This window comes from Typha angustifolia, chromosome 12 (genome assembly GCF_048772165.1).
Source record: "Typha angustifolia cultivar Huaian chromosome 12, ASM4877216v1, whole genome shotgun sequence".
Lineage (NCBI taxonomy): Eukaryota > Viridiplantae > Streptophyta > Magnoliopsida > Poales > Typhaceae > Typha > Typha angustifolia.
In genome coordinates, this window is record NC_133250.1 from 1,231,728 (window position 1) to 1,370,342 (window position 138,615).

Genomic DNA, 138,615 nt, shown 5'->3' on the forward strand with positions numbered 1-138,615 from the left:
GAGGAAGATAGTCCCTATGAAGTTGGTCACTATGTTTGCCGATTTGGACAAAGAGAAGTGCATCTCATTGAACACATATGTGATGAGATTATTCCCCACTGCTGCAATTGCCATTATCTCAAATCCTTGTATGCCTACAAAATTAACTCATGAGTTAGATCTCCCTATCTTCCAAATTCATCAAAAGAAAACCTCTTCATTGACTCTCTCTCTCTCTCCATATCTAAGTATTTTTAAACACTTCACATCCATATCAGTTTAGCTCATTAGTCAACAATACTAAAAGGACTTGATGAACTCCAAAGATGAACATTTGACATGCTAGAGAAAGAGAGAGAAAGAGAGAGAAAGAGAGAGACCAAGTACAAAGATGGCAGCTCTCATGCCACCATGCTTGTTTGGCTTGCAAGGCTTTCCTCTCCAATCAACAGAAGCCTCAGCAAACATGGAGTGATCTCCTTTGCCATCCTGTCTCGACTCAGCATCCATAACCTCTCTCTCTCTCACCACAAACACTTTTAATTTTTTGTGTCTCTTTGTGTGTGTGTGTGTGTGTGTGTCTCCTTCAACACAATAATCTCTTGGCAACCTCACAAACAACTTTGCAACAATAAGAGAGCTCTCCTACCCATCCAGTAAAAAACTAATGCAAGTTGGCCTAGTATTTATAACAGACTCATGAAGAGAGAGAAAGTAAGAGAAAGTGAGAGAGAGACACAGAGAGACAGAGAGAGAGAGAGAGAGAGTTATGGGTCGGTGAGACTTGCTGGGGGTTTTAACTCATGGTGCAAAAAAAATATAAATAAAAGAGAAGAATAAAGCAATAAATGGCTGCAAAATAGTTGATTTCTTAGTGTTAGTGGAGGTCACTATTGCAGGGTCAGACTTTGTTGTCCTTCTGAGTGTGCAAAGTGGGGAGGGGTAGCATAAGCTGGTCTCCCACATCCAACCCCTTACAAGTGGACACCTTAATTAATTCACCTCTTCTTCTCTTCTCTTTTTAATTTACTTACCTCTAATTATAGCTAAATATACCCTAACAATATTATTAATTAATGCTAATAGAAAGTTTGCAGCAACCCAATTTGCAAGTGGTGTAGGAAGCAAAAAGTTAGCCCACATGGATTACAAAATTGAAATGATCAGTATACATGCAATCAGCAGCGACGACGACGACGAGGAAGAACATGGTGTGGTCCGGCATTGAGCTGGAGTCTTATATATATGCCATTATCTTGCAATCAAACATGTTAGACAATATATTTTAGAGAGAATAATAGAAAAAGATATATATATATATATATGTATATAAATATAAGTGCTACTGAAAGCTTAAAAGTAATTCCAACATGTTTGGTTGGAGTAAGTGCAAGTCTGCCAAACAACCTATAAAAAACAAAACTTGGGCAAGTTGATTAATTATAATTAAAGTAGATTAAAATATTATAATGGAGTACTAAATTACCATTACTATGAACTCCCCTGCTAATTGTATTCAAGTATGTATGAAACAATACATGTTAGTACAAGAACAAATCATGGCACACTTGAAAACCACATCATAGTGTCGGATGAAATAGATTTCCTTCTGTCGGACTAATGGATTCTTATATATATTTGACCTCTAAGATTCCAAAAGTATAAGAAATTTTAACTATTGGATAATATTATCTGCCAATCAAACACTGCCGAGTTGCATGGTAGCAGGGAATTCCTGCATTCATTAGCAGCAAACCATCTCCTTCCTTTTACTAGTGCTACTTATGCTGTTCCTTCCTTGCAAGTAAACAATAATGTCAATCGCCCAGTCACCAAACCTACTCTCTTATAGCCATTTATTTTACCCTCCTACTAGCTCTTTCTCTTTTCTTTTTTTTTCCTATTTTTTCCTATTTTTTCTATTTATTAAAGCCCCGGGATTAATGGGATTCGGCCAACCTCGTGCGGGTCGATTCAGATATCATCCGATACTACAGGCCAATAAAACTTAACAGCGCTCGCTCTAATCTTGCGGTCTTTTATATTCATTTTTAAGTATAATCAGAGTCATCGGATGCATGCAATCGACTGATATTGGTTTATCACAGCCCGATCGATGGAATTCATCGGTGATCCTCTTGTGTGGGCCTAATGGGCCTTTTATATAAATATATATAAAATGAACAAATATAAGAAGTTTGACTTGCAATAAGTCAGCCAGAGGACCACCACCCTTTTACTAGGACCCAAGAATTGGACCACAATGTGAACCGGGTTGGGTCCAAACACGCACACGGCCACATGCACGCTTGCGAGTGGCCGGATAATTAGGGCCCACTTGAGGCCCACCACAAATATTTCAATGGATAAGGGTGCCATACGAGCAAGAAGAAAAGTTTCAGGTGTACTAATTTCTCCCTGTTGAGATGAGTGGATAAAAAAAAACCTAACATTTTGATCCATTTTTTTAATCAAATATAAGAAATCTTAGGGGACCCATAAAGCCCATAATCCCACATAAAGTGAAGTTAAAAGGACTAATAATAATAATAATAATAATAATAATAATAATAAATAAATGCTACTTTTTTTTTCCCTTCAAATGGTTTGTTGGAGGAGATATGATTTGTTTAATATTAATTTGGCTGTTCTTTAATCTCTCTTTCTTATGATTTATATGCTAAGCTACGTGTAGGAATTAGCAACACTATCAATGCCTTTTTAATTTCATTTTTATTTTTATTTTTTAAGTTTTAGCCAAACTTAATTATAGTTTTATATCTTAGGCTAGTGGGAAGAGCAATAAGGATTACATCTTAAATGTTTGCCACCTATTTGAACCATATCTTTCTTTCTTTTTGATTGAGCATATCTTTCTTTCCTTGCCTTTAATAAGATTATACTTCTAAACCCAATAATCCAAAGAGGAGTAGCATATAATGACAAATAATTTGGGATAAATATATTAGACTCTGTGTAAGAATGTTTAATTAGTGTCATAAATTTCTTTTTATCCCCCTCTTAGCACTTAAAACAACTACAAACAAGTTGGTTAATTTTTTAATGTCACATTTTCCATTGTGGATAGGACCCAAAAAAGAAAAAAACTCATGCAAAATGAGTAATGATAAATTATTCATCACCATGGATTTCCAAGTCAACCCAAGGTTTGACTTTTGGTTGTGTTTGGAGAAAAGTCTACCGAGGTACAATCAATCACTCCCACCTTTAGAAAATTATGAAGCAAAGTTTTGGTATAGAGGAGGAAAAAAGAAGAGAAGGATGCGTTTCTTTGCCGACCAACAAAACTACTTTCTATTATTTATTGCTTTCTTCAACCCCCACACACAAAAGTGTTGTATAATTCTTCTTTTTTGAATCTTTTATTAAATTTTTTTTTTCCTTTTTCGCCTTCCAAGGCTCCAGGTTCGGATGAATTTCGGATCGGCACGCGACAAGTGAAAGCCACGTATTGGGTTTTATGGCTGGATTCCACTTATTCTTGGTCGATAATTTGAATAATAAGTCGTCAATCCAGTCGGCGATCCTGTTGACTACCGAGACTTTAACTTTGCTGCGGTCTTTATAACGTTTTCCTCAATCGAAAATTGTTTTGAATACTCATAGTCTTTTTTCTTTTTAATTTTAACAACCGTTAGCGAGGAATATTCTCGGATTATAAACAGAGTCATGAATTAAACGCTATCTAAAATGTCACTCAAACCAATAGTTATCCCCTAGTCTTAGGTTATATTCTGGAGAATATAATGTCAAAAGCTTGGCGAAGATCTAATGCCAGGAGGAGAACATCTACACTTGCCGACAGTGTTGGCTGTCTCCAAAAGGAATTTGGCATCTCTTTAAATTAAAAAGAAAAGGGTTTGAAGGAGTCCACCTCAAAGAATCTCATGAACATAATAGAATGAGTCCCATGGAAAGCTACATTGGATCTTTTTAGAGACTCTAATGCCACTCGTGCACTTATGTTCTAAGTAATGCTAAGAGTCGGCAGGTTTCTCTCCTATCCCTTTTCTCGATGTTGTAGTGCGAAAAAAATATCACGACGCATACAAAATCTATTGATATTGTCGGTAAAAAAAGGAATAGCGCGTACGACTTCAACAGCTGAGCGGTATTGTGCTCGAATAGTTAAAGGAGCTCATGCAGCAGTGTGCACGAGCATTCTTAAAAGTTATTCAAAAGAAATTATTATTTTTTACCTTATTTTATCATAATTAAGTTCGTAAAAATATGATTAAATTTCTTAACATATATATCAAATCAAGAGGTGGGCATGGATAGTTTCTTGGCTCTTTAATCTCTCAGATGATCCCCACCACTATCCTTTGCCTTGCCAATAATATGCATGCCTAAAAACCCTCATCCACATAATTAGCACTCCACTAACTAAAGAACCATTTTATTAAGGAATATGAACAAAGTTTGTTGTCATCTATATATCTCATGATCTAATAATATACCTAATATCTCTAGGTTTGGGAAGATGTCATGCATATTAAAAGAAGCTATCTAGATTCCAACTTGTTTAATCTAAATATTTGATATGTAGCCTCCTTAAGTGACAAGAGTTTAAGACTTATCCCAACATAGATCATTACATATCTATTTATATTATGTGTCTAGAAATTAAACAAGTATTAAATGGCATTAGGATGGGAGATGTCTATTCTTGTTAGTTTTAATGTTGACATAGACTCCATGGAATTAAGCTACCAAAGCTCCGACATATCATTAATCTAAGTACATTAATCTTAATTGGTCCTTATCACTAAATAAAATGGATCTCTCTCTCTCTCACTCTTTTTCCTTTCTTTCTTTAGAGAAACTTCATTATATAAATAAATTCAATAATAAATATCTATATGTTAGCGACAAAAATTCTCTTTCTTTTTCTCCCTTCGAAAGTATATCGAATTAGATATATTGTGTATACGTATCAAAATTAAGGATAAATTCATTTGAAGATAGTATTAATTAAACGATACGAAAATAACTATTAATATTTATTGAGAAATTGATAGAAAAACTTTGGTGGTAGATTTGGGTAGGCAGTCTATATCAAATATGCCACCAATAATATGCAAGCTATGCATATAGACATAGAAATTTGTCCATCTTGATGTCAGCTCCAATAAAAGGTTTGAATTGGCCTTGAGTTGCCACCAATGATATACCATGAAAATTAAGTGGACAATCTTGTCATCCTTGTGACAAAGCTACAAGCTCCTAATGAGAGAATAAATTCTCCAATAGATCCATTCATCTACAGTTGACACAACCCAAGCATATCTTAGTTGTTAGAATATAAAATATAACTTTCTCTTTATTTTAGAATGCAATTTTTATAGCTATATTTTAGTATATACTGACTCAATTACTAATTTACTATTAATATTTATACTATCAGCCTACTTTGTATCAAATCAAATGGTATTTATCTTTTCATTTAGTTTATATTATTACACTCTCATTTTGATAATAACAAATAGGAATCGCTTTTCCTGTTTTAATCATATTCCATGTTAAATTTTTTGAGCGGTCGATAAGTTCAAATCTTATTAGGCATATAATTTTTTGTTATTTAAAATATATAACATCTAAAAATTGTTGGTCTCTAAAATTTAGGGTACATAGTGTTTATAGGTGTTAAATAGTATAAGAATTGAAAATGTAATTAAATTAAGAAGTAAAAATAAAGTTAAAAGAGAATATTTGAAAGATTTGGTAGCCACTAAGAGGTCCAAAAAGCAAATTAAGAGTCCACTATGCCACCAATAAGTTGGTGCAAATGGAAAAGCTACAAGTCATAGGAGTTGGTGCAAATCAAAGGTGTGAATTGACATTGAATGCCACCAATGATATATGATGTGTTTACAAGCTCATGGCCGTGAAAAGTGGACAATCCTACATCAAAGCTACAAGCTTCTACCTGAATATATTCTCAAATAGATTCATTCATCTGGAGCTGACACAACTCAAGCATATCCTAATTCTAAACCATTACCAATTTGCCATGCTAGTAGCTGGTAGCTCCAATGTGATTGATGATAATTAATGTTTTGGAACTCTTCCGGTTCATTTAATTTGATGATAGATAATATGAATGATAGTAAAATCGATATTATGTACCGATCGAAACTTTTAGAGAAGATAGTAAGTTTACATGAGATGAGAGCATGATGTCCTAAGTTTAAGCCACACGAGCCTATCCTAATATGGGCATTTCTGCTTGAGTGAGGATTCTTGGCACATATAGGTCTTTATTGGGCTATAATGAGTCTCAAAGATTCGGGCTAATGCATAGGGTTGGCCTTTGTTCGCTCATGAATAGTATATGTAGGATTTTATTTGTATTCATGTAATTGACAAATTGTGCTTCAAACAAATTATTTTTTTTTTGAGGCATTTCATGTAGAGATTTGTTTGTGCTAAAATGATTAAACTTAAAACTCTAGAAGATCGCCTTAACAACTTTGGAGGCTTAGTGATGCAATGTGCTGAATAGTTTTTTTACACATCCAATCTACTTCGCATTCCGAAGGTTTATATCTCTCGAGTCATAGAGATAGAAGTATCAAACTTTAGAGTCACCAAGATTAGTGAGGTTGAGAATCAATCAAGATAAATAGTATATCGAGATTCTAGCAAGTAAGACTTTACAGATGTAGCACTATGTGTCAACGGGTGATATACAAGTCATTCTTGTAACTACTACATTGGTTTTAATAATTTGTTATATCTTGGATATGATATTTAATATTGTAACAACCTAACACCCCCACCCCCCCTAAAAAAGAAACTAATTAATTTATGGGCACGATGTGGCCGACCTTGTGTCTATACAGCTGTGTGAGCAGCTTTCATGAGGGGGCGCCACTTGCCTCACCACCACTGCTGCAGCAACTGGCTATGGCCAGTTGGCTGTAGTGGGCCCCAGTGTCGCCGCAACCACCGCCTCTCTCTCTCTCTTTTTATTCTCTCTCCCCCCCCACACATTCCCTCTCTCTACTACCGTCGCCACCACCTCCACTAAGCGCTAATCTCGAACCCCTTGTGTGAAACTCTGTGGTTCTGGTTAGCGATGAGTTGACCGACCTTAAGTTAGCGGATGTGAGGGATATGTGGTTTGTGTCTTCTGAACAAACTGTCCCCTATACATCTTTCTTAAATTAGGATATATCGTATAATTATGGATATGCATGTTTTAACCTCCAGCATGATCATATGATCTTATCTAGAGATAATTTCAATTGAGCATACTTTATCATGCATTTGATTAGACCGACCTGGGATATGAGTATACTGCTAACTTATAGAGATGATTGGAGATGATTATGTTATAATTTTATATCAAAATGATTTTTAGCATGAGTATGCATGTGATAAACTAGTAAGGATTTACATGTATTAAATATAGGGTTGAAGACTGCATTGTATTATTTTTCTCTTGACTTTCTTACCACATAAATTCTTCATATACATGACTTATTAGAGTACTAGATATATGCACAAAATTTATCATATAAAAAGAAATGCATAAATCTCATTAATAAAAAAATTAATAGAAAAAGCATGAGGATACTCGAGTAGGCGCTAGGGTTAAGGGTGCCTGGAGTGATGTTATAGTCGCTGATATGTGATATCTCGTAGCCCATGCCCGAGGTGAATTGAGTCTGTGCACAGAGACAATCGGACACCTACTATTAGCCAGGGCATGCGTGTGGCGAGTTATCCTCATGTGATTTCTATTAACTAGTGGGTTACCCGATCTAGATGGATTTTGATATACCTTTAGCTTATGACAGGGTATGCTTTGAGCCTACGGGCAGAATATTGAAATCGGATGCCAGGTGTTGACTATGCACAGTGGTATAATATGATGATATTATACCGAGATATTAGTGATGATGATGATGTTGAGAAATACATATGATTTTATTATCACCCGATATACCTGATGTTTAAGTGGTCATTATGCATCATATGTGAATGCATTTGGTATCATACCATGGTCGTGGTCGTCATGCATCATACGTATTATATTGAGAGAGTTATAATGATGGTATGACATGGAGATATATTTATTTATTGTCGAAAATTATATACTTTTATCTATTATGACATGATATCTATTTTTTATTTATGTATTATTAAGGACACATTTATATACTCATTCATGACATGATGCTCTTTTTGTTTCATATTATCCAGTACATGATCTACTCTCTATTTGACATCACTGATTCGGAGTAAGGTCTTTATTCACTAAGCCTTTTGCTCATAACTCTTTTTATTTTATTTTTAACCTCTTCAGATATGTGGTACGTGATAGCGACTTGAGATATCCTGAAAAGATATTTTAGAATGATGAGGTAAGTTATATGTGCGAGACAGCATAGATAATATTTTGTATAGAAATTGAGTTGTATATATGATTATTATATTTATACTTTATTGTATCAGATGATGATTTGTATAATATATGTCAGACTATAATAAACTCACGTATCAATTGTTTTAGTTATATCTTGATGGTTTGTCATGGCCTGTGTGAGTTTTGTCACATTATGTAGTGGTCTAGTGTATGTTATTGTTGACTTGGATATTCATATGTTAATATATTTATTTGGTTAATAATATGATTTATTTGGTGATGGATAATGTATGCATGGATACATTAGTAAATTTTATTTGATGATGTCATGATTATATGGGCACAAGAGTGTATCTGTGCGTGACTGGCCCCGTCCGACCTGTCGCGTGCGCCGCGCGTGCCATGTGGGAGCATGGGCGTGCACGTGCCCGTGTTAGATAGGGGGTGTTACAGATTTTGCCCTAATTTTAAAGATTTTTTTCACATAAAAGTTCATGTATTTACTATTGTCTTTGTATGCTTATTATCCTGCTTTAGTTTATTAATATAGCGTGCGGTAGATCATATCTTAGGGTTTAAAATTTTTAGTCTACTGAGTTACAAACTTTCAAAAGAGAAGTTCAAAAAAAGAAAAGAAAACCTACTTAAATATACTTAATTGACAATTAGATTATGTACCAGTAACAAAAATATAACCTACTAACACTTAGCAAATTAGACAAGCTTTAACTTGAGAGTGATGATTTACATCAACAAAAAAGCAAATAAGATGCACATCAAAAATTTCCTTCATCAACTCAAATAAATGCTACATATATTAGCTAATTGCATTGCAGTCTATCTGATAAATTAAATATGTAGTCACAGAGTAGCATAATTTATTACAAACCACTGTTTAGTACTTTTGCTAACAAAAGCACAAATATATAGCTCAAGAGAGAGAGAGAGAGAGAAGAAGAAGAACTTAAGCATGCATGCTGTAGATGAAGTAGTGCAAAGGTGATGCAACTCCATAACCACATAAGGAGTTACAAATGAAATTAGTGACAGGAAGTTGAGCTACATGCCAAAAACAAAACAGTAGCTCTCCTCTGATCCTATCTTGACTTGGGCTTGAACTCTCCTTAGAGCCCTAAGCCACATCAATGTACAAAGTAAGACTCAACTAATGCTAAGAAGGGTTAGTCATCATGAACACACACCTCACCTGATCTCCTAGGTAAGTTGTATATATAGATATGTAATATTACTAAATGCATCCTAGACTTAGATGGATGTGAGCAAAAGTTTGATAAGATATTACTGCATCCCAATTGAAGGCAATAACATCTTATGGAGTAGAGATCAAGGGTCATCTCTTGGTGACCCTTTTCCTCTTGAAGCTAGCCTTGGAACCATCCAAGGGATAACTTGGGGCTGTTAGAGATGGAAAGATTTGAGTCAGTGACACACTAAAGTAATGAAGGATGATGAGAGAGAGAGAGGAGGATAGAAGAGATTGGAAGAGGATTGAACCATGAAGGGCTGCTCAAGTGATTGTGTGGCATTGAAGTGAGTTGGGGGTGAGTCTGTAGTGATGAGCCATTGTTGTTGGAGTTGGTTGATTTGGAGCAGTGAGATCCATTGTCATGCCTGCTTAAAAGATAAAGCCATTGTTAAATAAAAAAACACCACCAAGAAAGCAGACTTATCTATATATGAACATTTCTAACTAGTCCTGAATTTCTTAATAAAAGTTAGGGTTAGACACTCTAAACTATTGCTCATTTTCACATAGATGTTTTTATTTATTTAGTTCGTTTAACACTTTGATTTGGCCTCTATTATTGGTGTTACTAGAAAAATTCAATTGGTCGTCTTATCTTTAATTTTTTTTTGTCTAAACTAATAGTAAAATGGTTCAAAGAGTGTCTAAAATTAATCACATGACAGTCGTGCAATAATTTTTAACGGAAAAAACAAAATTTACATTGATGTTTTGAAAAATAAATAAATGAGTCTATTGTAATTAATCCTAAAAGTAATATGTTTGTGGTTGACAAATTTTTTCTTGGATGCTTACCCTTTTCAGAATTTATAATTAAAACAAAACAAAGAGAGAGTATGGAAAGTTCAATCCTGATCCTGGATGCTAACTCTGTATGTCATTGTGTACTCAATTCCTTTATAAGTAGATGTAATCAGTTAAAAGAAACTATAGTAGCATTCTGATATAATGACATGATTTTGGTTTCTCTTGCAAATCTTGTGAAATTTAACTGCATGATACACTCCAATATAAAACCTTTCATCAAGTTCAAACTGAATTGTATGCTAGAACCTATAGATTTATTGCACAAGACAATGAACTGACCTGCCTGTGCTGCAGCAGTAGCTGCAAGTGGCATTGGCCTTCCATACTGCTGGGGGCCGGCGAAACCCGTGACGCCGGCCACCGTGGCCGCCGCACAGTACTGAAGCATCTGCGGTGGCTGCACTCTGTAGCCCTGGCCAAACTGGAAGTAATTAGGGTAGAACGCATTAGCTTCTGCCACTGTTCCAGTTGTTGCTCCTCTATAAACTTGATACTGGTTTGCTGCTTCCCCATAGATGTTGCAATAACTCTGGTAAGAACACTAATAAGTAACTGTTAGATATAGCAGGTGGGGCATCTAAACTTTGATAATTTAACACTTGTGCAGTCTATTTTTCGTAGCATTCTAAAGTAATGAAGGATAATGTTCAATTCAGATAAACTAGTTGTTTTGTTGAGTTCCTCCAATAAATGAATTCATGTCACTTGAATCTTTATGTGCAAAAGAAGACATGTATATCCCATCAGTGACATTGCATCTGGTGATCGAGGTAGGTGAGAAGAAGAAAACATAGTAATCCATATTGCATGGAGATCCAAGAAGTTAAGACCACCACCACTTCCACTTGAAGAGTTAGCATGAGCCAACATCCTATCTGTTGAGTTTCATATCAATAGGAGATAACAAGGGCAGGGAAAGGAAAGGATGCATGGTATGTTACTAGCTTCTTTCACATACATCCCACATAATATGATATAAAGACAAAAATGCTATGTATGCAGAGAAAAAGAGAGACATATCATATGTGCAAAATAAGGGAAAAGGAGCATACCGCAGGATAAGCATACTCTGTGGGATAAAGAGAGTACCTGAAAATTTTGCAGCAGAGCCAAATGTGGATTAGAAGGACAAGTGCATGCAATATGCATGGCATGCACATGGTTGTCGAGCTAGCTGGTGTAGAAAAGAATGGATGCCTGATCATGCATCATGCATCATGCTCTCTCTCTCTCTCTCTGTCTCTCTCTCTGTCTCTCTCTCTCTCTCTCTCTCTCTCTCTCATGCATGCATGCATGCATACATGATCACCAGAGAAAGCAAGAGGGGGAGAGAGATATTAAAGTAAAGGAAAGGATTAAAAAAAAACTTCCACCACCATGGATGCCTTTGTGCACATTCACATGTCAGCTTTACAAACAACATGGTAAAAAGCTGCATGCAAGTGGATATGTATGATATTAATTTACATGCATGGTCGAACATATGATGACATCTAAGACATTTATGCTTTGTTCTTAGAGAGAGAGAGAGAGAAGCTAGGAGTGATCATAATATCATATGTGATATGTCCATGTGGAGGTCTAACTTTATGGGTAACTGTACATATGCACATGCCATGCTTCTGAGTCTTTATATGATCCATGCATGCATGAATGCATGACAGCATAGCTAGCTTACCCATAGGCATTGTAAGGAATCCCTTGATGGATGGCATAATGAGGGAAGGTGGCAAAAGAAGGTAAAGCTGTGTTCAATCCACCTTGCATACCACCTGCTCTCCTAAAGCTTTTGCTCCCCCCTTGCAAAATTAAATGATCATTAACAATATTAATCTTCATTAGCAGAAGACTAATTAAGGTTAAATAGCCCCTAAATGTTAGTTACTGGCCATGCTCAAGAATCCAATGAAAAAGTTTTAAGGAAGTTATTACTCATCAAATTAACTACCAAGTTGGTCAAAAGATGAAGTGTTAAATTCAAAGGATAATTAATTACCACACTAGCTAACCTGATCATATCCAATTACTCTTAGAGTACATGATGAGCATATTTACATGAATATTATCATTGCAAAGTTGTTGATTTTATATTAAGAAATGTACTGGCCAGCATTATTTACAATGATTGCAAAACCCTTATGGACAAAGGATCCCATGCTTAATTATATGAAACTAAGTTGAGAAATAATATCAAAGCCAGCACATATAATATGAAGAAAAGTTTCTTTAATCTACCATATTGTCCTGGAGTTGTTGGTCTAGATTTTTGAAGCCCTAGAGAAGCAAGGTTGCAATTAGCCCTCCTCCCATCGATCACTGGCGAAGGATCCACACAAGCTCTCGTTGCGGCATCCGCTTCGCGGAAGGTAACCTTACAAAGAAGAAGATGAACACATGAAGATCCTTCACAAAAAAAATTGCATATATAACTTCATATATATTGATCCAATGATCTATCTATCTATATATATAGATATGTACATGCAGTAGATGATTGAAGGAAGAATAAGAAGAAGAAAGAGAGGTTATATACAAATCCATAGCCTTTGGATCTGCCAGAGTTCTTGTCAGTGATGACCACAGCCTCCAAGATCTCTCCAAACTGCTCAAAGTAATTTCCGAGGGAGTCCTTCTGGGTCTCCCATGCAAGCCCACCAACAAAGATCTTGGTGAGAGTGGTGTCTCCGAATTGGCCTGCTGCTGCTGTAGATGGACTCATCTTTTAATTTCCACTGAGAAAACTGCGAGCTTTGATGGAGATCAAGGTGCAGTCGAAGGTCAAAAGAAAGAAAGGAAGAAGAGAGGGAGAGAGAGAGAGAGAGAGAGAGAGAGAGAGAGAGAGAGAGAGAGAGAGAGAGAGAGAGAGAGAGAGAGAGAGAGAGAGAGAGAGGAAAAGGGAAAGATTATTACAGGGAGTAGTAGGACCTGGAGACAATATATAGACACCTTAAAGATCAATGAATTTGGGCCCATGATTATACTTGAATTGACCAATATAACCCTAAAAATAAAAGAGGAGAAAAATTTGCAAATAGCACCCTACATTTTGGTAAAACATATCGAACTACATCCTTAGTAACTAAGATTAATTTTATAGGCCTTATTTAGTTTGAGACTAAGTTCATTAGTTAATCTTAATTTTGTTTAGATAAGACCACGCAGTGGGATAAAATAAAAAGTAGAATATCTCATCTATTTCAAATAATAATTTTATATTTTATAAATTATCTTTATATCTGGGATATTAAGATTAGATAATCCTAATTTCAGACATGTATATTTTACGGAATTTAATTGCTAAATTTGATTCTATAATTAAATAAACATGATAGTCGAATTAAATTATATTTCTCTATTTACAATTAATAAAAAGAGAGGGTTTTCTTTTTCAAATATCTCCCTTTGTTTGTATTTATTGTGATAACCTCCTACCTTTTATATATAATTGGAAAAAATCATGTACAATAGGAATGTTCTATTTTTTGGGGACTAAATTGCACTTGAGAAGGTTTATTTGCAAGGTGTGAGAAGGGGTAGAAAGAATAAGAAAAAGTATTTTGTTAGATATTTTTTGACAAGATAAACATCTTTGTCACCGTTTTGTAATTTTTCCAAAGAATAGGTACCTCATGATAGGGACAATTACAAATCATAGTTGAAAACAAATATATATATATATATAAAGCACCTCATCTTTTACATTTATTATCCTTAATTATTATTATATTACTTTTTATTATTCCTTCTCGGTGGTTTGCTTTTATTTTATTTATTTTCATAAGAAAGTGTCGAGTGTTAATTAATATTAATGGGTTGCCGTGCAGCCCATGATATCGAAGTATAAAAGTCATACCAAAGGGTCTGGATAGACCCTTTGCTAGGTTCATTTAGAGTCTGAATGTTTAGCTAAAGTAGTAAGCGAGTTTGTGACTTTGTTAGCTTCTCGTTAAATATGTTTTTATGGTATAGTGAGAAATATAATATATAATAAAAAATTAGTTGGCAATAAGAGATGGGATCATCCAAGGAGCCAAAAGATCATCATTGAGTTTATTCACGAGTAGTTGAAAATCCAAATTTATTTTAATGTGAGATATATCTAAGTTTTGGAGAACGATCAGCCCATATTTAAAGGCAACGACTTCAGTATAAATTGGTGATTGAAATGATTAAAGTAACTGTTGGTCATAATTGATGAGCTTGATGGAGAGCGCAAGATGAAATCCCTCCCGGCCTGGTCAATAGTCTTTTTTATGGATTGTTATCATATCTATATGTTAGATTAACTATATAAACCTAAATGATCATATATCTTCTTTTTTATCTTTTAAAATACCCTTATCTAAAATACCTTCACAAAAACCAAGCTTATTCAAGTACCATTATAAATCAATATTTATTATTAGACCCTAAATATTTTACATTAAACACCTCAAAAATATCTTACTCTTAATTATATTTACTGACGGTTACTGTACAGATAACTTAAATTGAATATAGACGTAAAATAAAGTTAAAAATTCTTAAACAAGGTTTTTAAGATCAAAATATGAGTTTTTAGGTATTTTAGGTTTTTAAGGTAAGTGAAAACTAATTCAGGATACTTTTTGCAACAATAAAAATAAAAGATACAAATTGGATGACAAATATTCATACCCTAGAGTGTGACCATCAAATTTTGAGTGGGCCTATAGCCTGTAGCTGTTGTGTTTGGGCCAAATTGGGCTTAGGTCAAATCAAATTTGGGTTTTGTGGCTAATGGGCTAAATCGGATTCATTTCGACATCGGATTAATTCGGGTCGGGTTAGACCAAGCTTGGGATTAGAGTCAATCCACGATGTACCAGAATCGACACACTATGGTCCATTTCGATAAGAGAGTTAGTTCTGTTGCTCAATCTAATTATCGAAAAAGACTAACTCTAACATCCAACCTATAAGCTTTATTAAGACAGTTACTTACCGTCTAGATTGACTCGGTCTTATAAAACCCCTACCACTAAACGAACAAATTAAACAAATAACAATAATTAATTGCAGTCCTATGTGCCTGGAAAGCTAAACAAAAACATAATAAATCCATATTAAGATATGCAATGCAAATGCTTACAACCTACACCAACTCTTCAATTTAATTTCTCACTCTTTCTATTCTTATTAGATAGGATGCCAATGAGGAGAAGAATCTCTTTCAAGCCATTTATCTTCAACACCTACCAAGCTAAACATTGGACCTCCATTAAGTTAATACTACGTTTACTTTATAGAAATGAATTGCTACAAGGAATCTTTCCCCATAGCAATTGCCAGAGGATTACACCTCAAATTTACTAGTATATATATATATATATATAATCAAAGAAATAATGGTATTTTAGTTATTTAACATACAATTAATTCTAAAAAATTAGTAGAATTAATGGGAATTATTATATTTTAAAGAATGTAATGATGATTATTAAGATATTTTGAAAAAAAATAAAATTAAATATCCCAAATTGCATCACTTTGTTCCTTGATCTCAAACCATATTAAATTATCTGTGGTGACTTTTTGTTTCCCTAAACTTGACTTCCCCCTTGGGCATCTCAAACCCCATTTAAAAAGAAGTAAGAATTAATTATAAATTTATAACTCTAACCCCATTTAATTAAGGAGCTAATCACTATAGAGTAGCAGAAGAGCAAATGGTTACAGTTCATCCTGTGGACTCTCCATTAATTAAATTAAACCCTCTGGATTAGTAAAACATAGGTGATTAGTTTATGATTAGCCACCCATGTGAGCAAGGGGCTTTTTTGTAAAATATTAAGATGTAATTTTGCAAAGAAGCTCCTGACTTGCCGGAATATAACTGGTCAGGACTCGTGGTGTCTTCCTGGCGTGGGACAGAGATTTTTTTTCCCACTCTCTTTTAATATGGGGCCCGGTAACGGTCGCCGTCAAGTGCTACCGACGGCGTCATCTCTGACAGCGTTGGCGCATTGATTTGTGCTGCCGGTGCGACGGAACGGGTCAAGCGACTCGACTGTCGGTGGTCCCCGTAAGCCCTTTTTTTTATTTGACCTACTTTACCACATTTCCCCTGCAATTCCTGTTTATTTACAGACGGGCCCCTTAGGAGTTCCCCTGATTAAATTTTTAATTTTTTAATTTTCGTCGTACACACGTGTCGTCCTCCCCTTGGCTCTGCAAGAGTGTTCGGGAGTAGCTCTTCGCGCCGGTGGCAAACGAACAGTGGCACTTACGTAGATACCCGGTAAAGGAGGGGTACTTTCGGAAGACGGGTGCCGATAACTTTTATCGTGGGGTTGTGGTATCTCGCAGCGGATTCAGGAGCGGTGCGTCGTCCCTCCGCGGCGACATCGGGGAAGGAGCACGGTTGCGTCGGACAAAAGCACTGGGAACTTGGATGAGATCGGGACCGTTGGATCGGTCGATGTCGGATAGGGTAAAGATGAGGCGAGAGGATAGGGGAAGCGAGGGTAAGTAAGAGAGGGTGATATACGTGGAAGAAGCGCGCGCGATCTCGGTGGGAGATGTGGAAAGGTGGAAATGGGAGACAAAGCAGGAGACAGCCATTTTCGAAGGGTCCGTGTAGGGTCCGGCAGAGGCAGCACACAATTTAGAGATTAAAAAAATAAAATAAAAATTCTATTTTAATTTATGACATGAATGCTAAGTGTAATCCAGATTGTACCCCAAAATAACCTGTATGTAAGCCCTTCCTATGTTGTTTTGTTTTGGGTATCGATTATTTTTAGTTAGACAAGAAATCATACTGCAGAATAATTTCTATCATGGCAGTTACTCTGTGAACTATATGGAATAATAAGAATGATATCTATTTTAACAAAGTAAGAGAACTTGTGGGTATTCTCTAGGAGTTGATAGTTGCCCTAGCTTATGAATACACTAAAGAATCGCTCATCTTCCGCTCCTCGTATTCGCTGGATACCTCCTCCTATTGGATATCTAAAGCTCAACACGAACGGCTTGTTCTCGGCTCCCAACGAGCCTGGCTGAGCTAGCTTTATCATACACTCTTAATCGAGCTTTCTGAAAATAGCCTAGAGTTGCTGCGACCGATTTTAATCACCAATTACGATTGAAGTTGCGGCCTTGAAATAAGTTGTCTTTCATACTTTGCATACGAATGATATCCTCCATTATTAAAGATCGCAAATATCTTTTATCATGTATTCCTTATATTTTTGTAAAACATATTTATTGGAAAGCTAACAAAATAACGTACTAGTTAGCTAACTATGGTAGAAATGATATTTTTTGATGTACTTAGCAAAGGAGTATTCCGACCCCACCGGTACGATTTTTGCTGGTCGACAATAGTGAGGATTATGTAACCACAAATAGTACTTGATACGAAAAATCTTAACGTTTTTATACAAATTAAAAGGTTATAGATAGATAGGACATGTAATAAGAATCATAGTTATGTATGGATAAAATATTTATTTATTTATTTATGAATTTATTATGATGTAACAAAAGGAGGCAACTCACCTCACCCCCCTTTACCTACTTCCATAAAGGGGGAACATCTGGGTAGGGCGTAGTTTGGAACACAAGAGTTTTTAATTTAATAAAATAATATTTTAATTCCCTCTTCCCCTCTCTGGGAGATAAAGGACGAGCAGCTCGGTTTCCACCACTCTTGGCCATCTTTTCGTTTCTCCTCTCCTTTTGTCTACTGCGATTCCTCCGTGATTTCTGCCTCGATCTAGAGCGACCCGTCGTAATCCGGAATCTACCGCTGCTCCCGATCGGATTCCTGGTAAGGAACGCTGCCGGATGAGCTCAGATTCGCTGGAAACGGTGTTTTCTTGAAGATTTTGTAGGTGGTTGGGTTTGTTCTGATGAGAATTTGAGAGGATGTGGAGGTTTTAGCGTCTGTGGGGTTGATTTTAGTGAGATCTCCTCCTTTTCTTGCCCCAGTACTTAGATCTTTTTGTTTTGTGGTCGAATTCTTGTTTCCTGTACTCCATTCTGTTTGATTTTGAGCGAGATCGCTAGTTCTGGTCGTGCTGTCTTCTTCTTGGCGTCAATTTTTCGGTTTCGAGGGGGAATTTGAAGAAGATTTGGGGGGTGCCGTTAAAGATCGACTTTTTTCGTCACATAACGGTTCTTTTCGCTTTCCATAGAGAGTTAAAGCGGCGACTGGAAGCGGGAGATAAGGGTATAGGCTGCAGACGCTAATATAGGAGGAGTGGTGCGGGGGAGTTGGTGCAGGTTAGCAATTAATGAATGTATTAGTGGGGCTTTTATGAGTATTTAAGTTGATTTGAAAGGCCAAGATAAAGGGATCCTTCTGTACTCTCATCTCCGGGAATATGTTAGAGATCTGTGGTGAGATGGGTTAGTAAGGCGAGAGCTTGCCGCTTGCCGCTTGTTTCTTCTTCTCGGAAGATTGATTAAGACGTTACAAAAATTCTTCATGGCGATTTCACATACAAATAGTTCAGCTGGAGGAGTACCGGGTTCAGGTTTGTTCCTCTTACCTGATTCTGTGAATTTTCATGGATTTGTACTCCTAGTCTTTCTTTCCTGTTTGGTGTAGTGACCTACTTTGTTTTGGATAATAGATTGAATTGGTCAACGCTGTCTTGCTTAATTTTTAGATTATTTTAAAACAATCGATCATTTCTAGGAACAAGTTTTAGATGGATAATTGAATGGGTCAAGGATCTACCTTTTTTACTTCCTTGTTTGTTCTGTTACTCATTTTCCTGATCAAAATCTATATTTTAAGTCCATTCTTTTGGATCTAGATTCTCTATGCTTGTCTAATGTTTGGTTGGCTATGGTACCTCTGTAGGATTGTTTATTTCCACACAAAAATTTATATATTTATGAAGTTACCAAGCATGCTCTCTTTTGTGGTTTTTCTTGTCTGAAATTTGGCTGCTTCCAGATGCTTGGCGACTTGAATAGTTTGTTTCCATGTTGTTCCAGTATTTACTGGACTTGACTATATTTGTGCTTACTGCTCTACATGGAATTGCAAGAAGCGTCCTGCCTAAAATTTCCAATAAAACCAATGTATTCTTGTTTGTGAACTGCATTTTGTTCGTATGCTTTTTTTTACTTCTATTGTTTTCTTAAATTGATGTTTGTTTACTGATCAGATAACTTTTCTCTAGGTCCTTCTGGTGATGCCCTTTACAGGGAACTTTGGCATGCATGTGCAGGGCCGCTTGTCTCTGTCCCTCGTGAGAGAGAGCGAGTGTATTACTTTCCTCAAGGTCACATGGAACAGGTAGGGCTAAATAAATTGCCCATCAGATCTTGAAGGTGTTCTCTTTATTTCTTCATACTTTGACAAAGAACATGTGTTCCATCTCAAGCTTAGGGCATCCATAATCCACTAACTATCCCCAACATTACTTGTAGGATTAATTACATTTTGATCCCCTCAACCATGGTTCCTAGTTTTGAAAACGGATCGGGATCGGCCATATCCGGGCTGAAACCAATTTATTGATTGGTTTCAGTTGGGTATCGGTTGGATTGGCCGATATCCGATTCGTTTCGGGTTGGGATCAGACGTATCGGCCGATCCCGCCCGAGACGAGCATGGGTAAGAGAGAAAGAAAGAGGAAAGAGAGAGAGAAAGAGAGGGAGCAAGAGAGGGAAAGAGAGGGAAAAAGAGAGAGGGGGAAAGAGAGAAAGGGAGGGAGAAAGAGAGAGTTTGTGGGTTGTAGCAGTAAGAGGGAGAGGGAAGAAGAGGGAGAAGGGGAAAAGGAGAGACGTGGAGAAAAAATAAAAATTAAAAAGCTATGTTAAAGAGGGAAAGAGGTGGTAGTCGGTGAGGGAGAGGGAGAGTTTTTTTAAAGGAGAGAGTTAGAGAGAGAGAGAGTTTGATAAGAGAGAGTTTGATAAGAGAGAGTTAGTGAGAGAAACTACCCTTAAACCTATTATAATAGGTTTCCTGGTAACAACTTATTTCTTGTCTTACGTTCTAAGAGAAAAAGGAAACAAATGGAATAGGTTTGAGCATCTAGTTCTGCTTAAAAGTACTAATCATTTTACAGGATTTGAACAACACTAACCATTCTATTTCTTCAACACAATTATAGTCGGGAGCTCTTATTAATTCCCAAAATGTAGCTACTTGACTCCATTTTTTTAAGCCTACCTAATAAAATGGAAACCTGCTGGCTATTTCATACAGTAATCCATTCGCTATGGCTAACCATTCTAAAAATCTAGCAACATCTACATCTCACTTCCAAACTTTTTTTGATGTTTTAGTAAGGATAGAGATTGTAAGGATATTATTCCAAACTCCAGAGCTACCAATATTCTTCTAATATCAATGCCATGCTACTTACATGCTTTCATGATCTTTAAGCCTTTATGCTTCCATGCTGTCAATTCATGAAGCACCATGGTCCCTATATCTTATAGTTGAGCACTTATTTTGTTTTGCTATCGAAGGGCATTTCTTTAGGATGGTTGTTTCTTTATCACCATAGTTTCAAGTTTGCATCGGTCTTCTTTTTCCCCTTAAATGAGACATTTAATCAGGCGATAGAAGTTCATGGCTGTAGACTTATTTCTTTTTATTTTCTTCTCAGCTCGAAGCATCGACGCATCAAGGGCTTGATCAGCAAATGCCATTGTTTGATCTACCTTCAAAGATTTTATGTAGGGTAGTAAATGTTGAACTTCGAGTAAGTGCTTCTTCATGCTTGATGTAAGCAGTCGGCTAGATGTTATTCCATTTATATGTTATGCTGATCAAGTGTCTTTTGTGGCGTAGGCTGAACCAGATACTGATGAAGTTTATGCACAGATAACCTTACTGCCAGAACCAGATGTAAGTCAGTTTTCTTGGTTCATTCTTGGTTAATAGAATCATATCATTGTTTGTACTACTAGTTGATACATTACCTAGTAAAATCTTTTGCTTGATTGCAAAAACTTCTGTTTTCTGTCAAGGTACTTTTTCTTTGACAAATTTTTATGCTTATTTGAAGTTTCTATTAGTGCATGTTTACATTTGAGTTTTTGATCTCCTATTCTGCACTTTGGAACAGCAAAGTGAGATCACCAGTCCAGATTCTCCGCTGCCTGAGCCGGATAGGTGCACAATTTATTCCTTTTGTAAGACGCTAACTGCTTCAGATACAAGCACTCATGGGGGTTTCTCTGTCCTTAAGAGACATGCTGATGAATGCTTACCTCCACTGGTTAGTTTCAACAAGTACTGTGCTAGGCCAATGTACATTATGGGCTAAACCAAAGAAAATGTTTTCTGGAATTTCACACCTATCATTTTGATATTCTTTTTTCTTTTTTTTTTCTCTTTTTTGAAATGCTGTATTGTTGGTCCAGGATATGTCCCAGAATCCACCATGGCAGGAATTGAAGGCCAAAGATCTTCATGGAAATGAGTGGCATTTTCGTCATATTTTTCGAGGTTTGCATGTTATCTCTTTTCTAATCTGTATTAAATATCTGTTGTTGTTTGATATTGGATCTTGAACTTGTTTCTTGACTGTGTCAATTTCCTATGATATTATCTTAGATTTATTCTAGTTACTTTTACCTTTTATTCCTATTGAGTTTCTAGGACGAATCTTGCTAATGCAGTCACACAGATTTAATATGTCTCATCGTGATTTAGGATGTTTTAGCCTTGGCAGCATTCTTATGTTGAGATACTGACTTGATTGGCTTAGTTTTGTATTACTTTGTAAATATGTAGTCCTCTTATTTCAGGGCAACCCAGGAGGCATCTGCTCACTACTGGATGGAGTGTTTTTGTTAGCTCGAAAAAATTGGTAGCTGGTGATGCATTTATCTTCTTAAGGTTGGTAAAGTTCAGTTTGGCCGCTTCATTTGTCAAATGTTGTCTTTACTTCACTGAATGCTGTATTATCTGTAATACTTCTGATGGAATTCTTTCATGTTTAACTTTACATTAAAATCTCCGTCTGTTATGGCAGAGGTGAGAATAGCGAGTTACGAGTTGGTGTGAGGAGGCTTATGAGACAATCGAGTAATGTGCCATCGTCTGTCATATCTAGTCACAGTATGCATCTTGGAGTTCTAGCTACTGCATCTCATGCTTTTTGTACTGGAACCCTCTTTTCTGTTTTCTACAAGCCAAGGTTTGGTGATTTCTATTCTTATCTTTCTTATATCTATTTTTGTATAGAACAATTCAGTATCTAGCTAATATATTGAATTATAGTTTGCTGTAGTTTTCAACTTCTATCAGTGGAAATTGATTAATTGCTTCCTTGTATTAGAACAAGTCGATCGGAATTTATCGTAACTGTCAACAAATATCTTGAAGCCAAGGATCACAAAATGTCTGTTGGGATGAGATTTAAGATGAGGTTTGAGGGTGATGAAACTCCTGAAAGAAGGTATAACTGATATCTTGATTTTGGCCTTAACTTCACAACACGAATGAGATTATTTAGCACGGTTTCTTCCATCTTATTACAGGTTTAGTGGAACAATTATTGGTGTTGGGGACATGACGGCATCTCGATGGGCAGATTCTGAGTGGAGATCTTTAAAGGTAGCGTGCTCTTGATGGTTTTTTGAACAGCAAAAAACATGATAAGCAAAAATTGAATAAGTTAGTTACACTTTTTGCATCTAGGTTGAATTTTACCTCATTTTGCAATTTCTTCTTTTGCCTTTTAGTTCTGTCTGCTTGATTCAGCCAGAATAATGGCTAGAAAGTTTTTTTGCTGTAATTCTTATGCTCTTCCTGCCCCTCTTAAAATCTGTGCTTGTGCCCAGGTCCAATGGGATGAACCTTCATCTATTCCACGTCCAAACAGGGTTTCTCCATGGGAACTGGAGCCACTTGTTGCAGCTCATCCGCCAATCTCCCAACCTGCACCAAGAAATAAACGTGCACGACCACCAGCATCACCTTCTATACCAGAACATTCTCCAGTGTTTGGTATGAAAGTTGTCAAGCATTATTATGTCAGTTACCTTATGTTACATTGAACTTGCATGTTGAATTGAATTCAGTACCTCTTTTACCATGTTCTTTTGTAACTGTACCTTTTTAAACTGTCAACCATACGTAAAGATGTCTTTTCCTATACTATATATTGAACTATAAAAATCTCTTGGAGATCGCGTCCTGAATTTTTTCTTTTACATAAATCCATTTCAAGTAGTTTTCCATTCTATTATTCCTCTATTTGTGATTTACTTATGGTGTTCTCTATAATGATCACCTTTCTAACCCCATGATCATTGCGATCCGAAGACGGAATTGGATTTTGACTCACGAGCAGAAAGTTAGTATTACCGCAGATTTTCAAAGTTAAGATATAATTCTAGATTAAATGGTTAGATGGTAGAGTACTTTTGTGATTAATGAAGAAAGAATCTATCGAGATGGATCAAAGAAAGGAGAGGCTGAAGAGGCGTGGTGGTGATTAGCCTAGGGTTGTGGTAAGGTGGTGGAGATGATAATGGTGAAAGTCGAGGTAGATGATAGGAAAATGATAGAAAAGAAGTAGGGCTGTTCCTTAGGGTCAAGGGGTGCAGCCAGAAGAAAAGGAAGGCATCAATAAAGATTCTAGATGGTGGCTAGGGTTCCAAAGCTTGGAGGTAGTCGAATAAGTAGAAAGGAGACGATCTTGTAAATTAACTTTAATAATCTAAGATGACTATCCAGGTGCACATCATATCTATTTATAAGTGGCTCTCTGTCTCGATTAGATTTGGCAATATTATCGAACAAGCTCGAATCTTATTGCCTAACATAAGCAAAAATATTTTATTAAAACACCTAAACTGGGGTTCCTTGCCCTCAGGCATTCGAACGGCCTTGAGGGCGTTTGAACGCCTAATTGATTTTCTGGCTCTTGGGTAAATGCATTTGAACGGCTTTAAGGGTGTTTGAATGTCTAATTAATTTTTGGACTCTCAGGTAAATGTGTTTGAACGGCCTTGAGGGCGTTCGGATGTCCCATCCCGAGACTTGTTCTTTTGACTAATTGAAACTTTATTTCTTTTGCAAACAAACTATTAACTAATTGTTACAGTCCACCGTGCTTCTCCACCTTGTCCTCAAGGTGTAGAGTAAGGAAGCGATTCATTATCATCTAAAGCTCCCATGGCCTCATTAGCATCCTCATGACCATCTATCAACATCATGTTTTCTATTGTCTTAATGCATCGATGATCGGGTGTGAAGCGCTCATCACAGCGAAAGCAAATACCCTTTGCTTATCGCTCTTTCACCTGTGCAAGTGTGACAGTACAGACAACAAGTGGATGGCCTCCTTTCACGTTAGTTGAAGGCTTGAGTAGAGCTTTTAGGCCTAGAAAACTTGCTGCTGGTCTCGATGTTGCAGCCTGATCACAGTCGGTCGAGCAGGATCATTGTTCTCCCATCCAGGTCATGGTTCCTTGTTTTTACTTCCTAGTTCTTTGTGCTTCCTCTCCATTAATATAGCATACTGAAAAGCATCATTTAAGGTGGTAGGTCAAAGAGCCTTCACATTCGTTTAGATTTCTCCTTGCAATCCTGATACAAACGAACTTCGTAGTAGTGCATCCGACCATGTCGGGTTGCACCTACTACTTATTTTCTCAAGCCCCTTTTGGTAAGCACCAATAGTAGTTCACCGCACAAGTTTGGTGAGTAAAGCATCAAAATATTCATATCCTTCGGTGCCAAAACGTTAGGAAATTCTAACGCTAAACTCCTTCGAATGCTCTAACCTATCGTCAGTAGAAGCCGACTTGTACCAATGAAAGGCAAGCCCTTTTAAATAAAATTTGTCAGCAATACCCTAGCATCTTTCTCAGTTCGTTGGAAAGCAAAAAATTGCTCAGCATGGTACAACTATTCGACAGGGTTTCCTCTAAATTTGGAAAAGTTGATGCTCGTCATTTGGGTGCGAATACCTTGATCTTCCATAGGTGGATGTAGCGGTGCATGTCTGTAATGGGGGCACCCTTGGCCTATTCGGTGGTAGCCTCTCATGTCTTCATGATGTGGTTAATCATCTTCGGAGTCGTGCCACCCTCCGTCTTCTGCGAAGTCCCTTGGATTCTCCTGATAATTCAGTACGCCTGGCGGTGGAGTGGGTAGCTCCCATTCTTTTTCTCTTTCTTGCCCTTGTGGCGTGGGTAGTAATGGTTTATTCCTTAGTGGTGGTTTCTGAGGTGTGGGGGTGGTCTCCATGGTTGTGGCATTCGGTGGAGGGTTTAGGATGGTCACCTTAATTACAAGTGCATTGGCTAAGAGTGTAAACATCCTATCTTGCGATGCTCTCATCGCTTCCCGCTCTGCCCTCATCTCTTCCAACATACGAAGGAGCAGCATGTCCGTTAAGGCATGCTTACCCTTCGACCTAATATGGCCAACCGTGGGTTCCAATTGGCTAGGGTCGATGGGAGTATCCCTTGATCTTTCTTTTTGATTAAACACAGTTTGATGATCCTCCATATTTGTTATTTCTTCGAAATTCCTTTGGGACTTTGTGTTCACTATTAATATAGCTTCAAGGTGGTCCAAGGTTGAACCTGTTTTTGACCATTGTAATGATCACATTTTTAACCTCACGATCACTGCGATTCCAAATTCAAAGGCAATTGGATTTCGACTCTCGAGCAAAAAATTAGGGTTACCGCGGATCTCTAAAATTAAGATGTAACTCTAGATCAAACGGTTAGATGGTAGAGTACTTTTGAGATTGAGATAAATTTAGGATGGAGAACAAATCTATCAGGATGGATCGAAGAAAGGAGAGGCCGAAGAGGCGTGGTGGTGATCAGCCTAGGGTTGTGGTAAGGTGGTAGAGATGGCAATGGTGGAAGTCGAGGTAGTTGATAGGAAAGGGATAGTAATGCAAATCTAATATTTTTGAATGCAATGCTTTGGAGAATAATTGACCCAAACAAGTAACTAAAATAAAAATAGTAAGCAATAATTGACAATAAGTTAATCGATTAAAAGGATCACTACTAGATGGAAGGAGAAAAAACCACTCAGATAAGACAGTAACTTCCTCAATTCTCAAATATGTATATTGACAGTAGAAAGGCCTAAAATATGGTGTAAGAAAAGATTTTAGAGTTTAGGTTTACCTATAAATGGAATAGTAGTGCTTTTACTTTGAAACCACGTCTTCCTCTTCACGTCCGGGCACTTAAAGATTCTCTTTCACTATTGAAATCTTCTGGATAGCAATAGTAACCAATGAAAAGTAGAGATTGAAAAATGAGAGAGGTTTAGAGAGAAAGTAGAAGAGATTAGAGAAGAATCTTAAGATGGGGTAGGAGAAAGGGAGAGAAAGAGAGGGGGAGAGAGAAGAAGACCGTAGGAGAGAAAATAAGAGATTTCAAATAAATCTTATTCAATCGTTCTTTGTTTCTCATGCAATAACCCTTAAATAGGTTAACAACTTTGATTCTAGCTAATTTTAATAAGAACTTATTTTCTAATAGAACTCTAATTGATAATCTTATCTAAATTGACTAACTCAATTTAGGTACTAAATCAATGTAGATATTCCCCACATATAAGCTTGCCATAACTATCAATTGTGATTCTAATAGGAATTTATTTTCTAATAGGACCCTAATTGATTAGGCCATACCTAAATCGACTAACCCAATTTAGGTAATAACTCAATGCGGACATTCCCTGCATATGAGCTTACAATATCTATCAATTGACTAATTCACTAAAAAATAATTTAACAAATTTAATATGAAAATAAGTTGACCCTAATTAGCTCAATTAGACCAAAATTAGACTTAAGCAATTTTATTTTGGCCAAATTGAAGATGATGTCCACATTAGATAGAAAAGAAGTAGGATTGTTCCTTAGGGTCAAGGGGGTGTAGTTAGACGAAGAGGAAGGCAACAATAAAGATTCTAGATAGTTGCTAGGGTTCCAAAGCTTAGAGGTAGTTGAATAAGGAGGAATGAGACGATCTTGCACACCACATCTATTTATAGGTGGCTCCCTGACTCGACTAAATTTGGCAATTAGATTGGATGCTTGAATTTTATTGCTTAACAGAAGCAAATACACTTAATTAAAACACCTATATTGGGGTCCCTCGCCTTCGGGCGGTCAGAAGCCTTGAGGGCGTTTTAACGCCTAATTAATTTTTAGGCTTTCGGGTATATGCGTTTGAATGGCCTAGAGGGTGTTTGAATGCCTAATTAATTTTTTGGCTCTCGGGTAAATGTGTTCGAATGGCCGCCTTGAGGGCGTTCGAACGCCCCATCTAGAGACTTGCTCATTTTACTGACTTATTAAGACTGTTCGAACGCCTCATACCGAGACTTGCTCTTTTTACTGACTTGAACTTTTATTTATTCTGAAAAAAAATTATTAGCTAACTGTTACGTTTTCAATCTGTACTATTAAACACAGGGAGCAACTTAAGTAGTTTTAATATACGTGTAAAACCCCTCTTTTGCTCATTGTTCCTAAATAATTAAATATCATGCAAAGTAGTGCTGAACAAATTGCTGGGTCCTCCTTCTGAAGGTTATTTATTCTGCCATAGAAGTTGAAGTTTCTGACAATCTGGTTTAGTGCTTTAAAAGTGTTGTCCAGCAGAGTTTCTTTTGAAATCTCTTGCTTATTGTGAATGAGTTATGAACTTGTTTTTACTTTTTATTTACTTTCTGTTTGCAGATGATTTTCTTAATTTGTGTTGCTGCTGTTCTTCTTTCCTTCCCTTTTTTTTTCTTAATTTGATGCAATTCTTTCATACCCTTTACTGTAGGCCTGTGGAAATCTCCTTCTGAGTCTTCCCAAACTCTCTCTTTTTCGGGGCTGCAGCGAGTTCACGATCTTCATCCATCTTCCAGCCCCAGTTTTCCATTCTCATCAACATCTAGACCTGGACTGTTTGTAGCCCATGCAAAGAATGAGCCATCTACCTTTGCCAGCAGTCACTTGTATTGGTCACTTGGGGACTCTCAAGTTGATTCCCCCTCTGCAAGCGTTATGAAAGAACCACGTGAAAGAAAGCAAGAGTCTGGTGCAGGCTGCAGATTATTTGGGATCCAACTTGTAGAAAGCTCTGCCATAGAAGAAACCTCACCTGTTGCAACCATTTCTTGTGCTGCACGTAATGAGCAACCTGCAAACTCTTTCGATGTGGATTCTAGTTGCCAGTCTCAGCCATCGAACATCAAGTCTGATGCCCCGGCAGTAAGCAGTGAGCAATCACCCCACGAGACTCATTGCCGGCAAGTGAGGAGCTGCACCAAGGTGATGTCTACTTCTATTCCTTTTGTTTATGTTGCCTACAGGGTATATAATCTAGATGCTGAAAAACTTGGTTGCAAAATTTACTGCCATCTTTTATTACTCCTGTAGCTCAGAAGGTTAGAGGCAACAGCTGAAATTGAATTACCTGTGCAGGTTCACATGCAAGGAATGGCAGTTGGGAGGGCAGTGGACTTGACTAGATTATATGGGTATAAAGACCTCCTTTGCAAGCTAGAAAAGATGTTCAATATTGAAGGTGAGCTCTCTGGTACAGTAAAAAAGTGGCAGGTTGTCTTCACTGATGATGAGGATGACATGATGCTGGTCGGCGATGATCCTTGGCAGTAAGAACCTTCACCTCTGACTTCACTGAATGCACAACTTTATCTATCTTGTTAATATGAAGGAGTGAAAGGAGATTCTTTAGATATGCAGTCACATTTGGATGTCTTTACTTTGCAGTGAGTTCTGCAACATGGTGAGGAAGATCCACATTTACTCGTGCGAGGAGGCTAAGAGGCTGACCCCCAAGGCAAGGATGCAGGGAATCAGCAGGAAGAAGGCATTGGCTGATGCTGATGTGTTGCGTAACGGCTCAAGTGACCTGGACTGTGCTTCTGACAGGGATATCTAACATTCTTTTTCTTGTGATCAACTAGGACTTCATGCCCTTGGTTCTTCTCTTGGATTTTATCTTACCCAGCTGCTCATGGACCCAACAATGGTTCACGTTCCAATTTGCGCCATGTGTGCTGTCGGACTTGTCATCCCGTGTCAGATTTAAGGCAGCGAAGAGATCATGTGGCCGTACCGTTCTGGCGGCAGCACAATTTTCTTTTTCTTTTTTCCTTTTGTTTGTGGGGTTGGTCTGGACCAGAGACAAGCCACATGGAGAGGCCTGCAAAACTAGTGTTGTTGAGGAGATGGGCACTTTATGTGGTCTGTGTGGAGAAAGAGTAACAAATTTAGTTTATAGGGGTGTGAGTAGCAAAGGTTGAAGACATGACTCTCCTCTTCTCTTCTATTAGTAAATAGAGTATAGATCTACATTGTACACATCCTGCTGCGGTGTCTCACCCCTGGTTGGTTTTGTTTCATCCCCCTCTGATACTCTCTCCTTGTCATTAAAGTTTATGTACATAAACAAATGAGTGTGCTCTTGTTCTTGCTCTTGTGTAATGTTTGCATTCTAGGGCAATCTCGTAATTCACTTCTACCCTTCGCAATACCAACTGCAGGACTTCACGTTCCTAACTACTCTGAATTCGCTTCATTTTTTCCCCTTGTAATCTGTGTGTAGTTTTTTCTCCTATTAATTTAAGTCTGCCTCTAAATTTTTCTATGGTCTAGTGTATTTTAAAACTCCCGTGTTTGAAAATTTAAAATTACTCAAAAAATTACGAAGCATGAGAAACGAATTTTAATATAAAATTATTTTTTGGTCCAAAGATTTAGCAAATTTTTAGAGTGGTTTTTAGATTTTCATAAGCTCGCCTAAGTTTGTATATAAATTTTGAATTTAAAAAGATTGGAAGGGCTAATTTGGTCAAAAACTGCCGTTGACTTACGAGAGAGCCTTTTCGTCTAATTTTGGGCCGGGTTGGATCGGCCCATAGATAAAATTAAGTCTTTGTTTCAAATATATGTATGAATAAAAAGCCTCTCCTTTGTTTTGTCCAAAACCCTCGCTACTCTTTCCACTCTTCCTACACTCGAGAGTGGTCTCGGCGATCGAAGCGATGAAGCTTTCCCGCTTCCTCCTCCCGTCCAGGTTTTCTTTGCTTCGCCTAAACCCTAACCCTAGAAATCCTTCTCTTGCTTTACTTCATGCTTTCTTTTCCCCAAGTCAAGCGTCAACTTCGAAAGCTCGATCTTTACCCGTCTTAGTATGTCGACCTTGATGTTTCGGTTAAATATTTGGTTCTTTAGTTTCCAACTGTTACAGAGGCAGAGTCTTTCGAGAGAATGATCTGTGTTGTTGTTCTGTGAATGATCTTGTGGTTTGATGGCAAAATTAGGGGTTAGGGTTTTAGAGAGGTGTCTGGAGGATGAGCGTAGGGTTCTTGATGAAGAGAAGAGATTTGCCGAGGTTATTGATCAATGTGAAGTTGAAACGAGATCGAAAAGCCCCCGCCAAGGTAGTGCATTAGGAAGTTTTTATTGGGTAGAAGGAACGGAGCCCTCAAGGAAAAATGATATTTTGTTTTACAAAGACTTACCCATTGTGCAAGAGCATGCTTGTTGTGTCTGGCTAAATATAGTTCCAGCAATAAGATTCATATATGCATGTGATACGTAATTGTATATACCTTCATGTTTTATTTTATTTAAGTTATTAGTTCTTAACTTGATCCCTCGAATGCTTACTATATAGTGAGCATTCCAGCTCTTAAACTACAATATAATGGCTAAAAGTCAATGCACTTGTTGACACAACTCAACCATTCTAATGTATTCAATAGATTACATATAGTGGAAAAGAGGAGCTATGAGTTTTAAGCAACCTAGGATTCAGCTCTTAAGTTGTAAAAGAGGTTTAAAGCAACGAATGAGCTTGTGACCTGTAAAGAAACTTGTGAATGGTCAACGAGCACACTAGCTGCAAACGAGCTTGTCTCAAAAACAAGTTCATCCAAGCACAAGTTAGCAATTCCCAGCTTGATGTTTAGATTTTTTTTTTTTTTGAAATTGTTTTCTGAATTTAAACTCAAGCTTGAGTATTACTTAGATATCTCACCTTTGGTCCACTATAGCCCTAGACAGTCTTGGGGCTGAGCTGTTGCAGTAATTGCAGCCGGCTAACCACCACCCCAGAGCCTACTGGAGTCCTCAATGGTATGCGTGGGAAAGATAACTCAATGGTATATTGAAAAGTATATGGGCCTTTTGCGAGACCATAAGGCCATAAACAAACCTGTTTAACTAATTGGCTGACCTATGCTAGCTATTCTTGACCATTATTAGTCGCAACTGTTTTGAAACTTTTGCCTTGTGGCCAAAGAAAGGAATCATATTAAAGTGTTGCTTGAATGACAGTGACCTTAGGTTCTTAGAAATGGATTTTTGGAGATAACTTTACTTCATGAATGCATTGTTGCTTGAGATGTAATGACTAGTGAGCATAGGTAATTATGATTCATTGATTCTAGAAGAGAAGTAGTGAGCATGTAAGTGCATTTGCTAAGTTATCTGTATAATCAGTTTTGAGATTGTCACAGTAATTAATGTCAGAAGTTCTTCATGAGATCAATCAAAAATCCTCTCCTACAAACATAATCTTCTTTTAAGAATTTATGACCTCCAAAAATCTTATCAGCACTTAATTTCTCTGCATTATATTAAGTTGGTTTCTTTAAGGAAATACGTTCTTATTACTAAATTGAACTGGCTAGGAATCTTCTACATGGAAAGGCCTTGGATATGAAAAAAACCTTTTGGATGAGTTCTTTTGGATCTCATTATGGTATTTCAACTTCTGCGCCAGCTATTGTGACTCATGGTAAGATTAAACCCAGTTAGACATGTTTTATTTTACTGTTCAGGTGCTATGCGTGGTCAATTCATCTGTCTTCTATAACAGGAAATGACTCAGGCAAAATATATGCCGGCTACACTTTATTCAAAGGAAAGGCTGCAATGTCTGTTGATCCAAAGCTTCCAAATTTGTTGAAACTGGAAGTATGTCTAATTTGCCAGACAATTTATTATTAATGTTTGTTAGGGAGACTTTCCTTCACTGTCACTTACTTTATTTGGACAGTCTGGAGGTTCTAGAGTTGACAGGAAGGGTGTTGTTATGTTGACATTCTGGCCTGCCATTGGGCAACGAAAGTATGATTGGCAAAGGAAACAGGTCATATAGCTGTTCATTTTTCTACCTTTTATCATGCAATTCTGCTTACTTTTTAAGAACTTCCTATCTGGTGTTTTCTGTGGCATGCATTTTGATGTAAATAATCAATGGTGGAAAATTGTAGTGGCATAAAACAGGCTAGATTAGCTGACAAAAGCGAGACCATTTTGGATGACCAGTTTATTCATTCATTACTTCCCTTTTCTACATTTTGCATGGCCTAATAAGACATAATGCCCGGCGTGGGATTATTATTTTTTGTAGGTATTTGCTTTGTCACCTACTGAAGTTGGAAGCTTGATAAGCCTTGGTCCTGCTGAATCATGTGAGTTCTTTCATGATCCTTCAATGAAATCAAGGTTCGTGACATCTTACATAAATGATCCTTTTCAGTAATTTAGCTTTTGATTTTGCATACTGTATCATTACTATATCTACTTTTACACGCTTAATGATGACTTTATAGTCTTCAAGGTCAAATAAGGAAATCCTTATCTGTCACCCCAATGAGCAACGAGAACGGTTATTTGCTTAATTTCAGTAAGTGAATCAACATTTTGATTTTGTAATTAGTATTCAGTTACAATTATCTGTATCAGTTTTATATGGTTTTGTTATTCTATTAGTTGAATCCTGAAAAAAAATACTTTTGTTGAGAAAAGTTTTGGTAGTTTGAGAGCAATGTAGATCCACTTGTAAGTGGATATGGTGATTGCTTCCTGGATCTCTAATTCTCTATTTAAATGAAAGGTACCCCTAGTCATTGATTTATGAAGGTGTGTCCAAAAATGAGGAATTGATCTGAAATGGTTACTGTAGAACCTCAAGTAATTTGAATAAATTGAGATCCAGTTTGTGTTACAAGGAAAGACAGTCATAAATTTTGTTGGATATGGCAGGTAACTTAAAAAATAGTCTAGAATAATTCATGAGAACTGATTAAGAGATTGATTTGGCAACACCTGATTCTCTTCTCCACTATCCATGTATTAGCATGTACTACTGGTGGAGACACTGTGTAAGTGTGTAGTCATCACCATTGTGTATAAGTAGTAGAGGATGGTCTGTCTATACTGCTTCTATTGTGAAGACTCCCTAAAACAGATCTCCATCTCTTAATACCCTCGGTGAAAGAAACTAGAATCACTTGACTGTTTTGTGATGTTGGCCTCTACTAAATTTTTAACTGAGAAGAGAAGTAACATAGCTTTTTAGATTGCTCCAAGAAGCTTATTCTTTCTAGAATCTACTTGGAAACAAAACATATTTCATCTCATGTACAGCCCATTATATTCTTATATACTCATACCAATCAAGGACTTGTAAGTCATCTGACTCAACTCCATGTTTATATTTATGTATGCATTAAAGACTTATAAGATATTGGTTATTGTTTTTCAGTTGTGCTGATATGCATATCAGAACAAAGCTCAATCTGAGATCAATGTTATAATCATGTTTTTATATTTTCATACCACTCTAGATCATTTATTTAATTATTTATTCCTCTTGGAAATATGGCGCCAGCTGAATGCTACTTAAATTTGGTATAGGTCATAAATTTGTTTTATCAACTTTTGAAAATGTAAATCTGCAATCTGAGATGAATGCACATACACATTTAGTCCTTCCCTTGCTGCATGCTAATATCACTGTTTACTTATACTCCCTCTATACAGATGTTGTGAATACTGTTGAGCAGATTAATGAACACTTTGCTCTCCCAGTTACCAAGGCTGAGTTCACAGTGATACGTACAGCATTAAGTGTAAGATTGCCATGTTCCCTCATCTTGCTGATCACTCTGCAATACCCACCACTTGGCGGACTATCAACAGAAAAGTAACATTAATGTTGTCACATGCTGTCAAGAATTATCTTTAAGTGGAGATTATTATATTTTTTCATAAATACTGCATATATATGTTGGTTGGGGAGGTGGGGTGCCTTTTACTTGGCCAATTCATTTGGGTTTTTAAGATGGTAGTCAAGTGAATGGATGAAATAGCTCGATATGTTATGTTTTATCTCATGCATATGGCAACTTTACTAGTTGTTGGAAAGATGCATCAATTTCTCCAGATTGTGCATAATCTTTATGCCTTTATGTGATTTATGTGTTTCATGCACTATCAAAAGTAGTACCCAGAGTGGCGGTAGAAGTCTGTTATATATGTTCCAATATAGTCTGCAGAAATTCTTTTCTTTCATTGGATGTTGCATGATATTTTATCTCTTCTATGTAGTATGTATTACCACACATCATGGGTTGGGACAAGGTCGTCAGACCGCACGCAGTGGACGTCACAACAACTACTCCTAAGCAGCAGCTGGTAGAGCGCCCGGATCCCGATTATGAATGGGGAAGGTGAAATTGAGCCTGGATATTCATGCAGTTCTTCATCGTGTTGATCGGTCTCTTGCCTCATTGCAGAAATTACCAAAATTACATGTTTGAACTACATCTGGCATCAGGTTTTTATGGACATGTAAAGACTTGATAATTTTTAAGAGGCTCATGTTGGTTCAAGGCACTGTATATACATCCAAATAGGGCATGGAACATCTGGTGGGTGGTACTGTGATGATATATGTCATGTGTACATTTATGACACAGTCATGTGCTGGTTACTGTTGATTCAAGTGTATCATTCAGTTCTTGGTTTCAATCTTCATTACTTCAGTCATCTTTTTTTGTCATTAGAGTTTAACTCTCATGAGCTGTTCATAATTGAGGATAAAATAGTAAGGGGTGTAGATGAGAATGTTGGTAAAACTGGGCAGAAACGAAAGTGTTTTCTTTCTCCTTTTCCAAGGAAATCATCATCTGAAGAGCAGTTATTCTAGTCAAGAAATCGTGGGAAAGATTAGGTTTTAACTTTTATAAAGTTATTTAGTTATCCGTAATTTTCAGTTATTCTATTCTTTATTCTTAAGGGTATTGTAGTCTCCAACTTCTAAAAATATTTAGTTAATAACATACTTCGTGACTTAATTTATTAAATGCATTGACTTCTATACTTTTATTTAATTTCATATTTCTTTGCTAATAAATTATATTTATGTGTTGCAAATATTTAATTAATAAAATACGATTATACCACGAATATGCTATTTAGTCAATAAGTTTTTAACATTTGATATTATTAAATATAAAGATTAGTTAAGAAAGTTAAGTAATAGAAAACATACTATTATACTAATTTTTAATTTTTAAAATTATTTATAACTATATATATATATATATATATCAAAATATTTAAAAAAGATTAGTGATCCGACCGAGTGAACCAATAAACCTCTCTCTGATTTGATAATGATAATTATGCTCTATTTATGAAGGATTTGTATTCATTTGAATAAATATGCTATCTAATAATCAATTAACTATCAGGTATATATATGGGTGAAACAGATACAAATACGGATATTGGACGGAAAATTTAAAGCCATATCCTAACTAAAGTTTAGGGTGAAACAGATACAAATACGGATATTGAACGGAAAATTTAAAACCATATCCTAACTAAACGGACACGGATAATTTTTGGATAGAGGATCGGATCTTAAACGGATATTGATTGAATTTAAAAGAATTATAATATTTTATTTAGATATAATTAACACAAAAATATTAAGAGTTACAATAAATAAATTTTTTGTATCCGAATCCATATCTGAATTTTTTTTAAAAAACTTTGTCCGTATCTGAATCCGAATCGGATAGAAATTTTCTATCCGAACCGATCCGAATCGGGTCGGATAGCGGGTCGGACGTTTTGCGTTTCAGGTTTAGGTGGAATTCGAGCTCTTCTCGTGAAAATTTTAAGGATGAATAGTACGAATAAGGTTGACTTCGAGAAGTGCTTGACCTTTAATCCTCCAAGTCTCCTAACTGTTTGATGACTCCACCCCACGCCCTTAAAATATTTCACCTCTATTCGTATCCTATCTGTGTTTCGCTCAAGCCATTCTTTCCTTCTTATGGATCCAAGCTTGTTGCTCGACTGCGCTGCCTCACCACCTCTGTTGCCCATGAGTTGTTCGGCGAAATGCCTGTTCCAGACTACAGAAGTTGTAACGCGATGCTTAAGAATTACGCTGCAAGTCGCGAGTATCCTGAGGTGGTTTCTCTGTTCAGATGGATGCAGGACAATAAGATCAGACCAGATCGCTTCGCATTGGCTGCAGCCGTGAAGTCGTCAGCTGTGCTCCTTAATGCTGTGCTTGGGAAATCCCTTCATGGGTTTGCAGTGAAGGCTGGGTATGCAATGAGTGCTGCGGTAGAGAAGGCATTGATGGACATGTATGGCAGATTTGGTATGCTTCATGAATCTTGTGAGATATTTTGCAAAATATGTCAGAGAGATTCTGTCTCTTGGAACATTATGTTGACGGCATTTGCTCGCGCTGGACTTCACAAGGATGCTGTGCATTTGTTCTGTGAAATGCATGGGAGTAGTCACGAAGAAATCAAACTTACTGCCGTGACAGTTGCCGTCATTCTTCCTATTTGTGCAAAGATGAAGCTTTTGAAATTTGGCGTAGGCATCCATGGTTTTGCGATCAAAGTTGGATTGGAATCGAATACTTTAGCAGGGAATGCCCTCGTGTCAATGTACGCAAAGTGTGGTAGAGTCATGGATGATGCCCACAGAGCATTCTGTCTTATTGGTTGCAAGGATGTTGTTTCATGGAATTCGATCATTGCTGGATACTCAGAAAATGGGTTCTTTGAGGAAGCACTTCAATTGTTTGCTCACATGGTGTCAATAGGCTCGCAACCTAATTATGCAACAATTGCAAATGTTCTTCCTATTTGTGCATTTATAGAAGATGGGAGATACTATGGGAAAGAAGTCCACTGCTATGTCTTGCATTTTGGGTTAGAGATGGATCTATCTGTTTGTAATTCTCTTTTGACGCATTACTCAAAGGTGGGAGACATGAAAAGAGTCGAATTTCTCTTTGAGAAGATGCAATCAAGAGATATCGTCACATGGAACACAGTTATTGCAGGATATGCTATCAGCGGATGCCACAATAGGGCTTTAGATTTGTTTCATGAACTACTAGCAGGTGGTACAACTCCTGATTCTGTTACTTTCATTTCTGTACTTCCTGTATTTGCTCAACTAGATGATATTGAAGAAGGAAGGAAAATCCATGCTTATGTTATCCAGCATCCTAAACTTCTCCAGGAAACATCCTTAATGAATGCTCTTATTAGTTTCTATGGGAAGTGTGGTGAGTTAGATGATGCCCTTTTGACTTTTAAGAGGAATCCAAAGAGAGACTTGATATCTTGGAATGCAATTCTTTCAGCTTATGCTGATAATGAACAATGTGGGAAGTTCTTCGATCTTCTGAATGAAATGAATCAGGAAGGAATCCAACCCGACTCTGTGACTATCTTAAGTGTTCTTCGTTTAAGTACGCTGTGTGGGATCAGAATGCTCAGGGAAGTTCATGGCTATTCCTTTCGAACAGGTTTCACAAGTGAAACAGCTGTTGTAAATGCAATACTTAATGCATATGCAAATTGCGGGAACACCAATGATGCATACAAAACTTTCAAGAACTTCACAGGAAAGAATGTCATCACATGCAATACAATGATATCAGGCTATATAAAACATGGCTGCCAGGAGGATGCAGAAGTTATCTTTGGCCAGATGAGTCAGAGGGATCTCACTACTTGGAATTTGATGGTTCAAGTCTATGCTCAGAATGAAAATACAGGTAGAGCTTTTAGTCTGTTTTCTGAATTGCAGCAGGAAGGAATTAAACCTGATGCTGTGAGTCTTACATGTATTCTTCCGGCTTGCATCCAGCTGACCTCCATTCACCTAGTAAGACAATGCCATGGCTATGCGCTCCGATCTTCTCTAGAGGATATTCACCTTGAAGGAGCTCTTCTTGATGCATACTCAAAATGTGGCAACACCATTGATGCATATAACCTATTCAGAGTTAGCCCACTAAAAGATTTAGTCACATTTACTGCTATGGTTGGCTGCTATGCTATGCATGGTATGGCAGAAGAGGCAGTTAGGATATTTTCTCAAATGCTTGAACTAAATATAAAGCCAGATCACGTAATTATGACTGCTCTGCTCTCAGCTTGTAGTCATGCTGGGATGGTGGATGAGGGATGGAAGCTTTTCAAATCTATTAGAGAGGTTTATGGTATTGAACCCACAATGGAGCATTATGCCTGTATGGTGGATATTCTTGCTCGAGGAGGTCGACTACGAGAAGCATATGATTTCATATTGGATATGCCTTGTGAGGCGAATGGTAGTGTGTGGGGTTCACTGTTAGGAGCTTGTAAAACCCACAAGGAGGTAGAGGTTGCTCGACTTGTCGCAGATCATTTGTTTAGTATTGAGGCTGAGAATATTGGGAATTATGTAATAATGTCAAACATTTATGCAGCAGATGAGAGGTGGGATGGTGTTGAGCAGGTGCGAAGACTGATGAAATCTAAGTATTTAAAGAAGCCAGCAGGATGCAGTTGGATTGAGGTTGAGAAAACCAGACATTTCTTTGTAGCTGGTGATTTGTGTCATCCCAAGAGACTCTTTATCTACGGTATCTTGAAGACTTTGGATCGACAAATTAAAGATCCATCCGTTCAGACTTCAGAGGAATTGAGATGTGCTTTCAATATAGCTAACTAGCAGATTTGATGTTTGGAGGATCTGGCATCCAAGTAAACATAGACAAGGACTGCAATTTTGAGAATGAAGGTACAAGTTAAAGATGCAGGAAGCTGATAAGAATTTTGTCTTGACGTGAAGAATTAAACTTTCACAGAACCAAGCAGTCATATTTCTTAGTTATGTAATAATAATAGAAAAGGAAATCCAGCTATAGCACTATATGAATCTTTAACATATGTCATATGAGTCTTCTGGTTTTGAAGGTAAATTCAAAAAGAGATCGATACTGATTTGTATATTTGATGAAGGATTGAAGACTACAGATTAATTCGGACAGCTGAGCTCAAGGTTGTTAGAAGAAGAAATGAAGGTGCAGTCTTCATTCTCTAGCATCATATCCTCAGAAAGGTAGTCAATAAATATGTATTGAATCTTATTTATATCTAGTCAAATACTTTCTACACAAATTATTGTCGATGATGTATCTCATGTGGTTTCATGTAGGTTTTTCAAAGGATATGAGAAGAGCAGAGTCACACAAAGAAAGAAGTAATTGCACCATGAGGAAGGTAACCATTAGCTAGACATGCATATACTTTGTATTTTTATTAAACTTCTAAAACTTTTCATTCATATTGCAAGTTATGTTCCAATATGTACATCATACATCCATATGCCTCAGCTCTAAAATATAGTTCATGCTCTCAATTTGCTGAAAAGTACAGGCTTCCATGTTCATACACTCTGACTATGAAGCAAGGGAGTTCATTGAGTTCCAATCCAAAAGCTCAATTCTTTTGTCAAGAAATGCATTGAAAGCCAGCACAAACAGCCAACCAAATCCCAAACAGCACCAACACGAGCAGCGCATCGATGGCAAGAATTATCTTCACATGGTGCCGCCACGACTTCCTTGCCTGCTGCTGCTGGCTATGGTGCACCCTCAAACTCGAACTCTTCCGCGATGAGGCACCACCAACCGTCTCTAGAGGTGCATCAATCTTTACGCTCTGATCAGAACAATCCTCTCTGACATTGCTAACCTCAGTAACCTTCTCCTTAGTCTTCTTCTTCTTATCTTGCTTGCTGATAATCTTTCCTAACAATGAGGCCTTCTTTGTCGGAGTCCAACAATCCGAAGTTGAACCTTCAGGCATTTGATTGGCGGAGAAGATGCGATTCCTTGAGTTCTGCAGTAAGGTTATCAGCTGGTGGATGACAGCAGTAGATTCTTCCTTTAGACCTTTCTTGACGACCTTCTTGAATCCATCCCGGAGGTGCTCGAGGAACCGGAGGGCTTCAAAATTCTCAATGCTGGGATCAGAAATGGCAAAGTAGGTGAATCCATCTTCCATGAGGAATCCATAAGTCTTCTTCCCAACAGTGTGGAAGTACCAGGCGTGCAAGGATGGTGTTCTCTCCAAGCAGCGGAGAGCTAACGCATCGAGCTTGGCATCACCTCCATTGTAAGAATGGAGTATTTTTGTCCCTTTGGCAATGCAGAAGTAAACCATGCTCCCCATTTGAATTGGAGTTTTGCCAGTCATTGGAAAAATTAATTTGAAGGCTGTCTCCTTCAGCTATGAATTGGGAATTTTAAAAAATTTGATCAAAATCTGATCAAACCAAAGGCAGCTCAGATGTTTCCTGCAAAAGATCAGATCAATTTCCTTTATCTCTCCAAACAAGCACTCACCTGTCCTGCTAGAATTGGCAAGTTATCTCCTTTCTTTCTTTTGTTCCGACCATTGTGTTCATCCAAAGTTTCAGCTTTGAATTGGGTTTTGTTCCAAAATCCCTTCCTTGGGCATCAAAACAAAATAAGAGTCAAATTTGATGGAATAGAGGATGATGGAAAGCAAATTCCAAGGAATAAAAGGAAGCAGTGGGAGTTGGGTTGGGCAAAGAATATGGACATGATGAGAGGAAGGAAAAGATAAGTTAACCAAAACCATTGTAATGGAATTACAGTTAGGGTTCCAACTACCAACGAGGGATGCAGTTTTGGGATTACCAAAAACGGATTCTCGTTATGGATTCCGATATAATCTCATCCATGTCTCATATGGGTGATCGAGATTGACTCAAAATAAAATAAAATAAAATAAAATAATTGTTGATACCTCTCCCTCTCTTCCAAGTTTAAAATCCAAAGAGATTTTTTTTTTAAAATTCTTTGTGTGTGTGTTAATTAAGAACCTAACTGGGTCGAACAATATCGGCGAATGCTCTTCGGATACAATATCTTTCACTTCATTGAATTTTGTAGATTTGAATAGGATATTTAAAGTCCGATGATTTAATATTATACCAACTTAAATTTAAATTATTAGGTTTACAAACCATCAAACTAAAGTTGATGTGTAAATGTTCTTATTATGTTTGTATATACGCGTATATAACCAAGTATTGGATACTTATCGAAGCTCCATTTGCAAACCCTACTCGCTCCATATAACAAATAAATATAATCTTTATAATCTTATATTTACATATCCATATTAGAATTTCAGCAACACCGAGACAATATTAAGTTTTCATTTCTCTGCAAAATATAAAGAATCTATATCCATCCATAATCCAGTAGATAATTTGCATCAATTACTTCCTTATCATGTCCACGAGAAATTGAACTTAGGGCATAAGCTTAATGTTTTGATGATGTCTATCATTCCTACTCATAAAGTTGCAAGCCTCTAAGTAAACATATAATGATAATAAAATTAAGGGCATTTTACAAATCACACCTTATATTTTATCTATTTTGAGATTCACACACCGTCTTTGAGATTTTTGCAACTCGACTCTTACTTTTTCCTTATAATTCTTATTTAACATCCACCGTTAATTTAAAACGGTACCAACAAAAACATATTCCGTTATAATATATAAAATAATTTATAAATGTCCCATGCCTTCTTTACAAGAGGGGCGGAGAGGGAGAAAAATAGTGGTGAGGGAATTTTAGTAATTTAGTCGATATCAGTGAGTTAAAATAATATTAGGGTGTTAAACGAGAATTATAAAGGAAAATGAGGAATCGAATTACAAAATCGTTAAAGACGAGGTGTGAATCACAAAATAAATAAAATATAACGTGTGATTTGTAAGATACCCTAGAATTAATTAGTTTGCCTTACACTATAGATTTTGTTTTTGTTTTTTTTGTTTTTTCTCCCTTTTCTCTTAATTTTCCTTTTGATAATTGTTCAACTTATCCATGTTTCTTTAAATTTAAATATTTAAGTCTTCTAAACTATTTTACAACGGTTAGTTAACCATTAATTGGAATATAAGAAAAAGACATAATTACTCTCACATAAATATAATTAAATTTGAAGAAGGTATGGGTGGTTTGGTCATTTTGTAATTAATTCATATATTAATGCCAAATAAACACCATTATTTTGGATCAAAAATCTAACTGTTATAATTTGATATGGATTACAGAGGGAGTTAAGTCCTTAAATTTGAAATAAAATAAGGTAAATTAAGCTTTGAGTTAAACCATAGTGGGGTAATCCCAAGGATAAATTGCATTAAACTCAAAATTATAAAATAACTATCATTTCCTATTTTCAAGAATAATAATAATAATAATAATGATGAATTAATGATTTAATACCCATTATTAGTTGCTTAAGAAAATTCCCCAAATATTGCTAAATTCATGGATATCTTCACTATTAGAAGGTAAACATAGGAATTAGCATCCTATTTCCAAGGGATTAGCAAATATAATCTATTTCTTATCTTAAAACTAACACGCTTCCTAAATCCTAACACCAGAAGTGTCCAATTAATATAAAATATTACTTTCCTTGTCTTGCAAGACAAAGGGTCTAATTTGGCAAACCGAATAGGCAAAAATTGAAGAAAAGATTTTGCAATCAAACCCCCTATAATATCGGAATATTTCCTTGTAATTAATGTAGCCAATCATATGTAGACAAATCAATGATCATTTTAACACGCAACGATCAACATATATGAATAAAAAATAAATATAAAAAATGATTTTTATTTTTAACCCTGTATGTTGACGCTTGTTCATCTCATTCTAAAAATAAAAAAATAAAAAATTTAAAATGAGATTATAAAAACCTTATTAATAACTCTTAGCAGTACATCTAATTTAGGTGCTATAAAACACTTTCTGTTTCAAAGTTAAAAATTAATATCCAATTACTAGCTAATTGGATGGAGGTATTCTTTGAGGGAATGTGTGCAGATTATGTGCTTCTAATAGCTAAAAGTATTAAAAATTTTAATATGATTATATTTTATGGCATCTATTCTTCTATCATGTTAAGATGTTTGCGTATTATTATAAGGTAAGTATTCCAACTTACCTTAAAATTATTCTATTAAGATCGAGATGACGACGATAACAATAACACTATGTCATAGTTACACAACAAACAATAGGAGATCTAACGTGACATTAATCATGGCAACACTAATTTGTTGCCAAGATTAATGGAATTGACGAGACTTAGGAGAAGCAAGAGGGAACAACGACAGCAACTCCGGCGCGGCGGCGGCGGCGTTCCTCCGGGGCGAGGGGTGCAGGTAAAACCGCCGCTCTTTGATCGCCTTCTCCTCCTCCTCCGGGTTTAAGCCCACGTTCGTCGACGCCGCGGGACTGTCCTTATCCCCTATGCAGAGTCCGGCCATGTCCGACGACGGCGATAAGATCCCCGGGCTGGCCGAGAGGGGATTAGGGTTAGGCTTCATGATGGTGAGCTTCGGCCGGTAGCCCGCGGGCCGCCGCTCGTGGAGCTTGAACATGGGCCGCTTGACGCCGGGCGGCCTCGCTGTCGGTGACGACGGCGGATGGTGGTGGTAGTGGAAGTCAGCGGAGGTGTCGTGCGCCGAGGGGCCGGTGAGTCTTTGGACGAGCTCTTTGAACGCGGCCGGGTCGGCGTGGACGAAGGTGGTGGTGGGTAGATGCGGGGAGGACGACGAGGAGGAGGAGCCGAAAGAAGGCATCTCCATTAGATCACAGAGAGAGAGAGAGAGAGAGAGAAAGAGAGAGGGGTTTTGCGTGAAGGTAGCAGCAATAAGGTGGTGGAGGCCTGCATGGAGTCACAAGCAAAGGCATGATGAATGATTTAAGTTTTTGTTTTGTTTTTAACGAAAAGAGATAAAGAGATAAGAGAGAGAGAGAGAGAGAGAGAGAGAGAGAGAGAGAAGATAAAAGTATTATTTAGATTCACTTTAGGATCCAGTTGGCTGACATGTGAACCTTCTATTTGATGGAATGTACACCTAGGTGATACATAGATTCTCATATATATATATATATAGAATTTAAAGCCAGGATGATCTATTTCCTTGACTTTTTCTGTAATAAAGAGATGGATAAGTAGACAAGAAGTTTCCATCTTTTCTTCTTTTAGATTGATAGGTTAAGTAAAACCACTTTTAGAGAAAGCAAATCGCTCTTAAAGCCGGCGATTTTAGCAGTAGATAACAATACTATTAGAATATTCAAGTGAAGAATCTATCCTAACTTGAAATATTTTTGTGGAAATATTTTGAATTTTTTTGAAAAATGTACCTAATTTGCAAAAATAAAAATAAAAACAAATCAGGTAGTAGCATTAGTAACAAAAAAACAGTGATTAAGAATTAATGCATGCTTAAGTTCGATAAAAAGAGAGGAGAAGAAGAGATTTTTACATAATTGCCACAGATTGAAATATTATAATTACAATTAAAATTATTGAACTCTTTCAAAACTATCAAAATTGAATTTAAATTAAGATCTTTGCAGTAATATAAATTATTTAAAATCAGAGCATTAAAGAAAATAAAAAAGATTTTTTGCTAAGAGAGAAAAATCAGTGATAAATATGTTAACACTCTAAACTTGAAGAAGGGTAGTCTAGTCATTTAGGAATATATTATAAAAAAGTCCCATCTAAATCTAATGGCATTTCAATAAAAGAATGTAGTGATAATTGTGATATTTTTTTTAAAAAAATCACTGAAAATTATATATATATATATATAAACCCAATAAGAAATAGGTAAAGAGAATCTGAAACCAATAGAATTTATACAATTGGTTAGCATTTGACAAAGAGTGGACCAACCTATAATTTAATTTGAACACCAATTGCAATCCCATTACTATGGAAATTGACTAATAAAGTTGACAAGATTTGAACTCAAGCTAAGAATCTCATAACCTACTGCAAAGTGTGAACAAAGAGTTGAGGATATGAAAGAAAATAATAAGAATAATAATAATAATAGATCATCACGTTGCTTGTTAACTTGTTCTTTGAATAAACAATGTACCTTTTGTCGATCTTTCCGAAGAGAAAAATATGAATCCAATCTCCCAAATCAATTCCTAGAGATCTCCACCTCCTCCTTGAGTCGATCACCTTCACATATACTCTCTCACCGCCAGATACTATGGAGATGAAGATGAAAAATTAAACGACCAGAAAAGAGTTATTCCAATTGCTATCCACCAATTCGCAACAGAAAAAAGCCTCCTCGAACCAGACGTAGTTCTTGATTTTGGAAAGAAGATGGTGAAAGTAACAAGAAGGTGTTACATCATGCAGTTAGGGCTATATATCAAAGTTGGGTCAATTAATGTGAGACTTTCTTTGACCAAGTTTTTAACTTCATATATCTATATATAGCTATAGATTTTAAGAAAAGAAGCGTATGAAATTTAGAGGAGCCATGGGATCAAAATTTCGCAACAAATAAAAAAAGGGTTTCACGAACATTTAACTCACCGGATCAAGGTATCTCCTCTCTCCAGCTCGATGGCGGCCAGCAATGGCGGATTCGGCAGCAATTAAAGGGAGAAATCGCGATTAAAAAAATGGGAATAAAACCAGAAGAAGGTGGTGGCGTGGAAGGCTACGAAGGCGAGAAGAGAAGGGAGAGAGAGAGAGAGAGAGAGAGAGAGAGAGAGAGAGAGGAAGAAGAAGAGGATGATAGAAACTCTTTTTATTACGTTTTTGAAGCGTAAAGGGGTTTTTTTTCGTAGCGCTTCGAGTGTGCCGGTTGGATGGTTTTAGTTAAAGTGGACCGAGTCAATGAGACGAAACCTCGGTGGAGTGTAACGGAGTCGAGGGGGGTGCATCGGAACGCGAACTCTAGCGAAGTACGTAAAGAAGGCGGTTTACTAAGAAGCCACGTCAGCATTCGGTTACTAAGAAGCCACGAGGTGTGCTTGTGGTGGCAACTGATTAAAAACATTGGGGATGATTAGAATTTAGTTTAATTTTATTTATATACGTTTAAAAGGGGGGTCAAAATTAATTTTTTGCTATAGAATTTTAATAATAGGTTATAATACACGCTATCTCGGTGTGTATTCCAAATTATGTTGTACGTAGAGTTTAAGTAATATATAATGTTCTCTCATATATATATATATATATTATTCTACCAGAGTATCGAATTAAGCAGTTGGAGTAGTTGAATTAATTTGTGTCCGGAAGTGGGAGAAGGGGGGGGGGGGGTAATATGTGAAAGGATATTGAGGAGATGAATCAAATTTGTTGGCAATTTCAAACTGGATCAAGACATTTGGGACAATGAAAGAATTATGGAATCTCGTACATGTACAATATTCCTTTCCTTGTGCAAGTTATCTATTTATTAACTGAGTCATGTTTCAAAGGGTTCTTTTCTTTTTCAAAATTTAAATTCGAATATAGATAAGTTTTGTCACTCGAATCCAAGTTTCAGTAAACGTTCAACAGCTAGAAGTCACGGAATCAGAAAAGAATTTATATGGAAATTGGTTTTGTAGCACCTCGTGTCAGAGATGATGGGTTGAATTGGATGGAAACTTTCAAATATAAACTAAAAAAGCATTAGAAAGAACTCAGGAAATCATGCTCTGTTGGGGGAATTTAAGCAGAGTTGATGCTTTACCTCAGCATCGGATCAAGTCATCTGGGTGCATTGACAACTTTCATAGAGAGTTCTTCCATTGCTAAATGCTAGGTCAACTAAAATATGTTTTTAATTGTAGCAGATAAACACAAATGCTTCTGAAATTCTCAGGCCAGTAATCCTGTGTATAATTTGTAACCAAGGGCCTTGATATAAATGATTGGTTTAGTACAGAATAGAAGCCTGAAGATGGAAGATAAAAGAAAATAAGAAAAATCTCTCTGACCTCATCTTTCTATCTTTTGATTATAGTTGTAGAGTAATAATTCAAAATTACATATCTTTTAACTGGTCTATGTTAATAATAAAATAAAATAAAATAAAAATCTGTCATCAAGGCAATGGGAAACCTTCCTCAATGCACTCCATTTTCAAGTCCTGCATTAGGCTCTGAAGAAGGGAAGGGTTGCTTGTGACGACAGCACCAACATGCTCAGATAGCATTCTCAGCATAGAGTCTGAGTCGTCAACAGTCCAGGCATAAGCTTTCTTACCTTTCCTGCCGTTAACACAAAGTACATCAGCATGCTTGGAAATTTTGGTTAATGTTTATTAATTTTGCTACAAGATATCAATGAATACCAGTACGTGAGATACAACAATAGTTCACCTATGTAGGATCCTCATAAGATTCTCATCTATCAATGGGTGGTAGACTCCAACAACCTTAGCGCCTTCCATCCTCAGTAAGTTACTTCTTGCACCAGTTGAAGAATCTTTCATGACAATGTAGCCAACCTATAACAGAAGAAATGGATAGATTTTATACAGGAGCCAGAGCTGTGAGGGATCTAGAAATTTCTTGTGCATAGTATGTAAAATTCTACCAACATAGTATGTAAATTTCAACTAGAGGCATTTTATACCATAGCATCTCGTGACAGCTTAATTATATCCCTTCCCATGATGTCACTTTTTGACCAGATAAGACAATTCATACAGTGCGTCTTCTTAACCTGCCAACCCGACATCCAGATCAGTCTGCTGCAACCACAATTGCTAACATAACTTAATGGTATATGTAATTTGGAATTTTGAATGGAAGATGTCAGAAAACAACATGATACTTTTCTAAAAAGGAAATCCTAAGGAAACAAATAGAAGCACAAGTGTGAAAATTTCCACACAAGCCAAAACCAGCATATCATAGAAAAACATTACATGAATTCAATATCTAAGATATTGTTTAACTTGAAACAAACAATCGATTACATCAAGTGTAAATTGCCACAGTAAGTGTCATATGTATTATTAATTTTCTATAACATTCTATGGTATTCTTGTTGTATAACATACAAAAGCAAAAAAACCTATAATCATAAAGTTAAAAGGCTGATATTTTATACACTCAAAGCACAACATGCTATAATACTAAGTTAGAGATCTTCACAATAATATTATCAGTTCATTCAGTTACATGAGTGATTGGTTGGCCGCTCTTGACGAGGGACTGAAATATTATGCATGTCATTAGTGTCAGCAATTACTTAAACCATCAATATTTGGACTGGATTCTAATGACAGGAAGAGCAACCGAATTCAAAACAAGAGGAAGGGCACATATAACAACATGCCAACCAATGTCAAACCTTGATGAATTACTCTAAGCTCGAGATTGAGAAAATTGAAGCTTGAAGTTTTGAGAACTTGTAATTTGCGTCTTCTGAAGAATTGAACAACTTTCTTTTTCATTCAGACTTCCAATAGGGCCATAAATACGATGAACTAATAAGATGGGTTTTACTAAAATGAACATTTGAAAATTGCACGTATTATCTCAAAAGTCTCTCTCACATACTTGTGAAGTAATTTCTATCTCTAAACTGTCATCCTTTACCATAGATGGTAATAGGATGTGTGGTTGAGATCATAAATAGGAGAGGATCCACGGGAGCAAAGAAACATGGTATATAAGAATCAATATTAGTTGGAGAGGGTTGACAGGTTTGAAGGGTGTTATTGGAGTGTACTATATTATTGAAGCACCTCAGACCTGCTACTGCTGTCTTCCAAAACTAAGCAAAAGTAGAGTCTCGAAGTAAATAAGAAGAGAGAGGAATAACTAATGGAGGATCAAGACTATTTATCAGACATTAAAGTCGATGGTAAAAGGTACAGAAGATGGCATGGTGGATGACAATAGTTAAGAGTATTTGGGAAATTCTTTCTTCAAAACTAACCAAAAATGGCATACATGATGTGATAAAAGGTTATAATTTGCATATGCAAATTAAGGAACAAATTTGCAAGGCAAGTTATAAAGAGAATGAATGTCATAAAGAATGGGTATCAGATATGTAATATATAGCTTTCAGAGCCATAAAGATGAAATACCAAAAGAAGCTCATAACCAAAATAGATCAAATGCATAGACCTTACAATGGACAGTATAACCTCTGCTAAGCCTCTTTCATATAAAGGCGGTCCAACTTTCACATCCAAAATCACCTGCCTCACTGACTTCGAGATCAACTGCAGAAATTGAGAAAAACTATTCTTAAGTTTCTTGTTTCAACACCAGAATGGTAGAAGAAAAGTTAGAAATGCAAATAGACAATTTGTTAATACAAAAAGATCAAATTAATAGACTCAATACTGTCCATGTATTATAAAAAACAAGAAGAAAAAGGTAAAAGAGAGATTTATACAAATGATAAAGTATTCATACAGCCAACGCATCTTCCAATAAAGGAACGTCCTGGTTACGGGAGCCATGACCGAAGCCAAATGATGCATCCAACTCTTTTATCTACACCACAAAATAAAAGATAATATCTTCACTCAGGAAGATTATTTTTCAAGAATTGAACTAAATCAATCAACAATAATTCTTACCTCACTAATTTTCATATACCCTACTTTTGTAGTACTATTACCAGACATTCTCTGCAAATCCCTGCCTGTGTCACGTAAGAATTAGATCCCTCACAAATCTGAATCCAACACAAGACAGTGATTTAAGAAAACACCAACTTAAAGAACTACTCAACAGAAGTTCATAATATGCTAGCAGATTCCAAAGACATTCTTAGATGTTTCCTAATGTAAGAACTACTATAGAGCTGTTAAAGAAAAGCAGTACATCAAGAAAGACTCCTTATGAATATGTAGTAAACCAAGACTAATTGCAGTGCCTTTCAACAAGAACAACTATGACAGAGAAAGGTTATAAAATCCATGTCATCCAATATATATTGTCTAAGTATCTTAAGAAATATTAACATTTGGAAATATAGGGATCCTAGGAATTGACCAATCTAAAGTCATGAGCTTGACAAAGATATGTGAGTAAGAGATTTAAAAGAAGTTAAATGTTCCGCTAATAGGTAAAAAAGCAAATTGACTTGAAGCTGCCTGTAATACATTTATCTCATTACGACCTCATATCAGATATTCGAAATGAGTTAAATATATTTTACCCCCTTGTACTTAAGCTCAAAATCACTTTACCTCCTGTATTTCAAAAAGTCTCAAATCAATCTATATACTTATAACTAAATTGAGACTGTTAGTTTTTCTATTAAATTTAATCAAGTACCATGGCAATTTTCGTAATTTTGTTATATTATATTAAAATCTGTATGTCTTCTCTAACAAACATGATTGGAGCATTTTAGTTATTTTGACATTATTTAGTTAAATTTAATGAAAAAATTAACGATTTCACTTTAGTCATAAATACGAGGACTGCCTTGAGACTTTTTTAAGTATAGAAAATAAATTAATTTTGGCATAAATACAGGCGGTAAAATGCACTTAACCCATTGAAAATTCACTTAGCTTCAACAAATTTTCATTGTTACTCATTCTAGAAGATCTATAAGGCCTTATTTGAATAAGACCCAATTCACCCGATTTCCTATTTAATCTGTGCATGTGCTTGTCATAGAACTTGTATCAGACTGCAAGGAGATCATGATATATCTCACTAAAAGAAATGAATAATCCTCCATAAGTTCCATTTCGACTGGAAAATGATTCGACATTCTTATGATGTGAAATGCTAATTGTCGCCGGACTTACATTTTCCTCAAACGCATGCATGAATGAAACATTAAAAAAAAAAATGGAAAAATACCTATCGTGAAGCGCAACCAACGCCCCATCCAACGTTCTGGAGACATCAATTTCAACACAATCCACGCGAGAACTGAGTGCAATCCTATACGCATCCAGCTATTAACCATAACACAACAAACCAACCATCACCACAACTCATAAGTCCTCATCATAGAGTACAAAACCCTACCACACTTACAGTATTCGGCGCAGCTCTAGTCGAATCGCCTCCATGCGCGCAAACAAGAGGAGGGCTTTCGATCCACCCGCACTTCCGCGAGCGCATCTGGAAGAAAAGGAGAAGAGTGATTATAGACTAGGGTTTGCAGGAACCGACGGAATAGGGAAATTAGGGTTTTAGCTGCACCTGGTGGATTCGGCGTAGGCGGAAGTGGAAGACGAGGGGAGGGATGAGGGCGAAGAAGGCGATGAGGAGGAGGAGGCGGAGGAATCGATTCGACGAGATCGATCGGGAGGCGCGTGGATTCTTCTTCGACGGGAAGAGGGGAAGAGAGGGAGTAGGCGACCTCCATTTCCGAGGAAGGGCTATTCTTGTCATTTTGGTTCTCTCCTCCTCCGGGTTCGATCTCGACCGAGGAGGGAGTCAATTATACGCCGTCAGTCTAACGTAATTTACATATCCCACCCTATATTTTACATGAATTTGCGGTTTGGGCAACGCGTCATCATGTTTCAATGTTTCACCATTTGCAATTTTGCAAATCACACCCACTTTCAATGAAAGAAATAAAGAAGATTTTTTGCTCGGTCAACTCGGATAGTATTTCTTTTTCTATACTAAATCTTGTTATTTTTTCTGAGGCATATTTTGGAATCCTTTACATGGCATTTAATACATCAGAAACCTTACGGTCTTTATGGAGGAGAAGGATGTTTTGGGCATCCAGTGGAACCACCTCTTCCATCTTATAACTATCCACATCTCGTAGGAGCTTCTCACTCCCATGAGCAACCAAAGCTTGGAGGATCACAGTCTTGTGAAGACCTGGGAGGAGTCTCTCGTGATCTGTGTCGCCTTTCTCTCCCACAAATACTATCACCTTTGAGAGGTCCATTCCCCATTGTATTGATAGATACCTTCAAAATTAATGCACCAAAAAGAAATAGTAATATTATTAATGCATTTCTAATTTTAAAGTAAAAAAGAAGAAGAAGTGGGGGGTTTTTGAGTATTTACCTTAAGGCATAGGGTCTGGATGCAAAAAGGGGCACAACGTTCAAACGCGTGCATGCTCGTGTGTACACGAGGTTGCATCGGAAACCCCGCATTCGAAGCCTCTGCCTGATTGCATCAATCTTTCGAACCTACAGAAGTAAAGGGTAATTTTCAGAAAGAGGAGGTAGTAATCTGCAAATATGCAGACCACCTACGGTAATTAGTGAGAGAGAACTGTTAATCGTGCTCGCCTTAGCTCCTGGCTTGACGGAGTAAGCGTAGCAGTGCGCAGACGAAGCCACGTCATCAAGTGCCAGGTCATCCTCCTCCGCCCCGTCAAGCATGGCAAGCCTCGGCACGGCGGACCGCACGTGCTCCGCCGGCCACCTGAACTCCACGTGGGATCCGTACGTCACGTCGGCGTCCAGATCCCTCCAGGGGTAGCAGACCTCGGCCCCACTGCTGCAGATCAGGGCGTCGAACTCCCTCGGGTCCACGTGGCAGCATCTCAATGCGTCCACGACCTCCGAGATGGTGGACCCGGAGGAGAGCACGTAGCCCGTACTCCCGTTGGGGCCCCCCATGCTCATCACCTTTAATTATTCGAAAAAGTTAGGGTGTAAAATAGAATAAGCTTATAATTGCAGGGTGCGAAGTGAAATAGTTTACGTCACTCTTACCTGTTCGACGACGGACTTGAAATCGTCGATCAGCAGCCGTCCATCTCCATCGTAGCAGTCTGCGGCGATCACGAGGTGAAGCTGCCTCCGACCGGGGGAGAACCTCAGGGCCGCGGCGTTGCTGGCCACCGCGTGGCCGCGGTGGCGGCGGAGGGCGTCGAGGATGGTGGCGGTGACGTCAGCGCCGCCGTTGGTGTGCTTGAAGTCGGAGCCGTCGGTGGAGGCCAAGCGGATGGAGAGGTCGCGGAGGGAGTCGGACAGGGGCTCGTCGTCGGCGTCGGAGGGGGGGAGACGCGGCGGGAAGGCGAGGGTAGACGAAGGGGGCCGGCAGTGGCGGGCGACGTGGGAGAGGTAGTGGCGGCAGTGGTGGGGCCAGGAGAACCGGTGGATGTTGCGGAGGCCGTGGCGGCGGGCGTCGAGCCAGAGGGACTTATCGGCGAGGAGCTTCAGGAGGGCGTCGGAGATGGCGGCGGGGTCGTGGGGGTCCACCAACAGGCCATTGTTTAGCGCCTGCTTTAAAATAATCAAATTTCTAAATAATTTCACAATTTACACCCTAAACTTTTCTTCTACAATATAATTAATTACCTTAATAATGTCTACAGGCCCTCCATTCTTAGTAGCAACCACCGGTAATCCATAAGCAGCGGCCTGGAAATTAACCCTAATCCTCATCAGCTACTTTTACACAAAAAACCCTGAACAATTTACAATCACGCACCTCTATCAGAGTAAGACCAAAAGGTTCCACCAGAGCTGGATTGACGAAAACCCCCTACCCAAAAAAACAACATATATAAATAAATAAATATATACATATATACATCAAAATAATATATATATATATGAGATTAAATACCTTAGTTTTGGCAGCAAGACGATAAATATGGGGGACATCTAATTGCTTATGATGCTTAGGATAAGCCACTTGACCATAGAGATCATATCGATCAATGAGTTTGAGAACTGTGGTGAGAACTGTGGCACTGCTCCCAGACATCTCTTCTATATCATCTCTATTCCCCAGTATTAATGTCTGCAAATATATCATTAAATTAAGCGAAAAAAAAGAGTAATAAAACTTTGTCAACTAACCTTATTAACTTTAAATATTTTTTACATTTTAATTGTATTATAGATAAATAAATAGAGGGCATTTTTTGATTAAGATGTATTAATCAACTGATTCAAAAATATTTTATTTTAATCTCAAAGATCATAAGTAGAGTGAGATGAGAGTAATTTAGGTAATATTAAAAATATCATTTGAAATGAACGGAATATTGCAATTTTTGTTACACTCTTGCTTGTTAGATTAAATTCATCTCTGGTGTTACTTAGTAATTTTTAGCACATATGATGCTATATTTATAAATTTAAAAAAGAGGGTTTTATTCATAATATAGTCAAAGTATAGGATATTAGTTATAATTTTCTTAATTTTCCTTTCAACACTAACTATGAAAATGTTAGAATTGATGTAATTCATTGGTTCCAATTTGCCATTACCATTCTTATTTCAGACTAGATTTCTATAGGGATAATTAAGTTGTTTTTATATCTATGTCATGACGATCATACTGCAATAAAAATCGGACAAGATCACAATTATTATAAGGAGTGCCGTAATATTACCAGGTTTGCAAGCTCTCGAAGGCGGCGGCTTTCACCATAGGCCTTGAGCAGAGCCCAAACATTCTTCTTAGGGTCGGGTCGGGACAACGCGAGGATCATCGGTTTGTGTGGATTGGTGAAAAATCTCATTATCTAGTCATAAAAATATTCCTTAGTACCATATTTTCTTTTTCCTTTTTTTAATGTTTATGATGAACTAAATTATAAGATTACCTCGGACCATATTGGTGGGAGATGTCTTTTGGTCATTTGAGCCCTGTCTGAGCTAATTAGGGTTTGGAGATCACCATCTCCCTCAATTAAGTCCTGGGTGTTCACATAGCTAAAGTCCATCCCTGGAGGTATCACCTATTTATTCATCAATTAAAGCAAAGAATAAGAGTTTTGGGGGCAATAAAAACAGAATGTAGGAGTCGAATGATAAACAATACTTATATAATAATAAAAAGATAAAAGGTAGAATATAAATAATAAAAATGTGGGCTTACCACCATGCGAGGCATGTAGCGGCCGAGGCAGCTAACACCCCTCCTCCTCCTAACCCTCATCTTCCTCTCCAGCCTGAGATCAAATCCATCATACAACCCCCATTGCTCCTCAATCTCCTGGTGAGTGCTTGTGACCACCATCTCAGCTGCATCAACCCCAGTCTCCTCTGCCTCAATCCTCCTCATGATCTTATAAGTAGAATTGATGTCATCTTTAGTGAGCCGGCCCAATTTCAGGAGCTGGTCCAACTTGTTTCGGCCCAAAGAGTGGCCCGTCATCACCATCGGCACGTTTAGGGTACTCGCGAGCCGAGCCGCCACCTCCGCCGCGTCGGCATAGTGCCCATGGATCACATACGGCCACACCGGCTTGGCGGCACCATCGTCGGTGGCGATGGGTTGATCGGCGAGGGATCGAGCCACATTGGTTATGTGGGCCAAGGCCCGGTCCACAAACTCCGGGATGTAAGGCCAGAGAGATTCCTTTGGTATGTACCTAATTATATGAAAATCTAACAAGTTTATAATCCTTTTTCAGGGCATGAAATGGCCTCCCTTTGTTGTGTATTTGAAAACTGCTCCTATTTATTTTTTGTGTGCATATATTTGAGTAAGAGAAAGATCAATCCTCAGTGCATTTTTGGTATACTCTGTTTTCCAACTAAACTATCTCAGATCCCAATCTTTGGAAAAAAGGACCATAAGAATATTCCAGTAGAAAAATAAAATGACTAGAAAATGAAGTAGATTTGAAGATTATACCAACAAAAGGTATCTAGTGATACCCTACGTATGTAAGACAGAAAATTTACCTATCTCTTGGTCCGCAAGGAAGACGAATGATATAAGCTCCGCAGCCATCGTCATCCCCACTGCCATCCCTACTAGGATCAAAATCTGATGGTCGAGTCAGCATCTCGACGGGTTCACCGTAAGTCCAGTCAACGTCCGGTGACGAGATTTGGCGAGTCAAGAGGTCCACTCGGTAGATCCCTTTGGTCGCGGCAAGGGCTCGAGCTAGCTCAACTACATACTTCACCTGATCATCCGTACCAAAATTTAATAAATTTGTTATAAATTTATTATAAAATAAAGCAGATAAATGAATTTTGTAGTGTTGAATAGAGATTTTTTTTTTTTTATTTCTTTTGGACGCACCTGCCCTCCTGTATCTGAATCCCTTCCAAGCTCCATGTTTTCTCCTCTTACTAGCCCATGCAAGCTACAATATGTCACAAAAAAAATAAAATATGGATATATATATATATATATATAAGTATGCCATTAAACAATAGGGTTGATGAGCTTATTGTATAAGAGAGACCAAAAGCCCATTTACACGCTTAAATGGGCCAGAGCCCACCACCTACATTTTAATATTATTTCAAAAAAATAATAATAATCTCCATAATCTAAGTATACTAAAGTAATCTCACAAGAAACTTTCTAGCTTTCACTTCTCTTTTTCGACCATTAACTCCTAGAGTGAAAAAAAAAAAAAGTCCACCAAAAAAGGGGGGGAAAAAAAGAAAAAGAAACAATCTAAGTATGTCACCATATCTTAAAGCAATGGTCCAAAAATGGCGAATGAAATATGAATAAAATAAATTGTGGACGTGCATACTGATACTACTAACCTGATCAAAACAACGTAGAGCTTCTTCCTCTTCCCTTCTTCCTCTTCCTCCTCTCCCTCTGACCAAATCTTCGTATCTGAATTAATCCTCGCAAAGCTGCCATTAACGACATTACTGTCAGTACTGTTGTTGTTATTCTTATGGTTCTCTTTCTCTTTCTCCTTCTCCTTCTCCTTCTCCTTCTCGCCCTCCGATAACTCCGACAGGTCCTCCGCCACCTCCTTGCTTCCTTGCTCTCGCTCCAGCCGCCTTTTCGCCAGTTGCCGCGCGTCCTCCCACTTGATCTGCCCGTCGATTAATTTCACAACCATAAGAAATAATTAGGAGATATGACGATCACCAATTCACCACCTACATTGATATGTATCCTTGCAAAAAATATCCAGCAAAAAGGAGAAGGCTCTCTCTCTCTCTAATATATATATATATAGCACCTGCTTCTTTTTGCGAGAAAGATGCCATATTCTCCAGCACAAGTTCTCAAGACGGTTGTTGCGTTCTTGGCTATTCCTCGTCGCCACGACCTACGAGTGTTAGTAATTACTGTAAGATTTGATCGATGATGCTGTATAAGAGTATATATATGAACGTTAGATGATACTACCTTGACCCAGGTTTTGTGGAGATCGGTGTCGTCGAAGCGGGAGACGACTTCCTCGACGAAGTACTTGGTAGGGCTGTAAGCAGCCTTGTCCTTGCCTTCGCCGTCGAGCTCGTCGTCGAACGGAGCCTTGGAAGAAGAAGAAGAAGAAAAATGAGGGAGGGTTTGCTCTCTAAGCTTGGCTCCGGCGTCTAAGATGGCCTCGAGATAGCCGTTGATCCACTCGTTCACTGCCATCAGAGGAGCTTTAAGATTGGTGCAGTGGTATGATATGTGAGTGATTAGCCCTTGGAGAAAGGGAGAGAGAATGTAGCCTCTCTTAAATAGGGAGGAGAGAGATAGAGGGAGAATAAGAGAACGTTAAGAGAAAATTACATATAACACCCTATATTCTAACTAATTATTTTATAAATAAAGATGCATATACTTTTTATTTATTATATAATTTTCTCTAATTAAAAGGGGAAGGACATTGAGAAGGATAATTAATATCAATTTTTATCTTTTATTGTTTGAGAAATACATGATTAGATTTTTAATCTAATATAGAAGAAAATTATTACCTATTCTTTTTTTTTTTTTTAAATATAAACATGTTTACACATAGTCCAGCTCCAATGTAAAAGAGAAATGGGATTCTTCTTGGGCATCAAAGATTATGCTTTGATATAAAGTTTTAAGGTTAGATTCTTCCTACATATTCCAAGGTCCATTAGCATCAAGTCTTCTAAAACAAATAGAATGCAATAGTTGCTAGATATTTCTCAACATCCAAAAGATAGGAAGCAAGCCATAGAATGTCCCAATAATATTCTCCTCATTAATTCAAGAGAATTATCTAAATTCCCAGATCCCAATATTGGTAGTATCTCCTCCCTCTCTCTCTCTCTCTCTCTTTTTTAAATAAATTTCTTGATAGAGAGATAAGGCTTTATGCCCAAAAAGAAAGATGCATTCATTTCTCTCCCCTCCCCTCCCCCCCCCTCTCTCTCTCTCTCTCTCTGAGGAGATTTTAGGAAGGGAAAAAAGGCTTAACTTTTATTGAATTATTGCACAAAAAATTATTCTTTATTCTATTGTACTTAATCACCATATTTTGCTTATTTATTTTTTTCTCTAGAGAGGGAAATAGATTAAGTTGTAAAAGTAGGAAATAAATCAAAGGTTAAATATATTATTACAACATATATTAAACTTAAATATTTTTGTCCTAATGATAGATTCTATCAAAATCTTATGACTTTGTAAGTTGAAATATAAATGTGTCAGCAGTTTGTATATATATATATATATTTGTATCCAATTAAAATTCAACAACTTAGGACCCAATAATTCCCACAGAAAAGCATCCAATCCACACTTTTCCAGCACCACATAATGCAGAAGCCATTGGGCAAATCCAAATTCGAAATTCCAAAATGGAAAGAAGAGATAAAGTGTGCAGAAAATAAATAAATAAACAAAAGAGAGAGAGAGAGAGAGAGAGAGAGAATGGATTTGATACATGAAGCCAATACCTTGGATCTTGAAGTTGCAACCATCACTAGTTCCAAGATGTGAAGTGTGAGGTATGCATTGGATTGGATATCTTGAGGAATATCCCTTCTTTTGTCTCAATTCTTGACTTTCCTTTGCTTCCCTATGAATTATGCTGCTATGATCTGCTGAGAGAGAGAGAGAGAGAGAGAGAGAGAGAGAGAGAGAGAGAGAGATATGAGATGTTGAGAGATCGGTGTTTTTTTAATTACAAACATGAAAATGTGATTAGATGTGATTTTATTTTTATTATATAATATTTTATAGAAAAAGAAATCGAACTCTTGAAAAGAATCAAAAGCAGAGGAGTATATGATGTTGAAGCACATCATGTGCATGCCATTGCTTTAATTAATGGCAAACTCGAATTCAACATGGAGGCAGATGTTGTGGAATCAGATTCTTCCAGACTGCAATTAGGAAGACGAACAAGTTCCAACATCTTGGAGCATTTTTGCCTCACTCTTTAGCATCCTTCCACAAACAAGGGCCTCTAAAGATAGATGCTCTGCTGTAGAAAACTCTCTAAGATGGCCAAATTATGGCAAGGTTAAGGGATTCTCGGCAGGCAGTCAGGTAAAATCATCGATACTCAGCCGAAAAGAAGGAAAGAGAAAAAAAAAAAAAAATCTGGTTGTCAATTTCAACGGAGTAGGTTACTCCGCTTAAAAGCTTAAGTTGTTAGTCGACAAATCGAATCCTTACATGAGTTGCATGATTATGTTTCTACTCCTTTTATCTAATGTTTTTCTTTTTAAAAGTTTTGAGGTTAATTTGCTATGCAAAACATAGTATCAAAGCTAGATTCGGCCATGGGGTCATCTTATTGGGCTGATCTCATGGGTGGAATCTCACTACATTACATTGTACTGGGCTTGGGCCTGGCCCAGACCAAAAGCCTGTACAAGGCCCAGGTGTTATACTGGGAATGCCAGAATATTTCTCTGAGTTAAACTATGTATTAGCACTTGTTTTAGAACATCTCCAAGGAAGAGTTTTTATAGATGCTCTATATTTAGAGCCCAGAGAGTTTCAAATATAGAGCCAAAAGAGGCCCATGCACTCCAATAAGCTTAATATTTATTATTAAATTAATATAATATATATATATATATTTATTTATTTTATTTTAAATCACTTAATTGGTCATCTTAATGTTATTATTTTTTAATAAAAAAAATATATCATTAGAAAATTCTCGTCGACATCTTTATAATAAAACTAATATTTAAATATTTCAAAAATAATTTTAAATTACTACTTTCTTAATTAAACACATCTAAATTATATTAACGGTACTATTTTTATTAAAAATAATTAATAAAAATAATTATATAATTTAACTAACTAAATTATTTAATAAAAAATACTGATAAAATTTAAATATTTGGATTAAACTTTTATAGGGCAAAATTAAAATTTTAAAAAGTTGAATAGTATTATTGCTGGGCTCTAAATTCTCGGATGGAGGTCTAAATTTTGTGCGTTGGCTCCAAATTTAGAGCACTATTTGCAGCTCTATTGGATGAAAGACTTTTAGTATCGACTTAATATCTAAAGAAGTTGGTCTGTTGTTTTCAATTTACTGTAGTAAAGGGTTATCAAATATAATAATGCTTACAGAGTTACAGTAAATGTATTGCTGCTGACTAGGTGAGCCAGGTCAACCATATCTAAGAGCATCTCCAACTTAGAGTCCCGTGCACTCCAGCTCTATATTTAATATTTAATTATAAACAAAATTAATCAATAGATTATATTATCATTTTCTAATAAAAATAGATGGTTAAAAAACTCTCATAATATTTCAAGAAGTAATTCTAAATTATTATTTTCTTTTCAAATATAAGGAGACTTCTCATTCTTGGTGATGTATTTGTAAATAACCACTTCTATTTGATTATCTTCCTCCCATTTAATTGGAAAAACAACTTAAATTTCAAAGTAATCGTCCTTATTCTACGGCAAATTAAAATGTAATAAAGACGTAAAGAAAGTTGGAATACTAGTTTGGTCAAAAACTCTTAATATAAATAGAATCATAGATAGATCGATAGATGCCCACTCTCTCCAAACTACTACCTCTAAAATTTGTCCTCCTAAATAATAGTGAAAATGACGAATAAGTCCTTACCGGAAAATACCAGCCGCCGTCAGGCTGTCCTCCCCCCGTCGTTACCGTGGAAGATTCGCCTCAACATATGGCTCATTGACGCCATTGCGTCCTTAGCACGGCGCCCTAACGGCACCATCAACCGCCGTCTCTTCTCTTTCTTCGACCCCCAAGCCTCCGCCAATCCTAACCCCGTTGACGGCGTACGCTCCACTGACCTCACCTTTGATCCCTCCCGCGGCCTCTGGCTCCGCCTCTTCACTCCGGCCGGCGAGGGTTCCGGCCGCCGGCCGCCGGTGATCGTCTTCTTCCACGGCGGCGGCTTCGTGTCCCTCTCCCCATCCTCCCGCTCCTACGATTCCCTTTTCCGCCGGATCTGCCGCTCCACCGGCTACGCCGTCGTTGCCCCCAGCTACCGTCTCTTGCCGGAGCACCGCTTCCCCGAACCCTACGACGACGGCCTCGCCGCCCTCCGCTTCCTCGAATCCGCCGACCTCGACCTCGACCTCTCCACCATCTTCATCGCCGGCGACAGCGCCGGCGGCAACATCGCCCACCACGTCGCCCTCCGGTGGCCCTCCTTCGCCGCAGCCAGCGACGCTAAGGCTCGAGTTCGGATCGCCGGGATCATAGCCATCCAGCCGTTCTTCGGAGGGGAGGAGAGGACGGAGTCGGAGATCCGGCTAAGCAGAGCTCCGCTCGTCTCGCTGAAGGTGACAGACTGGACGTGGAAGGCGTTCTTGCCGGAGGGGGCAGATCGGAACCACGAGGCGGCGCACGTGACGGCTGCGGCGGTGGGGAAGGGATTTCCGGCGGCGGCGATGGTAGTGGTGGGAGGATACGATCCGCTCCAGGATTGGCAGCGGAGGTACGCGGAGACGCTGAGGAGAGCAGGGAAGGAGGTTGAGGTTCTGGAGTTTCCCGATACGATTCATTACTTCTACGCATTCGAGGAGTTGGGAGAGTCGCAGAAGCTTCTAGAAGAAATCAAGGGGTTTCTTCATAAATATAGGTTTCCGAAAGGCGTCGATGATGATGACGACGACGATGACGATGAATAAATAGTAAGGGTACAAGTGTAATTCCACACCCCTCCAATTATCACTATTTTTCTAATATACTGCTTGAACTGAAACGTTATTATATATATATATTTATAATTAAAATTGCATTAAAAAAAAAGGCAAGGTAATTCGAAAAATTACGGACTACTGCGTAGCATCTGAGCATAAAATAGATATAAGCTCAGGCATACCTAAGCCATCCCAGAAAATGCTAACCAGTTAGCGGCAAAAGTAGCTTTTTTTGAAACAAGGAAGTAAGGTGTTGAATATCCCTGATAGTATTCTGCAGAAAATGATTGCCATCGCTTTCTTAGCAAGGAGTTGAATTAGCTGTTTGGAGTCGGTCTCGATAATCAAGTTCTGAAAGTTTATTCGTTAAATCATATAGCTGGGATGCTATATACAAATTTCCCTAATTTTAAACTAAATTTGCTAAAATATTCATTAATCTCACACTAACTAGATTTACTAAAATAGTTTTGAAAAAGAAGAAGAAGATAATCCTAAAGAATATCTTTTGACACTAACTACTGTTGTTCTAATTTTAATCTAAATTAAAATCTACTTTTCTTAGTTCCATTTTTCTATTAGGCACTGATATTAATACTTTTTAATGGTAGATTAGTGGTTCTATTCACTCTCAGTCAACTAATTACTAGACCAACATGCTGAAAAAACTATTAACGAAAACGATTAATGAATTGCTCTTCGTGACGACGATTTATTATAAGAGGAGAAGAAATATATCCGATATAAAAATCGCTACATAAGACAATGATTTATAAAATTTATATAGAAAGATGATAGTTTGGTTATCTTTAATGACTTCTTCAAACAAAATTAAAGTGAAAATTTTCAACTGGAAAGATATCATCACAGAGATATTCCAAGCATTGGTTTCTATTGACATTGACATGGTGATCATCAATTTCTTTTGTTATAAAATTAGTGTAATATTTGAAGATGAGATATAATTTGATTCATGTCAATCAATGGGTGAAATAGAATTCTATCCCTATATCTATCAAGAGATCAAATTGTCATTCTTTATAGGAATCAAGAACATTATGTAGTTTTATAGACCAATTAAAGATAGAAGAAAATAATTATCATTTACAACTTTACTATTTTTAAAGAGAAGACTAATTTAACCACAGGAAAAACAAAAAGATAATTAATTAATTGTTAGATTCACTACTTTTCTTAAGGAGGTTCCAAAATAGTCAATAGACTACAACAAAAGCAAGCATGCAAACATATTCCAAGTTCTTTCTTCTCCACTTCTTTCTACCTCTCTTTTTCTCCCTCATTGTATCTATCATGCTTTAATGAGTTGGATGGAGACATGGAGTTGAATTGTATGATTCATGCATCTAAGAAAATTAGATATAAGACTTCATATAAGACTTCAGCACCGGTTGATTTGACATTAAGCTTCAAGCTCGATTAGTTAGTCTTATTTTTTAGTTGAGATTTAAGTATCTTAAATTAGTTTAAAGTAATTTAGTGTTTGATTAGGCCAGCAAAACTTTCTTTACTGTTTATCTAATATATCTTAAAACCTAGGTGAGTTATAAAACCGCTGATTGAGACGATGACTAGGTCGATAATTTATATAATTTTTTTTTAAATTGCTAATTCTTAAATGATAAATTCTTATATAAATCACTAAACTGAAAAACGACTTAACAAATTTTATAGCCATTTAAAAAAATTTATATAAATTGATCTAATTAGTGACTTATTTTTTTAAAAGCCGTTGTCCTAGTCAGCAGTTTTGGTGACATGGCAAAACACACAAGTAATATAAGAGATAAGTATTGAATGCCTGGGCTTATAATATTAGAGATAAGTATTGAATTATTTATTTATCTAAACTTAAACAGAGCCTTTTTAAGGGCAAATTATTGCCCATGAATTTTAGTATAAGCTCTTGTATTGTTAATGAATTGTCAATACCTAAAAAGCCAGTTGTTTAGGCAAATTAACAATTAGTAAGTCTGGCTGAACTATTAATCACATGCTTAAGCTAGTTAAGCATGATTTCGATTGCACAATTTGAGATCAAGCCTTGTAGCATTTGAATAGTCCCCTATATTAATGAAGGTCCTTAATCATAGAGATCATTAGAATTTGGTGATCCTTGGTACAGATCTTTCTAGAAATTGCAAGTTAAAGGTTTTTAATTATTTAAATCTGCCTCTAATATTTTTACATTATGTATTCACTTTAAAATTTAAATACAAAATTAAGTGTGTTTACAAACGGTTGATTCAGACATTGACTTCCAAATATAGCAAAAGATTGAGAACTTATATTTGAAAGTAAGTCAATAATTTTGCTAGAGTGGCAAAATGTGCCTAATTTAAATAAATGTTTAGGGCTAGTTTGGCCAAATACTCAATTAAAGACTAATTAATACTTTCTTCCTCATCTCAGAGGAGGAAGAGAACAACACAATGATGACCAAAATTTTCCTAGCTTTTCACATTTCAACAGAAGTACCATCTTAGGAAGAAGCATATCAGAAAATATCAAAAAGATGTACACATCTCACAAATATAAGATTTTGAACACAAGGATACATACACAAATGGAGAAAATTAAGTGAAAAAAAAACCATCTGAAACATCACACAGGTATAACAAATTTCAAAATTTTGGATCAACTGACATGAGTGTACCTGATTAAAACCATCAACAGGACAGTACATTCTCAAATGAGAGAGAAAAAAAAACCAATAGGAAGACATAAGAGCCATGACATGTGGACAATTGAGTCTTACCAGAAGTGTGGAGGTAAAGAGAATGTAGAGGATGATGACCAAATAGATAGTAACTGCTTCTTCTGTCTTTAAATAAAAACATATATCAATTGCTTCATTTCATAAGTTTGATCCTGTAACGGGCCATCATAACCGCTCTTACATAAACTAAAATCTAATAACAAACTTCAAATGCTACATGCAAGATTGAAGGTACAATCTCAGAGAAAGATGCATCTGAAACTATGTCTATGAAGCTGCAGCAACCCCAAGCAATAGAAGCTTCATGACAATGGTATGATGAGCGGAAGAAGTTGACCCTCTTACTGCTATGAATAGCTCAGAATAAGCTTCATTTGCCACTTATTTCTTGGTTTTATCGAGCACCTCAATGTATTTCTTGGGGATGCCATAATGGTCAACGAGGTGCTTTGCAAGGTCGTCAATTACTCCACCTTGAATAAGAACCTCATGCTGCCCCTTCTTGCCTGAAGATCATTGTTCACAAAAATAAGTCCACAACAAACGAAAAATGTTGCAATGTAAATTGTAACTCGCTCGAGATGGACTTGAAAAGCTATACTTTAAAAAATAATCTGTGAACAGATCTAACTACTCTAATGCCATATCTATTTGTGACTCAGACTTATAGACATAAGTTAGTCTTGTATCTTGAAGGGTTGACAAGGGATAATGCTACTAGCTGAAAACGACCCAGTAAAAGATACATAGAAGCAATTCTAATGGTTGAGATACTCCATTTATGCAAGATCCTTAAGAACCTCCATGTTCAGAAAGAACAACAGTGCAATTCCTTAGAGAACTTGCAGAAAAGCAATAAGTCCAATTGTGCTGCTACACTTTCCATGTTTAACTGTACTGTAAAAACCTCGAGCAACAACCAACTCTTGGATTAATCGAATATTCTTATTGGTAATTTCCAACCACTTAGCATGCCAAGTCTAATTGTGCTGCTATAATTTCCACGTTTAACTACACCGTACGAACTTCGATCAACAACATGATCTTGGATCAATCTTCTTACAGATAACTTCCAATCATTTAGCATGCCAGTTCTATACTCTGGCTTAGTTTAAATGGACGGCATAGCAGTTGAACCTTGTATGTAGAGTGATACTTAATTTTGATCCTGGATGAAATCAGTGCCAAAGCCAGTCTGAAAGGACCAATTTTTACAACAAGAACAATTACACACTAAGTTACACAGTGAAATCATACATATTAGAACGACATCTGAATTACCTTAATGCTTTCTATTCTTCGAAACTCCTTAACTAATAATTAAAAAGGTAAACACCCTGGATTCTGTGCATAGCACGAAAACCTCCGAGAACACCTATGGTTGATCACAGTTACTACCCTGCTCTACAATGGTAATTCAGTAATTTATGGACAACAAAATAAATCTAAAAGATTTATTTATGGTTGGTGATACCTGGAAGTTCTGCAACTGATGTACTGCAAGCAAACTTCTTCTGAAGTTCAGAAGCTAGTGACTCAGCGTCCAGCAAGAAGGATTCCAATCCTGAGACTCTAGTCACCTTCTTGTTTCCTTGCCGTCTCTCTGTCATAATCTGAACGGGTCTAATTGCACCCTTGCGAACAGCAACTTCATTTCCCCTTGCTACACTGTGGTGGATCTGCATCCTGTTCAAGAATGTTGATCCTAAATCCTTCTTATGAATATCAGTTGGGTAAGTTGAACCCTTCTTAATAGTTCCTTTGTAGAGAGCATCACATAGTGTTGCATCTAAAACTACCGTTGCCTTGTTTGTTGACTTGACCAAATTTTCCTTCTCAACATACCTTCATCGATAATAAATGAAGATCAGTGAGAATCTTAAGAATTGACAAACTAAATTAAATGCACATCATATATAAGGAACATTTATAAACAACACCTTGCATTTTGCATTCATTGTTGTTTAAACCCAACCTTTTTTGATCCTTGCCTTATGATTTTATTAGTTAAAAGTTTCCTAAGGGAGGGTCACTATAAACACAGATTCAAAGTAACTGCACTTGCCAAACAAAAGAAATTAAATATTCTCCTTTTGTAATGTTAAGTTAGTGAATGTTAGATTAAAGTTAATTCAAAATGTTCTTTAATAAAAGCAAAAAGAAAAAAGCCAGAGCACGCAGAGATAGAGAGAGAGGTCCTCATGAAATGATAATTATTTCCACCGAAAAAGAATTGCTTTAAAAAAAGTATATAAACATTGCATGTATTATCCAGATATTTCTCGGCTGGTACAGAACTAATGGAAGCAGACCTGAAGACAACATCAGACGCCTCAGATGCACTGTAGTATTTACCAGTGTCAGCTCCAACAGATATGAATATAGGATTCACATGTGTGCTCGGTTTATAAACCTCGGTCATCTCAAATAATAGTTTGACATGGCTACCTTCACCAACAAAAGAATCATGCTTTCGATCCACAGTCTCTTCTACTCGTTTTTCTGGTCTGAAGGACATGTAGTCTGGGTGACCACGGTTTATGCCTATTAGCATGATCTCCTTTTTATACTTATCTTCCTTCGCAGATATCTGTCCAGGCAAAATCAACATTATGCAACTAAAAGAAAAAGTCAAATGTATCAGAAGGTCTTTGTTCCATGGCCCCCCTTTGTGTTAATTGAAAATGTTTGAAGATTTGATACTTTGCATTTGAGAAGGTAAGATCAAGCATTGACTTGTGACTATATGCAATAACAGTACAAAAGAGGAAAAGGAATTTATATCTTGATTAGTATGACCTTCATAAGTCATACAGTGGAAATACAAAGCGATAAACCTTCCAGAGTGTCTCAATAATGATCAATAGCCTCTCTTCCTGCAAAACTTATACTTGTGATGGCTTTTGAATAACAGGTATTCCGATTCATATGTGGCAACTGGCAAGCCTTCCTAGTTTCTTCTCATTCACGTTAATGTCATTAAGATTTATTTGTTTGGTGACATGCAATTTATTTTCCTCTATTTCCATTTATCCACTAGAGAAGAACAAACTATTCTTAGCAAAAGAGAATTGTTTAGACAGATGTGTGTATAAGCAGCCAGCTCTCAACTCAGAAAATAAACACCCAATATGTTCTGAGAAATCCAACTGCAATTCCATTGCCTAGCTTAGACATTAATCAAGCTCCTTCCATTCCATTTTTTTGCACTTAGCTACATTTTTTTTTTCAAAACAAAAAAGGGTTCTACAAATGATTTGCCTCTAAGGAAAACACGAGATAGTGGAATATGCTTATATGCTTGATCAGTAAGCATGCCATATCTATATCTATCTTGTTTCTTTGGTTTGTATGCATAATATCTGCATGTATGTCAATTGCTGATATTAATTTCACTTGTCATGTTGCAATTTTATATATTAAAAGAAAAACTCAAGGACTCACTAAACTGCAAAGCGGATACTAATATTAGATGCCAGAACTCAGAGTGGTTACGAGTTTTCACTTCACCACAGCTGACAAGCAAAAGATCTTATAGGAGGAAGTACGTTATGCCTCTAGGAAGTTTCCTATCATGATAATAAAATTGATTTGTTGCAACCATGCTTACCAAGCCAGAGGAAGATTTAGATTGTAACCACTTGGATAATTTCTTATGTGATGATTTTTTAATGTCTAGAGTGACACCCGACGGCCTGCAAGGAAGGATGTGATTTGACCTGTGAATCACAAACAGATATAATATGCATCACTTATCAGGCAAGGTGTGAGAATAAAGATAAGATAGTATATTTGTACACAGAAAATATTGCATGGCCAACTCATGTCTAATGTTGTTTGCAGTTATAATTGGACTGTTAATAACACATGAACATGAGATACATTAATAGTTTCTAACTACTTCCGACAACAAAATTTTCCAGCCATATACTAAACGACAATCACATAACAAGCTAATGCATTTCCGAAAACACTTATAGACCCTCTCTACAACCTGATTCCAACAGCCCATATTTTATCAAGTCGAAATTCGAAATATCCAAAAAAATGCAAGCCATGCTTTACAGCGCCTCTTATTTAATGAAAACGGTCTGTCATACTGAAATTTTTTACTTAGATTATCTTAACAATCTTTATATTTTATCGTGATGAATATAACATAAAAAACATAGATTCATGTAGAAAATATACAGCATGTATAGATATTATCATCATCATTTGAGGTTTTTACATGATTATATGAGGTAGTAGAGCACAAGGCAAAACCTAGAAATGTTCAGAAAAATAAAATAATAAACTTTGACAACCTGTTGCAAAACTGGCAGCTAAATTCTTCACAAAAAGCAACAAAACAGAAAATAGATAGATGTGCAATGAAACCTATAAGCTAGATGCTAATTTGAGTTATAAACCTCAACCTTTGCAGGTTAAGTTCATGCAATTTAGGACCAACCCTCTAGATAATCCTCTAGATATTAGAAGAACTCAAGAGCCTAGATGTAAGACTGTAGGAGAAAATGATATTTGTAGTTCACTCAAATTTTTAGAATACACACGACAAGAGTATGAAAAAAATTATTCCAGTATGGAACCAAGAAAATATTATCTAGAAAAAATAAATCAAATATCATAGATATTGAGATGTGATCAATGTGATGAATAACTAGAGAAGAGGCGTCATTCAAAGCAAGGACAAGAATTCTGCATCTGAGGTAGATACTTTCTTTTAGATTCTTATTCGTTTATAGAAACATAATATTTATCCTCATAAAGGTCAAAATGGGTTCTATATTAGATGTTTGTGTGGATGTCTACCTTTGCTACATGACTACTAATTAGGCTTACTAGTGTACTTCCAGTTGGGTTAGCCAACTAGGACTTTGAGTTAGCCTACTCGGCATAGGGTGCATTTTCTAGCTCGATTGGGCCTATCTGGGGCTTGGACTATAAAATTGTGTAGGTGTATAATAATTTAATACACTTGAAAAAACAGAAAAAAAAGGAGAGAAAATGATGGAATGTGCTTGATAGGTTTACATGCATGACACTACCACTCTGCGGAACAACAGGACAAGGTTGACACAATAAAATAGCTGTTATCACTTTACACATGGCACAACTAACAGCACTTCTGATGCAGAAATCATAGTTAGCAAAGAGAACCTTTAGCTCAAAAGACATAAAACATTATCAAAGGAAATAATCAAATATGTATCTTCTTCCTGTTTTCGTGCAAAGAAGATTGCTCAGGAACAAAGTATTGACTACAACACTTGCATGAACACTACAATGTCTGGGAGAAGAGAGACACACTCTACAATCAGGATTACCAATTTAGGTGAACTAGAAGTTGAAAAGTGAAAAAAGTTAAATTTGAGTACCATAGCGTGCTCCCAAGCAGGGGGAGGTCTTTATCTTTTACAGTTGTATGCAATGCTTGCAGAAGGCATTTGTCCAAAAGATTATCTACTTCTCCACTGGACAAAATATGTTGTTCCTTTTCATCATTTGGTTCTTTAGCAAGTGTATTGCCTGACACCGTCAGCCCACTCAAATTAGCAGTTAAACTTTCCGATGCTTCAATAATGGCATCTACATCCACTGAAGCATCAACATCTCCTGTATGGCTGTCTGAATTATCCAGGGATTCTCCTTTTCCTACAATATCATCATCATTTATGTCATTGACACCATCTCTAGCATCATCAGGAAGCTGAGAAGCTGAAGATAAAGCAGGATCTTCAAGAACTACATCCTCCAAAAATCCTGCATTTGGAACATAACGACCTTCAACTGAATCCCTGTAAGAATGTATAATGGAATCTATGTTAAGCGAGACTACTATTGCTCAAGATTTAAAAATGCGTCCAGAATTTCACTCACTATACTTGCCATAGTGAATCATGATAATAATGTGTGATACGCAAAGCCTTGCCACGTAAACCAGCTTTTAAAGCTTCCGTACTACTGACAGTTGTGGTTCCTACCTGTAAAAGGTAACTAGATTATTGAAATGACTACGAGCGCTGAGCAAGTATTTAGCAATTAGAATCACTTCGGTATGTATCCGGGAGATCTGTCAAGTGTGGATGACTTACTGCAATAGGTGCTGGATTACCAGGGACTTTTACTGCCCATGGCTGACCAGCTAAGAAAGAAGGCAGCCCTTCTGGAGGTATATAAATACCAGGAAACATCAAATCAGCACCTCCAATAACAAATCGTGAAACTTCACCCCCTTTGAGCAGAAATGCAGGTAACAGTTGAGGAACCTTCCAGAGTGCATAAACTGCAATTTAAAACACACCAGAATGTCAATAGAAATTCTCATCAAACCAAAAATGGATCTAGACTTCTGGTACTATTAACTAAGAAGGATCTACAAAGGTAATCAGAGATAAGATGCAAATGCAGGCTCAAATAGATAAAGGGAACAAACAAAGACCTTTATGATTAGAAACCTCGCACATTTGTCCTGTAACAAGGCACATCAAGATGTGGGGCTTTACTTGGTCTTTTTATTAAAAGAAAGGGAAAATGATCTGATATGGATAAACTTGTAGGACAATAGCATTAGCATGAAGAGATAAGATACAAAGAAATGTAGGTCCTAGGGTTAAAGGGATTTGTCTTATTTCAAGGAGAAAAGGAGAGAAGGGAAAAAAGAAAAAAAGAACTAGTAAATGCTACTTGTAAAGTACATGACATATTAACATCCAGCAAATTTTATAGCTTGTAACAGGGAAAAAAAGACTCAAATAATAAGGTAAATAACAAGTTCCTGTGACAAGAGGATCCTCCCAGTAGCAATTAAAGAAGATGATAACATGGCTAATGAATGACTTTTATTTTTAACATGGGAAAAAAAATTATGTCGAATAAGTAATCAGTTTCTGAAGCAATTGATATTGATAACACAACAATCATGGTGTGTAGGAAGGAAGAAGCACTCATGGTAACCAAATTATATATATTAATATATGCACAGTAGGAAAAGTTGAAATAAAAACTTCATGCTACATAGATACTTGTAGAAATAATTTAAGAAGTCATCATCTATGGACCTTTTCAACAAAGAAGTGTTGGGCAACACCCTACTAAACTAGCCTATGCACTGCATACATCTTGATGATTCTTAAAGGCCAAGCTGGATCTAAACACCCCAAATCAATTTCTCCTACAGTACTACAGCAAATTATCCTCAGCCCATATTTGAAGTCATATCCAACCAGGCTCCGTATGCTTTGAAGGGCCAAAAATGGATTAAACAATATCACATTCCACTATATTGAACTCAACTTCCAGATCTAAGAACATCACTATAATCCAAGCTATATAGAAACGATTCAATTGAATAAGTTTGAATCTTGATGGAAACTTGAAGATGGATCTTTTACTGGTTATTACTGAGGACATGTTCAGTAGTTCAATAGATCATGACACTGGATAGTCTAAGAACATTTTCATCTAAGGGTAGACATGGACCAACCTAAACCAAGGCAGATTCGATAGCTAACAAATTAAGCTTAGGTTCTCTGCTAGTGTTCTCATAAGATGGCAGGTAGATCCATCTCCATGATAGTTCTTAAACAAATCAGATAATCACATATACATCTTTTTCACTATTTCTCCTACTAAATTTGCAGTTTACATACCAACTGTACAAGATTGGGCACCACAAATATCAAAATATTACCGCAGGAAGCAGCATGCTGAAGTTTCTGATTCCAAACGCCGATACAAAAGAATAATTAAAAGTTTTCTGACAGATATCTTTTCCAGGATTTAAGTAATGAAAAGTATGTGACCACAAAAAGGCATGATACTACAACACAACTAATAACAATATCTGTTACAGAAAATGGAGAAAGCCAGAAAAATCAGATGATATGACCTGTAAATTGCATAATAGTGAAAATGATAATAAATTTGTTAAGACATGATACAAAGACCTGTGGGAAATATCTCGCTGCCTCGCCCATCAACATCAAAAAGCATCGGAAGTCCTCCTTCTATGCCATACACATGGACACGATTTGCGTATTTAGTTACTGTTATCTCTGCCTAAAATACATTCATGCCAGAAAGTTAAAAAAGTATTTTGACTAACAGAATAGTATATATAACATCAGCAAGATTTCAATCAAATATTAGAGATGCAATCAGACTAACTACAGAAGTTTTCTAGCAAATGGCAATAACAAAAAGTAGACTCACTGAAATCCTAACAAAAATGGTTAGTCAGACCACAGTCCGAAGGATTTGCTGTACCCAATTGGAATCAGGTGGGATCAGTTGATCTGGTTGATTCAAACCAATCCTCTTTCACTACTTTTCTCTTTTTCTTTCACTAATTCTCTTTCTCTCTCTCTTTCACTATTTCTCTCTTTTTCCCTCTTTTAATATTTCTCTCTCTTTATTTTCCTATCATAGCTATTGCTTCTTCAATGTAGAAATCCAGCTCAAGCAAACTCCACCGACGCAAATCCAATTCTAACGACCTCAGCTATATGATTTATTTTATTTTATTTATTTCTCTCTCTTCTCTCTTTTCTTCACTGTAGTTTTTCTTCTCTCCTTCACTATGAAGGAGTTCTTTTTCTTTTTTTTTCTTTTTGTTTCTTCCACACTCTCTCTCCCCTTCGTTTCCTATATTTTTAAATAATATTTAAAATTGTATGTAATTAAAAATAACCTAATCTAATCCGACCACAGCCGATGAATATCATTTTTTTTGGAAGGCCGATCATGATTTTTCAAATCTTGAGTCAGACAATATGAAGAATAATCAAAGTCTTCAATTGACTAACCTACACATCTTTGGTATGAGAACACATCATAGCAACCTTGATTGCATTAGCAACTGTTTGGATGGCATATTAAGATACTCTCAATTTCATAATAGTAATGACTAATGAACAAACTGAAGATATGGAAATTTGATTTGAGAAACAGAAAGTTACAAACCCTTCTGCAAAATTAGTAACTAGGATAAGAGTAGACTCCTTTTTTTTTTTGGACTAGCTACTATCTTGCGGTCATTAACAATTTAAAAATAAAAATCTCAGGGAAGGGTAATACTATTACAGGTCATCCCCAGTGTGGGAGTTTGCCTACTACTTAAATCTGCATTTACAAGGCACATGGTTGTAAACTTTATGGTTATATCGTAATCTTATTTTCATAACATGGATGCGTGCATGTAAAGTGCCATACCGACATTTGACAAAATCAACACCGTAAGCATGGAAGACTGAGTACCTATCATGTTCAGGCAGCATGCTGAGTCATGTTGTTAATCAATACACTTGAAATGTCCTAGTTGCACCTAGTGGAAAGGCAATAAATAGTTCTAACGCGCATGTTACAGGTTTAAGCTAATCATTTTAACAAAGGAGACAACACCATAAATTTTGTTATTTTAAATTGCATCAACAATGCAAGTACTCAGTAATGCCACTGTTTCCATCTTTAATGTATCATAATATTCAAATTTCAGGCCTCTGAGTACCAAAAGATACTTTCTGGTATTAATGAGCATCTACTTCAATTTATATATTATTTCTGGGATTCATAAGAAAATAATACTGCCAGTAGTTTTGGGGGATATGGGCATTAAAATATAGTTTGTCATAACATGCAAAACAATGAATGCATCTTCTGGATTTTGATGTTAATATGTGGTTCTTTTCCTATTACCTTAGGTGGAAGAATGACATCAATGTCGGTATCAGAAGCTTGTGGGAACCTTTCTTTCGTGGTTCTTCTCAGCTTCTTCTTGTCTGCTCCTGACAAGCGTTGCAGAGCTTTTGTCTCAACTGGCTTTTTGAACATTATGGTTGGCCTCAAACCAGATAATGCTGCATAAAATGAACTAACTTAGCACACCTTTTTTTTTTTGTTACTTGCAAACTCTACTGTAAAAATACCATAAAAATAAAGCCTTTGCCAAACACATTGGAAACCTTAGTGCAAACACAAAGAGAAAAAAGAGGATAAATAAATGAACTGAGCAAACATAAGTCCGTGGAACTATCAAAAGCCTCTTCAGAAAGTGGACACCCTTTTAGTTCCTATATCCTCATCTGGCAAGTGGCAGAATAGAAAAAGATTCAATTTTTTTTCATTGACTCAGTTGATGCCCCATCACCATTCTAAGTTCAGTAGCAAACTTGTATTTCACAAGAATAATCAAGTAAGAAGTAAAGCCACTTCGAATCCTCCTTCTCCACATCTCCGATTCCCTATTCAATTCCTCGAGTTAACAACTTACAGCCAACCATAATAACACAACCGCATTAATAAATTAAACCCACAACCCATCGCAGGTGCAATAAGGTTCTAAAGAAAACTCCTGAATCAAAGAAAAAGAAACATTACCTAACTTCTACGAGACAGCGATTAGAAAAGGGATTTGCTCCCTGAATCGAAGAGTAGAAACAACCCAAGATCAAAGTAATCAGAGAGAAAAAGGAGAGGGTTTTAGGAATACCGCACGGCGACGATCCGGCAGTAGAATAGGAAGATTCTAGAGTGCAGATAGCAGCGGATTCGGAGATTAATATATAGCTCCCAAGGTCGGTTTGTGACTTCGGGGTAGGCCTTCGATATTCGTATTAAGGGCTCTTTTTTAGCCAAATTACAGTTTACCCCACGTTATTCCGCACAAATTACAACTATAAATTTGAAACTAATGTGATTTACTGGCGCCAATATTTTCTATAAGGGTAGTTAAGTCTTTTCACATCTCATTAATTATGTCCATACCCTTAAAAAACTTTTCTTAAATATCATAATTATGATTAATTTCTTTAATAAATCATATATCATAATGGCTGCCGCACTACGAATACCTCACTATCCCTCTCTCCTTCCCTCAGTCGTCGTCGTCGTCGTCACCATGCTCGGATTAGAAGAATCCGAAGCCCTCTCCTCTCTCCTCTCTCCTCTCTCCTCTCTCCGCTCTCTCTCCTCAGCTCTGATTCCCGACCCTTCAATGTCATCTTTCACCATGCTCTGTGAATTCTTTTGGGTTGAATATTGCTGTTTTGTTATGCATATATTTGTCAATGTTAGTGCAATTCATATGCAGGGGAATCAAGTCATTTACTATTTTATTCTTTTTTTTTCTTCTATTACCTTCCATTTTCATTGTTCTTTGCTATATATATCTTATGGACACTATTCATGTATTGAGGTGGCTTTAGATGATGGTTCTGGCAAAATGGAAATGGTGTTTATTCCACTGTTGTTAGCGTGGGCTAGTGCAAACAATAGGAAAGAGATCCTTAATCACAAGCTCATGCTATTGCTTTTTAACATATGTGATGTTCTAAAATGAAGATGTCTCTCTTTTAAGAAAGTATGTGTTAGTCATCATTGCCACATGTTTATTCTTTTTTGCCATACTATCCATCTATATGGATTCACGAATTTAGCATATTAGGCATGCATATTGATGTTAACTTTTGCCGTATTAGCAAATGTCTGTCATCCTTCTTATACTGATTTCAGTTGTACTTGCATCAAGGCTTTATTCTAAGTTAGTCACAGTGATTTATGGAAGAGTTATATCCAAGTGATGCAAGTATATGAGAATGTAGCATATCTATGATAATAATGTCAAGAGAGATGGCCAAATTAGGAGGTCTTGATAAGGAGATAATAAGAATGTGTTATTTGGACCAAAATATATTTTAGCTGAAGATGAAGAATTTCAGTTGAAATTGAATGGTAGGTTGAAACTCAATTCTTTTATTTATTCTTTCATACCATTGTTAGTTCTAAGGGAATTTTTTTTCGTACACTCTTCTTTAATTAGTTTTTATATTTCTAATAGTTGTGAACTTGAAATTTTGAAGATACCTTACATCACTCATGAAGTTTCAAAATATTGTTTGATTTATGTTTTCTTGATTGTTCTTTCTGGTTCCCTTCTAGAGGATTTAGGCAATGAGAGGTTTCAAGAAATGGAAGATCTATTCACTCTATCAATAACCGAGCCGGATCTATTGAGGTATTAAACTCCAGAGATGAATCAAAAAAGAAATTTTTACTGGTTCTACCTCCTCTTTTTTATGAAGAGAATGAATCTTTTAATCGAAGGCCAGAGGTGAAAGTTTGAATTTGCTGAAGCTGTCGAAACTGAAACTCAGTAGCCCAGCAAAATTCACCATCAGTATTGATATTTCAAACTCTGTTACCACGAGAAGTGTGACATGCATTGTATTACATTGTGTAGCTAAGCACACAGTTGAGATGCGGTGATGAATAGGTCTTGAGTTTCAAATGCTTCGCATAAGGAAAGCAAATGTGGTCGTACTCATTAGGAAAATTGTTTGAACTAATCATTACCAAACACACAATTCCATTCATTGTTTGAATGTTATGTGGGTGAAATTGCTAGTTCATCCCTTTTAACCTGTTTGGGCATCAAGCACCTAGTTGGGCAACGAATAGTCTTATTGGATGAATAGGTTAGCTTCAATTTCTAGTATCTTTGAGAAGCCTACTATGTGCAAATTTGAGTGTTTTTTGGAGCAAAGCCTGTAAGGCTCAGGCTCAGGTGTCTGGTAGAAGGAAGCAGATCATCAATGTTGATGATGACTGAGCCTGGTTGCTGCAGGGAGGCCTTTAGCTGGAGTGCTTTTTGTTCAGCAATTGGAACTTGTTCTTAAGTTCTGGGTTTGCTGTTTGTTGGATCTTTAGCTGCCTGTTTCTTGTCAGGATGGGATATTAACTTTCATATTTTGAGATCTATGGTTAGCTTCTTTCTCAAACAAATTTTTTCAGCATTTTTCCTATCCTAGGCTAAAACTTTCTCAACAAATGATAAAAAGATAGTGCACGCTGATGAAAACTGTTAGTATATGTGTGTCGACCTTCTATTCCATTTGGTTGCTTTTTATCTGAATTTTCAATATTTTTCTTTTTCATTTTCAGGTTCTGAAGTGGTCAACCGTAGACTGAATTGAAGGATTTGATGCCACATCACATGTATGTTTGGATTGTTGAATTTAACCAGAAGCTGATAGTTGTTGGGTTACTTTGGCAGTGCACATAGGTCTCCCAGCACTTTGGAAGCAATAAGAGATTTGATTGCAAAAGCCTTTTAAAGATTTGTAAGTTTACTTTGGCTGAGGTTTGTCATCACAGGAACTTCTCAGCTTTTGCAAATATGGAGATAAGTCTAAATTCTATGGAGGTTGTATTCAGAGTTACAACAGCAGTTGACCTACCCACAAAGTTTGTTCATATATATATATATATATATATAAACTGTATAGCATCATGTGAAAATCTGCTAATTTGTTAATTTGTTTCTACCACTGTAACCAAGAGTACTAACGTGTGATACAGTAAAGAGTACAACCATTACTGCAGTTCCTCTTTCCCTATCTAAGCACATGATAAATGAATCTTCAGGCTGTAATTTGTGATTTTCTGGTTTTACCAAGATGACTATATAAAGACCTTAAAATCAAGTTTCTAAGTATCGGTTTCTGGATCAAAATTGGTTTCTTGAAAGAACGATATATATTGGTTGTATTGATTGAATTGGTCATCTATTTCGGATGATATGGATTAAAGATCGGCTGAAACTTCAATCTATTCTTTGCTTAAAATGTACCGTTTAGATAATTTAACTGAACCAACTGATTTAAATAGGATTTCTGTTAAGAGTATACCAGTATCTTTTCTGCATTGTTAGTGTGCTATACAAGATCATTTGATTTGTTTAATACAGTATGCAATCTGATGCTAGAATCTATTACTTTTAAAGTTAAGGTCCTCTGCATTTTGACATTTATACGCTATACATATCGAAATCTCTGAGATGCTAATTCGTTTGAATATTATTTTCCAGGATAAATACATGTTATTCACTAGGGGAACATCATAATATATTTCCCTTCATTATTTTTCTTTCCTTGCTCCCTTAACTACTTCAGTAGCATAGCATCTTCAAGCTTTCCCAGAAGTAGAACACCATCCATGCACTCATACACCTCCATTTGCTCCAACCGGCAAATGCATCTTTGTTTAATCTAATCCTTCTAGTCTTGTCTATTTATCAAGGTACAATAAGCCAGCATGTGTAAAATTTTATAACAATTCCAACCTTCTCTCTGCTTGCTCTGTTTCTTTTTAGTTTTCTCTCTGTTTTCAATTCCAGCTTTATTACCATGTGGGTGGCAGCCATTGTCAGAGTTGTGGAGCATTCCTCATTTCCTTGGCGTGGATTAATTCTTCTCTCCTGCTTCTTTTGTTCCAGGATGGTCGGGTGATGGGTTACAAACTTGCAATGATCAGGAAAAAAGCACAACAAGCATTTACAGAGATCTTTTTAAGAGCATGGGCTTGGTAAGTTTTCTTGGATTCTCTACTGCTCAGGCACTATTGTTTATTTGTACAACTGGTCGGTTGTCTTGAAATCATGTCTAAGATTTAAAAGATATTAGAAAAGAAGATGGAGTGGATTATATATCATAAAGAGATGATAAAAACAAGAGTATAATACAATTAAACTTGAAATGATGTGTTGTTGTTCTGTCAATAGTGAGTTTTGCTCTGTAAACATATATGATATTTTTTTTCAGAAGTGAAACATTTACATCCCCATAATTAGATATCTGATGTAACAGAAATAAAAACATAAAGAGCAGATAACAGTTTGCCCAGTATATTTTGCTCAGATTTCATCAAATTTAAACATCAAATTTAAATCTGTATGTGGTTAATACTTAATACTAAGTTGTAACCATTATATTTTCTATTCAAAGTTAATGGTGCAAATGTTGGAATCAACATGATTCATTTGTGCAACTAAGTTCTTCTAAGTTTTGGCATTTGGCTGTGTGAGTGGATAGTTTTAAGGTGACAAGTTTCAAAAACTGTGGACATTTTGAGATTTTCTTTTGGGGGTTCAAACTTCAGAGTGCATGTTATTATACTTAGCTGGCTTAGAGTGGGAGCCCTAATCTAATAATTAATAAGCATCCCAGAGCTAATAATACTCATATTAAAAACTTTGGCCATTCTCCTTGTCCTGTTATCCAAGGGGACATAAGCATGCCAACCAAAATATAAATTAGACCCTTATGGGCTCCCACATGAAGACATGGAATCATGTCTAAAGTTATGGTCTCTTAGCTATAACATGTTGAGAAATTTTATCCACCACTTTTGTGTGGGTCAATGTACATGATGAGTGATAAAGTTGCCACTCAATATGTTTAATATCTTTGAGTTTAAGCATATGCATGTTGTCTTCAATTTGCCACGTTACAATTTGTCATAGATTTTTTTTTTTATATTGATTTGTTTACTAGTAGATAATGTGGAACTAAAAGCTTGGAGAGTAGAGAAGAAGAAGAAGAAGAAGAAGCTATTGACTAACAATGCTTAGTTTTAGTTATGCTGGATTTGTTTCACTTAATGAAGTACAAATAGGATAGGAAAGCTTATGAAAAAAGAGAAGAAAAGAACATAAATGTAGATAGGGCATTGCTAATGGAATTGGATAATTAAAAGAGCTAATGTTGTATGAGTATTTTTGAGTTCAAATTAATAACATCGTCAATTTAATTAAAACACTATAAAACTCTTACTTTTAAAACAAAATAAAAAGATGGGGCAATTATATTATATAAATAATCTCATATTTGAGACACCTAAAGGTTTAATTGGGCTAAAATTACTCTTTTTGTCTTCTTTTTTTCCTAATCTTATGAGAAAAAGGAAGAAAAAAGGATTGAGCGAGACATTCTCCTCTGTTCTCTCCCAAATTTAAATCTTTTTTAAAGAAAAACTCAATAGGCCGAGGTAATTCATTAACATATTAGGGTTGTAACAATGAGACATGATATACAAAAAATAGGAGAGATTCCACACTTGATTTATAATAGATATAACATATAAATGGAGAAAATTAATTTCCCCTGAATATTCTTCTTTCTCCTTATCCTGATCCCCGTCGAAACAAAACAAATGTTATTATCAACTAAGCAACACTATCTATCTAAGAATTCAATAATGACAAAAGCTTTATTCATAAAAGTAAGCAGATAAAGTGAATCAATCTATGACATCCAATTCCTTTCACTCACCATCAAATTGCCTTCACTCACTCGCCCATCTGATTAACTACGTTCAAATGAATCTATCAATAAACTATTTATCCTCTAACTTATTCCAATCCCCTTCAACTATTCTAATGAAGGATTTCCATTAAAACAAGGAGGCCATGACAGCCTGCAGGATAACTTTATCCCTGCAATCCATTAAGAATGAAATAAAAAGTGCATATAGTTTAGAACCATTAAATCAAATATCTAGAGATTCATATCTACTTTGCTAATCCAAAATTTGATCCAATTAAAACTTGAATTAAGCTTCAATCATAATTAAAGATTTTTCTTGATTGTACTTAATCAAGCGGCTCATTAAAGCTGGAGCCCAACTCAACTTAAAATAAGCTCAAAAATATACCCGAGCTTGATTAAATACAACCATGGATGCATGCAATCCCCTGTGATTGGATTAGTGAGTACCCAATTATTGACTCGACAAGGACAGGAATCTAATAGCGTACGACATAAAAGAGCTTTTGACCAAACTAGCCTTATCTCAAACGTTTATTACCAAAATGGGCCACCTCAAATTTAATACTAAAATGGTCTACTTGATTGTAGCTGTAACTTTGGATTAAATATGCCAACAAGTTTAATAATTATATTTGCATGTTAACAAAATAAAATATGAATCTTATAAGTAATTTATCATTTTAATTTAAAAAAAATTATATAAAAAATGGATAGATTCATCTAAGTTAATCTTTATTTTTTTTATTATTACACATAAAATGGTTCAGTTTTGCAAACGGCTACATAATTTTGGTAAATAAAATTTAGAATAAGGGTAGTTTGGTAAAACCACTACTGACATAAAATCCAATTCGGTGATAACATCAATGCTCCCCAGTGACAAATTTATAAACCCATCCACTACTACTCTCACTTTTCCTCACTAAGGAAGCCATGAAGCCCTCCACATTTCTCCGAACCCTCTCTTCCAAGCTCTCTCCAATGCCTTCTTCCTCCTCCGTCGCTCCCTGGCCTCCGGTCCGCACCGCCTTCGACCGCTGGCTCGCCTCCGAGCTCGACGGCCTCCGCCTCGGCTCCTGCACGAGCGCGGCGTGGCTCTCTAGAGCCGTCGACGTCGCCATCGCCGTCCAAAGATCGATCGCGGCCACAAACCAACGCCCGGGACCCGTCGATCGCCGGGCGGCCGACGACTACCTCGAAGACCTGATTGAATTCCTCGACGCCTTGGAAGGAATAAGAGAGAGGCTGCAAGTGATCAGCAAGTACGCGGGCTCAACGTCCATAGCCCTGCACTGCCTCGAAGGACACCACGAGCCGAGCGACACCGTCGTACGCCGCGCGCGAGCGGAGCTAAGCCGGTGCGCGGCGATGGAGAATAGGTTTCCCGAGCTGGCAAGATGCGGCTCAAATCTACGAAAGCTAGGCGAAAAGATCACCGCCCCCCAGACCGGAACTCCGTCGTCGGAGTTCCACGAGATGCTAACCGCGTCGCGGGCGGTGGCGGCGCTATTTCTCGGCATGCTCGGCGCCGCCGTTTCGTTCAAGTCACCGCGAGCTGGGCTTATCCCTCTGCCTCATCACGAGCCACGGAGGAGTTCATCATGGAGCGGGGCGCTGGTAGAGTTGAGCATGGAGGCCAAGGAGGAGTACGAGAAGAGGAGGAGAGGTGGAGTGATGGTGTTCGATGAGTTGGACGCTGTGGCTTTGGGTGGGAGGAGAGTGAGGGAGTTGTTGAGGTGTGGAAGAGGGAGAGGGGAGTTGAAGGAGGCTGCTTGGTTGCTGAGGAAGAGGAGTGGGGAGCTGGAAGATAGGGTGAGGACTTTGGAGGAGAAGGTTGATGAGCTCTATACACAATTCTTAGGAATTAGAGTGGCTTTCCTGGGGATGCTCTCACACACATCTAACTCACTTTGTACAAAAGAATAAATTGTGGTTTAATCTTAAGTTACCTTCACTTTTGAATCTCTTTGATCATGAGTTCATTTAATTTCTTTTTCCTCTTTGATCTCTAAATGCACTTAGCTTTAGAAAAAGATGAAACTAAACCCGATAGGCTCTAAGAGCATCTCCAATGGAAAGGTCTATTCACCTTTAGAGCATGATTGACTCCAATGTATGGAGCTCTATTTTAATTTTTTTAATTAATAATATTAGTAATATAAATTTATTTTTAATATAATTTATATGATTGGAAAACTACCATTAATATCTTTAAAGTATGATTAATATTAAATAATTTAATATTAGACTCATCTTAATGGCCGACGATACCTTTGCAATAGTAGTATTTAAAATTAATTATATACCTAATTTAAATAATTATTTTATATAAAAAAATTAAAGCGAAATTTATAAAACATTAAAATAAAAGATAAATTTGAAATTTAGAAAGAAAAAGGGCTCCAAATTTAGAGCCTAATGTAGATCTCTATTGGAATAATTCTTCGAAATCTACTAAAAATCTAAGCCTTCTTTAACTTTGAAAATAATTTTTATTTTTATTTTTGAATACAACTCTAATTTACCCATAATATTTATCATATCGACGTACTTTATATCAAATCAAAAGATATTCATAATAATTTTATAAAAATAAAATATATAAATTTTATTTTAAATCATATCAAAAATAATTATTACATTTATTCTTAAACATATAAGAATAGTTACTCATTTTAAAAGAAATAACAAAAGAAAATCTATTCTAAAATTGACTTGGGAAGTAAACAAGGCCTAAAGTGGGTTCTGCGGCGATTCATGTGGCGACGTGTCATCTGGAGGATGAGAACAGCTGTCGCAGCTTTAGTCAATGCTGCTTCTGGAGTCAAACACGAATTTTCTTTCCGATAGTACCCCTCCTTGTCTCTCTCCCAAAGGACCGAAACTCCGCATTACAGGAGGGCAATTGTGGAACTCCGTATCGGATTAAGATTATTATAATCTCCGTCTCCGAGTTGGGATCGGTTTGGGAAACATAGAACAGCGAAGAATCCGCCCTCCCGCTTCTCGCCGGAAGGAAATCGCCGTCGTCGCGTTGATGGATTACGGATGCACTGCCTCATATCTGACGTACGATCTGAAGAAGCTCGCAACTCAGCCGTCTGATCTGTCGTTCTTGGTCCCGTCGACGCCGTGGTTTCGGGAGCTGTGGATTAGGGTTTCCAAGTAGCGAGATAAGGCATGCGCTAATCTTTTTTTTTTTGTACTCCTTATAATCTCTCATAAGATTTTGTTCCTCCAATTTTTTTTTTTTTTTTGATCCTCCTTTTGTTGTCCAATTGCTGTTATATTCGCAGGTTGGTGTTTTCTTTGAGGTCTACTAAGGATATGATAGGGAAAGGAAGTTTTTTTTGTTTTTTTTTTGGTGATTTATCTTATGTTGGTAGTCAATGAGCGATATAGAGCCCCATAGTTTCCACGATAGAGGTTTTTAATCTCTGAATAAACCTCCCGCCGGGCCAAACTGGGATAAAGGGAGGGTTTATCTGGTTCTTTATCCTATCCTTAAGACCTAGTTGTAGAGGGAAGGAGCGATAAAGAACTTCGGTAAACCTCGGTCAAAAACGTTTTATCTTGTTCTTTATCTGACTCTTTAGTCACAATAGAAAATAAAGTGGTTGCAGAAGCTAGGAATAAGAGGTGTGATAAAGAACCTTGAAAAAAATCTCGTAAAGGGGCTGTCAGGTTTATACGGACCCTTTAGCCCCAGTTGTGGATGGAGAATGAGGATAAATGGGTGGGGGCTTGATAAAACGAGTTTAAGGAAGAACCTCAATATTTCTTTCTCAGCTTTTAACCCTATTAGGTGATAAGATGGCATGATAATTAAGGGATAAAAAAGGTCTGATGAGGAACCTTGATAAAGTTTCAGTCAAAAACGGATTGCCAGATTCTTTGTTCAACCCTTTATCCCTCGTAGTGAATAAAGTGGTGGGTTAAGTGTGGGTTGATAAGCTAAATGTCCAAATTCTCACCAACTTAAACTTTCCATTATCTCTTAAGGGCATTTTAGAATTTGATAGAAAGATCATCTTTTTCAAATTTATCTAGGGTAATCATTACACTAGCTTATCCTAACCTTTCAATCAAATGTCTAAAATGGATAAATGATAAGGATTTCAGTCAGGCATGAAAAAAACCCCTTTTATCACTAACCTCATTTTTTATATTAGCAACTAAATGAAGCCATTTTGAAATTGAGAGAAACTTATAGAAGAAACTTGTTCAAAAAGAGTATGATGAAATTTGATATTATATCACCTCAGTATAGAAGCATGCTCTATGATTGAAATCTTTCTGGTGAGTTTGTTCTCAAGTTTGAATCGTATAAATGGTACTATAGGCTCGTATACATATCAAAGGTTTAAATGAATGATCAAGGGGGTCTATAGTGTGATTATAATTGTAGGCCCCTACAATTATGATCCAAACTGGACAACCTAGATTTTGGTGGGAAATCTAGGATTTCAAAAATGAATAGAGAGAGAGAGAGAGCTCCCACATAAAATTAGAAATGGATAGTCCGGATAGTAACTGCACTTAAGGTTGCATGACATGTCCCCTTAATCTTTAAGGCCAATTCTAGAATAGATATTCATCTTTGTTATTTTCTAAATAATTTTTTTATTTTAGGAATAGTTATTTTTACGTTTACTTGTATTTTTGAATGAGGATGTAATAATAATTTTTGATGTGATATAAAGTGAAGGAAAAGATGAAAATGTGTTTTGTTTTTTATGAAATTACTATGAATGCATTTTGATTTGATATAAGGTAGATTAATGTGATAGATTTTAATGATAAATTAATAATTAGGTTGGTGTGTGGTATAAAATATAATTTTAATGAATAGTATTTATATTCTAGGATGAGATTATTATAATGTTTAGTTTTTATTTTGGAATAAAGAGTTGTATTCTGGAATAAGAAAAAAAGAAGTTATTTTTAAAGTGAACGGGGCAAAATAAGGTCATAGTGTTTGACTTACATCGTGATGTTATTTAGTGGCTTTTGGTTTAGCAAAGTCAATAGTTGCATCTGCCTTGAGATCATATAGTAGGTTACCTTAGTCCTTAAGTACGACCATAATAGTTGACTTATATCATGATGTTAGTTAATGGCTTCTGGTTCAGCAAATTCAATAGATGCATCTGCCTTGAGGTGCAGAAGTTGTTCTAGAATCTTTAGGAAGCTTTGGAAGTTGGCAAATCTTTGTATATACTTGTTTGATTGCTTGATTGAAAAATTCTAATAGCGGAATAAGTTGGGTGTTATTTGTGCATAACCGAGATCTTTGTCCTATATTTGCTATTGGCATCTGTTTGGGTGAGTAGTAGGATAAGATGGTGTGATGGTTATCCTAGATAAGGTTGGAAAAGTTGATTTTCTATCAAATTCTATTAAATATTTTTTAGATGATATAAAGATTGAGTTGGTGATGGGTATTTTGGAACTTTGGCTTATCAATTGATATCTCCAAAATAACTAGGATTAATTAAGTTTTTTTATTGGACCTCCTTTATCCCTGTTTGGCACCCAATGGCCTGTCATTGAGTTTATTCACAAATAAACATCTTTTCTGGAAGGAAACAGTGAGGCCTATAGGTTGTAATGCCACTGTAAGATTCATGTATTTCTCCTTGTCATATTGTAAGAACTTAGAATAATGATAGATGTATTCTAATGTATATATTTTGGCTACCAATGGTTGAAGCATGTCTAAAATAGTAAAATGTATCAATGATAGACTGGGTGTAGAGACTCATTATTAGAACCTTTGCAGAAAGCTCTCTCGCAGTTGTGGTATCAACTGTTGCATTCAGCTTTGTTTTTTTCTTGACATTGTTCCAGACTTCCTAGTCGTATGTGAACAGTATAGACAGATTAGTGGCTGTGCTACCTTACTACTTCTCTAGTAGTAAAATGAAGCAAGAAGAAGAATATTGAGAAAAGATAGAAAAAGTAACTCCCTAATTGAATCGGTCTGCCAGGGTTTAAACAAGGTTAAAAACTCCTCCTGTTCCCTTGTTTGCCGATGCCACTATAACTTTTATAAGAGAAATAACTGAAATAAAAGAGATCAGCTATGGTTGCATCTTTAATGTGGAAACGAGTGTGCATGATTAGTATTTACATGTAGACACAAATAACACCTTCTATAGTTATTTTTGAAATTAGTGTAGGATTGTAGTTCTTGTACAATATGTCTCTAATAATCTTGTGATACTTTTTTTTTTCCAGATTAAAAGATTCTTGAGCACATTGCTTACCTATTTGTTATTCGAAGATGACCCTGTCAAGAATTCCTTTAAGTTCAAACATGCAGCGGCCCAGGGTCAATCATTCTCCAGGTTGGGCTGCCTTTAATCGCAAGCAGCGATCTAAGGATAGCACAGGAATTGAAGGTGAAGATGATCCTTTTCCATCCATCTCAGGAATAGCTGGGGAAAACTTGGCGTCAAACAAAACAATGAAGTCTTTCTCTTCTGTGGTTCGCACTTCTCTTGAATTTCCGCTGCTAGTGAATAATGACAAAGGAAAAACTTTAATTGATAATCCTGGAATGAAACGGCTAGATAATCATGCTGGTTTTGAAACTAACATAGACCCTGCGGCTAAGCTGCTAATGGATGTTCACAGCTGGGCTGATGCAAATTTGATCAATGATATATTAGCTGCTGTAAATAATGACTTTGACCAAGCATCTGCTCTTCTAAAAGCAATGGTTTCTCCTGACTCAGAGATAAGAGAAGCTAGCCTGTCTGGCGAAAGCTCTTCAAATAATGACAAGGAGAAGTGCTCAGCAGAAGGCACTTCAGTAGAGCATGAACTTTTGGATGGTGAAAGTAAGTTGTCAATATCAATGAGAAGAATATTCTCTATACCTCCTGAACCTGAGTGGCAAGAAGATGATGTCTACCTAAGTCACCGAAAAGATGCTATAAAGATGATGAGGTATTACTTTTTTATATAAATGAAAAGCCTTTTTCTGTCATCTGTAACTCTATCTTTTGAAGTGGTATTTAACTTCTTGACTTGAAAGAATGAATGGTATTGTATTATAATCCTACAAGCTGGGATGTCAGATTTGACATATTGAGTTTTCTTATCTATGTATCTAATTAAAAGCCTACAAGAACCATGAGGACGAAATGAGATAGGAGAGTGCCCAGTGATAGTCATGAGAAATAAGGTACCATCATCAATACAGGTATTTGAGGCAGTGAATATGGAAAAGGAATCATGGGAGGAGTAAAAGAAGAAAAGTATTTCATGTCGATTGCATGTACCAGATAATTATGTAGCTTGTTTTGACTGGTGTCTCAGGTTGATGTTTTAAAAATGTTGTCTTGAGTTTGTTATATGTGATCATAGCATTCTCATGCAATCATTTTCTTTGCTGGAACACAAAATGTGTTTTTCAGTCACACTGATTGAACTTTGGCTTCAGTTTTTTCTTACTTCTTATGTTCTGTTGCTTGAATGGTTATTTTATCTCACTAATTTAAATTTTCAGGTTCTTGCAGTATTTCTTTCTGTTAAATCATCTTAAAATTAAAATGACCATCTTCATACTTATTTTTCAAACAGGGCAGCATCCCAGCACTCGCGAGCCGCCAGTAATGCTTTCTTGAGGGGTGACCATCTTTCTGCCCATCAACTTTCCCAAAGGGCTCAAGAAGAGTGGATAGCTGCTGAAAAGCTAAACAGGAAGGCAGCAGAGGAAATTTTGCACCTTAGGAATTTCAATAATGACATATGGAAGTTAGATCTTCATGGTCTGCATGCATCAGAAGCTGTGAGCGCATTGAAGGAGCATCTGCATAAAATAGAGAATCAGACTGTATTTGATCGTTCTGCCACTGATGGATTATCTAAACTAGACATTAGCAGCTTACGATTACCATCTATTAAATCAATTAAATGCTCAGAGGTTGAGTTTGCCACTAGAAAGGTGGCAGTAATTCAGCAAAAACAGACAGTATTGCATGTGATCACAGGTACACTGTTCTTTTCCCACTTATATGGTCTTGGTTATATTTATCAATGTGTTATGTTGAACGCATGGATCTCTCATCTGACTCATTGTGGGTTCGCCAATTAGGGGATATTTCTTGTACAAGCTAATTTTACAGACCCATGGTTCAATTCCTCCAGGTGGTTAGTCTTTTACAAGCTAATTTTACAGACCCATGGTTTAATTCCTCCAGGTGGTTAGTGGTTAGTAATTAGCTTGTGAATGTCTCAGCCTATATTTTCTCTATTCTTTGTTTGCATGTATAAATAATCTAAAAGGTTATAATTTTAGAGGTATTGCATTTGGGGAATTGGGTCTTTTGTGATTCTGGGGCCTACAATTTACAAACCAAGTTGTCAAAAGAATGGCACTGCAAGTTTGGTGAATAAAGGCCAGTATGTTCTTTAGGTTCTGAAAGACGGGATAGATTTTTTATTTTAGAGAGGAGTATTTCATTGTTGTGGATAACTATATTCAATTTGTGCTATCCTTTTTCATGATCTCACATACTTATGGTTGATTACCTAACTTCTGTTTTCTTTCAGGGAGTGGTAACCATAGTAAAGAACAGGCTTCACTCCCGATGGTAGTCAAAAGCTTTCTTATTGAAAATGGGTAAATATCGTAAATCCTACGACTTTGTTTTGTATTGAACATATGTAGATCCTACATTTTACCTTAAAGTTTGTTTTTTATGTTCTCAATCTCTCTTGTAGATACCGGTTCGACGAGGCAAGACCTGGTGTGATTGCGGTTCGTCCCAAGTTCCGCCACAAGAAAACTATGAATTCCTATGACTAACTATTGCAGTGAAAAGCTTTGGATTCCTATGACTAACTATTGCATCGATTCCTCTAGTTCATTACCTAGAAATTTGGATTTAAGTTGTGTACCAAGTTTTTATGCCAAGCATAAGCATGAGCAGTAGGATTCTGTGTTGCTCGCAACATGTTGTAATTTAAAAAGTTAAATATATTTTATCCACGTGTAATTTAGACCAAAATTATTTTACTTCTAAAACTTTATTTTTATATCACTATGTGCTCATGGTCTTGACTAAATTACAAATGTTAAAATTTTTTAAATCCCAAGTTAGCAATGCTAGTAAGTTTTCAATTTAAAAATTATTTATTATTTTGTAATAAAAGTTACACTACACTTTTAAGCTCTTATTTGTATATTTATTTAAAATAAGTCTTGTTTAGTTAAGTCATTTTTATTTTATTAATGACCTTCGGTCAAGAAGGTAAAATATATTTAACTCTATTTTAAATAATAATAAAAATTATTAAGACGTTTTGAACTATTGCTAATTTTCTAATATGCATCTTTCATCAATTTTTTTTTATAATTAAAAGATTTATTAAAAATTAGGCGAGAAGCCTAAAAAGTATGTGGTGCCATTGATATCTTTACATAAAATTAAAGAAAATTCAGAATAGTCTGATCCTCTCCACAAAAAGTTAGACAAACTTAATCAACATAATTTGTAATCCAATTTGCCGCTCTATTTGCTTCTCTGTAAACATGTTTAATATTTATGTTTCTGAATAAGTTGATGAAGTTCTTTATATTAGAGAGCATGTTCTTTATAAACCAGTATGCTTCTCCATGTTTGATCGCATGAAGAATAGTTTGAGAGTCACTCTCAATGATCAAGTTCCGAATTGTTAAGCTTCTCCCCGACTGCATAGCTGCCCTAAGCTCCATCTTTCATCTATTTTTTCCGGTACACATTGATTCATAGTTTATTAAAATTATATCATCCCTAATAAAAAAATATAAAATAAGTACTCTCAATTTTATTATTATTTTTTAAATAATAGTAAAATAATTCTTAAGGCTCATAATATTACTCATATGAGTTTAATATTATTTTTTAAACGGAAAATTTTAATGGATAACTAATATAAAAAATAATAATGTTTTAGAGGTTTAATTTATATAGTCAGGGAGGGAGTTCACGTGGAAATGGGGAAAATTAGAAGGCCTCAGTGTAAATATTCCTAAAACCCATTCAAATCCTTCCTAATAAGAGAGCTCTCCTCGAGCGCTAAGGCGGTGGGAGAGAGGAGAGAGTAGGGAGAGAGATGACGGTGGGCACGAAGGGAGCTGCGGTGGGAGCCCAGAGGACGGTGATGATCACCGGAGTAAGCCGTGGCCTTGGGCACGCGCTAACCCTAGAGCTGGCTCGAAGAGGGTACTTCGTAATCGGCTGCGCTCGATCCCAGGAGAAGATCCAGTCCCTTCAACAAGAGATCTCCGCTCTCGATCCCTCCTCTTCCTCTCGCCACCTCCTCACAACCGTCGATGTGGTCGGTCTCTTTCTTTTTGCATCTACATTTGTTTGCGTTTTTCGCTTGGTGTGTTAGTTTATCGGTAACGCTCCCGAGGTCGGTTGTGTTGCAGAGGTCGGATAGCAGCGTCCGGGACTTGGCGAAGGTTGTAGTGGAGGCGAAGCGGATTCCCGATATCATAGGTTTCTTTAAATCTCTCTGTCGTTTCTGATTGATCTGTGATTTTAATGTTGAAGTTCGACAAGAAATGATGCTCCCCATTTGTTTGATGTAATGCTTCGTTAGGGTTTTAAATAGCTGCCCTGCTGCTCTGACTAAATACTTGATTAGGTTTTGATGCATAATGCTTAGCTTTTGCTGCTTGCTTCTAGCAAGCTAATTTATAGAATGAGTATCATCACGTGCTACTTCTTTTTTTATGTTAATTGACGAAATGTGTTTAGTATTTTATTTTGGCTGCAAAATATTATTGGAAATATCATGTATTTGACATGAATATTTTATTAATTTTGAGCTCATTTTTTAGTGGGGTCTGCACATTATTAATGATGGATTAAGATGGAATTAAAAGAGCTCAAGTAATACTTTAATATTATATATTTATTTATTCAAATCCATGAAGATGAGTGAATGAGAATTGGTTTTAAAAGTGGGTATTATGATAATAGAAAATAAAGAGAAAAAAGTTTAGTACTATATTGTATATTTAAGAAATATTAGTATAATATATAAGTAGATTTGATCAAATGACCCAGCCCGCCCTTGCCTAGCCTAACCCGGCCCGGACCCGGTTTAGGCCCGGCTTGGCTCAAGCCCGAACTACCCACGGGCGGCAAGGGCTAGCCTTTTGCTTGCTCGACTCGGCCTGGAAGCCCGCCCGTTTGGCCTACAACCAGACCCGCCCGTTCTGCTACAGTAATGGAAATTTTGGTACTGTATCGTTTAACATTTTTTTTAAGCACACGTTTAAATTTTTTTAATTTATTATTATTATTATCTTTTAATGGAGGAACATAAATATTTTTTTTAAAATAAGTTAATAGTAAAAAAAATTCTAAAAATAGCTAAAATATCGGTTGTGCCGAATGATTGGTGGGTCGGGCCAGCCTAGCCTGACTGACCCAATCTCTCATGGGCCGACGGGTGGTAATGAGCTAGACTATTCTAACCCAGTCCGAACCCGACCCGGCCCGAGTGATTGGTGGGTCGGGTTGTGAACAAATACTTAAGCCGGATTGGCCCGAAAAGCCTGGTGAACCTGGCCCAGCCCGCCCGATGATCATGTTTATATATAAGTGTTAAGCTTCTTATGGGCTTTGGATCTCAAAAATAGCACCTATTTTCTAGGTAAAAGAATCTATGCAAATCAATTCATACACACGCGCCCTACCTCGTCCAACTCGGCTTGGTTTGCGTGTATGGGTTGAGTCCAAAATTATTTTTTGCTTGATATAGGTTCGAATTTGGTATTACATTCATGCACACCGTGCAGCCCGGCTTGGCTCAGTTTTGTTCATATGAGTGGGTCAAGTCTAAAATTTTTCTTTGCTTGATACAAGTTCGGTTCTTGTCTAGTTTGGGTTGGGTTCGATTAGTTGAACTCGTAATGGTGTATCCCTTCATATTAAAATTATTAATTGGTTCAGACCGGAAATAGTATATCTATTTGTGATCAGATTTGACCATCCGTTTGCATCCCTTCATCGTACTTGTTTAATCCTATAAATAGGCCACCAGTCTGTATTTATTAACATGAACTTATTCTGATCTAGTTTGAGTCTTTTGTCTGCATTTGAAAGAGAAGGTATTATACAGTTCAGATTTAATAAGATATTCAAATAGCAGCTTCATTTCGAGTGCGAATTGGTCTTAAAAAATAGCGTTTTGATACTAGACTTGACTATATAGAATTTTACATTTTATAATGTGTAAGTTTATTTAATATAATATATTTATATTTGATCAAATTTTTGTGACTTTTAGAATCAGATTGTTATCGCCAACAATCTTAAAACCGATTCTTGACTATTAATCTGATTCTTGTCACTGTTCTTTTTCTGTGGTCAGAATTTTAGATGGTTGAAACAGTAAAAAGCATTGTTACCTTTATCATTGCTCTTTCAGTGACTATAGTTTATAGAAAAAAGCTTGAGAAGTTTTGTGGTGCAGATTTCAAAAGATAGCAACAAAAATATTTTATCTAACTACCTTGAATAAATTCTTACATGAAGATATGTCTGAACTTCGAAATGAAAAAAACAAATAGATAAGTATTTACTCTAGTAAATGCGTGGAAGCATGCTAACTTTTTTTGCCGAAACTATATCCTTAATGAATTGGATAACTCGTTGTACAATATATACAGTTCAGTAAAAATGTCTACGAAATTATGAGAATCCTTAGATAAGAAGTATAAGACGGAAGATGACGGTGCAAAAAAATTTGTGCACAACACCACAAAGTCAAAAATATATATATGTCAATACAATTCAATATTATGAGAATAAACAACTACTAACTACAATGGATGGCATAGCTGAATCTATAATTTTACTGTAATTTGCATTAATATTAATTTTCTTAGATGCACTAACTTGTGATTGTTGCATTATATTTCTATAGTATACGCAAGAAATACCTGCAATAGATAATTTCTATAATAAACTTTTATAGCATATGATAAAAGTATCTTAAGAGTGTCCAAGGAGTGTTCGATTTATTTTATAATTTCTTAAATATCGGATACGTTATAGAATAGAAGTGTCCGGCACGTGTCCAACAAGTGTCCGATGAGTGTCGAACACGAACATGGCATGCTATTTGTAGTGTCCATATTTTATAGTGCAGATGTGATTCTTGGTGTAAAGATCACTAAAAGTCTAAAACAACTAAAGAATATGTTATATTTCAATCACATTATATTGAGACATTGTTCAATAAATTTGATAAAAATAATAATAATCTAGCCAGAATACTTGTAGATATGAATCTTCATCCCACAAAAAATACTGGAAAGTGATAGTTAGGGTACTAAGATATTTGAGATAAATTACTAACTATGAATTGCACTACTCAAGATAGCTAGTAGTACTTAAAAGTATAATGATGCAATCTGGATTTTTGATACAAAAGATACAAAAAACACGAGTGTATGCCTTTACACTTAAGGGTACATTTGTATCATAAAAATCTTCTAAATAAATATGTATAGTCAAATCTACTATGAAATCTGAATTTATAGCTTTAGATAAGGTTGGAGAAGAACTTGAGTGGCTTCGAAATTTTTTAAAACATATTCCTATGTGGCCAAAATCTGTGTCAACAATTTGCATATGTTGCGATAGCCAATCAGTTATAGGAAGGGCATAGAGTCAAATATATAATGATAAGTTATAACATATTATTGTGCGATAATTGATCTCAAATGATATAATATCCATTAATTATGTGAAATCAAAGAGTAACATTGCGGATCAGTTAACAAAGGGCTTAATAAAATATCAAGTGTATTGTTCATTGAAGGGAATGAGTTTAAAGCCTATTATCTAAAGTAATGACATAACAACAATCCAACCTAGTTGACTAGAGATCTCAAGATCTAGGTTGAAAGAGACAATCGAGTTGTGGAGACATTCTCTAAAATTACGAAAGTATTTTTTTCTATACCTTTTCTTATGATGACGTGATAAACTTGGATACAACATATAGAACCAACTATGTTGAATAGAAGCTATGTGAGTATTATTATCTTGGTTTATACAAAAACTAAACAATTCAAGACATCATATTTATTTGTTAGTGAATAAATCTGATAATATTTTACTATGGAAGGTTCAAAAACAAAAGTTACCTATCCTGATGTAATAACTTTTTATTGTACGCTTAATCAAGTTTACATTTCATGTGCATTTACTGCCAATTCATTCATACGAGGCATTATTGGAATATCATGTATTTGACATAACTATTTTATTAATTTTGAGCTCATTTTTTAGTAGGGTCCACATATTTTTCATGATGGACTAATGATGGAATTAAAAGAGCTTAAAGAGTACTTTAATATCATATATTTACTTATTCAAATCTATGAAGGAATTTGAATGAAAATTAGTTTTAAAGTGGGTACTATGGCAATGAAAAATAAAGTGAAAAGTTTAATATTATATTAGATATTTGAGAAATATTAGTATGATATATAAGTGCTAAGTTTCTCATGGGCTTTGGGCCCGAAAAAGGATACCTATTTTGTGAGTAAAAGAATCTATGCAAATCAATTCACATACACGTGCCGCTCAGCTCGCTCAATTCGGTTCGCGCACGTTAGTCAAGTCCAAAATTATTTTTGCCTGATACAGGTTCGAATCTAGTATCACATATGCACGTCGCTCAGCTTGGCTCGATTTGGTTCGCGCGCTAGGTCAAGTCCAGAATTATTTTTTGCCTGATCTATGTTCGGATCTAGTCTGGTTCAAATCGAGTCCGGTTGTTGAACTCGAAGTAGTGTGTCCTTTCATATTAAAACAATTAATCAGTTAGTTATTGGTTAAACCCAAAATGGTGCGTCCCTTCACATTAAAATTATTAATTGGTTCAGAGCTGAAATAGTTCATTAATTCGTGGCCAATTTTAACCATCAATTTGCATTCTTCGTCGTGCTTGTTTAATCATATGAACCATTTCGATTAGTTATTGGTTGAACCTGAAATGGTGCATCCCTTCATATTAAAATTATTAATCAGTTCAAATACGATAATGTTCATCCATTTGTAACTAAATCTAATTGTCAATTTGTATCCTTCATTGTGCTTGTTTAATCATATAAATAGGCATTCGGATAGCAGCTTCCTTTCAAGTGTAAGACGATTGTATTTTGATAGACCGAATTCTACTGTTTGATAAGCAATTAATGGAGAACAAATTGATCTTAAAGAAATAGTGTCCAATACAAGATTGAACTATACATAATTTTACATTTTGTAATCTGTAAGTTTATTTAATTTCATATATTTATTGGATCGGAGTTTTTGTGACTTTTGAAATAAGATTGGTACCGCCAACAAATATTACTTTATGCTAAAGGAAATTAGGTGTAATTTGCAGTGAACAACGCGGGAACCATAAACAGAAATAACAAGATATGGGATGTTCCAGCCGAAGAATTTGATATGGTAATCGATACTAATATTAAGGGAACTGCAAATATACTCCGCCACTTCATGCCACTTATGATAGAAAAGAAGCATGGAATTATAGTAAACATGTCTTCTGGTTGGGGAAGATCTGCTGCTGCAGCGGTAATGTGGCACTCCCAGTGGAATTTTGTTACCAATCATCTTTGTTTAGCTCTGTGTGCGTCCCTCCATATGTTTAGAATTTATATGTACTGGTTCAGGTGGCTCCTTATTGTGCGTCCAAATGGGCGATCGAGGGCTTGACACGGTCTGTGGCGAAGGAATTGCCTTCTGGGCTGGCTATTATTGCTCTTAGTCCAGGTGTTGTAAATACTGACATGCTGACCTCTTGCTTTGGGAGTTCTGCTGCCTTATATCAAACAACTGAAGCATGGTATGGTTTTATCTTCATATATATATATATATATAATTGTTCATTTTTTCTTCCTTCACTATTTCTTGAAGCTTACTGTGTGACGATTGTACAATTTCCTCAGTCATGATGTTGTTACTCTGTTGGCCATTTAGTTCCTGAAGAGGATCAATCTGGAAACACTTTGCCTCTTCCTTGGAACTCTAGAAAAAATTAGATAAGCTAAACATAGAACCAAGATTGCTACCTTTGTCATGGGATGGAGATTTGGTACAAGTCCAAGCATCAAGATATGTAGGTCTTTTTGATCTACTTAGTGCTAAACCTACTGATAGCACCCATTTGCGCTCGTACTTGTTCTCAATTCTTAGTGCATAAGTTGTTACATGAACTTATTGTCCTACTTTAGTGAATTGTTGCTCTTTCTTGTTTAACATTTCTCTTCTAATCAGGATTAGTTCTTTGGGTTTCCTTATTTTCAAGGCATGATGATATGTAGTTGATGACTTGCATCTCTGGTATCATTTCCTTGTTCTCCATGTTTCTCCTCGTCCTTTTTGGTTAAACTTTTACCTTATCATCACCATTGTAAATACCAGCCTCAGTTTTTAACTTAGACCATTTCCATTTGCATGCTCCTTGCCATCCTGCTGTCCAGAAATCACACTTTATTCTTTAAGAAATTGCAGTTCAAGAAGTGTTCAATACATCAATCAGAAACCAAGTGATCTATGTTACGCAAGGATCTCAAGTCACCAGTCAGTTCTAGTTGCTAGTATTTTATTCTTTGGCTTGTAAGTGAAGTTATGTCTTCTACTAGTTTGATGGCCAATAATAATAGATTAAAAATAGAGCTATATCCGGTCTTTTCATAAATCATAAATTTATCTTAACCAAATATGCGTTTAGTTTCAACCTCTGGTGTCTGCTATGTACTTTTCCTATGTTGAACTCTTTTTTTTGCCCATGTACTCTGTCAAACAAAGTGTCATCATGTCTTTTCTTATCACCTTAACTACTTTTTAGTTTTTCCCTCACTTGACAAACACTTGAATGTATTTCTCATCCTTACTAGTGCCTATGTGGTTTCCATTTGAGATTTCCAAACATCAATTATTTTAACACAATTATCAGTACAATCTCTCGTGTCATATGCAATAATCTATCATTCTATTTTATTTAAAAGGAAGCTGTACTCACCCATGTTAACATGCTGTTTTTCAACTTGCCCAGCATATGGACTTCTAAAGTATGGTCATCTTATAAAATAATCCTCTAGCTTGAGGGTTGATTGGATCTCACACTGGAGACACTTCCATGTTAAACAATTTACCAACTTTTTATGCAATACTTGCTTAAACTTTACTTCTTTTTGAAAAAGTACTTTCTTTCTTTCTCATGAAGTGTCCAAGTCAATTGCATCATGTAGACAAACTAAAATTTAACCAAGATTCTGTTAATAGCTTATTAGGCTTTCCAATCCAGATTAAAAGCAAATGATAGATGTACATTTTCCTATTTGGCAGGGCTCCTAAAGCGGCTACAATGATTCTTAGCCTCACAGTAGAAGACAATGGTGCTTCACTCACTGTCTGATGTCAGCAAGGGTTGCAAAACTTGTGACCATCTCATGTGCTACTTTGGTAGTTTCAGTTTCTTTGAAGGGAATCTTTCAGATACTTCAAATTCACTTTTATATGGGGATATGATAATTTGCTGGAATAACATTGCTAGTCCAATAGAGATGTAGGAAGGGATGTAAATAATATTAATGCTACTAATAGGAGCAAGCTATGAAAGCCATGGTGATTAAGCTTACTGTCATCTTTCTGTCTCCATTCTGCTGTGTGAAATTGTTGAGAGAGTTGAATATCTCGCAGATCTTTGAAGGGGCTTTTGATTGGTGTCCAGATATTATGCAAATTTCTGTTGTTGTGATGCTTAAATTATTTGAGCAGAAATTATCTTGACGATGAGATTATCTCATCGGTATATTTCACTAAGTTTCACGAGCCTAAATAGTAACAGAGAAGCTGACTGGATTATTATTATTATTACTATCATCATCATCATCATTATTATTTATCATTATGATTACTACTTTCAAGACTAATTATATTTTGTTAGAAGAGCTTTTGTTTTCTTTCCTTCTCAACCAAATGTATTTGAAACACCTCGAGACATTCTTGATTCTTATCCTAACCTGCTTCAAATATTGATCTTAGCTCTTAGGAATATATGCTCGATAATGCTGTAGATTATAAGTTTGCTTTTGCTTTTCTTTTTCTTTTTTGTGTCTGTTTTCTTGTTTGCATGAGCTTATAAGGTTGGGAAGAAGGTATCATCTGATTCCTTTTTGAGTTGTTGTAATTTGACCCTAACTTTTTGCAGCCTTTTTTATTAAAAAAATTTGAATAGGTTTTTTTTTTTCCTCTAAAAAAAATAATTGGGTTGTGCTTTAGTTGTGCCCACATTTTTGGGAAAAGATATTTTTAAGCACCTTTCTCAAAGGATAATTTTGATTGTCCATGTACTGGATTTTCCATCTCTAAAAAGGTTGCGTATGTGCTTCAACAAATATGTCTAGATCTTGGGCAAATGAGAACAAATCCCAACTAAGAATTTCTTTCTATCATCCACAAAAATTCTCCAACAATAACATGAAGGAATTGAAGAGGTCATACCAAAAATTCACTAGAAATATGAGGTTTATTAAAAAACAAGTACAAAGGTTGAAGATGTGTGTCACTGGGAGAGAAGAAGTGAAGCTTAGTACAGCATGCATGCATCACCAAACTGAAAACTTGCAAAATAGAAGATTACAAGAGTTCAACACCTGGGGCCTCTCAGCATTGAAGGGTGGGGGTGGGGGTGGGGTTGTGGAGAACAATAACACTTCACAAGTAGGCAAAAGATTCTAATAGCATTATGAGAAACCTATTATGTCATAAAGCTAATTCATTTTGTAAATTGTGATAAAATTAGATTGCTTTATCATCATCATCATCATCATCATCATCATCACGCCACTGCAACTCCAGCGCTGAGGCGCGATCTTGTCTCTGAACCATTAGTCTCAGCTAGAAGGTCCAACGGCATCTTCCTCTTGGTGCCTGTTTTGGGTGTCAATGCCGTCGCTCGAGCATAATTTTTCAACCTCAGCACATCTTTCGTTTGAAGAGGCTTTAGGATGAACTCCTCAGCTCCAACAGCTTGGCATCTGTTAGAGAAGTAACTTATCGTATATCAGTTAAAGAGAACACTGCTATGATACAAATTTGGCGAAAAGCGATTTTAGGTCATATCGAGTTTATAGCCATATCAAAATATTTACTTAGATGTGTCTTTATTCTCAAAAGAGAATGGAAGTAGGGACTTTCTATTTGGGAGAGTCCAAAAAGAAGGAACTATGCATTCAGACTAAGACAACCATTTTGTGTAACAGGTTCATGGACAGCAGACCTTATACAATTTTATGTAGTTGTTGATGAACAAATTCTAACTCATTAAAAGACAGTGTATTGACACATCTTCGTCTCGACTAACTATAGCAAGGAACAAAGAAAAGAAAGAAGAAAGAGATGCAGAATTCTGTAAACAAATCTGATACCTGCTGATTCTCTGTGGCTCATTCTCTGAAGACATTATGACTACAGGGATGGGCTTTGGGAAGCTCTGCTCCTGAAATCATACATCAAAAAGAAAAAATTCCCTTGAAATGAGGATCAACAGAAGTAGGTTCGAACTTGATCTGGCGAATTGAAAGTACAAAAAAGGAAGATGGTTATTAGATCAAGAAAATTGATCTACCTTGACAGCCTTGAGAAGGTCATAGCCAGTCATTTCTGGCATGCAGTAGTCAGTAAGAATGATGTCGATCTTCCGCTCCTGCGAGCATTAGTATCAAATTATTTCGCGATACATCGTTTGTTTTCTATGACTAAGTACTTTTGGAATGACTCTCTTGACTGTCTATTTTCCAAGTTGTAGTCTATTTCACAACCAAATGATACAAAACTATGGTAATTCAAGTAAGCAGCAAACATTATTTGATAACAAAAGGCAGACTTACATTAGCAGTGGGAGATTCAGCCTTGCCTTCATTTAGCCCAAGAACTTCCATTGCCTTCTTTCCACTATCCACAGAAATAACTGAACGAAAATAAGCTATTCAGATTCTCAACTCTGGAGGCCAACATAATTTCTCTATGAAGGAGGAATCAGGATAATAGAGGAAGATTAAATACTCTCTAAATAGTTAGCATATTGCTGAAGGCAAGCTTAGTCTGGCATCAAACCCAGAAGAGAAGGGTAATTAACATAAAACTGATCTACTGCAAAATATTTGAAAAATATATATATATATCTAGAAGAATACAACTATGAATGGATCATTATGATGCATGATGAGTTGCACAAAGCTTGGTTGAGTCCTAACAATAGAAGTGCATATCACTAGGAAAGGTATAGAGAATGATATCAGAAACCCACATACTCTGTTCTTCAATTACCAAAATCTAAGAGATGATCATGAAGATTATTGGCAAGTATATGCTCTAATTCAGATATCAGAAACAATCCAGTAGTAAAACAGTAAACAGACAACAAAACTAGATAACAATTCAATCAATACAAAGAAAGAAGAAGAAAAAAGGAAGCAATCCAAATAATTGGATCAAAAGAAGAAAAGAAAAGCTTTCCAACATGAGCTGAGAAATACACAAGCATAGAAATCATCTCTCACCTTCAAAAATTCCCTCACCACTCCTCTTGAGCAACCCTTCCACTATCCTCCTATCCACTGGTGAGTCATCCACCACCAACACTCTCAACTCCATCTCCTCCTCTCCACCTCCACCTCCACCTCCACCTTCTTCCTCCACTTCCTTCCTCTCCTCCATTCTCTCTTTATATCCAATTCCCCTCTCCTCCCCAACTCCCCCAAGAAGCCTTATTAATAAGCTAAGCTCTCCTAAGCACAACCCATCACAAACAACACTAGCTTTACTCAGCCAGCCCAGAAGAGGGAAGATAGATAGATACATAGATAGATAGATAGAAGAGAGAGAGAGAGAGAGAGAGACTTTGTGGGGCCCTAAGCGTGCTGTGGGACCCATCCAGGAGGAGAGAGGATCGTGAGGGAACGGAATACTTTGCACTAGATTTGGTTGTCGGGAGAGAGAATCCAACACTCACCACCCACGGGATTCGAGTTTGGTTTGACCCCCACCCAACCGCTGGTAGTAGTAGTAGTAGTAGAAGTAGTGGTGGTAGAAGTAGTATAGTAGACGGCACAACGTACGACCCCAGGATCGAATCGGGACCGCCCATCTCGACCGGCGGTACGTCGTTGGAGAGCTGACGTCAGCGTGGGCCCCGCGGCGCAGACGGGGGTTTCAATTGGGCCGAGATCCTCGAGATCTCGCGTGGACCACACGTGGGGCCCCCGTGGCCTGATGTTTGTTTCCGGTATTAGTTGTGCGGCACCAACGACGCGTGATCTGGCCATTGGACGACGCCACGTGGGAGGCTTCTTTATTCCCGACGCGACACGTCAGCCACGAATGACGACACATCTTCGTTCGTAGATTATTTGTAGATTTCTTTCCGCGCCTAGCCTTTTACCCGTTAATTATAATAATAATATATATATATATATATATATTCACTCGATTTTATATACTAAATACCATTAAATTACAATTTTCAAAATAAAATATAAAAATTAAAGTGAATATTTGTAAGAATGGAATTCATCTTACTATATATAGAGTATTTTACAAATCACACCATAAATTTTACTTATTTTATAATTTATACTCTGCTGATGATTTTATAATTCAATTCCTCATTTTTTTTTTCTCTATAATTCTCGTTTAACATCCTAATGTTATTTTGACCAACTGATATCGACCAAATTACTAAAATACACTCACCATTATTTTTTTCCTCTTTGCCTCTCCTCTGAAGAAGACATGATAGTTTAGATATTTACAAATTATTTTATATATTATAATGAAATATTTTTTTGCTGGTACCATTTAAATTAACATATAGTATTAAATGAGAATTATAAGAAAAAAGTAGCGGTCGGGTTAGGTATATATATATATATATATAACTATTTCTTTTGCAAAAAGATAAAACTTTCCCTCTTAATTAGTGGTGGGTGAAACCCTAGCTTGTGTTAAAAGAGCAATTAGAGAGGAACTCAACTGAACTGTAGTTGAAATTAATTTAGCATAAAATTCGCACCTAACAAAATTCACACAATGGGACAATAAGGAGTACTACATCCAGATATCTCCTTAAATATGTCTACTCTCTGCCATTAATTGATCTTGGAATTCCATCATGTGTTTCATTTCTAGCTTAAGACAATAAATTAATGGGCCAGGGTTAGTATAATCATAGTTTAAATATAGTGATTTTATAGAATTCAGAAATCTTCGGCTTCCGTTTAGATAATTATTTTCTCACGCACTTCTCATATGAGATGATAGATAAATATTACCTACTAATCGAACTAATTTAGGTCAATCGGTTATCTAATTATGTTATAAGAGCCTAATTTTCTAGATATTTTAAGTTCAAGTTTACTCTAGCCTGATTTAATTTATATTTCATATTATCTATTATATTATTTTTTATCGATCCACGAGCAATATAACTACACTTTCTTTTTAAATATTTTTCCCTAATCAAAATATAAATAAGCACTACCCTTCATTCCTTAGTAAATCCCCACTTTTAGCTTATCTTTTCTTCTTAATTCCCTTAAATATTATTAGATTAGCAACAAAAGATCAATAGACCCACCTTAGAGTAACTTTACAAATAAAAGAGTCATCTGCTTGTCAAGCTTTTCCTTCAGATGAGCAACAAAAGGATCAGTAGCATGACAACACCTATTTAATATGAATTAAAAGTTAAAGTAACACCCAAAAGTGAAACAAAATTTGCTCACTGAGTAGGTGAATCTCCCAATTGGATTTAATTGGCCCCACTCTACTTAGTACTAGTTGCCAGTGAAAAGAACAATTGTAACATAAAGAGTAACATTTCCCCCCCCCCCCCCCCCCCCCCCCTTTTTTTGGGTGTAACTTGCTTAATTGAGTTGATCACATTAAATCAATATATCCCTCCTTCTGTCATCAAATTAGATTGAAACATTAAACAAGCTTCTTAGTATGTGATGCATGATTCTTGATTTTGTTTCTAATATTTAGGGAAATTTCTATTTAAAAAAGATTTATCCTACAATTTTTTTTATTATCATTAATATTGCTATCGTATAGATATTTATCATTTGATTATATTTTTTCTTTAATTATCTTAATAACATCCAACTGTTAGTTCATTTAATTAACTGATAGTTACAGCATATATAAGCTAAATTAATTATATGTGTATAATGACTATAGTGCCTTTATTAAGTTAACTCGCCACTGTGATAGTATCATTATCTCTATCGGGTAAATATTTCACAAATGTGTATTTTAATTTTTCTTTCAAAAATAAATTATTTTTTACTTTTATTATCATACTTAAAAACACCATAAGTTAATTTTACCCTAAGAACAACTAACATAATAGAAATATTCCACTACTCTCGAAAATATTAAAAAGTAAAATACCTAATAATTCGACTTTAAAATCTAACTCTCTATTTATTCAAGGTTATCTAAGATCATTAAAGGTTATTTGTATCTATATTTACTTTAAACTCATTTATATGGTAACTGGCGGTTAAGAAAACTATGTTCAATGAAATTTAGGTAAAATGGATGCGTTGAATAATAAATATTCATTTAGTAAAGTGTTTTTGATAAATTTCTCAGAGAATTATTCTGTCGGTCAGCGGTAAGGTTAAATGTAACTCTAAGGTACATTTAAGACATAAAAGAAAAGGCATGGATCATTATCATTCATTTGGTTATTTGATCTTAAATGTCTCTCTACAATTAAATGCAATTGTTTCTCTTGAGTGAAAGTAATAATTTGAAGTATAAATTGCTGCATTAAATTCCTAATGCAGCATCTGAGGAGCTTCCTACTCTCCTAGTACAGGTTGAGAAAAATTCACAAGATGAAATTGAATGTGGGACACATGAGATGAATGATAGTGGTTGGGAATATATATATATATATATATAGTTGAAGGGAATGTAGGATTCTTTATTTTATTTTATTTTTTGTCACAAGATATATCCAAACAATTAATTATAGAGAATATCTTGGATTTGAGATTTAAATCCATTTGTGAGGATAAGAGAATAAAGTTTGGGTGGTTTCAAATGGCCACTTAGCCCAAATAATTATCTAGATAATATTCGACTAATTAACTTTACTTTACAGTTTTGAATATAAGTTTGAAGAGGGAATATTGCAATAATTATCTAGATAATATTGCAATTATAATAATATTATACAAAAATATATACACTCAGTTTTATATACTAAATCAAAAAATTAAATACAAATAAATTAGAACTTCTATTTTCTAATTAAATTTTAGCATAAGTATGTTCTATGGATGGAATGTTATCTTTCATCTTCTTTTTTTATGTATCGCAAAAGCTTAAACTATTAGATAACGGATAATATATTAATCGTACTTTTGATTCGAAACTATTAGCATTCTCACACACATTTGAGAGATATTTATATTTTGTAAACATATTAGTGCTTGATATTTTTTAATCTTTTCATTAGAAAAATGAAAAATTTGCAACCATGACAAATTCATGATTTAAATCTCCAATACTAGTGACAAAAAACAAAACAAAACAAAACAAAATATTAGGTGAAAGAATTACTTGCAAGAGGCCCACATCAGTCAACAAGTCATTACAGCCCAAAAAGAAAGAGAAAAGGGCCCACTAATATGAATCTCTAATGAGACTTCACTATCCCTAACCCCACTCTATGAATTAATTGTCTTTTATGTTAGCAATTTATATATATATATTTCTATCATTATCTCATTTGTGACAAAAATCATATCCATACATTTTGAATTAAATACCATAAGGTTTCATTTTAAAAAAATAATAATAAGTTAGACGATATTTGAACATCAAAATCTTCTGCTCTGATACTATGTTAGTTTATCACTATCTCCAAAAGCTTCATTTATTCTTTTATACTAGGACAAAATTTTAATAGTCCATAATTTTTTATTATCTAAAATTAACTATGCAAATACTGAAACTAATCTGCTTCGATTGAATTAATAGCTATATTTCTATTAGAGTAATTAAATCTTTTTCCGTTCCGCTAATAGACGACTAACTACTATAATTTAATGTCGATCGTAAATATGATAAGTGCTTAAGTTTGAAATACTTATGAGTAAATTTAAAATCAAGCCAAACTAAAAAAAAAGAGTAGATAGTAATTTACTATATTTATTTTAATCCAAGGAATAAAAGGTGTTTGTCAAGTTTGAATGAAGTGAACAAAAAGAAACTTTAGTCCAAAGCTTTAAATCAAAGAACGGCCTGAAAAGATTTGGCATGAGAACTACTACACTAGATGGGTACTACACACCACCAAAAGTTGCTTTTAGGATTTCTCAATCAACTATTGCCACAATTTCCTACACTTGGGTCATTATTACCTTTTTCTTTTATATATATGTATAATTAAATTAATCATGCTCTATATTTTTCTTATCGAAATAAACCACCATAAATTTAATAATGTTTCGATGTATGTTTTATTATAGTTGTTGGTAAAATGTTAAATTTATTAGCATTTTATCTAAGGAGAGGAAACACTAATAAGTTTACCATCTTCTTCTTATATTTAAGATGTTAATTTGATCAGCATTTTATATATGACAACTAATTTAAAACAAAAAAGCTAAGGCAAACCTAACTGAGTCTCATTTGAATAATTTTAATATTATATATATATATATAAACTAATAATAAAATTAGCTTTCTATTTCGTTAACTTATAGATATAAACGCTAAATATGTTGACATTTTTATTTAAATTAAATTTAGAGTGTTCTATTTGGATAATGAAAAAGTTTAAGATATAGCTAATTTGGCTTTTAAAAAACTCTCTCTCTCTCTCTCTCTCTCTCTCTCTCACTCTCCTTTTCACTAATGTTGCTTCCAAATCACACCAAATCTTATTCCTTTAGAGGAAAGAAAGTCTACAATGGAACAGGATGATGGATAAAAGCCACAGCCAACTCAAAAGCTACTACTATAACATAACAAAAAGGGAGATGGAATCTAATTGATGCGGCCCACAGAAGAGCATTCATTATATTTTAGAGAGAGGTGGTATAGAATCTTGGATCACTAAATTTAAAAGATTTTTGAGGTAAGGAGTTTTGAGTAGTTGGATTCGGAACCCAAGACATTCATCATCAAGTGTATTAAAAACAAAAACAAAAGAAAAAAAAAAGGAGGTCAAAGCATTCAACTTTGTTTAAGTTTGATTAATGGTTTGTTTGGGAACAAGGTTTGATTCTGGTAATAGAGTTGAATTTTTTTTCTAAATTTTTTCTTTTTGGCTGAGTAATCTATCTGATGATCCTGGAATTTACCACTGGCGCTCATTGTTTAGGTGGTTGTGGTATGACATGGATGGCATATTGTATTATTCTAGGTATGGGGTTTATTTATGTATTATTATTATCATTATTTTTTAATCATATTAGTAGACATAGATTAAATGTTATGTTATTTGTAAATAAGGATTTCTTTGGCCTTGCAATGTGGACATTTTATGTGTATTAATCCATTTATGTAAGCAGTGTGCACCTTTTATGGGCAATGTAAATAGTGTAGCAAGTTTGTTCAAGATATAGAAATGAATATTTGATCTTATTCACTCATTAATGCTCACACAATAAGGATTTCTTGTGGTCATATAAGTTTTGTTTTCAATTTTTCATTTCAAATTATTCTTATGTCAAATGATTTTTATTCATCACTAGGGTGGTATGATGTAATAGCACAGTGTGTTAATTGGATTTTATTTTTTATGGGGGTGTTGAGAGAGAGGCAGAGAGATAAAAAGGAAGTAGGTCTTGTTTGCAAGTGAGTTTTGGTCCAAGTATCATTATAAATTGGGATAGTCAAACTTAGTTATCAATCAATTTTAAGTTAGTTATTCAATAAATTGATGTGGATTGGAGCTCCTTTTTCTTAATGAAGGAAAGATAATAAACTTTAATTCGCAATTAGCCAAAACCACTTCATCTCATGACAAGAAAAGTATTCTAAGATTCCACTTGAACCATTGACTAGAAATAAGTGTTGGTAATTAGTAGGCATAATCCAAATCCAGATAGCTTGCTTGCACTCCAAGTTGTGGCTGTCTGCCTAACATCTTCAAGTCCACATGGATGCATTCATGCATGCTTGCTCACAAATAATTGCTCAACCAAATCACAGAACATAGATACATATACATACATAGATGATAGCCCATCATAAATTCTCTTAAAAAGATTTGATGGGATGGGCTCCTCGCATGCCACCAATAGACCCATGATCAAAGGATGCAGATGAGTAATTGTTGGGCAATATGAGGACAGCATGATTGGATCAAGGCTATCCTGAACAGTTGATGAGTTTAAAAGTCTTTTTTCTTTTACTTTTCTTTGTAGAGCTATTTGTTTCAGAGAAGGAAAGTGATTAAGGTTATCTTGAAGGATGTCACAAAGAACCTGGGAGGAAGTCTTTGAGTCAAAAGATGCAGCTCTGATTTAGATGTATTGCAGCAGTTCCAGGTAGTTGCAGGCATTAATAAGTTTGTGAACACACTTCAATGGAGATTGGAGGTGTATAATTGTAGTGGTTGCAGCTGCATTGCAGCTTTGATGGTTTCAGTAAATGCAAACAGCCTGTAATTGGAGTAAGCACCAAAGATAATGACAGAAACTTTTACATATCCCTGGTAGTAGACAGAGTGGGGCATTCAACATCTTAAGTATAGCAAGTCAAAGAGAATGATAGAAGTCCAAGAGAATCATAGGAGAGGAAAGAAAAAGAATTAAAGTGAAGCATGATTATAAAGGTAGATTTAGCCTCTGACCTTTAAATATGCACTCGAAGTTGCATGTTTAGCGACAATTTGTACACTATAAAGCAGACCTGTTTTAATTGATATCTACTAGTCAACACAGTGAATTATAACTAGTTCTTCTTAACTCTCTGCAGTATAAGTAATGGAATTTAGAGATTGGAAAAGACTCAAAAGTTTCCATTACAAAGCTTTTACATAAGTGTTGTATAGCACATAAACATCGATCAAAAAAAAATTTAACTCAATTATAGATAGAATATCAGTTCTTGCCAGAAGCTCCTGGATAGACATTATATTACCTCGAAAGATAAAAAAAAACGAAACAAAATCTCATGAATAAATTTCTTAGATAATAACAACATTCACAACAAACCGGGGGAAGAGAAGGTCGCATGGATGATGTATGGATCTACTTATGGTGGTTGAGATGTGGGAACAATCCAACAATGTGCTCTGGCATGAAGTCATGCCGTGTAAGAACCCCAACTATTGGAGGCCTCTGCAAGAATAAATATACAAGATTCATGGTCAGCATTCAACATAAATGATTCCATAACAAAATTGTACGTTACTATCCTAAAAACAAAATTGTATGTTAAGGAAAATTCAAATATCAAAGAAAATTTTCTTACACACAAAAGTCAATATTCTCGTTCTCAGGAATGAAACTTAAGAAAACCCACAACGCAAAAGTGAACAAAAGGATCTGAACTTGAACATGGAGAAGCAAAAGTTGATCCTATCCTACTTCTATCTTTGCAATGTCAATCTAGAAAACAGCATATGCTGATCCTAAGTATTCCTATATCATGCACAAGTACTGGATCAAACCAAAGACATGATTTGATTCCATAAAAGGTAAATAGTGATAATTCCCCCATTTCAACTGCTTATGCCATTTACTGGTTTAACAATTCTGAAGTTAAAGATTGAAATGCAGAATTTGGTCCAAATTTGGTAACTACTGTGCTATAGTCTAAATCAATGACTTTAATTAGAAACGTTCATAACAGTCCTGAGAGTTTCTGTGTGTATAATAAGAATGACTACTGGATCCGAATTTAGCAGTCAGTTTCAATGTCACTGTACTCACCAAGGAACAAAATAATATCACAGTCCTCCAAAATCCAGAAAAGATCCTCAACACTAATATAATGCAGCTCAAAATCCACAAATTTCAGCTTGTCCTATTCATGTTAGGTCATCCAAGCTGTTCCATGCATGGATATTGATATTGCTTAACCAAGGTGTGGAAAGCAAAAAGATTTAATAAAATAAATATTTAACAGTCCAGGACATGGAGATGAGAAGAATTTTCATATATGAAATTTTAATCCTCTTTGGTTCAGCTAATTTGCTTCTGTTTACACCCAAAGATATAAAAAAGGTAACATCATTTTGCACACAGATGAACACCCCTACAAATGGAAGACTTCTTGCCAATTCTATTACAATATACAAAAGTTAATATTGGAATACACTAGGGAAGCAAGAATATGATTGAGGTCATATGCATCAATCTTGTCATTATATGTATTACTAAGTACACTCATGTAACAATTATGTTTCTATATGTATTTGAGCATGCTGAAGATGTACTTTGTGCATTTGCATTTGCCTGTGTGTGTGCGTGTGTGTGTGTGTGTGTGTGTGTGTGTGTGTGTGTGTGAGAGAGAGAGAGAGAGAGAGAGAGAGAGAGATGTCTCACCCCAGGAGTCTTTGGCACAACGCACAGGTGTCGGAGCCCAAGCGCTCGGAAAAGCACTGCAGCTTTAGCTAGTGACATAGTCTCAACCACTGTGTATGGTGAGGTGTTGGTAATTGGGTGGAGATCCACATACATTTCCATTTCCTCATCAAGGATATCCAAGTCTTCAAATTTCAATCCTTTCCCTGATCCTGCCTTGGCAAAATCAAAGGCACCAAATCGTTGTAGTATCTCCCCTGCCCCTGCTTTAACCCTCTCCTTCATGAATCTTTTACCTTTTAGCAATATCAGCAAATGAGATCTTAGCACAAGCCCAACTAACTCTGGCGCATCTGACAGAGGCGGCTCATCAACCACCGGAAATCCATTATGGCCTGTCAATCGAAGGGCATGTACAATGTTTGCCACCTTCTCCACACCAGAAAAAGAGATTAGTGGTCCTATCACCACATCTCCAGCAACCAAGTTCCTCATGTAAGGCTCAGCATGGGCCTCCATGTAGGGCAAGCCCTTCATTGTAACAATTTGATCATAGACTCCCTTGTTAAAGCTATCAGCTACTGTCTTGGATATAAGAAGAACAAGCATAACTAGGGGAAGCATTAGAAGGTCATTGGTGAGCTCTAAGAGAATAACACAGACTGAGACAGTCATTCTCATAGTCCCACCAAGAAAAGATGCAGCGCCAAGAAGAGCGAAAAGGCCAGGATCAAGGTCAGAGATGGGACCAAGAAGAGTCCCTACAATACGCCCATAGGTGGCACCGGCAAGTATAACAGGAATAAAAAGACCAGAAGGGACAGCAATGCCATATGTTACAAGGCCAAGACAATAAATGGCTGTAAAAAAGATGAAAAGGGTGGACATATGGAATTCATTCTCAGTGCCACCACTAAAGAGATTGCGGATTGCATCATCGTTTGTGTTGAGGAAGAGAGAGGCAAGGTCATTGTAATGACCTGGGGGACACTGGAAGTTCTTAAAGTTACCTGAACGACCAATAGTGGGGCACTGCTCCATAACATCTGCAGGGCATGGAGTACACTTTGCAAGCCAAGGGAGCCCGTAAGAGCAGCATGAGGTGAGAATAGATATGGTGATAGTGAGAAGGATTTTGAATGGAGCACCTCTCCTGCATGTAGACAGAACCTTTAAAGTAAATTTGAGCCTATGCAAATTATGAGGATAAGAGAGCGAGAAATAAACCTGCCACAATGAGCATAATAATTATAGTAAGGTGATCAGGATTTTGTAGGAGTAATCAGTACATACTCATTGATTATGCTATAAGCACGAAGAATCCTGTCAAGCAGAAAGTTGAAGAGGCCCCCAAACACACCCCCAATGACTCCAAGGACTAATATTGCTATCAGATCCGGAGTACTATATGCAGTAATAGTTGAACTAAGATCAAACATGATTAATCCTCCTTGACCAAAGAGTCCACATCTTCCACTTCGGCAGAATTCTATGAATCCTCTCAACACCACAGCAACTACAGCTGTTGTAAAGAATGTCCTCCAGAGAAGAGCACTTCGCCACCTGAAGAAGCATAACAAGGAAAAGGAAAAAACTGAATCCGTTAAAGATAATAGTCATCGTGGCAAGAAGAATGGCAGATAATTATGTCATCAACTCTACTACAAAGTAGGTTGCTTCAGGTAACTTTAATGCAGTTCTTCTGTTTTCCCTTAGCACTACCACAGAGAACTTGCAAAATTTAAGCAAAGGAATGAGTTGTTTCATTGTTTGATATTAAAAACTAGCACTATTACAGTTGAGTGAAGATTGTCTTCTACATCTGCATTGATATGACAGCTACGATTATCAATTCCTAATAAAATCCAATGGTAACCAGTAAATACAGAAAAGAGAGAATAAAAGTGCTACCAAGATGCTGCTTCTTCAAGAGCAAAGAGGACACCACCAACAGGTGCACGAAAGGCAGCTGCCACTCCTGCTGCTGCCCCGCAGGTGATCAGATCTCGTCGGTCTCTGTCATTCTTAAAGTACCTAAGCCATGTCCATGTCAGATGGTACTTGCGTGACCCACCCTGACCAAGTAAGTTGGCAATACATGCTCCTGTATGTACCATAGGCCCTTCCTTGCCAAGTACAAATCCAGCTGAAACTCCACCTATTGAACCAAATATCTGCAGAAACCAAGAAGGCCGTGCACGACAGTTATGGATACTTGTTTGATGGAGAAATTCTGGAAAAGACATTCTACATTTTCTTTGAGAATTCATGATCAACAGTAGTGAATGTTCTTGTAATTTGTAAAGAGATTTGTCTTCTAAGATGAATGAGATGGAAGCTCCTAAGCAACTCTATCAACTAGTACTTAATAGGCATTACAGTCAAGGATGTAGAGGACTTCGTATCTAGCAAAAAGTAATAAAAGAAGTGTCCATCCCAGGTCGAGTTTGGCCCTTTCCTTCTACCTCCCTTCACTGATTCACCAATGATTGGATCACTCAAAGCCAAAGACCAATTCCCATAAATTTGCAATGCTGGCATATCAGTTGATATAGACAGCTTATTAACAAATAACAGGAACATGAAACAAGATAAAGCATACAAATGAGAATCACTAAGGAAGATCAAATGGATAAACCCCTTCATTTCAGATATGAAACTGCAATTTGCTAACAGCAATCATACAGTTACTGGTTTATGTATGGAGAGCATCTGTATCCTATCCTTCACTCTTAGGGATAATAAACAATTGAAGACACATCGGCATTCAAATTCTTCTACTTAACTCCTTGAGGCAAGTTCCTTTACCTGTGTTCTGCAAAGTACAAACTAGTCAATGCTATATAGAGTATCTAATTCTAAAGAGATAGGAGCTTGGCAATGGATGGAATACTTAAAATAGAATAGAAAGGAAAATCTCTGGCATTACGAACTAGAGAAATCTTCTTCAGTGAATCAGCAGTCCAGCAACAAAAAATACTTCTGACACTTTTAAGACCAATAAGCGGTGCAGTATAAATCTAATTGATTCCATGATGGCAGAGATGAACTAAATGAAAAGTCTGCTCTTAATACTCCGAGGAACTTGGTTAACAATCACAAAGAAAATTCGTACCACATGAGTGCATTGATGGCTAGAAGCAGCCTAATCAACTCACCCTCAAATAGTTTTTGTGCCTCTATCAGTTTCTTCTTAAGGTAACAGAAAAGTCTCTTTAAGACATTACACCAATAAGTTAACAGAACAAATGAATCTGAAAATGCGAGAAATAAATAAAGTCTTATGGGGCTAGCAGAACGTGCTGTAACAAGCACAGAAATATAAAGTAGAAAGAAGGAAAATATGCCGATCGATCGTGCACAACTTCTATTTAGGTCCTAACATGGTTTTATGTTCTCAATTACCTTTACAAAGAGTGTACTTGGAGCTAATATAGAATAAGCATCAACTCCATTAAGATAGGCTTTAACTTCTGGTATACCAGACCCAGCAGCTGCCGGAGCAATATAAGCACAGATTGCCGCAGCTGCAGTTGCCAATATCAAATTGCATCCTCCATAAGCAAAAAATGCGGTAATATATCTGCGCTGGAACCAGAAATTAGTTGACATTATTCTGCAGAGCATCCACTTCATAAAATCTTGATAAATCACTTGTATAAAATATCTATATATAATATGTTTCACAATAATAATCAGTTTGATAGGCACCCATTTCACAAATGATCTGCAAGATATTTTCATCTTATACTCAATTAATCACACTAGCAAATGTGGATCAAAACACATATTACTTGTAAACAAGTGCGCATATTTATGCGTAGTGCATACACATACTTAAGCAAGAGTGCTTCTTTTATGTAAACATAGTGCTTACCTATACAACATACGATTGCAGCGAGTAGACCTTACTTGCAAGAAACATGAGTTCTAGTCCGTGCCCGCTAATGTGAATATAAAATGGTTTCAATTTGCAAACCATTCATCATTTCAGGCGTCGCTGATGTGATTATAAAATGGAATCAATTTGCAAAACATTCATCATTTCAGGCATATATCATCTGAACTTTACCTATGCTCAAGCATGAGGTTGCTTGTCAACAACAATTTGAATCCAGCAATGTTTTCAACCGCGAGGTTATTGAAGAAACCAACAAGTCCAGTTGATAAGCCTATAAGAAGAGCAAGCGTCCACTTCAGAACTATGTACTGAAATATCTGAACTTTCTTTCTTGACCTCCAGTCTTGCTTGAAAAGATCATTCTCCACAATTCTGAAACGTAGAAATTTACTCAAAATTACATATTTGTCCAATTTAGATATAATTCCGGGTGCGGAATGAAAAATTACACCTTTTATACCTTCAAAGATCATTAGTACTCTGCAATAGTAAACTTGCATATCAAGCAAAGCATGGACGGGATAAAGCTACAAATAAGAACAGGAGATAGGAAGAATAGCGAAGAATAAGTGATATCTTACTCGTAATCCAAGCTCTCGATGGGGCAAACGTTGGCACCAACGATAGCAATCTGGGAAGTGGTATTCAAAGTCCTCTTCCTCAGCAACGGCTCCCTCATTCCGGGCTCCTTATCCTCGAATAAATCCGACCTGTTCCTCTCCAACTCTCGCCACACCCCGTCCATGGTCTCGATATCGTTACTCCCCTCCTGCGGCCTCTGAGGGCTATCCATCTTTTTTATTCCGCCCCCCGGACCTCCTCAGCCGTGTCTCGCCTCTCATTCCAAGAATAACAAGAATAGAAACGATTATTAAAGCAAGTCTAAAATGCCAGTTATAAAGTTCTCGGATAATTGCAATAACAAATTTATCCACACAAACAACTGCAATAATGGAAGGGCCCACCGTTATGGGGTGCGTGGAAAGCCGGTCGATGACAGCTCAGACAAATGAGGCGCAGATCTGTGACGTGGGAGAGGATGATTGGCCTCTCTCGGTCCGGTCCCACGTCAACTTTTTCGCTCGAATAAGAGAGTTGGATAGGCGAGTCTCTGCTTGGGTGGGGAACGGCGAATAAGGATTGGAATAAGATGCACATGGATAAGTCGTGTTGGGGGGGGGGGGGCGCTTGGAAGTCATGATGTGTATATATCCACATGGTACTTGGTCTATATTTTTGGTTCGGATTACTTTTCGATAACTATTTATTAAAATTAAAAACCTTTCTAAAATACTTGTATCTGCAAAGATCTTGGTATATTGACTAAAAATGGGGTTTTGGAAAGATATATACCTGAAAGAGAAGGTGGTGATTAATTTGCAATGATGATGTGGAAAACAAAGTACCTATAATTGTTTAACAGTGGAAGAATCACAAGGCAAAGCATAGATAAGACGAGAATAAGATTTGGCTTTTTCCAAAAGGTCCTTCCCCTCACGTTACTCATATGATTCTGTAGGTGGATTTGCATGTGAAAGCATTGACAGAGCTCAAAGGGAGGGAAAGAAATAGACTTCATGAGCTATTCTATGTTCATTTTTCTGACAACAAGTGTGTATATTGTATATCCATCTCACTAGGTGTTCTGTTGGTGTATACAAATACAAATAGGAATATTGCAGTCCTAGGATGGGATTTATATATATATATATATAAAGGAGTAAGAATTATGAAATACATCTAAAGTGACATAAAAAAAATATATATATATTATTCAGTTGTATCGAAAATTTAAAGCCTAAAATGAAAAAGTGTTGAGAACTATTCATTTTAACTTATTAAAAACTGATATTTAATATGATAGAGATTAGAATAAATTAGCCCTTTATTACAAGCATATTAGTACTGCAGTAGTGCTCTTTTTAAACTGGAGAGATAAAAAATACTTCATATATGCCACAAAATATTTGGTTTCTACTTAACTACTCCTTAGAATCTTTATTTTGTGTATGGATACTCTCAAACATAAGTAACCCATAAAATATTATTAAGTTAGTAATAGATAAACAAAAAGGAACACCTTTTTCTTATTTATATGCATTCATTTCAAATAAGCAGATCTATATCTTTTAATTGGGTAAATTGCTAAGCATTTATAACTTATAAGTGTCAAAATAAATAACACGCAGAGAAGAGAGAAAGCATAAGGTTAAAACACAATGCACAAAATACAAAATAGTAATAGGTTCTAGTTGGGCTATATTGATAGTTTATACTTTATAGTAAAATATTTTCCTATAAAAATAAATAAATATACATCCCTCATATTTAATTACCCCCGAATTATAAAAACACATCACAACAACTGTATTAATGAAAAATATCATATAATTATTTTATCTTTAACATTATTTTTTATTTCTTCTCTATCATTTTTTACGAGCTTTAACTGCGCTTATGAATCAAAAATGACTCCCTAATCCCCACTAAAATGCTCAATGAGCATTCACCCAATTATATAAGGCATACTTCTTTTCCATATCATCCACATCTATCGCAACCCGAACGTAATTCTGCGACAAATTGGGCTATAAATCTAAGATATATATATATATTGCCTTGAGGCTTTTTATAACGGTGGCAATTAGTTTTTAATGAATTGGTTTCTGCTGTTTAAAAAAAAATTAACGAGAATATCTACAGGATTGGGGTTAATTGCGAGAATTAATATGCCGCCAAAAGGAATAAATAATTAAATCATGAGGGCTCTGCGTGGGCAACAGCATAGGGCAGGGGGGTGGGGTGGGGTCATGAGAGTGGGGCCCAGAGGTAATGTAACAGCTAGGATGCCACATGATCCATATGGTATTGTGGTCTACAGTGACGACACGTGGCACTCAAATACTATTGGACTGGAACCTTGGAGAGAATTCTCTCTCTAAAAATCAAAAACAGAACTTCTCTTCTCCAAAATCCCTCCCCCAATTAGCTCAAACAAAAGAAAAGGATACAAATTAACAGAATACGGATTAAGAAAACAATCTGGAGGTGGATAGCAACACAATCACGGTAAGATGTATAGGTTTTCTCCAAGTTTAATTCCACTAAACTCTAAGATTTAATTTGCGAGATATAAAGAAGTACCTCGATTTAGGAGTTTGCTGGATTACTCGCGATCGCTCGATCCGATCCGCCTCGGTTGAGATATGATCATGAGAAAGAAGGAGATCGGAAGAAGAGACGAGAAGATTTTCTTGCAATCGCTTCCAGAATGCCCGAGAGAAGAGGGAAAGAAGAGGAGAAGAGAGAGAGAGAGAGAGAGCGACAAAAATGTGTACGTCCAATAGAGAGGACGATGGTCTTATATATAATGTCCTTCGATTTTAGAAGCAACTTATTTCTTTGTTTACCTTTTTATAATTCGCACCCTCTCTTTTTTATTTTTCGAGCAAAAAGAAATTTACAGAAAACACCTTACAAGTTTGCTTTATTAGCATTCGCGCTCTACCGGAACGCTCTGCTAGTGGGAATACAGTAGGAGTTAATCATAACAAAAGTAAAACGCAGGGGGTTTTGTACAAATAATATATATATTTTTAGAGTGATCGAGTCTCACACGGTAACAAAAGTCGTGATACCTTTTTCATTAGTGGGTCCAAAAAAACTTTTAGTGATCATACACGTGTGTGGATATGACGACTAAAGTTACGTTAGGCGAAAAAGAAGCTAACCCCCCTCCCCTCTCTTTTATTTAAGTCAATTTTTTCCGTGGAAAATATTCTCTTTTTTCACCGTGGATAAATTTAAATTACCTCAGGTAGTTATGCCTAAATTTAAACTATTTATTTTTTAGTCCTTATGTGGTTTAGATTAATTATTCCATCCAAAGTTAACTGAAAAAGTTATATAATATTAGACGCAATCCGATATTATACCCGCTTGAATTGAAATTATTTTAATCCGAGTCGAAAGGACTTGATTAATAAAAAAATATTTAAATCTTAATTAATTCAAGCTTAATTAAGCTTAAATTAAATAAAGATTAAAATAAGGTCTAATTCAATTATAAAGATATAATATTTTAAAAAATATATAATTGGATGAAAATTCAGAAATAAACTCTATGTGATCTGAGAGGCACATAGTATAGAAAGTATTACTCGAGCTTATGATCAAGCTCGACTCAAATATATTATCGAGCCTATTTTGAAGATCAAACTCGACTCAGTTTATTTTCGAGCTAAGCTTGATCGAGCTGACAACCCTAATTATACGCAATACTATAATATTATAAAAATATCTTCTTTTATGTGAGATAAAAATTATAAATAAATATATTATATTCTAAACTAAAAAAAAGGGAGTCAGGGTATTTTATTACCATAATAGTTATAATAGATTATTATTTAAATCAATAAATACATTTAAATGACTGAAGTACCCATCTACAATAATGAAAAAGATGATCTATTCACAATATATTCAAAATGTAGAATGTTAATTATATTACTTAGAACAACTTGAATGTGTGCAGCTGTTATGACATAATATATATATGCACAATATAAATTAATATAAGAGTTGGTATCATTGCAATAAAATTTATTATAAATTATTATGGAAGGTGTTAAAATAATGAATCATGACATGTTTGCAATGTTTATGCCAAAGTACGGCATGATTAATTAAACCAAATATTATCTGTTTATGTGTTTTATATTTTGATGCAACGTGAATCATTCCAATTCCTTAGTAGTATCAATACCATCACATAGAAACACATGAGGTCTGGGATGATGGTTGACTTCTTTTATTTCTCAGAGAAGAACCAACCAACTAAGATCAAAAAATTAGGAAAGTCATAGGATTAACTTCAATTTTAAATAATTATTATAGAGAAAATTATTCAGTGATTTGGTGGACGGTGGCTTGGCTAAACGACTCGATTCGATTAGGCTTAGAGGACCAGCTCTACAGCACGATAACTTGAAGTAAGTCTAAACGACGTTTATTTCGAAGTAATTATTCGACAATGTATATAAATTGAAGTCTAAACTAGACAGCTTACTATATTAGCTAAAGTTTGATAGAGCTTAAACGCCTCTGTATTTACTATTTAGAGAGGATTAACTTTTTGTTCAGCGTATATTTAGCATTCGAGCCCATGAATGATAAAAAAAAAGGTTTCTCCGAGAAGAATCAATGGATAAAAAATTATTTAGTGATTTAGTGGACGGTGGCTTGACTAAACGACTCGATTCGATTAAGCTTAGAGGAGCATCTCTTCGGCGCGATAACTTAAAGTAAGTCTAAACGATGTTTAGTTCGGAATAATTGTTCGGCTATGTATATAGCTTGAAGTCTAGACTAGACAGTTTACTATATTAGCTAAAGTTCGATAAAATTTAAATATCTTTGTATTTAATAAGAATTATCTTTTTGTTCAGCATTTATTTAGCATTCGAGCTCCTGAAAGATAAGAAATGAAGTTTCTTCTATAAGAATCAATGGATCAAATGGCTTAGAATATGAGCAATTGATGGTCAACTACTATGCTTTGCTTTATGTTAATGGTGGGCATAAAAGCTTGCACATGGAGTCATTGGTGTACTCACATGTTACATGCCTTCATGCAATCACCATGAAAAGAGATCGATCATATATGATATATGACCCACTAAATCAAGATAATGTTAGGTTGGATAGTGGAAGGTCAGGAGATTTATACATGGATAAATGAGATTATTATACCAGCATAATAATATTACCTAGTGTATTAGTTATCTAATTTTTAGCCAATAATATTAGGTTTTCTACACAAATATTCTTCGCCACAAATAATAAGTTGCTAACCTAAATAATTAAGTTTTTTTATATCCTCGCCGACGGCTAATTTGCGGTTGCAACTCGGAAAAGACTAGGGTTAAAATATATAATAATTCTCAAATATATGATCAAAAACAGGAGGGAAAATAAGTTTTCATATTGGTTACTATTCCATGGATAATGAAACCAGATGGGCCAAAATAAAATTAATGGAGGTATAAATATGATTTATATATCTTGTATTTATTAAAAATGGATGTATGTTAATTGCCAACTATGCTATTGTACTATCCATGTGAGATGATTGAGATATGGAATAATCCCTGAGGATGTAGTCTTTTTGATTGATTGAGAGAAGTAAGACACACCCATTTGGAATTTCCATTAGCCTGACACATGAGAGTGAAACATATGGAATATTAAATCTACCTTGTTAGATAGAGGTACAGGTGCCAAAGCATCAGGACCACTCACTTTTGGAACAAGAATTAATAGATTTATTTCTGATATAAGCTTTTAAATTATTATTTTTTACACTGGGATAATAAATAAATAAATAAATAACTATTAATACTTACTTCTTTCTCACTCTCCATTTTTTATCTAATATTTTTTATATTTACTAATTATTATTTTACTTTTAAAATGATATAAATTTAACACTCAGTCTCGTTGTCTCGTTTTTCTTTTCTCTGTCTGCTCCTTGTTCATTCATTATAAAAGTATTTTATATTAAAAAATTATTATATTTTATACTAGTATATAACTGAATACTAAAATAATATATACCAATATAAATTCTCTTATGCTAGTATAAGAGATGAGAATGATTATACCGGTAGTCTCCTAAAGTGAATGGAGCTCGCAATGTGATATCTATAGAGCTGCACATTCTAAGAATTATAACTTTAGAAGAATCCCTGAATAAACTAATTCCGTAGAAGATACTTAGGTGATATTTAGTTTATGCCTAAAGGATACTTATTTATAAATTATGGCTCCTTTAAATATATTTTGCAACTAAACATCTACTTATGCACATTTTGATCAAATCTTGTATAAGATATATTGTGTGATAAGTTATGAATAAAATTTGACCATAAGTAGATGGATGTGATAAAAGGTATGCACATTTTTTAAGCAAGATTTTTATAACAATTAACATACTTATTTACGGTTAGTAACCAAACACAAATTCTTATATAAACTTATTCAAATTAATTATTAAATTTTACAACTAAATAACAAAATGTGAATAAAGTTACAGAGGTAACTAATTTACATTCAAGAAGTATACAAAAGTTATCCTTACAAAATCTTATGCATGAACCAAACGATGATTTAATGTTGATAGAAAAAAAAAAGAAATTATTTTTAAGTGTCTATGGCTTCGTTTTTTTGTGGAATAAGATCAATACTAGTAAAATTATTTTAATTTTTAATACTAAAAGAATAGAGCTAATTCTAGTATAAACTATTATAATATTTAGTTAAATACTAGTAGAATGAGTAATAATCATATTTAATGTGATATAAAGTTGAAATTAAAGTACTAGATAATAGCAAATTTGTACTAGGAATTGGTGCCACAATAACAGAAAATTTTAAATATTAGTACTACTTTAAATTCAATCAAGTGTATTTTAGCCGTTCGATATAAAACATCATCAAACGAGGTTGCCATATGGGGTTAGAGGTGATGAGGGAAAATTGCTAATGCAAAGTTCTCCGGGTCTTATTGATGCGTACTTGCAAATTTTTATGTGAGAGTAGGTGTGAATTTATTGTGTTGATGCAAGAAGTTTTGAAATTATTTATTTCTGCCTGCAATACGGAGAAGTTAGGAAATATGAAAAGGTTAGTGCGGATATATTGAGCATTTTAAGTCCACATTTATAATAAAAAATCTTATAATTTCACATAAATATATTGCAATTACTTTACATCTAATCAATAATTTTTTTGTCATTTGATATTATTAGAAGTAAGGAGAAATAACCACGCAATGCATATTATAACCTTGCATTGCTGATAGATAACCTCACACTATGAGAAAATAGCCCCGTATTACGTGATTATTTATCAGTAGTGCAAGATTATATATCCATAATGTAAGGTTATAAATTCACAAAAGTGAAGTTATAATATGCACTATATGATTACTTCTCTGCACTGCAATAAGAAATTTGGACCTTTCTCACAAGTTTTTTTCCACAAATTTAATGTAATATGTATTGTGCTACTTGGAGGTTGAAACAAAGCAATCTTGCTTCAATCTTCGTAAGTTGTTTGCTAATCGGAAAGGATGACCTTCGTTGCTTTTTCTTGCTTGCTGAGAGAGGTGAGAGAGAGTTTGTACTCCTGCAATGGAAGTCATCCTGCGAGTGAAAAGTGCTGCTTGACTATTCTCAAAGGCGAGAAGTCCTTCAGAGAAAGATCTCAACAATAGGCTTGTTGAAAGAGTGAGGGCCATGCTTATGGCTAGAGAGAGAGAGAGATAATCTAACCATAGATGAAGTGATAGGTTATTATCTATTAAAAGTTGTCTTCTTAATAGGTAAATTAACCATTTTAAGTTTTTATTAAATAAAAATACTTGTACTAAAAATAAAAATACTTGTACTAAAAATAAAAAAACTATTCCTATTCCACAAATAAACTTATGCCTTCAGTGGCCTTCATAAATCTTAAGTAAAAGCTTCCCCAACACAACTAATTTTCAATCAGATGACCATGACAATGGCTGACAGCATAATTACATATATTTGATTATACTAAAGTTTGACATAGATTTGTTGCACCCAACCAAACCACAGAATTTATTTGAAAGCTATAAAACTAAAGTAGCAAAACATCTATAAAACACGGATTCAGATACACTAATACAACATGTTTGACCTTTTTAATATAATAGTTTATATAAAAGAGATTTCTAATTTTAATATAATCATTTGCAACAAATAGCTAATAACTAGTATTACATAGTACATTATCAAATAAGATGTAAAATAAACAACAAGCAATTTGATCTATAAATCAAAAGAAATTTAACCAATCTGACATGATTTTCTAATATATATGACGAAATAAATAAGCAAAACTAAATCTTTTAGAAACCTTCCAAATCCGACAAAAAACTGAAAGGTAATTTGATTTGACTTATTTTTAAAGGCATCTCAAAAGTATTCCAAAGCATTAATTTTCTTTTTATAAATTTAAATACTTTAAGGAAGCATCCGATACTTATTCAAACATATCCAATGAATATCATATCCAATACGGATACAGCGTGAATATAATAAAAGTATCTGTGTTTCCTAGTTAGATATTTGATAAATGAGATAAAGAATATAGTTTACAACAGCCACGAGAATGCAACTTAATGTAATAAGCAGTTGAAGATAGACAAAATCCAACTGAAAGGAACTCAAAAGAAGACATGAGTTGGGAAGACAACACACGTATAGGTATGGGGATGGTCTCCCAGTGGTATCTAATCATAGAAGAAAAAATTAGAGTTGTCTGCAATTGTTATACAATATAGAAACAATCTGTGTTGCCTTTCATCCAATACGGCAATAGTTCTTCGAAACCGGTGACATGGATAGAATGCATACTTGACAGAGAAAACCTGGAAGATGTGTGACTGCATCAGAGAAAGATAAGCTTTCATTCAACGGGACAAGGGCAAGATTCCCCACTGGTGCAAGAACCCTTGACCAGTGGTCACTTCTAGGACCAGAAGGGCAAGCACCGCCAACATCGCAGCCCTTCCGTTCCAGGTTTCTGCACTTTTGGTCCAGCCCCATTGCCACACAATTACTGGAGGTGGCAGCTCACCACGTTTGGAATCGTATGCTGCCAGTAGCTCTTCAACACTCCCGAGCGGAACAAGTGACTGCAGAAACCAGACTGCAAATTAGTATACATTCTATAGCAAATCCATCTAGTTAGATTTTGTATCCACAAAAAGAGAAAAGGTACTAAGAGATATGGATGCAAAAGAGCAAAACTATTGATAGATGGATACAAAAGGGCAAAAGTATTGGAGATATTGATAGAAGAAATTCACAAATAGAACCCAAACTACTTTCTATGTGTCAATTATCTTTCACTTGTCCACTTGTCTATCTTTTCTCTTCCTGTTCTGACAATGCAGACCAATATATATATATATATATTATAAATTCTTAATCATTTATCTTTCACCTAAGAAACATTGGTAAATCAAGAAATGCAGTTAAATTACAATAAAAGTTATAGTCTCTGTTAAGTAGCTCATGAAAAATAAATGGTTAACAGCCAAATCGTGCTTTAGGCAGGGTTGATGACATTTCAACAGTAATTACCTGACGGGCCTCAAGATTGGAAACTGCCATTGCACCTACATAAGGAAGGCTCTCGATAACAGCATCAGCAAGATCTGAAATGAATGTGGGCTCACATCCTAAAGCAGGAACTCGACCCCAGTTCTCGATGCCAGATGATAGAGCCAACTCTTTGTATTCCACATCAATTTCTTCTAGAGTTTCAATATGTTCACTGACAAAACTGCACATGCAAGTAATTGGTAATGGTGATACTTTGCTATCTCTTAATAGGTGTTCTATTTGCAAAAAATAATAATATAAATAAGCATTCCTTTAAACTGGACTGGATGAGAAAGAACAAACTCATGTACCTAATGGGAACAGCTAAAAGGCTTTTCACTCCTTTTTGTCCAAGCTCAACTATTGTCTCATCAGTATATGGTCGCAGCCATTCCACAGGTCCAACTCGGCTCTATCAATCCAATAAAAGAATGTAATCTAGAAGCATAGCATTCATAAAATAAAATAAAATAAAAAACATGGGAATTGGAGCAAAACTATGATGGTTGGTAATGACAACATATAATTGGATCACAAGAACAAAGAGTCAAGGATAGAAACATTGATTTGCAAGATCAGTAGTTACTCTTTCTGAGAAGACATATGGTCTTGCTAATGTAACAAAATAAGTAGATAACTGTGTGCATCCATCTCTTGTTGTCAACTTGTCATCCAAGAGACACTGTCTTGAAGAGTTAGGATTTTTACAGCAAGTGTACATAGAAGAGCTGTAAAAGCAAGATACAAGCTATATTTAGCTTTTGACTTCTTGTCGTGTTCAGGAATAAACATGCATAACCATGTAGGAGCAGCATATGGACTTTATTTTCTCAATTCTGTGTAATGCTCAGAATTTCACCACCTTGGTCCTTTGCGTTCAAATCTAAAGTTATGAGTGTTTATTAGATGCACTATTTCAAAAAAAAGAGAGGTTATATCCTACATTAAAGTGATTTACATCAACATCATTAACCATATGATGATGATTTAAGGAAACCTAGCTTGCAAAGAAAGGAGCAAAGGTAATAAACTTTATCTGGTGTTCAGTGTCAATTAACATGGTGATGGGCACCGTTAATATAAAGCTTGACATCTTGAATAGTCTAATTGTTGTTGATATTACGATCTTATCAATTGGTGTACCTCGCACGCCCATCCAATTAGAAAACCGTACAGATGAGCCTGTATTATAATCTTATTTAACAAGACTCGAATGACTGGAGCTCATAGAACAAGTACTCTACATGCTGATTTTGTAGATATGAGAACAGCTGCAGAAAGAACTTTTGACAGAACTACTCCAAAAAAATTTCTCCATTATTCAAGGTAGGCCAGTAAATTAGATGTGCTGCATCAATCAATTTTCCTTCAGATATATTTTGGTTAATATCCTCTATAAAGTTGATAATTCTAATGGTAACAGATCATACAATGCAATTTACCTGGTAAGCAAGGGTACATGGATTTGTGATTCCCCTCTGTTCTAGTTCTTCCATAATCAGATCTACACACTCCTCCATCTCTGCTTTGTAGGGATCCCCAGCTTCCTCCACATATGCTAGTGGAACCCCATGAGCACTAAAAAATATCATGACCTGCAATTCAAATTGTAAGATAAGATTCACAGAAAACTAACAAAGGAGGCCTTCAAGCAACTAGCTTTATGGGCAAAAAGATGCATCATATGTTTAGAGGCTTCTAGGTCCTAAAAACTTCAAATAACCATGCCAACACTGGTGATATTAAAAGTTAAGGTCATTCATCCATCTACTTTCTCACGCATGAGGATAGCCAATTAAGCAAAGACATGTCATCACATCTATGTGATAATGACATCTCAGACTTTTGTCATTTTTCCTCCAATGCAAGTATACAAACCAGATCATAAAGAGGCAACTTCAATTTTCTTTCCTATTCAATTGAGCAAGATCATATGAACAATTCTGTTATCTAGTAGGAATATCTATAAACCAATTATTTGAAGCATAACCCATGTACATGACACCCCATGTTAACGATCATAAAGGAGAAGGAACACAAAGCATAAAAGCAAAGAAAAAGAAGAATGCAGAGAACAAAGAACAAAGAAAGCTAATTAACTAAAATTAATTGGCAACATAACATGCCAAGATTCTAATAGTAGGTGAACCACTCATCCATAAGGTCCTTCCAGTCTCAACCTTCAAAAATGACATCAAATGGACAACTGAAACTAAGAAAGTGAGTGATGCCAACAATTAATATTTGATAGATAGTTCTCTTAGAGAAAGCTATGGATACTACTACTACATTATATGCATCTTAGTGGTGTTACATGGCCAAAAACTAGAAATAGCCAAACGAAGCAAAGAGGTTGCTAATATGAGTACCATAAAAGTTAAGCACGTAAAGAAAGTTCATACCTTCTGAGGGGTTGCAAATTTGGACAATTCTTTTTCAATTAAAGTTGCCATGGACTTGATGTACCCTTCACGTTGGTACCACGAAGGTATGACTGTGTGTTGCATGTTAACCAAATAGGCATCCTCCCTAGAGAACTGATTTAACATTACGAAAAATGTTTTTGGCAGAAGCCTCATAGAAACTAGCATATAAATGTTGGATTTTACCTGAATATACTTTCTAAAAGACGAAGACTTGACCCGCTGGTTGATATAGAAAACTGAGGATAAAGGGGAAGCACAACAAGCTTTGTGATTCCATCCTGTTTAATCTGGATGAATACCAAAGGGAAAAAAATGCAAACAGAATTTAGTAATCAGAATACAGGCTAGAATAACATCATATATTTCTCTCAACAGAACACTTTCTGATTATGCATCTACAAATTTAAGATTTACTGAAGTTGCAGAAAAGAAATTAGATATGCAAAATCATCAACTAACAGAGCACATATTCATGTATTACAATTATATATCGAAATAAGGAACCTTGCTTAGTTTTAGAAGCAGGTCAGCAGGTACTTTGAGATTAAAAAAAGGAATACATTTTTTCATCGTCACATGAGTGAGAAACCATATAGGACATACTTCTGATTTCCTTCTCCAATATAAGGATAAAAGCTCCTATACAGAAAGTAACAGATTCAGAGATGAATCTGGAGCTAAAGCCACCTCCCATGGGGATAAAATTAAAGATTGTTGTAGTCCACAAAGCACATTGTGGAAGTACAATTATGCAAGTAAATTAACTAGCCACCAGCAAATGACTGCTCTTGCCATTGTGAAACAAAATGCATCACAGTCAGCAATGTTAACGTAACTTCATATATGGTTTTACAGTGAGACATGTTGTCAGTAAATAGATTGCCTCAAAAATGTATATGACGCATAGCAAGCATAGATGATTGGTTAAGTACAGATAACCTCAGTGTACTCGACACTCTTTTTCGTATTAGCTATAAACTTTAGCAGTTTAGAACTCAAAACATTGCTTAAATTCTGGTCTTTAGTGAACATCTTTTCAACTATTAGATATTATCCTTAGCAGCTTCAGAGAATCAATAACTGTTTCAAGATTCAGGCTATAACCAAAATAAAAAAATTAAAAATTCCCTTTCTTTTTTAGTTATAGCTGCTAAGGAAGAGGGTGGCAATAAATATCTAAATTTAAAAACTTCAGCAAGCCATACTATTACATATATTCAAGGTTCATAACCAGCAACCAGGCCTACAGTTCAAGCAAAAGCTTTCTATAGGAACAATTCTAATAACAAGAACACAGAAGTCAGTATTTTAGTATTTAGCTGAAAAGGATATACAAAATATAAGTATGTTCTATGGTCAAATACATTACATATGAGTACTACATCAAGACATTTACCTAGATCAAACAACCTTTATCAATGAAAAATGATAACTATGGAGCATAAAAGCACAATATGGCAAAGCAGAATGATCCAACTTAACTCAGCTACAACAAACCTAAATAAGTAAAACAGAAAGATAACTTGTAAACTCACAAGTTTCAAGATAAAGCTGTTAGAGATGCACATTTGATATACATAATCAGAGGAGAAGAGAAAGAATAAGGAAGAAACTGACGTACCTTTCTCGCTAAGAATATCTCATTAGATTATCTGACAAGAAAATGCTTTGACAAAAAGCTTAATCAACTGTTTATATATACAATTCCAATTTGGAAAATGACTAGTTTTATGTTCTTACTTGTCTTCCTTTTACTTACCTTGTTTTATTGATAACTTACGTCTAAAAAATGTGATTTGCAACTATCAATAAACTGCATTCGGCACAATTCTAGTGACCTTAGAACTTGAAGCACAGATAAACAGTTCAGTTGGATCACAAAGAGAAATATTTATTATTTTCTGGTTCAACAATATCATAACTTATATAAGACAGTGAATTATGAAGAATGCATAACCAAATTTTGAACAATCAGAAATATCACAACAGAGGAAGCCAATACTGAAATTGTAAATCTTACTAATACAGTATCATCTATTTAGTTTATAACTTTTTCTCTTTGTTGAGGACCATCTGGCTACACCCTTAGTAAGCACAATGACTAGAACTAGAGCATAGAAGGATGATCCTTAAAGCTGCTATTTGGACTAAAAGAAAGTGTTAGGTAAATATGGAGTGAATGGCCCACCTGTTCTATAGCTTCTTCGGTGAATGGATGCCAATATCGCATTCCAACAAAAACCTTTGCAGGGATATTTTTGTCAGACAGGGCCTTCCTCAACTCTTCCGCCTAAATAAATTCAACGAAAATATCATCATTAACGGTTATGTCCTTTGGCATTTTGGGACCAATTGAAAACATTCTACTAAGTGGGCAACATATATCAGTATCGATGAATTAATAAAAAAGAATAGAGTAGAATATTTTCCTTAGATGAGATCGATCTAATCCAGTTTCATTGAAAGAATGATAGTAGAGACACCACTTTGGGTATTATTTGCACATAAATGAAAAACGAAAGCAATAACCATATAACCAAATCAAATTAATGTCTGTCTTATCTATGAGCAGACTCTAGGCTCCTCCTTTTAATTCTTTTTCCTATATAAAGCCAATATGTCCTAAGCAAAACACTCTGAATCTAACGATCTCAAATGAGCTTGTTGGCTGACGAGCCTCTTGAGCTTCGCTCATTCCGACTTGGTTTCAGCTGGAGCACAAATTTGGGAACTATTTGTGAGGACCACTATGAGGACTATTTGTTCCTTTATCTTACAATGGGTTCTCCCTGCAGCATGTAGCCACAAGACTACTATTGCAAGTTTGCAAGAACGATTTATGGGGTAATGTACTAATGTTTAGGAGAAGAGTCTTGCTACTTGGTTGAACAGATATAGAGGCATATGCCTAAATTATAGCAAAGTTGAAAAGTATACCTTCAATCATATTTTAAATTTACGTAAGAAGCGCATCAATTTAGTCTTTAGTCCTGTATTATTACATATAAGTAAACAGATCCTACCTGAGATACTATTTACTGGCTGGCAGCCTGATAACCAAATTGAATCAACAAACTTACGAAAAAGTAAGAGATAACATTAAATGTAAAGACCATATTGATGCATGAGGAGTGAGCTAAAAGGAGAGACTAAGAAAAGCACTTGTGGTGCTTTCTCTAGCACCAAGGTTTATATGTCATGTTCAAATAGTGAAAGTCCAGAATCTGAATGATTGCAATTGCAAGTGAAGCTAGATTGGATGTTTCTTCTACTTCTACAATACTAAGTATATGCAAAGGAACCAAGAGTGCTAATTGGAGTTCTAAGCCAATAGATGTACCTCTTTTAAATGATTCCAGAAATCTATAGGAAAAAAATTAATAACTCAATAATCATTCTTTACCATGAGACTACTCAAACTAATAATGCTGACTCCTAAACATTAAACTAAAATAAACAAAGCATACTTGTGAATCAGTTATTTGGCGAAGAGGAGAACCACCACCAATTGATGCATAGCCTTCTTTGCTCTTTGGCGCTCTAACAACAGATATGAACTGTGCCAATGGCTTCTGAAGAAACCGGAACATTTTGGGAAGCCGGATGATGTCCTGTTATTCATGCATCATTAATAAGTTATAAAGAAGACCTGCATACTTGAAAAGTTGCTAATAGCTTTCCAGATCCAGAGTTCAAGTAAATAAATAAGCTAAATGAGCAAAGTAATGTGAAAACAATCAATCAATATCTCCTAGAAGAAAATATTTTTCTATTTTTGCACAACAATGCACTAGCCAGAATGGTGTTGCAAACTTAGAGGATCCATTTATAAATCTTTTTTCAAACTTCGGTGGATTTTATGTTGATGCTCAAGCTGGTGAGACATATTTGGGAAAAGTTTTCGAAGTTGAGGGATTGAAATTATGAATACTAGAGGGAATAAAAGGCAACAAAATTTGCTCAAGATACCAAAATGTAAAGTTCTAACATCAATACACCAAACAGGAATAAAACTGAATAGCTTTTCTTTTTGAATTAATAAACAATGAAATAAGCATGAAGGTATAGTTTCCATAGGAAAAATGCATCTTAAGATTAAGCATACATTAAACCATTATTTACACCAGTAAACACAATATGCACGGTTACCTCCTACAAGTACTTAATCTCAACTTAAATGATTTCAAGAGTCAGGCCAAAGGTCTCCTCTAAAATCATTAGCAGAAACTAAGTTTCAAAGAAAACCAAGATTCAAGTGCACAGAAACTGCGAGCATTGCTGAAAGTTTTAAGTCGCATGCAAGGAAGAGAGGAGAAATAATCTTCATTTACCGGATCAGCAAAAAGATTAAATAAGAAAGGCTGCACATCATCAAGAGTCTCTGGACCTCCAAGATTTAATAACAAAACACCAACTTTTTCATCGCCAACAAGAAGGGTGTTTGATGCTGATTGTGAATTGGAAGTAAGAACTGCCTCAGAAGAAGATGAGTATCTTTCAAATGGAGTCCTATAATCAGGGAAAGGTTGATTAAACCACCGCTGGCAATATTTAGAGACTAGAGAGCTCTTTCGATGGCGTTGTCTACTGTAAGCTTCCATCTGGCCGCCGAGAGAATTATTACATGTTTGGAATGAGCATTTTGGTGGCAGAATAACTCTGTCATACACAAAATGGAACAGTTGATAGTTATGAAATTGGGACGACAAAGTTCATTGCCATGTTCTACAACCATAAAGTATTGCTTAGTAGCTATACAGATGTGTTCTTATTAAACAAATATTTACATAGAAGGGCCTATTAAAGAGAGTAATTCTACATTGTGAAATAACAATAACGTTCATTCAATTGAGGTACTAAAATCTGCCGTAATATATCCCAACCACTTACATTGAAGACTGAAGGTTACGCCATTATAAATATTAAAAAAAAAACAATAAGAGCTAGAACCAACAAAAAAAGTTGTATATATTAGGATAGCAAGATGAGAGGAGTCGGGGAAAAAAAAATTCAGCTGATTAAAATAATCAATTAAACTATTAGACTCGTTCATTAAAAAAAGAAAATTCCAAACATTAAAATAGCTCAGCTGATGCAGGAACTACACGAGCAAGGTCATCCCCAAGCTAAAGAAACAATCTTTACCTCGCCGGCGAAGATTTCGGCAGGGCCAAACTGGAAGACGACCCACCGAGCTCGGAATTGCCCATCTCAATCGCACCCCTCGTACTCGCCTGGTGAGACGAGGACAACCTCTCCCCTAAAACCCACAAAGATCGACAGGAAGCCCATTCACATTTCTTCGCATCCATATCGCAATCCAAACAGAAGCGAAGGGTTAGAAGGCATCTTACACTGAGAGGCGGGAGAAGGGAGGGAAAGCGCCAACACCTCGATCCCCATTTCCGATGCCCTAGAAAGAAAACAAGTTGGAGATGGGAGAGAGGAAGGGAGAGGGGCGGCTAAGGCTAAGAAGGCTAAGGCTAAGAAGGCTCAGGCTATTCTCACTCACACTATGGCAACAATAAAAGCTGCGGAGATGAAAAATAAAAGAGGAAAGATAAATTAATCCGGAATGGTTGGTGCGAGACTTTCCTCGACGCGACCCCTTCCACGATTCTGTGAACGAAACGCACGGTGATGGTCACGCCCGGTGATCCTAGGTTTACGCTCACCTCTCGGATAGTGTACTACTACCACTGTACGACCACTGTACAACCGGCCGTCATACCGTTGGGTTATTTTAACCCAGTGGTCAAATTGGCTCGGATATAATATCCATACCTACCTAATTTTATAAATTACACCCATGGTTTTAAAATTTTTGTAAGCAGGACTCTATTTTTTTCTATAATTTTTATTTAATACTATTCTAGTACTAATAAAATAATATTTTATTATAATATATAAAATAATTTATAAATAGTTAAATTATCTAAGCCTTCGTGTACATGAGGGGTAAATAGGATAAAAAATAATGGTGAGAATATTTTAATAATTTTATTACTATTAATTAATTAAAATAATATCGAGATGATAAATAAGAATTATAGAAAGAAAGCATGATCGAGTTATAAAATCGTCAATGACAGAATATAAATCATAAACTAGATAAAATATAAGATGTAATTTGTAAAATACTCTAGTTACTATTTATCTTAATTTAGAGGGTCTAATATAAAATAAAATTTTGTGATAAACTCCTATGCGGTATACATTCTATATTTTTATTATTTACAAATTGAGTCCTATGATTTAGTGAATATGTACAAAAAATATTCTGCATTAAATTGGAACTAACACCGTCCTTTAGTTTGACTTAGTTGATGGTATTTCTATTAGTTAATTTTAACTAACTGTTTTAACGACCGGTTTTTTTTTGGTACATATTCGCTAAATTATAGGGCTGAATTTATAAATAGTAAAAATATAGAGCATAAACTATAATTTTATTAAAAGATAGATAGGGTGTTATATGCAAATTTTCATAGAATTTTTTTTTAGGAGTCCATTAAATTTTAGATTTTAAATCATTCACTACTTCTATATCTCTGTGAAATAAAATGCAATGGAGATGGCTTAAGTGAAAAGAGAGCGTGGACATTTTATATCTTCTTTTTTTAGTTTTACCTCATGAAATATTTTATCTGGTTACATATTTAGAAACAAATAGCTTATTTAGTTGACTATATTTATTAAACACATATTTAGTTAGTTATATTTTATAATAATATATTTAGTAAATAAGTGTTTAATTAAGGAGAATAAAAGAGATGAGAAGAAATATGAGTAGTTAGATTGGATTCATATTCGGATATGATTTTATATAAGTTAGTTGGGTTCGGATCTGGATAACGGATATCCGTTAACCCGGTTAAATGTAGACAACTAAACCTATCAGTGCATCAGCCGCCTCCTATTTTCCTATTCACCGTCTTCCTCCTCTCGACGCCGGTAGCCTCTACAACGCCTCCTCCCCTCCCCCTCTACCACCACCTCCTCTCCTCTCTTCTCTTCTCTTCTCATTGCGATCATTGTGTAATGGTAGAAAAAGATAGGCTCTGGCCTGGAACCCGGTGAGTTGGAGCACCTCCGACCTTCCCGCTTCCTCTCCTTCGCTTTCCCCAACCCACTCCCCGATCCACTACCCACTACCCTATCTTCACCTCAAGTCCCCGATTGTAAGTGGATCTTTCTATCAATACATAAAATTAATTATTCAGTTTGTCTATCGATTAAGGTTCTTCTTCTTCTTGTCGGTGATCAGAGAACTCTTTAATTTCTACCCTGCTTTTTTAAGATTGTTCAGTTTGTCTAGAGATTCAGATGCTATGTTTTTAAGGAAACGGTCGTCCTTCTGAGATTATAGATATTGCTTAATATGCATTCTTTCTGGATAGTTGGGTGTTTTTATTCCTCTGTAACTTTGGGATATTGATATTTTTCGAACTTGTATTAATTTAATTTGTTGAAGTTAATGTGAACTCCATGTCTAGACTTTTTATTTGAACTTGTGTTAATTTAATTTCTTGATATTGTTCCTTGCGTGGTGTAATTTTGTTAATAATGTTATATTATGTATAATGTATTATTTTCTTCTAATTTTTTGTTGCCTGCATTCTTTATGCACATCCTAGCTGATTTTGAAATATTGATCAAGAATGATGTCACTGTGCAACTGGACAAATTTAATGAGGTTAGATCAGACACAAAAAAAAATCATTTAGATAGTGAATATTGATATTGTTACAAATGATGTGTTCTATGTTATTTGTCAAAATTAATTTTACTAACTTTATATGTATTTGACATGCAAGAAATCATTTTTGTGAAACTTTTAATTTTTTGTGTTAATTGTGTCCAAAAGAAATGTCATAAATAGTTTAAGATTTAATATGTATTTATTTAAGATCCGATATGCATTCGTTTAAGATCCAATTCTTATCTGAAAACTATCCGATTTGTATTTAAAAATTGTTCATATTCATTTAGTTAGAATGTGGTTTTAAAATTTGTTATCCATCCAATATCCGTATCCGAACAAAGAATATGAATCCGAATGTGGGTTGAGCACTATCTGATCTGTATCCGTTCCGTTTTCACCCCTACATCGAGCACATACACTTGCAAATATAAGTTAATACTTTAATCATACATCAAATTGCAGTATATCATCATCACAGCCTACCTCAATTATTAAATGGATAATGTTGATGATTTGTGTATCATTTATGACCATAACCTATATTAGTAGGTTATTAGTAGACAATACTTTGGTCTTGACAAAATATTCTTATAATTGCTATGTCATCTTTTAGTAGTGTTCACCTAATCTAGGTTTGGGATACTACAGGGAGTGCAATGCAAATTCATCAAAATTATAGGGTGTTAAATGCAAATATCCCTAATGCAGAAAAGAATTTGATTTGTATTGTTTCCTCTTCTACTCTGCTCTCCTGCAAAGATTTTTGAAGAGAAGAGTGAAACTACAACGCGAATGAGGTGGTGGTAGAAGAGGGTCTCCCTTTTCCTTGATGGTTCACAACATGAGAGATTTAACACTTGAGAAGAGGCAGCATGTCTATCTTGGATCTGTTGATTCCTCGGCAATGGAGTGTTAAGTGGTAGAATTTTTTTTTTTCCCTCTTTCAACTTCCCTTCACTGTGAGATGTTAGGAGTGTACAAGGGGAGGGGAACTGTCATAATGTGAATGTAGAGCAAAAAGGTTTCCTTAGTGATGTTGTGTAAAGATTCAACCTTAGTGCCCAATAGATGTTTGTTGAATTTCCTCATCAAAGTCTAATAGTTAAAAGGACAAATTTTGTCTTGGTTGTGAAGGCTATTATTTGGTCGGCTTCACTTTCCTTTAGTTGTTGAAACAATTCGGACAATGAGATCTAATTAGCAGTACATTATAGAAATTAAACACCAACTGGAAAGGGAAACCTAAGATATCAAATAACATATCATATAATCTAGAACCAATATGTCATAAGCCCAAGCTTTGAAAGGTGCACATTGTGAGACTTAAGGTTTGTAGAAAGATCATGCATGAATATGAATCTAGAGACTTAAAACTTTTAAGTTACTTTATAAGACTACTGCATGAAGTTATATCTCAGTTGGTACTTTGTATTCTTTTCCTCTCTTTCTCATCTTTAATATTTCATCATGATGCAAGTTTTCACTTGATAATCTTATTTTAGTATTGCAGTTTACTGTCTTAATTAAAAAAATGGCTGTCGAAGATTACAATTTACAAGTTAAACTTGTGTCATAAATGCATATTTACGGAATGACATATTTTTACCTTTCCTTTCTGTTTCAGAAAATTTACTGACATTTACAAAAAGTACAAACAACTTGGATGAGGGATGCTGCTGGAAAAGCCCTTGATGCAGTATATTTTTTGTAGAACAAAGAAAATCCAAATTCAAGTCAAATCTCTAGCCCCTTTCAGCTCACGAAGGAGAATTTTTCACAGAGAAGAGACAAAAGATTTGCAGGAAGATGACGGGCAAGATGAGGAAATCCCATATGTTGATATTCCTAGGCCTGGAAGGAAATGGGAGAGAAAACCATATCCGACACCCATGAAGATTCTGATCCAGAGGGCTAAGGAAGAGAAGCGAATCAGGCAGGAAAACCCATGTAGAGTCCTTGTGCATGCTCCTGAGAATGGCCTCCTTGTATCCCACCTCATTGAGGTAGCCCACCAAGTCTACACTGCAAGAGAGACACTGCTTCGCGGTCTTGCCAAACTTGTTGATGGTGATACTGCCATCCCTGTGAAAAGATGCAAGTAAATCTCTCCATCTCTCGCATCTTCCTCTAGAGCATTCCTCATTTTTTTTTCGAAGTTGTGAATATTGTAATTGTGGGTGATGAGAAGTGAAAATTAGATTGTGTGAATAACATTACTTGTATCTCCAGGTTTTGTTCAGAAGTGCACATTGGTCACATTGGCCATGAGATAAGGACCTGTGAGGGCCCTAGATGTGGTTCTAGGAATTCTACCCATGTGTGGAGGATAGGAGGAATAAGAGATGTTGTTGGTTTTCCATATTGCTACCACCTCCTCGATAGAGTTGGAAAGCCGAGAGTTGGACACAAGGAAAGGTTTGGTGTTCAGAGGCTTCCAGCGGTAGTTGAGCTATGCATCCAAGCCGGTGTGGATCTTAAACGATACCCAACTAAAAGAAGAACGAGGCCTGTTTATTCAATTGAAGGAAGAATTGTAGACTTTGAGTCTGAAGCAGAAGAAATTATGACCGCTGAAAGAACTTTTGACCCAGTACATTCATCTTTGCCAGTCAACTCCAATGATGAAAAAGAAGTCACGGTGAGTGAGCTAAGTTCCAGAACATTGCAGTCCTGGCTTGATATGCGCTCAGGAGCTATGAAGCTAATGGAGAATTATAGTGTATGGACCTGTGGCTACTGCCCTGCAGTCCAGGTGGGGCCTAAGGGACACAAGGTGAGGTTGTGTAAAGCTACGAAGCACCAATTCCGTGATGGTTTGCATGCATGGCAAGAAGCAACTATTGATGATTTGATCAAACCAAATTATGTCTGGCATGTGAGGGATGTTAATAGCCCCCTTCTGGACAATGACCTGAAGAGGTACTATGGAAAGGCTCCAGCAATTGTTGAGCTCTGTGTGCAGGCTGGTGCGCAGGTGCCAAAACAATACAGAAGTATGATGAGATTGGATGTGGTACCTCCTGATCGTGATGAATATGATATGGTTGCTTGAGCTCCATAGCAGATTGTATTTCATTGGCTATATCTATTTCAGTGATCACAGGAAAAGAAATAATAAATGCATCAGCTCGAAGAACAAGATAATAAAATGCTCAGGTTCTCTCTTGTGTTCGTATGGAACCATTCAGAAGACGAAATCAGAGTATTGTGATTGAAGCTATCCCGCAAGTGGTGATGCTACATTCCATGTATGTATGTACATGCTCCATAATAGCAGACACCGTAAATGCCGAAAATTGGAGAAAGAACTCCCAAGGTAGTTTGTAGATTGTATATTGTCTAAGGAAACATGAAAACCATACCTGGTTGTTTCATGAACGACTGTTATCTGCTTGTTTTCATACAGTATCTGATTGTATATTACCATATTATTTAAAGAACTTCCATTTCTGCGAAACTATTTATCTAGGATTGGTGAACAAAAGGATATTTTTCACTCCTTTAATTGTGTGAATCATTTTGGGATTAGCAACATTTAGGTACAACAGTATGATGTGGATGTGATGGTGATTATTTAGGAGCTCCCTCACAATTATACCTGACATTAATTATTCATTTTAACCAATGAGGTCTGTTAGCTTCAACCAGCACAAAGTAAACCAAATGGCATACCATTTTATCCCTTATATTTAAACATTATCCAATATAAATCCTTTTAGAGTCAAATCATTTATTTTATATTATGAGATTAAACGTCACATGCTGCTTCCCACAATCACACACTTCTT

General features: G+C 35.8%; 18 protein-coding genes and 2 long non-coding RNA genes across 30 annotated transcripts in view; 8 read left to right on the top strand and 12 right to left on the bottom strand.

Moving 5' to 3' along the window:
* LOC140771810 (protein NRT1/ PTR FAMILY 4.3-like) overlaps positions 1-650 on the bottom strand; it is a 4,053-nt gene extending 3,403 nt beyond the window's left edge. Inside the window, exons 1-2 of the mRNA XM_073113517.1 lie at positions 360-650; positions 1-134 (exon numbers count right to left, since the gene is read on the bottom strand). The exon at positions 1-134 is cut by the window's left edge and continues 84 nt beyond it. Coding sequence (XP_072969618.1) covers positions 1-134; positions 360-489 — 264 coding nt within the window. The 5' untranslated portion in view covers positions 490-650. The remainder of the gene's footprint in view (positions 135-359) is intronic.
* An 8,477-nt stretch (positions 651-9,127) lies between these two features.
* On the bottom strand, positions 9,128-13,298 carry LOC140772098 (uncharacterized). Of its 2 annotated transcripts, none has more exons than XM_073113993.1 (6): positions 12,982-13,298; positions 12,684-12,819; positions 12,127-12,247; positions 11,501-11,537; positions 10,728-10,989; positions 9,128-10,006 (listed from the first exon to the last, which is right to left on the bottom strand). In XM_073113993.1, the coding sequence occupies exons 1-6, from the start codon at positions 13,165-13,167 to the stop codon at positions 9,903-9,905; spliced, it is 846 nt and encodes a 281-aa protein (XP_072970094.1). In that variant the 5' UTR covers positions 13,168-13,298; the 3' UTR covers positions 9,128-9,902. The 2 variants fall into 2 exon arrangements, with proteins under 2 accessions (XP_072970094.1, XP_072970095.1); XM_073113994.1 differs by having other exon boundaries at positions 9,129-10,006; positions 10,728-10,977; positions 12,982-13,295.
* A 4,792-nt stretch (positions 13,299-18,090) lies between these two features.
* On the top strand, positions 18,091-29,870 carry LOC140772312 (auxin response factor 7-like). 2 transcript variants are annotated; one of them, XM_073114315.1, is made up of 15 exons: positions 18,094-18,243; positions 18,611-18,952; positions 19,610-19,725; positions 21,047-21,142; positions 21,232-21,288; positions 21,509-21,661; positions 21,807-21,891; positions 22,194-22,284; positions 22,421-22,585; positions 22,727-22,846; positions 22,929-23,004; positions 23,232-23,397; positions 28,212-28,702; positions 28,856-29,046; positions 29,165-29,870. In XM_073114315.1, exons 2-15 carry the CDS (start codon positions 18,904-18,906, stop codon positions 29,334-29,336), a joined length of 2,028 nt encoding a protein of 675 aa, XP_072970416.1. In that variant the 5' UTR covers positions 18,094-18,243; positions 18,611-18,903; the 3' UTR covers positions 29,337-29,870. The 2 variants fall into 2 exon arrangements, with proteins under 2 accessions (XP_072970415.1, XP_072970416.1); XM_073114314.1 differs by having other exon boundaries at positions 18,091-18,952.
* Positions 29,871-30,349: 479 nt separating this feature from the next.
* Positions 30,350-35,224, top strand: LOC140772314 (single-stranded DNA-binding protein WHY2, mitochondrial). Its single transcript, XM_073114316.1, has 8 exons — positions 30,350-30,473; positions 32,095-32,201; positions 32,283-32,380; positions 32,463-32,555; positions 32,820-32,914; positions 33,022-33,095; positions 34,235-34,323; positions 34,802-35,224. Exons 1-8 carry the CDS (start codon positions 30,442-30,444, stop codon positions 34,925-34,927), a joined length of 714 nt encoding a protein of 237 aa, XP_072970417.1. The 5' UTR covers positions 30,350-30,441; the 3' UTR covers positions 34,928-35,224.
* Positions 35,225-36,340: 1,116 nt separating this feature from the next.
* LOC140772531 (putative pentatricopeptide repeat-containing protein At5g08490) lies at positions 36,341-40,085 on the top strand. Its single transcript, XM_073114647.1, has 4 exons — positions 36,341-39,307; positions 39,529-39,628; positions 39,725-39,789; positions 39,946-40,085. Exon 1 carries the CDS (start codon positions 36,458-36,460, stop codon positions 39,236-39,238), a length of 2,781 nt encoding a protein of 926 aa, XP_072970748.1. The 5' UTR covers positions 36,341-36,457; the 3' UTR covers positions 39,239-39,307; positions 39,529-39,628; positions 39,725-39,789; positions 39,946-40,085.
* On the bottom strand, positions 40,021-41,227 carry LOC140772532 (phytolongin Phyl1.1-like). The gene has a single exon (XM_073114649.1). It carries the CDS (start codon positions 40,765-40,767, stop codon positions 40,021-40,023), a length of 747 nt encoding a protein of 248 aa, XP_072970750.1. The 5' UTR covers positions 40,768-41,227.
* A 2,469-nt stretch (positions 41,228-43,696) lies between these two features.
* LOC140771977 (VQ motif-containing protein 31-like) lies at positions 43,697-44,218 on the bottom strand. Its single transcript, XM_073113834.1, has one exon. The coding sequence runs from the start codon at positions 44,216-44,218 to the stop codon at positions 43,697-43,699; it is 522 nt and encodes a 173-aa protein (XP_072969935.1).
* Positions 44,219-44,269: 51 nt separating this feature from the next.
* Positions 44,270-46,131, bottom strand: LOC140772445 (uncharacterized). Its single transcript, XR_012106295.1, has 3 exons — positions 45,985-46,131; positions 45,530-45,647; positions 44,270-44,298 (listed from the first exon to the last, which is right to left on the bottom strand). It is a non-coding gene; the product is annotated as an uncharacterized lncRNA (long non-coding RNA).
* Positions 46,132-47,286: 1,155 nt separating this feature from the next.
* On the bottom strand, positions 47,287-51,781 carry LOC140771709 (glycerophosphodiester phosphodiesterase GDPD4). Of its 2 annotated transcripts, none has more exons than XM_073113329.1 (9): positions 51,585-51,781; positions 51,417-51,503; positions 51,237-51,334; positions 49,994-50,054; positions 49,827-49,907; positions 49,538-49,630; positions 48,025-48,114; positions 47,769-47,896; positions 47,287-47,657 (listed from the first exon to the last, which is right to left on the bottom strand). In XM_073113329.1, the coding sequence occupies exons 1-9, from the start codon at positions 51,774-51,776 to the stop codon at positions 47,492-47,494; spliced, it is 996 nt and encodes a 331-aa protein (XP_072969430.1). In that variant the 5' UTR covers positions 51,777-51,781; the 3' UTR covers positions 47,287-47,491. The 2 variants fall into 2 exon arrangements, with proteins under 2 accessions (XP_072969430.1, XP_072969431.1); XM_073113330.1 differs by having other exon boundaries at positions 47,517-47,657; positions 47,741-47,896.
* Positions 51,782-52,028: 247 nt separating this feature from the next.
* LOC140771706 (probable sucrose-phosphate synthase 5) lies at positions 52,029-57,755 on the bottom strand. 2 transcript variants are annotated; one of them, XM_073113326.1, is made up of 15 exons: positions 57,439-57,755; positions 57,269-57,358; positions 56,835-57,118; positions 56,356-56,419; positions 56,010-56,236; positions 55,198-55,693; positions 54,923-55,057; positions 54,710-54,841; positions 53,934-54,110; positions 53,796-53,849; positions 53,663-53,725; positions 53,075-53,587; positions 52,646-52,987; positions 52,416-52,543; positions 52,029-52,315 (listed from the first exon to the last, which is right to left on the bottom strand). In XM_073113326.1, the coding sequence occupies exons 1-15, from the start codon at positions 57,670-57,672 to the stop codon at positions 52,057-52,059; spliced, it is 3,198 nt and encodes a 1,065-aa protein (XP_072969427.1). In that variant the 5' UTR covers positions 57,673-57,755; the 3' UTR covers positions 52,029-52,056. The 2 variants fall into 2 exon arrangements, with proteins under 2 accessions (XP_072969427.1, XP_072969428.1); XM_073113327.1 differs by having other exon boundaries at positions 53,075-53,584; positions 57,439-57,754.
* A 2,959-nt stretch (positions 57,756-60,714) lies between these two features.
* On the top strand, positions 60,715-62,233 carry LOC140771708 (probable carboxylesterase 18). The gene has a single exon (XM_073113328.1). It carries the CDS (start codon positions 61,087-61,089, stop codon positions 62,143-62,145), a length of 1,059 nt encoding a protein of 352 aa, XP_072969429.1. The 5' UTR covers positions 60,715-61,086; the 3' UTR covers positions 62,146-62,233.
* Positions 62,234-64,818: 2,585 nt separating this feature from the next.
* On the bottom strand, positions 64,819-75,466 carry LOC140772416 (uncharacterized). Of its 5 annotated transcripts, XM_073114480.1 has the most exons (11): positions 75,275-75,430; positions 74,904-75,138; positions 74,594-74,754; positions 72,847-72,958; positions 70,993-71,183; positions 70,787-70,881; positions 70,276-70,695; positions 68,505-68,613; positions 67,207-67,484; positions 66,369-66,739; positions 64,820-65,400 (listed from the first exon to the last, which is right to left on the bottom strand). In XM_073114480.1, exons 3-11 carry the CDS (start codon positions 74,726-74,728, stop codon positions 65,276-65,278), a joined length of 1,836 nt encoding a protein of 611 aa, XP_072970581.1. In that variant the 5' UTR covers positions 74,729-74,754; positions 74,904-75,138; positions 75,275-75,430; the 3' UTR covers positions 64,820-65,275. The 5 variants fall into 5 exon arrangements, with proteins under 5 accessions (XP_072970583.1, XP_072970582.1, XP_072970581.1 ...); XM_073114479.1 differs by lacking the exon at positions 74,904-75,138 and having other exon boundaries at positions 75,387-75,466; XM_073114478.1 differs by lacking the exon at positions 74,904-75,138 and having other exon boundaries at positions 75,275-75,433.
* Positions 75,467-75,758: 292 nt separating this feature from the next.
* Positions 75,759-80,419, top strand: LOC140772278 (uncharacterized). 2 transcript variants are annotated; one of them, XR_012106275.1, is made up of 4 exons: positions 75,759-76,910; positions 77,837-78,015; positions 79,170-79,258; positions 80,230-80,419. It is a non-coding gene; the product is annotated as an uncharacterized lncRNA (long non-coding RNA). The 2 variants fall into 2 exon arrangements; XR_012106274.1 differs by lacking the exon at positions 80,230-80,419 and having other exon boundaries at positions 79,170-80,211.
* Positions 80,420-83,962: 3,543 nt separating this feature from the next.
* LOC140772585 (uncharacterized) lies at positions 83,963-90,042 on the top strand. Its single transcript, XM_073114726.1, has 5 exons — positions 83,963-84,178; positions 87,241-87,954; positions 88,591-89,000; positions 89,563-89,632; positions 89,734-90,042. Exons 2-5 carry the CDS (start codon positions 87,287-87,289, stop codon positions 89,816-89,818), a joined length of 1,233 nt encoding a protein of 410 aa, XP_072970827.1. The 5' UTR covers positions 83,963-84,178; positions 87,241-87,286; the 3' UTR covers positions 89,819-90,042.
* A 950-nt stretch (positions 90,043-90,992) lies between these two features.
* Positions 90,993-98,798, top strand: LOC140772213 (NADPH-dependent pterin aldehyde reductase). Its single transcript, XM_073114162.1, has 5 exons — positions 90,993-91,332; positions 91,427-91,496; positions 96,415-96,608; positions 96,707-96,879; positions 98,385-98,798. The coding sequence occupies exons 1-5, from the start codon at positions 91,108-91,110 to the stop codon at positions 98,452-98,454; spliced, it is 732 nt and encodes a 243-aa protein (XP_072970263.1). The 5' UTR covers positions 90,993-91,107; the 3' UTR covers positions 98,455-98,798.
* A 721-nt stretch (positions 98,799-99,519) lies between these two features.
* On the bottom strand, positions 99,520-101,879 carry LOC140772063 (two-component response regulator ORR3-like). Its single transcript, XM_073113949.1, has 5 exons — positions 101,603-101,879; positions 100,931-101,010; positions 100,669-100,746; positions 100,469-100,539; positions 99,520-100,078 (listed from the first exon to the last, which is right to left on the bottom strand). Exons 1-5 carry the CDS (start codon positions 101,757-101,759, stop codon positions 99,880-99,882), a joined length of 585 nt encoding a protein of 194 aa, XP_072970050.1. The 5' UTR covers positions 101,760-101,879; the 3' UTR covers positions 99,520-99,879.
* A 7,191-nt stretch (positions 101,880-109,070) lies between these two features.
* On the bottom strand, positions 109,071-117,835 carry LOC140771635 (chloride channel protein CLC-c-like). 2 transcript variants are annotated; one of them, XM_073113201.1, is made up of 8 exons: positions 117,645-117,835; positions 115,082-115,335; positions 114,672-114,872; positions 114,005-114,182; positions 112,511-112,773; positions 111,893-112,162; positions 110,621-111,752; positions 109,071-109,411 (listed from the first exon to the last, which is right to left on the bottom strand). In XM_073113201.1, exons 2-8 carry the CDS (start codon positions 115,291-115,293, stop codon positions 109,322-109,324), a joined length of 2,346 nt encoding a protein of 781 aa, XP_072969302.1. In that variant the 5' UTR covers positions 115,294-115,335; positions 117,645-117,835; the 3' UTR covers positions 109,071-109,321. The 2 variants fall into 2 exon arrangements, with proteins under 2 accessions (XP_072969302.1, XP_072969303.1); XM_073113202.1 differs by lacking the exons at positions 115,082-115,335; positions 117,645-117,835 and adding an exon at positions 114,477-114,599 and having other exon boundaries at positions 114,672-114,800.
* A 5,786-nt stretch (positions 117,836-123,621) lies between these two features.
* LOC140771755 (ferrochelatase-2, chloroplastic) lies at positions 123,622-132,648 on the bottom strand. Its single transcript, XM_073113412.1, has 11 exons — positions 132,477-132,648; positions 132,268-132,382; positions 131,454-131,781; positions 130,590-130,733; positions 129,311-129,412; positions 127,306-127,409; positions 127,099-127,225; positions 126,139-126,291; positions 125,008-125,108; positions 124,676-124,877; positions 123,622-124,224 (listed from the first exon to the last, which is right to left on the bottom strand). Exons 1-11 carry the CDS (start codon positions 132,523-132,525, stop codon positions 124,000-124,002), a joined length of 1,650 nt encoding a protein of 549 aa, XP_072969513.1. The 5' UTR covers positions 132,526-132,648; the 3' UTR covers positions 123,622-123,999.
* A 1,402-nt stretch (positions 132,649-134,050) lies between these two features.
* On the top strand, positions 134,051-138,284 carry LOC140772716 (APO protein 3, mitochondrial). The gene is made up of 3 exons (XM_073114915.1): positions 134,051-134,303; positions 136,452-136,925; positions 137,057-138,284. Exons 2-3 carry the CDS (start codon positions 136,498-136,500, stop codon positions 137,877-137,879), a joined length of 1,251 nt encoding a protein of 416 aa, XP_072971016.1. The 5' UTR covers positions 134,051-134,303; positions 136,452-136,497; the 3' UTR covers positions 137,880-138,284.
* Positions 138,285-138,546: 262 nt separating this feature from the next.
* LOC140772236 (endoglucanase 3-like) overlaps positions 138,547-138,615 on the bottom strand; it is a 2,754-nt gene continuing 2,685 nt past the window's right edge. The window contains exon 6 of the mRNA XM_073114210.1: positions 138,547-138,615. This exon is cut by the window's right edge and continues 467 nt beyond it. The gene's annotated coding sequence lies outside the window, so the exon portion shown is untranslated.

What these genes read in the sequence shown, in the direction of transcription:
- LOC140771709 (XM_073113329.1), bottom strand. Translation starts at nt 51,776, where the DNA reads ATGACAAGAATAGCCCTTCCTCGGAAATGGAGGTCGCCTACTCCCTCT. An exon ending in TTGGTTGCGCTTCACGATAG is followed by an intron (nt 50,055 to 51,236) that starts GTATTTTTCCAT and finishes TGACACAGGCAG; the next exon opens with GGATTTGCAGAGAATGTCTG. An exon ending in GGTATATGAAAATTAGTGAG is followed by an intron (nt 49,908 to 49,993) that starts GTAAGAATTATT and finishes TTTGTGGTGTAG; the next exon opens with ATAAAAGAGTTGGATGCATC.
- LOC140772314 (XM_073114316.1), top strand. Translation starts at nt 30,442, where the DNA reads ATGAAGCTTTCCCGCTTCCTCCTCCCGTCCAG. An exon ending in GATCCTTCAATGAAATCAAG is followed by an intron (nt 32,915 to 33,021) that starts GTTCGTGACATC and finishes ATGACTTTATAG; the next exon opens with TCTTCAAGGTCAAATAAGGA. An exon ending in CGGTTATTTGCTTAATTTCA is followed by an intron (nt 33,096 to 34,234) that starts GTAAGTGAATCA and finishes CCCTCTATACAG; the next exon opens with ATGTTGTGAATACTGTTGAG.
- LOC140772531 (XM_073114647.1), top strand. Translation starts at nt 36,458, where the DNA reads ATGACTCCACCCCACGCCCTTAAAATATTTCACCTCTATTCGTATCCT.
- LOC140772063 (XM_073113949.1), bottom strand. Translation starts at nt 101,759, where the DNA reads ATGGAGGAGAGGAAGGAAGTGGAGGAAGAAGGTGGAGGTGGAGGTGGA. An exon ending in CTGAATCTCCCACTGCTAAT is followed by an intron (nt 100,747 to 100,930) that starts GTAAGTCTGCCT and finishes TAATGCTCGCAG; the next exon opens with GAGCGGAAGATCGACATCAT. An exon ending in GAGCCACAGAGAATCAGCAG is followed by an intron (nt 100,079 to 100,468) that starts GTATCAGATTTG and finishes CTTCTCTAACAG; the next exon opens with ATGCCAAGCTGTTGGAGCTG.
- LOC140771977 (XM_073113834.1), bottom strand. Translation starts at nt 44,218, where the DNA reads ATGGAGATGCCTTCTTTCGGCTCCTCCTCCTCGTCGTCCTCCCCGCAT.
- LOC140771755 (XM_073113412.1), bottom strand. Translation starts at nt 132,525, where the DNA reads ATGGGGATCGAGGTGTTGGCGCTTTCCCTCCCTTCTCCCGCCTCTCAG. An exon ending in CCCTTCTCCCGCCTCTCAGT is followed by an intron (nt 132,383 to 132,476) that starts GTAAGATGCCTT and finishes TGTGGGTTTTAG; the next exon opens with GGGAGAGGTTGTCCTCGTCT. An exon ending in TTAATCTTTTTGCTGATCCG is followed by an intron (nt 130,734 to 131,453) that starts GTAAATGAAGAT and finishes CATGAATAACAG; the next exon opens with GACATCATCCGGCTTCCCAA.
- LOC140772585 (XM_073114726.1), top strand. Translation starts at nt 87,287, where the DNA reads ATGACCCTGTCAAGAATTCCTTTAAGTTCAAACATGCAGCGGCCCAGG. An exon ending in AGTATTGCATGTGATCACAG is followed by an intron (nt 89,001 to 89,562) that starts GTACACTGTTCT and finishes GTTTTCTTTCAG; the next exon opens with GGAGTGGTAACCATAGTAAA. An exon ending in AGCTTTCTTATTGAAAATGG is followed by an intron (nt 89,633 to 89,733) that starts GTAAATATCGTA and finishes TCTCTCTTGTAG; the next exon opens with ATACCGGTTCGACGAGGCAA.
- LOC140772098 (XM_073113993.1), bottom strand. Translation starts at nt 13,167, where the DNA reads ATGAGTCCATCTACAGCAGCAGCAGGCCAATTCGGAGACACCACTCTC. An exon ending in GATCCAAAGGCTATGGATTT is followed by an intron (nt 12,820 to 12,981) that starts GTATATAACCTC and finishes CTTCTTTGTAAG; the next exon opens with GTTACCTTCCGCGAAGCGGA. An exon ending in ATTCCTTACAATGCCTATGG is followed by an intron (nt 11,538 to 12,126) that starts GTAAGCTAGCTA and finishes CAAAATTTTCAG; the next exon opens with GTACTCTCTTTATCCCACAG.
- LOC140772312 (XM_073114314.1), top strand. Translation starts at nt 18,904, where the DNA reads ATGGCGATTTCACATACAAATAGTTCAGCTGGAGGAGTACCGGGTTCA. An exon ending in GATGAAACTCCTGAAAGAAG is followed by an intron (nt 22,847 to 22,928) that starts GTATAACTGATA and finishes ATCTTATTACAG; the next exon opens with GTTTAGTGGAACAATTATTG. An exon ending in GTCGGCGATGATCCTTGGCA is followed by an intron (nt 29,047 to 29,164) that starts GTAAGAACCTTC and finishes TTTACTTTGCAG; the next exon opens with TGAGTTCTGCAACATGGTGA.
- LOC140772213 (XM_073114162.1), top strand. Translation starts at nt 91,108, where the DNA reads ATGACGGTGGGCACGAAGGGAGCTGCGGTGGGAGCCCAGAGGACGGTG. An exon ending in TCCTCACAACCGTCGATGTG is followed by an intron (nt 91,333 to 91,426) that starts GTCGGTCTCTTT and finishes GTTGTGTTGCAG; the next exon opens with AGGTCGGATAGCAGCGTCCG. An exon ending in TATCAAACAACTGAAGCATG is followed by an intron (nt 96,880 to 98,384) that starts GTATGGTTTTAT and finishes CCTATTTGGCAG; the next exon opens with GGCTCCTAAAGCGGCTACAA.
- LOC140771706 (XM_073113326.1), bottom strand. Translation starts at nt 57,672, where the DNA reads ATGGCAGTGAACGAGTGGATCAACGGCTATCTCGAGGCCATCTTAGAC. An exon ending in TCCACAAAACCTGGGTCAAG is followed by an intron (nt 57,359 to 57,438) that starts GTAGTATCATCT and finishes TAACACTCGTAG; the next exon opens with GTCGTGGCGACGAGGAATAG. An exon ending in TTGGTCTTACTCTGATAGAG is followed by an intron (nt 53,726 to 53,795) that starts GTGCGTGATTGT and finishes GTTAATTTCCAG; the next exon opens with GCCGCTGCTTATGGATTACC.
- LOC140771708 (XM_073113328.1), top strand. Translation starts at nt 61,087, where the DNA reads ATGACGAATAAGTCCTTACCGGAAAATACCAGCCGCCGTCAGGCTGTC.
- LOC140772532 (XM_073114649.1), bottom strand. Translation starts at nt 40,767, where the DNA reads ATGACTGGCAAAACTCCAATTCAAATGGGGAGCATGGTTTACTTCTGC.
- LOC140772416 (XM_073114479.1), bottom strand. Translation starts at nt 74,728, where the DNA reads ATGTTCAAAAAGCCAGTTGAGACAAAAGCTCTGCAACGCTTGTCAGGA. An exon ending in CAGCGAGATATTTCCCACAG is followed by an intron (nt 71,184 to 72,846) that starts GTCTTTGTATCA and finishes TTTAAATTGCAG; the next exon opens with TTTATGCACTCTGGAAGGTT. An exon ending in TATTATCATGATTCACTATG is followed by an intron (nt 70,696 to 70,786) that starts GCAAGTATAGTG and finishes ACATTCTTACAG; the next exon opens with GGATTCAGTTGAAGGTCGTT.
- LOC140772716 (XM_073114915.1), top strand. Translation starts at nt 136,498, where the DNA reads ATGCTGCTGGAAAAGCCCTTGATGCAGTATATTTTTTGTAGAACAAAG. An exon ending in ATCCCTGTGAAAAGATGCAA is followed by an intron (nt 136,926 to 137,056) that starts GTAAATCTCTCC and finishes TTGTATCTCCAG; the next exon opens with GTTTTGTTCAGAAGTGCACA.
- LOC140771635 (XM_073113201.1), bottom strand. Translation starts at nt 115,293, where the DNA reads ATGGATAGCCCTCAGAGGCCGCAGGAGGGGAGTAACGATATCGAGACC. An exon ending in CAAGTACACTCTTTGTAAAG is followed by an intron (nt 112,774 to 114,004) that starts GTAATTGAGAAC and finishes TGGTTTCTGCAG; the next exon opens with ATATTTGGTTCAATAGGTGG. An exon ending in CTTGAAGAAGCAGCATCTTG is followed by an intron (nt 112,163 to 112,510) that starts GTAGCACTTTTA and finishes ATGCTTCTTCAG; the next exon opens with GTGGCGAAGTGCTCTTCTCT.